At 38.3% G+C, this 114,661-nt stretch overlaps 2 protein-coding genes across 2 annotated transcripts; one reads left to right on the forward strand and one right to left on the reverse strand.

The window, feature by feature from the left end:
- Nucleotides 1-5,929: 5,929 nt before the first annotated feature.
- Nucleotides 5,930-7,734, reverse strand: LOC140244613 (carbohydrate sulfotransferase 1-like). Its single transcript, XM_072324234.1, has one exon. It carries the CDS (start codon nucleotides 7,507-7,509, stop codon nucleotides 6,016-6,018), a length of 1,494 nt encoding a protein of 497 aa, XP_072180335.1. The 5' UTR covers nucleotides 7,510-7,734; the 3' UTR covers nucleotides 5,930-6,015.
- A 23,846-nt stretch (nucleotides 7,735-31,580) lies between these two features.
- LOC140244322 (5-hydroxytryptamine receptor 1F-like) lies at nucleotides 31,581-108,503 on the forward strand. Its single transcript, XM_072323966.1, has 6 exons — nucleotides 31,581-31,863; nucleotides 93,019-93,040; nucleotides 93,967-94,184; nucleotides 104,046-104,067; nucleotides 105,006-105,747; nucleotides 108,207-108,503. Exons 1-6 carry the CDS (start codon nucleotides 31,581-31,583, stop codon nucleotides 108,501-108,503), a joined length of 1,584 nt encoding a protein of 527 aa, XP_072180067.1.
- Nucleotides 108,504-114,661: the final 6,158 nt, after the last annotated feature.

Raw genomic sequence — 114,661 nt, forward strand, 5'->3', positions numbered from 1 at the left:
ACCAGGAATGACATCATGTTTTACACCTGAAAAACAGAAATATTGAATTTTCGCCATGTTTTTGGACACAATCAATGGAAAACTGTGAGATTATGTCGTCATTAGCTCACTCATCTGCATATTCATATCGACTGTACGATAATGTTCTGCAGAAATTAGCGAGAATGTTCTGCAGAAATTAGTGAAACATCCCCATTTCTTAACTTTCATAATTTTCATCAGATTTTGATCAAATTTTCAATGTTGTACTCATAAGATTTTACTCTGTCTTATTAGATTTAAATACTTACATAACTGGACCAGAATCTTTAAATCATATACACTTTAGAATGACAAATAACTTTGTCATGGTCCCTCAAGCTCCTCAGCATCGTATGGCACTCATCCTCATAAAACTGACATTTAGCTACCAGTAACACTAATCTAACCCTGAATCACATACAAAATATCAACTTCTGATATAATTGTAGGTACAGTACATCACAGTCTCAACATACTCCTTCATTTATTTTTGTTTTTTGTTTTGTTTGACTGTGTGGGTTTTTTTTTTTTTTTTTTCAACAAATTGGCCAGACTTCCTGGTGGCAGGAAACATTAACTTAACCTGCTCATACTGCACCATCATCCAAATTCTTATATAGAGAAAATTAGATGTCATACCCTTACTAAAAACCCACCTGAACATCCTAATTGTACAAACAGGCTGGGATTGACTCTTGATTGCATGAAAAACAACTGAAATCATCTCCATTTCACAAAAGATGTTAGGATAGCAACTCTTGCTGGAATGGCAACTTCCCATAGCAACAGCCAATCAGGAAGCTGGATTCTTGTCATTACCATGACAATTGCCATTCCAACAAGAGTTACTATCATATCAACTTTTCATGAAAAGGGGCCCTGGTTACCTCATCAGAAATAAGTATTACAAGTTTTGCAGCTATCTGATTAATATGTTATGACTTTTGCTACCAAATTGTTTCCACGCAGGCAATAGAATAACAAATCAGTAGTGCAGGAAAAACAACTGAAATCATATCCATACAAGTTGTACAGCTGGTTAATTACCCTGGGCATCAGAAATAAGTATTACAAGTTTTGCAGCTATATGATTAATATGCTCAGACTTTTGCCACCAAATTCTCCATGCAGGCAATATAATAACAAACCAGTAGATTTCCAGACTCACAGCTTTAAGGGAGGGTTACTTTCCAGGTGACTCAAGTAATTGTAGGTGCTATGACTCGGTAAAGTCTACAAACCCTAATGACTTCAAAGTGTCATTTTTCTCTCAAGCTGTGTAGTTTAGATTTCACTGTTTGTGGTCAGAGAATAATACTAATGGCAAGTTTTCAGTGGCTTCCTGGAATGTTGACAAGAATAGATTTTATACACACTTTTAAAAGGCAAATACCTTGCTATCAAAAGACAAATTATCACTTCTTCAAGTAAATGGCACATCGCCATTATTTTATATCATTTGCTCATTCCTTTAAAGTAGTCAGTATGTGTCAAGCTGTAACACTGTAGTGAGCTTTTACTTACATACATGTACATGCTAGCTCAGACATTTGCATTGGCATTAAAGTAACATATTTGGCATTGAATGGACAAAATATGATGGTCGAATAGCTTTTTATACAAGCTCACAGTTAAGATAACATAAAAGTAACAAGACAAGAAAAAAAAAAAATCATCAATATGAAACACTTATACTTCCACTAGAGAAAGCGCGCTGGGATTGTAATTCATTCCTTTTCTTTAATACTGGCATTACTTTCAGTAATCCGGTTCAGTAAAATGAGACAGGAGGAAAAAAACAAACAAACATAAACACTTAAGAAAATGTGCAGGAAAAAAAAAGAAGATTATCATGAAAGCTACAACAAACACAACAGACATTTTCCTCGCAACTGACTCTCCACTATTCCCTCAGAGTGAAAAAGCAACGTCATTTGTCATGACTCAGAGTACCTTTTTAGCAATACTGTTACACATGCCACCTGTCCCTGTTTGATAGCACACATCGGTGGGCACCCATTTCATACCATGCACCTCATGATCAACTGTTCCTCAGTTCTACAGCACCAGTCAAATTGGCACAAAACTACACTGGTCTGATAATATTCTAAGCGATTTGAGATATGAATCTATATACTGTAAAAGTGGATATTTTCGCGCGACTTATTTTTCGTGCCTGGCCGCGTAAGAAGAGTTTCGCGTGTTTTTAATTCTGCTGAATCAAGGTATCACACACAGGAACATATGGCAAGCAAAATATTCGTGTGCTTTTATTTTTGTGCTATTATCTGGTTGTGCAAAATGTGCAAAAATTTCAACACTGCGAAAATTTCCACTTTTACAGTACCCACATTCAGACTCACATTCTGTTCAGAGACTCAGTGTGCCCAACAGAAATAAGAAGAAATAAATTCGAAAAACATTTCACCATCACTGCTTCGAGAAGATTCAGGCAGTATCAAAAAATTTGAGCATGCTACTTAAACACAATAAATCAAATCAAATCCATACTTGATTGTTTCCCCCTAAATATGCCCCTACTATATATCCTATTGACTGGCATTAACTGTAAACCCTGTAACAGTTACTGTACGGGCTGAAATTTTCACGTACAGATATTTTCGCGTGTTGTTAATTTCGCAGTTGCGCGGGTCTAACTGAACGTAGTTATTCACGCATTGTTATTTTCGCGGTTCAAAGGTAATACGCGAAATTCGCGAAAATAAAACCACCGCGAAAATTTTAGCTTGTACAGTACAAGTAAGAGACAAGACAATACTTTGTACTTCAATCAATACATTAAAGTGACATCTTGATTGTTTTTCTGGTTACATGCAGCTTTGAATCTAAGAAGCATACATGTACATCACTATTTCAGAAGTTTAGCAGGACTTAAATACAAACAATTACTCTGTTCAATTATCAAAAAAAAAATCAAACACATGGCCTTGACATCACAGTTCATGTCACAAAAGATGACACCCTGTATTATGGCCTTCTCTGAGTCACTGACTACATTATTACAAAGGGTAATCCTCCTCACGTCATTACAAAAAGACTTTCAAAGTATCAAATAGCACGTACATTGACATTGGACTCAAATTTCGACTGAAATTCAAGCTACAACGTAACACTTTTCTGTTAGAAAACACCATAAGATGCATTAAGGCAAAGTGGTAAAAGAGCCCAAAGCTTTAAGTCTGGATTTTCTAACTTTCCCCTCTTTATTTTCTCCGAAATGCCCGTAGGCTTTTGAATGCCATACTTCAAATTGCAACTGACCAGCCTTTTCTGATATGAAACTAACCATTTGAAGAACAGTTCTAGAATTTACACTGTAACTGGAATATATAGTGCATCAGAAGCAACATCATATTATTTCAACATGTAGTTACATGTACGTGGTTACATCAAAATATACCTCATTGGCAATTCATACATTTTTTATCACAAAGATTCCTCACAACAGTCCATGACAAAATGAAAAAGAATCTAACTTCCATTTCCCTTATCTAGGAGCTATTTTAAGGTATGAAAGTGGTCTTTCTTCCCCACTGAAGGATTCTCATGACAAAATTTGATCATGTGATCCCATCTGTACTGAAACTTTGGTTGCCACATTTTTGTAATGGACACTTTATTGATGTACAATTTACTTCCTACGATAATGCATTACACCTCACGGAAAGTACGCGCTGGTGTCTCCTTCACACATATGAAGTTGGGGTTATACAAAGTGTGATTGTCTCGTACTGCACTAATTTTACATTGCAACTACGATGTTCTCTCTGAACTACATGCTAAATTCAGATGCTGACAACTTACTGTAGATTACTGTGAGGCTAAAAATCTTCAAGGCATTCTGCCATTGAACTGCAAATACAATGGTAAATGTAAATACTGCTGTCTTCAATGCTCTGAAGATAAAAATTGCACAATATTTCTTCATACATGTTTATAAATCATTGCACTGTATACCGTATACTCCACATATTTAGCTAGTCTAATTTTTTGCGAACTTCCCGACGAATTCGCGAGTGGTTAAACTGGCAATCATGGAGTAAACGATCATCACGCATATTGCTTGTGTATTGTGTAGGCCTACTGCTCAGCAGTACATACAATTGTGTGCATGTACACATACATGTACATGTCACATTCATGTTGTGATCTACGTTAATACTTTCGCGTGATGTTAAATCTGTGAGTAGCGTCCGACTTACAAAATTCGCAAAAATACAAACTTTGCAAAATATGTGGCACGTACAGTATGCTATAAACAGTGCATGAAATTCAAAATACTGTTTTTTACTTGTGACTCAATTGAGTCCATCAACACATACAATGTAAGATGCATTTGCGGCTTCCATATTTTGTGGCATAAAACAAACACACTGCATCTCTCATGAGGGGGGAAGAAGAGAGAATGCATGTACAGAATATTTCATCATTCTGGAAGGAAAGTAAGAACAATAAAACAGGTTTTCTTTGGAGTGTATCTTAAGACATATCACATGACAAGCATTACTCTGAATGAAATCACAGCGGTGTCGCTACATACCTTGCAAAAAGTTACGACACAGGTATCCCTTAAACACAAAATCCCATTACCTCTGAAGCCTTTGGTATTTTGACATTTAAGCAAATTTTCCCCAGCATAGTGAAAATTTTAAACAATTCCATTACCTTGTTCTATTAATCAATATCAACAAATCAGAACAATGTTATGTGTAAAATAAGGTTTTCATATGCCTACAAAAACTGTCGATTTCTGCTCTAAAATAAACACAAATGAAATGTGTGAAATAATGCTGTGATAACACAATTTCAGTTGGGCAAGGACGAAAATGCAAAATATTCGACAAAAAAGCTAGAACAACATTTTTCAATCAGAGAACATATCGAATCAAGGTTGCTACATAATATTTTACAATTGATTATCGATAATAACGAATCGGGCCGTAGCAATTCCCATCTATCTTCTGTGCGATAGTGAATGACATGCAGCTTGTTGGGAAATACAATGATTGACTGATTGATTGATTGATTGATGTAAGATTGCTAGGGCATGACTGACCAGCGTATCATTCTACCTGCTGTACTCATTACTGAATGGGGATGGCTCTTCAGGAATAAAAGTCGGTTTCTCTGATCTACATCATAGTACAATTTTGTCTCAAAATGCTCCAAAATAACTGGCCAAAATACCCCGGCAAATTGGATCAGTCGGGCAAGTTTCTCAGTAGAACCTTTTGATATGTACTTCAAGCGAATTCCAAATGGTGGAAGATGAATTGTAAACCCCTCTGAGAGCTACATTTTGCCTTGAAGAGTATTGGTATATTAATACAAAAATGCCACAGAGAATTTAGCAAAATCTATTTTTGGCAGGTCTCCAAAATTGAATGCAAATCTGCAAATTCTGGAATTTCATCTGCAGCTTCATGACATAATGCTTAAAATTCTATTGGTGACAATAAAATTATGCAAATTAGATAAGGAAATGACACCAGCAAATCAGATTTCACATGGACTTTCACAAAACTCTTAATCAAATTTTCATATTTTGAAATTAAATAAGATAAACATAATGCATTGATCACACACAACTAAAGCTGCAGTTACATGTATGCAGCAACTACTGGTATTGTTTGGTATTATTTTCAGGAGAATGGGATTCTACAAAATAGCTGCTGAATTATCAGTTCAAAATTTTTCTTCTATCAAATTTTCTTGAAAAAATATATGGCAGAGGTCTATTAAGATGATGGCAGTATCACCTATCAAACTGCAAGTGCAGTTGCTACTGGTGTCGAAGTCATGAGACATAAATTCTACCATTCTCTCTGTAGATTTTACTCTACGTTGATTAAACTCATCTTCATGATAGAGCGGCATTATACTCCTAAGGATGACTGCTGATTGGACACATTTGTTGTTAGAAATAAAGATTTTCTCACAGCTCTGGCCAGCACGAGTCGTTAATTAGGGGCGTCACATTGCAGGCAGGGGCTCGACGACGTTAAAGTTCATGTCTACCAGGTCGTCGGGCCTCCGAATTGGCCTGTATCCCAAGAGGGACATGGCCTTTCCACAGATCATCTGCACGTCCGTGACCTCTTGATACGACAGCAAATGCCTCCAGCTCTGCATGGCCTCTGTCGAGTTCTTGTGGGTGCTGAACGTTGACTTACTCTTCTTGTTGTCGCCCATGGTATTATTCACCACCCATTCCTGAACGTTCTTTGGCATCGTCATGCCGACAAAGTCGTATATCTCCTCGGACACCTGTATCGGATCCAGCGCCAGGTCCTCATAGCGGACCATCATGTAGCGACCCTCCAGCCAGGCAGGTCTGGTTCTGGCCAGCATGACGGCGTCCACGATCCACCGGCAGTAGCTGACAATCGTATTCACCCGACGCTCCGGGTTGGTAGAGAGCAGACCCAACGTTCTCAACGAGAGAATCGGAGTTCTCCCTCTCAGATCAAATGGCTCATTCTTCGCTCTGCTTTTCTTCAAAGAGTCACTATAGTAGCTCTTGCGAGAATTTGCGGTTCCACGCGGGTCCCGTACCAAATGAATGATTTTGATGTTAGAGTGATCGTCCTTTACGAGAGACTCTAGCAAGCTCAGATCTGCACGGATGGTCTTCATTCCCACTCGGTTGCCGAATGATTTGCACCTTTCTTCCAGTTGTTCATGTGATGCCTTTGAACATCCATTGGTGACTTTACAGATGGGTGATATGCCACTACTTTTGGACTTTCCAAGGCCCCACTTCGCCAAACTTGTCATGAAATACGATGGAAACTGACAGGCATTGATCATTCGCAGGAGAGTGGAATAGAAGTTGTCGCGCTGTTGTTGGTCGGCTTTGTGAGAGCGCAGAAGCACCTGGGCAGCGTGGAGGGGCTCAAATATGTAAAAAAGCGTAGGGTTCTGGTTGAAGATTTCTCCCACCAAAGACGACCCCGTCCTCATGCGAGCAAGGACCACAATCTGAACTGGTCTGTTGTCATTCTCTCTGAGCGGGAGTGGTTCTTTGACACTTTTCCCGCTGTCTCGCGATCCCGACACCACAGTTTTGTCTCCTACATCCTCATTCAAAAACATCTCTGCACTCCTGTTGGCCATCGATCCAGCCACAGGAAGAATTGCCTCACCGGTTTCATCTACTGAGCTCGACAAGTCTGAAGAGCTGGTATCCTCCACTATTTCTGCATCATCGCGCCCTGTGAGGTTGACGCTTGTCGGCAGTCCCACTACAGTGTTTGATTTTTGCATGTCGCTGCTGTTGAGAATCTGAGATATCATGTTCATCCCTCTGTCCAAGCTGGCAGCCTTTAGATATTTCTGCAGCTTGTCTCCATCCTGGGGCCAGGGAAGGATCGGGGAGATGGACCCCCGAATCAGCTTCTCGTACGCAACAAGAGTAAAGATGATGGCTGCTACGCACACCACACCGAATGCAGTGAGTCGATTCATGGCTTGATTGCTCTCCAACTCACCCAGAATACCTAAATATACATATGTTTACTACATCATTCTACACGTGTTGATAACTTGCGCATGCAAGACAACTTGCAATGATTATTCTACTTGATCCAGAAAATGACTCACCACCTTATTAAAGGGAGCATCAGCTGCACAAGTATTCCAGTCTCATGCATAGCCGACAAAATGCTACAAAAATTCATTCATAAAAGAACATCCACCCTACTTTGGATTTGTTCATAATCAAGATACTTTTACCTCCATACTGTACAGTCCTGAAGATATTTCAACCTCTAGGCCCTACAGTCATAAAATGTTTCTGCATCACACAAGAATGATATCTCTTATGGCTGTGTTAACTAAGCCACAATTTACTCCGACAAATGCATGGCGTGTCACGATCAAAACCATCAAAGGCACTGGGTGACATATTCCCAACATATACTGCTATAATAATCATGATACACACACGAGGCCAACATGAGTTGCAAATACACAGAAATCCCACGCCCCCCTTAGTAAGCCAGATCTTGGCTATATGATCCTCTGTCCACTGAAACACGAGCCAATCTAAAAATGTCAAAAAGCACTCTATTTACAGGCATCCCTTACTCAGCAACACATACACTTGCATATTTGTATTCATAAATCAGTTATCTGACTTCGTCGCAGAATTAACACTTTGAAGGGGAGAGATAAGGGGGTATCCTGAATTACTGTCCTGAAGTGTGCAGTGTGACAAGACTCAAACTCCAGTCCCAGACGAGGATTTGCCTGCCAAAATTCGCTGAAAAGTACGTCTGGCAGATTGTCAAGCGACTCGCGGCTGCTCCTTCAAAATGCAAGGCGAGATTCCCTTTTTCCTGCATGTATATCCGTCAACACCTGTAATCTCTTTCCCCTCCTCCTGTTCTCCACTCCTCTGTCCCTTTTGCTCTTCCCTTTCGATCTTCCCTTGCGCCTCACCCAAGTTTGCAGTTAGCAGTCACTGGTATCTCTCGTTCCCATCCAGAAAATGACTCACCACCTAATTAAAGGGACTGGCTTGTGACAGATATGGTGCCTGTGACATGAAAGTAAACATGCGATGTCCTGTTCAGTTCAGATGACGTCGGCCTCTCCTGGGAGACATAGAGGAAACAAAAAAAAAAAGAAAATGTGCCAAAAACTTTGTGTGCTGATGAAGACACTGCCTACATGTATGTACAAATTGTATGTACATGTATTACAAGCAGACAGCCTTCAATGTACACTCTCAAACCTCCCTTTCTACCAAAGATCTAGAATCGTTCTGCAGAAGCATGCAGAGCTCTTGTGATTTGTTTGACAAAAATACAGCACAGGACAGTAGATTGAAAGAGCCGCAAGAACAAAATGTCTTACATGAAAGAAAAAACTAAAACAGCGACTGGTTCACTCCAAAGCATTCTTGCACAAGGCATGGAGTACTTCTCTAAAGGTCACACAGAGAAGTGGTCACATCCTACACTTTTCTCTAGCTGCCAGTTGCCATTTTGCAATCAGGGTCGATCATCTCTTACATCATGAAGACACATGGATAGAAGTATTCACAATACAGTCATCCTTGCTTTAGTCGACTTCACACACTGTAACCGCACAAATTTTTGCAGTGCATCAATTTTTGGGCATTTCGTGCTACTTTAGGCTAGCGCGAATTCTAAAACCCGCGAAATTATCTCCACAATTTTCTCTGCACATTTTAAAATCACTTGACAATCATGCAGCACGAATTCAAGAACATGTTTTTGAGCTGCTCAGCATGAAACTATTAATCGCGTGAAAATACGGACGTTTCAAGTAGGTCGAATAATCACCTATAGAATTTTGAAGGTCTTTTGAAGTCTTCTTTTCTTTATATTGTTTTGATTTTAATCCCCATTAGTCAAATTTTCGAAGTCGAAGCTATTAGTTCAGTCCAAATAGACTTGACTTACATGTAGGCAAGGTTGACTGAACATGTAGTTGCTCAAGGACAGTGCGAGAGTGAGAGAGGAAAAGCATCAATCACTACAGTTTGTGACCACTTCCTCATCCCTTTAACAAGCAACAATGTCAGCTTACTCATCATGCCCAGTGCTGGATCATGGAATCCCCTCGTGATCCGTAAAGTGTCCTGACGTAGCTCGTCCACTACTGCCTTGATCAGCTCACCCTCCCTGGAGTGACCTCACGCAGCTGGATCAGCTGACAGAGCCATTATTGTCACTTCCTTCATTTTCTGGCAGTCAAGGAATTAATCCAGGGGTGTGTTTTCAATAATGACCTGAAGGAGAAGAATCTGTAGCTTGTTGTGTATACCCTTGACCATACTCCAGCCTGGTCAGCTGTGAAGCTTTTTCTCGTCTGGTGTCCTTTAATCCTGTGTAAAGTGAAGAAAAGAAAAGGTTCAGTATCCTAGAAACGACATAAACAAAAGATAGGCTACGGAGACTTCATAATTCAATGGGAAATGCCTTGTTAAACCTGCCTGCCTTAGAGACTTCATTCTTTAACAGCTTACTGCTACTTCACTGCTCAGCACTGGGAATGGTGCCAGGAGTGTGAATTCCTTTTATGTAAGCTACATGTACATGTAATACATCCTGGCAGTAACTGTAAATATTTGGTTTTTTTTTTTTATGTATCTAATAATAATCATATTAATAATGGTTTTTTGTAAAGCGCTACCCACATAAGTGATCAAAGTGATTAGAAGTGAAAATGGAAAATTTTACAAATAGGGAACAATGCACAACAAACAATTTAAGCAAAGTACAATGTACAATTGTATCTAATGCAGACTTAAAGAGAAGGTAATTTACCTCAGTGTTTAAATACATGTATGTTTGATTCATAGATTGCACATCCAATGTATGTAGACTACATCAGTGAAATTTGAGGAAAATTTGACAATCCATTCCAAAGTTATGCATTTTTATTATCAAAGGGATCGTACAGTTTTGGTTGAGACCTAATTTCAGGTTTTTAAAATTTTTTGGTGAGATAATGAGAAACCTCTTATGAAATATGAAAGAGCATGTAATTCTATGAGGAATTCAACATTTATTTGATGAAAATTGGTTTTGAAATGGCTGAGGTATGGGCAAGTCCCCAAGATAACGCGCACGTTACGTATGGGACATTCAGAGACTTTTATGACCTGAAAAATAGTGTTAATGGCCTTTGATCATATTGAACTTTATCATGGTGATTGATATCTAGGAGAAGTATAATCATGTAAAAGATGGAGAAAAATGACCTTCACATTTATATTCTAGAAGAGAAAATATGTGCCGTTACGTATGGGACCAGAAAAATTTTGTCTTTTTGAACATTTTTTCAACCTCAAAACTCTCTGAAAGTATTTCGTTCTACAACTTGTAACTCACTGTGATGAAAGTCACAACACTCAAGATTATCAGAGGTAAGTTTCATGTCATGAGGCACAAAGCTGTAATTATAGGTTCGAATTAAAGACAGACATGACGTGTTACGTATGGGACACTTTGTCCCCCATTCGTTTAGTGTGTGGAGAACCATGTTTATGGGTATTTTGCATAATTATTGAAGTAAAATCAGTTGAAACTACTCAATACTGATCCAGACTGTCAAGGAAACAATATTTCCCAAATATTTACCATCATAATCATATTCAATCATATTTTTATATTTTAAGACCAACTTGAGTGTGCATGCCCCTTGTCCCCCATTCGTTTATTGTGTGGAGAACCATGTTTATGGGTATTTTGCAAAATAATTTTGTAAAATACCCATAAACAAATTTTTGCATTATTATTGAGGTAGAATCAGTTGAAATTACTCAAATACTGATCCAGATTGTCAAGGGAACAATATTCCCCAAATATTTACCATCATAATCTTTAATCATATTCTATATTTTTATGACCAACCTGAGTATGTATGCCCCGTATTTTTATCAGGATAGTTACTACTAAAAAATTGAATAGTTAAGTGTTTACTTCCATTGATGAAGGACAGTTTGCCATTCAGTTTCAACAAGGAAAAGTAGAAATTACGCGGTGCGTAATATATGTCCCCGCCGGAAGTAGCATTTTGTAGCAAATGTACAATACAGGTCAAAAATCAAGGTCAAAGGTCAAAGAAGTCAAAGGTCAAAATTCTGTGTAGAAGTTCTGAAGCCCTCACCTGGTGCCACCACATACAGCAAACAGAATTGAAATCGGGTTAGAAATGGCGAAGGAGTAGCATTTTGTAGCAAAATGTACAATACAGGTCAAAAATCAAGGTCAAAGGTCAAAGAAGTCAAAGGTCAAAATTCTGTGTAGAAGTTCTGAAGCCCTCACCTGGTGCCACCACATACAGCAAACGGAATTGAAATCGGGTTAGAAATGGCGAAGGAGTAGCATTTTGTAGCAAAATGTACAATACAGGTCAAAAATCAAGGTCAAAGGTCAAAGAAGTCAAAGGTCAAAATTCTGTGTAGAAGTTTTGAAACCCTCACCTAGTGCCATCACATAAAGCAAACGGAATCGAAATCGGGTTAGAAATGGCGAAGGAGTAGCATTTTGTAGCAAAATGTACAATACAGGTCAAAAATCAAGGTCAAAGGTCAAAGAAGTCAAAGGTCAAAATTCTATGTAGAAGTTTTGAAGCCCTCACCTAGTGCCATCACATAAAGCAAACGGAATCGAAATCGGGTTAGGAATGGCGAAGGAGTAGCATTTTGTAGCAAAATGTACAATACAGGTCAAAAATCAAGGTCAAAGGTCAAAGAAGTCAAAGGTCAAAATTCTATGTAGAAGTTTTGAAGCCCTCACCTAGTGCCATCACATAAAGCAAACGGAATCGAAATCGGGTTAGAAATGGCGAAGGAGTAGCATTTTGTAGCAAAATGTACAATACAGGTCAAAAATCAAGGTCAAAGGTCAAAGAAGTCAAAGGTCAAAATTCTGTGTAGAAGTTTTGAAGCTCTCACCTAGTGCCATCACATAAAGCAAACAGAATTGAAATCGGGTTAGAAATGGCGAAGGAGTAGCATTTTGTAGCAAAATGTACAATACAGGTCAAAAATCAAGGTCAAAGGTCAAAGAAGTCAAAGGTCAAAATTATATGTAGAAGTTTTGAAGCCCTCACCTAGTGCCATCACATAAAGCAAACGGAATCGAAATCGGGTTAGAAATGGCGAAGGAGTAGCATTTTGTAGCAAAATGTACAATACAGGTCAAAAATCAAGGTCAAAGAAGTCAAAGGTCAAAATTCTGTGTAGAAGTTTTGAAGCCCTCACCTACTGCCATCACATAAAGCAAACGGAATTGAAATCGGGTTAGAAATGGCGAAGGAGTAGCATTTTGTAGCAAAATGTACAATACAGGTCAAAAATCAAGGTCAAAGGACAGAGAAGTCAAAGGTCAAAATTCTGTGTAGAAGAATTGAAGCCCTCACCTAGTGCCATCTTATAAAGCAAACGGAATCGAAATCGGGTTAGAAATGGCGAAGGAGTAGCATTTTGTAGCAAAATGTACAATATACACCTGTAGGTCAAAGGTCAAGGTCAAAGGTCACGACTGAAATTCTGTGTAGAAGTTTCAAAGCTCCCATGTAGTGCTATCATATAAAGCAAACAGAATCAAAATTGGCTCATAAATGACAGAGAAGTAGCAAATTGAAGATTTTGATCACACACGGACGCACACACGGACACACGGACGGACGGACGGACGGACACACGGACACACACACGTACGGAGCCCGTTTCATAGTCCCCTGCTCGAACTCGTTCGGCGGGGACAATAAAAAACAACTGGACACAAGAAATATTAAATTTAATAAATATATATGCAATACCTGCTGCGTGGAACCCCAGTAATCGAGTGGATATACGATGTCTGTCTAGCAATCAGGTCATTGATTCGAGTCACACCTCGATATGTACATTGTATACCCATGATTTTTGTCATGGCTACTACTGAAAACTTATTAAGGACAATTTGTTTATCACTTGCAATAAAAAAAAAATGATACAAAAAACACTAATTTGAAGTAACATCTGCATTATCATCACATGTGTTATACAATGCAGCTACAATGTAGCTACAGCTCTAAATTGTTTGGTGAACAGTACCCAATATACTTGTAGTTGAACTGCAATTTTTCAATATGCTTGTGTATTTGGTTTCAGTACCCCTTAAATCAGAGGTCTCTACTTAAAGGGACTGTACAGTTCTGGTTCAGATGGGAATTCTGATTTCAACTTTAACAAGATAATTAGCACTTCTTTTCTGAAATATTTAAATAGCATACAATTCTAAGAGGAATTCAAAGTTAACATGACAAAAATCCGTTTTGAAATGGCTGAGATATCCAGAAATGTGTCCTAACAAAAGGTGGGTCACATTTTTTTTATTAGGACCACTTCATTTTACTTTTTATTTGTTTTTTGTTGTTGTTGATATCTCAGCCATTTCAAATTGGATCTCCATCAAATAAACTTTGAATTCCTCTAGTCTTAGAATTGTAATGCTCTTTAATAATTCATATAATTGGTTTCTAATCATCTCGTAAAATGTTGAAAACTTGAATCCCATTTCTACAAAAACTATACCATCCCTTTAATGCTGATTTTCATTGTGTATTTTGCCATCTCCCCCTCCCCCTTTCTGACAATTATTCAGTCAAGTTCATGTATTGTTTCAAGTGTCTATAGCTCAAAAGTAGCTGCAAAGTTGGGATGCTTTCTTCAGGATCATTGACCATCTGTGTACTGAGAGACCCTCCCAGCTAGCTACATGCATTCACATGCAATATGTATGAGGATGTCCCATACGTAACGCATTTGTCCCATACGTAACATTATTTAATTGCCTAATAAAAAATATTTCTTTTACTGTTTTTTCTTTTTTCTATGGTATTTAACTTCTCTAAACAATAAAGTAGAACTTTCCAAAAGGGCATTCAAATAACCTTAGAAATTTCAGAGAAAACCTAAAAAAATGACCTCAATTTGTTACGTATGGGACATCTCATGATAAGACACAAGCTAATTTGCATAATCATTTGCATAATCCCTAAGTTTTCATACCAAGTTAAACTATTTGATGAACTTCTTATGTCCACATATTAATCAAATATCATTTGCTTTCCTTTGAATAAATATGAAATTTTATAAATGTCCCATACGTAACGCTGTACTTCACATTTATGCAAATGAAGCCCTTGAAATTTGCATAAATTTACATAATATCATTTTTCCTCCATGGAAATCAAAACTTCAACTCATAAGCTTCAAAATGATACCAAACATGTCAATATTGAGCAAAGATGAAATTTTGCATTCTGAGGGGACCTTATCTTGGACTTGCCCATATCCAAAAAAAAGAGCGAGCCTAATAAAGTGTGGGACCCACACTTTATTACGATCACTTTGTTTTGCTTTTGTTTTTGGATGTTTCAGTCAGTCCAAACCTGATTTTCATCAAATAAACTTTGAATTCCTCTTAAAATGGTATGCTCTGTACTACAATTGTATATCATGCCAGTGTGTTCTTGGTATCTCGTAAAAAGTTAAAAGCCCAATTCTCATCTCCTCCAATAGTATACCATCCCTTTTAAGCTTCATGGTGAACTTGTATACTATCATTGCTGGATAACAAGACTACATGTAAGTACTTGTATTTAAACTATTTGTGATCTCACAGTACTTGGTAGAAAAGAATATGACCGAAACATTCCAACCTTTTGAATGACCAATAATTGTCTGATATGCCTCAAATTTTACCAATGTGCTCCACTAATGTTTCTGCATTCACCAAATCCACTTTATCTATTTGGAGAAATTTCCCCTCCAAGTGGTATGTATTACTGCATTCACTGAATCTACATAACCATGGTATACATTGCATAAAATTTGGGGTAAATTTCCTCTTCAGTATTCAGACAAGCAGATTCTTAAATTGTTGCAGAAAACTTGCCCACACATGGATTTTACTTACCCGAAAAAAAAAAAGTCCACAAATATATCAGAACATGAAATAGAGAAATCACTTGAAAGTCAACTGCTTGATTTAAAAGACAATCATTATTGTAAACAGCACACATTGATTTATACACTTAAACACATTTAACAAACTTGGTTCAATCAAATGTTACACTGTAGTATTGCATTGCATTGGCAGGGGCGGATCTAGCTTTTTATTAAGGGGGGGGGGGGGAGGGTGTGGGAGGGGGGTGTCCCCCCTCCCAGAGTAGGGAGAATTGTTGAAAATCTGTGTGTGAAAATGGCGTTTTCTTGCATCTAAAACACCACTATTTTTGGTATAGAGGTCATTGCCAAATTAACTCCCCCTTACTAATGATAATAAAAAATAAAATAAATACATAAATAGAAAAAAATAAAATTACAAGTTTAGAAAAAAAGATAAGATAAAAAAAAAAAATGGTCCCCAGATTTTTTTTTTTTTTTGAGGGGGGTTGCAACCCCCAACCCCCCCCCCCCCTCTAGATCCGCTTCTGATTGGGGCTTCTTCACCTAAGTGTTGGAAAGTTACTGAAATGAAATTGCATTGATCACTAAAATTACAGTTATTTTCTTTGGTCTTCTGTATGGTTGAATTCGTCGGTTTGAAGGGGGAAAGTGAAAAAAGGGTGGCTTCAAAACTTTTTGATTACCTAATTTTGTTCTCATTGTTCCAAAACACTGGCCTGACTTTGATTTTTCACTTGCCCTGGGCAACTGGGCAAGAACTTAAATAGCACTTTGATCAATTAAAATCTTATCCAGTTTCACAGCATTGTGACAAACAACCAATTTTACCATTATTTTATTCAAAAGTATGGAAGAGAAGGTCACCACTGATTCCTGTACTTTTCATTCATAGTTGGGTACATAAGACCTGTGTGTTTGCTTTCCTCATTCAATCATGAGGTTGAGTGCACTCAATAATCAAACAAAGAAGAAATACTACCTGCATAACTTACACATAGTGGTGGGAAAATCAATCATCAAACATAATATCAAACAATACAGCACCATATCTCAAATGTATGCAAACAGAGAACATATGGTGTGTGACTGGTCCTTTCTTTAATATGAAATCATGGTTCTTTGAAATGACTAACCTTTAACTATAAAGACTGTTGAAGGGTTCAGAATGCTCAACAGTTAAGACATTAACAGAGACTAAAAGCCCTTTTGATCAGGAGATTCTCCCACCTGGACCCCTTGCAAACAGGGGACTCCAACTTGATGTGTGCGAAACGCAAAGTCCCTTGGGTCATTAGGGTTCTAGATGCTCTCTCATGCTATATAATCTCAGGCTTATTTTTCAACATACGATGGCACTAAATAATAATTCAATGATTAAAATCATATTTTGGCTTAATAAAACTCCATTTCATTCTATCATATGCATAATCCTCATGCATACATCAGGAAATTGACTGGCATCTACACTATGTACAAAACCATACAAGCGGGAGAAATTTAATCTCAAGCAGAAGATCGGGAGATTTCGCAAAACTGGGCTTTTGGCGGGAGATCTCCCGTCGAAAGCGGGAGAGTGGGAGTCTCTGTATTAACCTTTTGCAGACTGCTATTTGAATACCAATCTAAGCTGTCAATGCAACTTTTGTGTGTAATCTACTACCATGGTAATCATGGAGGTGATTTATATTCAAAAAGGCAGACAGAACATATTGCATTTACTATTGGATTAATCTCAGAACTGTTTTAGTGCACATGTCTATCATTTGTATGCCAGCGCAGATGTATGGAAGTCATTACGTATCTCCTCAAACTTGTGATTTGGATAGATCTCAGCCTTTTTCTAACTTTTCCGCATTGATAAAAATCTGCTCAATAAGAGAGCTTGTACAGTACCACCATTAAGTCTTAGCGATGCCTCACACGATGATCACTGAACCGACACGCTCATGGCCAGTGTGTAAACCGTAAGCTGACACGACTGGAGACACTGGTCAATCTCTACACGATCGTGTTGGGCTACCAGTTACACGTCCGGCTTTTGTTCTTGCGAAACACAATAAACCGCTTTCAAAATGTAAACAATACAGAACGCTACAAGTACATGTGTGTACCCTATTGCATCATTTGAATTACCCCGCGTTCACATTAGTCCCCGCGTCCCATGCTGCAGAACTTATCCCCTCTATAACCATAAAGTAAATGCTGTCCCTGTGTCCCTATGATAGCAACTCTTGCTGGGATGGCAATTGTCATAGTAACGACAAGAATCCAGCTTCCTGATTGGCTGTTGCTATTGGAAGTTGCCCTTCCAGCAAGAGTTACTATCCTAACACCTTTTATGAAATGGGGCCAGGATCTCTGGTGACTGTCCCAAGGATGTGGAGACAAAAAAAAAAAAAAAAAAAAAAAAAAATGAATATGGGGTTATTCATGCATCTGCAATCCATACAATCCAAAGAATTCATGAGTTTTTAAGAATACCTCAAAAATTACAATGTAAATGTACTGTGCTTTGTACCTGTTGTATTTATGTATTGTACACATGTATGCTCTTTACATAGTCGAGGCTGGCTCGTGTGTGTTTTCACACACCATCAGTTAGACAGCTGATGTCAAGTGTAATTGATGTCCTTGCAGCTGTTCTCTTTTTAAAATACAATTATGAGGTCACACGTGGGACATGATACAACTGAGGATCCAAAGACAAACTATCCCTTTCGAAGACTCAATGTTGCAAGACAAAAGTTTTCCTCATAGAAATTGTGTTTATCTACATAGCCAAAAAAAAAAAAAAAAATAAAAAAAATCCAACAATCTCTCAAGACTATTATCACAGAATAGTGTTGATGATTTCTAGGATATCAGTGGATTTGTAAAGGACAGCTGAAAAGTTGGTGAAGCTTTCAATAAAAAAAAAAAAAAATAAATAAAAAATATATCACATTTCTGAAGGGATCAGCTCTGTCTACAACCCCATAGCTGGAAAACAGGTGGTAATCACTCGTGAACACATCCGGAGCAATCTGATGTTATACAATGGATTAATCCCTTAATTTGTAAAATAAAACTTACAACAATTTTACATCATTGCGATTGCACACTATTGGATGTCTTTGAGAACAAGGTCATCAGGATAGCAAATTCTTTAATCCCTTGCCTTTAACTTTTTGGAACATGAATTCAAATCTCTCAAAGGAAAGAGTAAAGTTTCCCTTAACTAAGAAATTGTGAGTACAGTTGCATACATACTATGCATTTGACAACTGAAATTGAAATAATTTGCAAATCCAAATTCTGCCTAAAACTTATCAATTATAATGTACAGTGCACTCCCGTTATAACGAACACGTTTATAACAAAATTTCAGTAACAACAAAGTAAAAATTCTGACCGAAACATTGATTATCTGTTCTATGTTTTTTAGTTTATTTGTTCAGTTATAAAACGGGTGTCCACTGTTGAGGTTGATTCACAGTTCCTAAAAGAGATGTACAAGTGAGAGTACACAGTACTACAGTCTGCATGACATTCAAGATGACACAAGGTACCAATGTCTTCTTGCACAGCAAAGATGCATGGAATTCTGACACAGATTAGGTTAAACTATAAATTCAGATGATTACTTTTCAAGTCATGTACACTTGCTGAACACAACTTTATTCCAAATCAAATGAATGACAGGAATCTCCAAGAGTACTATAAACCCACAAGCTGTTTGCATGATGAAACAAATAATTTATTTACAAAGCTGTAAAATGCACAGACAGTTTGGGCTCTAAAGTGCATGTACAGTATTTCAGAATGTTTTTTGTTTTTTGTTGTTGTTTTTTGTTGTTTTTTTTACAAAAAAATATACATTTTTACTATGTATGTGATGATGAAAAAAAAAAGAACTGTTGATACTGCCTGATAAGTCTTACTGAGTATTAAATTCATTTAATTTAATTTAATTTCATATTTTTTATTTGTCCAAGTTAAAACATGGTATGGAGATTACAGATAGGAGAACAGAAGTTAGGCTTCTACAGTACCAACCTTCTAAAGGCAATTTGTGGGCAAGCTTTCATCCACTCCTGTGGACTTGATAATTACAAGGTTGATACATTAAGCATTTTGTACGACGATCCCTAACCAATGAAAGTAAATTCTGTAGAGCAATTCATGTTTGGACAGAATCATGATGACCTACAAATATACAGTGGTACCGGTACATTATATCCATCTGATGTCTATGGCAAAACAAAAAACAGGAAGTCGGGATAGTCTGCAGGCTTGCTGCGTGTGGTCTTTTTCCCCCATTAGTCCCACTCCTGTATTTCTGAGCGGTCCTCTAAGACCTACATGTACATTGTACACTTGTACATGTACCCTTAATTTAGTTCAAGGAGCCCATCCGCAATGTACAGATTTAACATCATGATGAGCCACTACGGTTTGGAAGGCTTATCCAAATTTGAAGCAGGTTATGGAGCAAACTGATCAGTAAACTACATTGTACACTGTACATGGTGGTTCTCTTCTGTGAATTTCCAGTGCAGAAATAAAAATCTTGTGAGATACAGTACCTCACAAACTCTTGTGAGATGTACAGTATAGACTCTAGCATGATCTTCACTGCAATCTGATTCTGAATCTTGAAGGAAACCAAAACCCAACGAGAAATGTGGATTGAGTGAAAGCATCAACATTAGTAGAACACATCACGAAAGTTTGAGGAAAATTGGACAATTGATGCAAAAGTTACAAATTTTTAAAGTTTTGTGTTGGAACCACTTGATGAGGAGACTACTAGAGGGTATCTGCACCAATATATAGAAATTATACAGGGAATTCCACAAAAATCACTTTTCTAGCATAATGAAAGAGCACTTGATTAACCACTTTCAGAAAGCAGGGGGAATAATTGCTACAATTAGCATATAAATATGTCCGTATCAAGTTGATGGAATGTGTAATTTTCATGGAAAAATGAATTTTTGGCTATTTGGCTATTAAGACTGCAAAGTGAAATGCACTGCACCAGGTCAGGCATCGAGACATTATTGCATTTAATGCATTACATGTACATGTATGTGTGGGACTAATAAAGATGTGCAGTTGCATATTGTGGGACAGTGAAAATGGGGAAAAAAAAAAAATTAGGTACCGGTACCCAAGGCTGTAGTTTATATTGTATGTCAGCGGTGCTGTCGTGATGTAGCAAGATCAAAAACTTTCTATAGAGGGTCTACTCTTTAAAGAAATACTGGGAAAACAAGTGAGCTTAGCACCGATTTGCTGAAATTCAGCGTGATCTTTTCTGCGATATCATTTATCTCTAGAGGAGTATGATGTCATAGACAACGCGGCATGAGTGAATTTGGGTGGACGGTGATAACCAGGGTGAACGCATTCGAAAATTGGGTGGTGAACGAGGGGTGGACATTGATCCATGCACAGTACAAGGTACGTAAAAATTGGTGACGCTGGTGTCAACATGCAAATCGAACAGTGCTCACTGATAAAAAGGCCCAATCAGGGGCCCGTTTCATAAAACTTGTCATCAGTGACAAATTGTCATACAGTAGATGTGACAAGCTACTGAAATCCTCACATCTGATTGGCTGAGAGCAAATTTGTCATAGAAATGTAGCAGTTGTCACTGATGACAAGTTTTATAAAACAGGCCCCAGGTGTCACTTATTAACATACACTTGTAAGATACCCATTTGTGAGTACTCTTGCTTGCTAAGCACACATGATGTTCATTAGCTGTTTTGATTTATAGGCCCCTACTTTTAATGCTTTATTGCTGAATAAAACTGCCCCTGCCACAAATACTACAGGCACCCTGCCACAAACATTTTTGAGTAAAAATTATCTAGTACATTCTAGATACAATGTACATTCTTTTGGGAGGCTCTTCATCTTGTAAACTTAACGTTAGTCTTCGCTCTTGTCAGCAGGCCTACTAGTACGGACATAACTTCCCTTCCCACCCCCCCCCCCCCATCCGCTGGTTAAAAAAAAAATACAAAACAAAACAAAACCATACCAAAATGGTAATTCTAGGGTTAGTAAACTGCTTTTGAAATCGACATGAAAGGGTGATCAAGAAATAAGATATTCTTCTTAGATTTCTTTTAACCATAATTAAAGAGGTATATAGTGTGAAACATTGTTCAAAAAGACCGAAGCCGACAAAAGATTGTGATTAGCGTGATTTCTGGTTGCCATTCTGAACATAAGCAGGATGTTTGCAGCGCACTCAGAACATCCGAAACGGCAGAGAGAGTCGCAGCAATGTTGAGCAATGTGATGTAGAATGTACACTGTACACCTTTATACCTTACGCTTTGTTATATCAAAGCTAGATCTTGATTTTGCAGTGTTGCTTTACATACTAGTCTGTATCAAAATGCCTTGCATTGCCAATAATAAGACTTGCTCTGGGTCATTTCCTAACTTTTCCATGTATATAAAAAAACACACTAACACAAACACAAACAATTAGGGGATGCTCTATAAAGTGCAGATTTTGGACATCCTTCCCCCGCTTGGTCACTTTGATGCCCCCTCGCTGGTCATACCTCCCCCAATCATGAACTAGAACCGACACCCTTGACTACCAATGGCGGATCGGGGGGAGGGGGGTGCCCCCCCCCCCTCTTAATTTCCAAAGCGAAAAAATATAGCTACAATTCAACTGCAGTTTGGGGACTGTAAATTGTCAAAAATTTCAAGCTCGCTATATAGCTCTGCTCGCTCGCATTTAATCGTTATGCCATTCTCCTGATGTTGCTGCCACTACATCTAATTGCCAGCAGTTGCGCCCCCCCCCCCTTAATTTCCAAAGTGAAAAGATAACTAAAAACGGCAGTTTTTGGACTGTAAAATGTCAAAATTTTCAAGCTCGCTCGCTTCGCTCGCTCACATTTAATTGTTATGCCATTCTCCTGACGTTGCTGCCAGTAATTGCCAGCAGTTGCGCCCGTAGCGCCCCCCTTAATTTCCAAAGCGAAAAAAATATAGCTACAAACGGCAGTTTTTCGACAGTAAAATGTCAAAATTTTCAAATTCGCTCACATTTAATTGTTATGCAATTCTCCTAATGTTGCTGTCAGTAATTTGTCGTTTCACACTGTCATTTCATAATCCATGTACAATGTAAGGAAAACTTACAATGTTGCTCAATGACGGCGCTGTGCAATGCAATGTATCACATTCCGTTTTGTATTGTAGTCCCATTAAGTTTGCAGACTGACAGCGCATGCACACACGCGCACACACACATATACACCCACGCACGCACAAGCATACATACCCTCAAAATGACTTTTCCACGAGGTGCCCCTCCCCCAATATCTTGACCTACGATACGCCACTGCCACCAACACTAACAAGAACAGTGTCGATGAAGTACATGTAGAACTTGTGTACTTTAACTAGGCTACAAATGGTACACTAACCAGCCCGAATGCTTCTCATGCCGCCTACCCCCTTCTTCTCGAGAATCTCGTTCAGGACTAACTGTTAGATATAGGCCTATCTATATTTTTTTAGGTAAACACAATGAATGGTAGGTATGCTATATATATTTTAGTATAGAAAGGCCTACACGTGTACACCCACGCAAATTAGCACTAGATTATTTCACACCTCCCTGCCTAACGTTAGATCTCTTTGATATTGGAATAATAACGTTTAGTACATAAGTGTACGTATCTATTTACACAACTCACAAGCGAAAATTTGTGCTACTAGCATGACTAGTGCTACTTGTACTGACCAATGCCAAAGATTGCAGATAGCTGTCCGACGAAAGTAGATCATGTGTACAGCCTGGCGATGGCAAGATTTACATTCCCATTTCCAACTTCTGAATGGGAGATATCCGGGTTGAGAGCAACAGTACAGAGAACTATGAGAGAAGAAAGTTTAATTTAATCTCCTGCTGGTTGCTGTGTAAGGAGTCTGTGGTACAGTAGACACTCTTTATTATCAGCTGATAAATGTTGACTTGGCGCATTCTATAACATAGCTATTGACTACGGCTCCTTTATTACAGCATTTCCTTTCAAGCGAAGCAGCTGGGAGCTGGTGCGTTGCATGCAACGTGGGTCCGGTCCTATGGGCCAGCAGCAAGTAGTGATGATAGGCACGTCCAGTCTGTACGTCAGTTCGCGATGTGCGCGGCGCGGTCGGTACCCGGGTTGGGGAGGCTGGTCGACTGACTCGACGAGTGCAATATGAATGGCAGGAACATTTTGCTGGGCGCTGGAAAAAAAATCCTAGCAACCGATCTTTGACTTAATAGGCCTATAGATAGACAAGCACCTGTTTCGGTTGAAGTAGAAGACATTCCACGCCCGGATTCCACATCATTATTTTATGTATATATATATATATATATATATATATATATATATATATATATACAAATATATATATATATATATATATATATATATGTACTTGTATATATATATATATATATATATATATATATATATTATATATAGTTGAAAGAAATTGGACTGAGGCGGGACGTTGCTTTCGATCTTAGTCTCCCTTTTATTTGTCAAGCTTTATATATATATATATATATATATGCTCCTGGTCGTCTGCTCCTGGTCGCTATATATATATATATATATATATATATATATATATATATTATATAGCGACCAGGAGCAGACGTATACCCTAGTGTGTATGTCTGCTTCAGAAACGGATTTTAATCTAACATCACATCGCATCCTGGTCGCTGATGAAGAATGCGATGACTAACCTGTTTGGTGTCTTGTTTCTATATCACGCGCTTTCCTCGCCAGGATAAAGCGTTTTTAGTCTAATGCCATTTTAGGTTTTTATCACACACACACACACACACACACACACACATATATATATATATATATATATATATATATATATACAAAGTGTATACAATCCCTGTGATTGATATTTATGATCTGACTCTGAACCATGTGTGTGTTCGTCCCTCGTTGTCGAGGATGACCAATGACATCAATTGGCTCGATGGGTTCGGAGGTGGCTGATGAGGCCAATCTGGGCAAGAAAGCCTCTCCCACAGGTAGGGCAGAAGTGGGTAGGGGCTACACTGCTGGGGTTGGCTGCTCTTGCTTTTCGCATCTGGCGTTTGTGCTCTGCCTGCTTGACGCGTTGCTCCTCTGCTCTACGGGCCCCTATAGCAATAGCGTGGCGCCAGGAAGGGCGATCTGCGGCAAGTGTCTCCTAGGACTCGGTGTTGATGGAGAAGTCTTTTAGGTAGAACTTCAGGTTGTCTTTGAAGCGCTTCTTTTGTCCTCCCACCTTACGCTTATTCCCATCAGCGAGTTCCCCATAGAAAAGCTTTTTCGGGATGCGGTCGTCAGACATGCGGGTGACGTGGCCTGCCCATCTCACCTGGGCCTTGCGGATTTTGGTAATGATGCTGGGGATGCCTGCCCGCTTCAGTACCTCTGTGTCCGGAACCTTATCCTCCCAGCGGATGCGAAGGAGGTTGCGGAGGCATCGCATATGGAAGTGGTTGATTTGCCTCTCATGTCTCCGGTACAAAGTCCAAGTTTCGCAGCCATAGAGAAGCGTGGTGAGAACAACTGCACAGTAGACTTTCAGCTTTGTTGAAAGGCTGATCCCTCTCCTCTCCCAAACATTTTTTCTGAGTCTCCCAAAAGCACTGCTGGCTTTAGAAATCCTGTTGTTGATCTCAGCATCAATTGTGACACAGTTGGAGAGGGTACTGCCCAGATAGGTGAATGTCTTTGCTGCCTGGAGGGTCTGTCCGTTCACCTGGATTTGTGGTTTGTGGTACTGGCTCCCTGGAGCTGGTTGGAACATCACTTCAGTCTTCTTGGTGCTGATGGTGAGGCCGAAGTTGTCACAGGCTGAGGAGAATCTGTCCATCTGCAACTGCATCTCGTCCTCACCATTGGCATTGAGTGCGCAGTCGTCAGCAAACAAGAAGTCTCTGATGACGGTCTCCTTCACCTTCGTGATGGCCTTCAAGCGCCTAAGATTAAAGAGCTTTCCATCCGACCTGTACCTAATGTTGATGCCAGGTTCGCAGTCTTTGAAGGCGTCTGAGAGCATTGCCGAGAACGTCATGCTGAATAGTGTCGGGGCCAGGACACAGCCCTGCTTGACTCCATTTGTCACTGGAAAGGCATTGGAGGGTTCACCATTGTCAAGAACTTTGGCAGTCATCCCATCGTGAAACTGGCGGACAATTGTGATGAACTTCGGGGGGCAGCCAAACTTTCCCATAATTTTCCAGAGTCCCTCACGACTAACCGTGTCGAAGGCCTTGGTCAGATCGACAAAGGTTGTGTATAAGTCACGATGCTGCTCAATGCACTTCTCCTGAAGCTGGCGGGCAGCAAAAATCATGTCAGTGGTACCTCGACCTGCACGGAAGCCGCATTGACTTTCAGGGAGATGACCCTGCTCCAGATGTTCCAGTAAGCGATTGAGGAGGACTCGGGCCAGGATCTTGCCTGCTATAGACAGGAGGGAGATGCCTCGATGGTTGTCACAAGCCTGGCGATTTCCTTTCCGTTTGTAGATGTGAACAACTGTAGCTTCTCTGAATTCTTGTGGTAACTGTTCTTTGCTCCACATGGATTGGTACAGCTTGGTGAGCTTAATGAGGGTGATTGGGCCACCCTTTTTGTACACTTCAGCAGGGATGGAATCAGAGCCTGGGGCTTTCCCACTAGACAGCTGTGTGATGGCTGTGTCGATTTCCTTCTTTGAAGGGGGCACAAGCTTGTGATTTATGGGCACCTGGGGGAGGCGATTGATGGCTTCATTGTTGATCTGGGCTGGTCGATTTAGTACGCTGTTGAAGTGTTCAGCCCATCTATCTAGAATCAGCTTCTTCTCTGTGAGCAGCGTAGAACCATCAGCACTGAGAATTGGGGATGATCCGGACGGTTTTGGCCCATAGACTGCTTTCAGGGCATCATAGAAGTTCTTCATGTCGTTTCTGTCGGCAAAGCTTTGGATCTCATCGGCCTTAGCACTAAGCCAAGAGTCTTTCATGTGGCGTAGTTTTGCTTGGACCTTGCTGCGGGCCTTGGTGAATGCAGCTTTCTTTGCCATGCTGGAGGGATCATTCTGATGTAGACGTAGAAGGTTGTGTTTAGTATCTGAACCATATACTGTAGGCCATGGATGTCATTTCAATTGTTCTTTTCGTATGAAACATATGCATATATGATATAAGAAAAGACAATAACAATGATATCGAACATCCGGCACTATTAGCTGTAACGCATGCAGCAACTGTGGCAATATACATACTAGATACAAATTATCGATCACAGTTATTGTACAACATCATAATTTATATATTGGCTGTTCACTTTTCTATTCTTGTCGCAGTGTTATAATATGAGTTGAAAAAAACTCAACCAGAGAAGAAAATGGTACTAGTATTAGTGTGGGACTGATCCAGGTCTGAGGACCTTTTGTAGCAGCAGCGGCAGTATAGATCTATAGACCTATTATAGTGGTCTATATAACATATATAGGCCTAATCATATATCGATCAGCTATGTAGTATATAGTAGGCCTTTGTCATATAGGGGGAAGAAGAGAAGGAGAAGGACGAGGAAAAAGAAACCCACGTCAGTAATTATGCAGGAACTTTTTTTTGTCTGTCCAATCTATTGCAATTGTTTTAATTTGCTCTTATTTGTTTTTTGATGGTGCAAATCTGTTGTAAATTTTGTAATCGTTCTGATTTGTTTAAATAAAAACAAAATTATAAATAAAAGTATGCAGGAACTTAAGTGAAGAAATTCAAATAATTTGAATATTTCGTTATGTTGTTGCTGTTGTTGTGGTGATAGTGATGGTGGGAGTGGTGGTTATTGTTACTTTTGGTGTACGATTCGTGTGGCGAATATACTCAGTAATGATTGATGTCAGCTATTCATGTGCAGGTATAATCGTAAAACTTTTACTGTTTTGTTTGCTTGTTTGTTTGTTTGTTTGTTTGTTTGGTTTTTTTTTTTGGTTTTTTTTTGTTTTTGTTTTTTTGTTTTTTTTTTTTGGCTATGGTTTTCACGAGAGATCCTCAGGTCTGGCGTCAGTGAACGGTTAGCCTTTTTTTTTTTTTTTTTTTTTTTCCTGGGGTTGCCTCTTTATAGTACAATCAGGGAGGTGTTTCCTCTCACCTCCCTGGTACAATCTGCCCCTGCGCACGGTGATCAGATTTCACTCTCAAGAGATTCCCCTCCGATCCGTTAGAGGGGTTAAATCGCGCCCAAACCTGCTGCAGTCTACGGATCCGATGTATCGATATCAAATTTGAGAGGAAAAACAAAACAAAACAAAACAAAACAAAACCGAAACAAAACCCAAGAATAAAAAAAAAGAAATAACAGAACAAAGCAGGACAAAACAAAACAACATTTTAAGGCCTAACGGGGTGCGTATTACGAACGTGGTCCGAACGTGCTGCTCGCGATTACGTATAACCCGCATGTTATTATTATAAAGAAGTACATTTGTATAATATGGAATTCGTCTGCAGTTGTATAAAATTGGAACATCACAATATGGAAAAAAACAAAAACAAAAACAAACCACACATCACTTCCGATCATGCGCCCAAACAGAAGATAGGAATTAGGGGGCGGAGGATGCATTTCTAGGAAGGACGGGATTAAATTTAGTTTTGAGGTATATATAGATGAGTGACAGATTTTGGTCATCATGATGCCACGAATATAAAACAAAATTTAGTGAAGAAAAAAACAAACATGTATATAGACACACGTACATCCAACACGCACAAGCATAGCTTCCCACTCGCTTTCTTGCACACAAAAAATAAGTTTGAAATTTGTCTAGAATATACCTTTTACATTAATTTCATAGAATATTTCAGTTTGTAATTTAAGAAAATAAGAGAACCCCAGATATGAGCGTCAAGTAACTTTAGCTCATTTCTTGTTCGAATTTTCGTTCCGCAGCCCCTGACGTGCACGATTATTGATTATCAGTCATGCACAGAAATGAATAGCATTGCTGTCGAGCCCACCGGAGGTGCGGGGAGACTAAGGGATCGCCTGCGGCGTCTGTCCGTCCGTCGTCCGTCCGTCGGTCCGTCGTCCGTCCGTAACGCTACAAAAACTTGAATAACTCTCTACTGAGGTGTGCTTCATGTTTGGTAAAAATTAATGTGTAACTTTGCATAACCACTCTTCCCTCCAAGTTTGATTGAAATGGCAGTCCTCAGATAGAGAGTTATTCAAGTTTTTGTAGTGTTACGGACGGACGACGGACGGACGGACAGACGACGGACGGACAGACGCCGCAGGCGATCCCGAGTCTCCCCGCCCCTCCGGTGGGCTCGACAAAAACGACAAAAGTAGTAACATTACCTAGAGATGTCGCTCGACAGAGCTTTATCTGTATACCATGATTATGATTATTGTCACGTCAGTACAATGTGTACCGTACTGTACGTATGTACATGAATACACAACCATGCTACCCCTCGGCGCAAGTTTCCTATAGAGACCTACGCTATCGACTCCTCTTTAGCGCTTACGCTTTGGCCCACTTTCCCCGAGTCCGAAGAAGTCCGATTCATTGGAGTCAGTGGTCGGATCGTTTCAATAATGAATCGATCGATTTCCCACTTCTTCTTTTTTTTTTTTTTTTTTTTTTTTTTGCATCGACTTCGATAAAGGTGATCTTTACCCGCAGAAATGAAATAACGTCAATGCAGATCAAATCTTAGTCAGTACACAATATTCAATTCAATTCAATTCAAAGGTTTTATTTTCACTTCTTTCAAGGTGGAGAAAAAAAAAGAAATACATGTACAATGTATTCAGCGATGTAATAAATTGTCTTTTATCTCTGAATAAATACAATTTATCTAAAGGACAAGTCCACCTTCATAATCATACAAAAGAACTGAGAGAATACAGCAATGCATGAGGACAAACTGGACAATCTGTTCAAAAGTTATGAATTTGTGAAGTTTCAGTGCCGCCATCGCTGGATGAGAAGACTACTACAGATTGTGATGCACAGAACGATACAAGGAAAGTATAAAGAATATTTTCCCTTTTCTCGCATAATGATAGAACACTTGACTTGCCTCTTTCAGAAGGCAGGGGGAATAATTTTACCCTTAACATAATATTATGTCAGTAGCGCGTCGAGGGGATGCATACTTTTTTTTTTCAAAAAAATGTAATTTTGTGGAATTCTCTTTATATTTTCCTTATATCGTTTTATATAGGCATTTTATGACATCATACACTGTTGTAGTCTTCTCATCCAATATTGACTTTGCAGAAACTTCAAATATTCATAACTTTTGAATGGATTGTGTGATTTTCCTCAAACTTTTACTAATAATCATGTTCTACTGATATTGTTGCATTCTCTCAATCCTTATGTATATGAAGGTGGACTTGTCCTTTAAAGGGCGTCCATCAAGATGAATAAGAAATTAAAACAATTCACATTCACATTTAAGTAAAGCTTTCTGTTTATGCACAAATAAAATGGAAAGTTGCTTACTTTGCATTCTATTTCTGGTCGACAGTTCGGCCCATGTTGTTTGAAAAAAAGAGTCCTAACTGCGTCGGGTGCGATGCAGTGAAAAGATTACATTATTACATCGTCGATCAACTATCGACGACGCATAATTATTCTGCCAATGAAGAGAAAACTTAGATTCAAGATATCTCAACTTGAAATGAACATTGGTAGTATATGGCCTACTCGCAGGATGTCTTCAGACATGTAACGTGGGTGGCTAACTAATTCTGTGTCAGAGTACGAATGCTTATACCTCTGTATACGATGACAACTATAGTGTACTCATCATAGGCGCCGGAAGTGGGGGGGGGGGGGGGGGGGGCCGCCCCCCCCCCCAATCCAAAAAGTGTGTGTGGGGGGGCAAAACGCATTTTTGCCCCCCCCCCAAAAAAAAAAAAGCCCCCCCCCTCAAAAAAATAAATAAAATAAAGTAAAAAAATTAAAAAATAAATAGATAAGAATAAATGAAATGAAATGAATATATATATATATATATATATATTTATATATAAATCAAATACAAATAGGGAAATTTATTAGCTAAGACTAGTAATTCTAACTCTCATAAGTTTAGACATTCATTTTTTCGTTGCGTGTAAGCAGATTATCTCAACCGCATTCAACGGTAACCGCTGCAGTTTTTAGAGGCCTTTGGCTATGGAAAATCGTGTAAATATCAAAATGTTAGCTTTAAGCACTGGCGGATTTAGAGGCAGGCACAACTGGCCCACGCACAAGCATACACACCCTCAAAATTACTCTTCCACAAGGTGCCCCCCACCCCCATGTCTCGACCCACGGTACACCATTGTACACACACACACACACACACACACACATATATATATATATATATATATATATATATATATATATATATATATATATATATATATATGTATATGTGTGTGTGGGTTCGTGTGTGTGTGTGTGTGTGTGTGTGTGTGTGTGTGTGTGTGTGTGTGTGTGTGTGTGTGTGTGTGTGTGTGTGTGTGTATGTATGTGTACTTGTAACATATGTATGGTCTATCGTGAGCCCCCTCCAATATTTGCCCCCAATCCAAAACTGCTTCCGGCGCGCCTGGTACTCATTACTTGTGATTGTTTTTTTTTTTTTTTTTTTTTTTTTAAGTTTGGTAACAATGGCAGATAATGAAGAAGTGATTAGACTCGAATCGACTCTTATCATTTCATTTTGTCGACCAGACTGCGCAAGTCGCTGCTCTCAGCTTGGCAATATAAGAGTCAGGAGAGTGACAGTGGATAATTTTCTCTCCAGATTTATGGTAAACAGTGGTTCCCATCTGCAATACGATAGTCGTGATTAGGGGATGTGTCAGTAATTAGAGGTTTTTTTTTTTCCATCTCTTTGTGTGTTCCTTTGACACACGCTTGCTCTTATTTTTACAGTTATCATTACTTTATCACAATGAATAATACTACTGAAAGCATCGATTATGCATTATATTCCTTCTCCGTAAACGAGACTCCATTCGGAAATGACACCAATTTCGAAGGGGGCGGCATGCCTCCCCTTCTGCGCCCACCCCCAAGTCTCAGTGGTTTGGTGTTTTTCTCTGTCTACATTAGTCTCATTATCATATCGAACGTGGCCACCTTCGTCGCCTTCTTGGTGGAGAAACAACTGCAGACGTATAGCAACTACTACATCATTAACCTGGTTCTGGCAGACCTGTTGGTTGGCTTCGTGCTCATCGCCCAGATCGTCAACGTGTATCATCCGGAAACCTGGCTGTGCAAGACTCACCTGGAGTTGAACGACGCCCTGCTCATCGTGTCCATCATCGGTATCGTGGTTATTTGCATCGACCGAAGAAGAGAAGGAGAAGGACGAGGAAAAAGAAACCCACGTCAGTTACTTATGCAGGAACCTTTTTTGTCTGTCCAATCTATTGCAATTGTTTTAATTTGCTCTTTATATTTATTTTTTGATGGTGCAAATCTGTTGTAAATTTTGTAATCGTTCTGATTTGTTTGAATAAAAACAAAATTATAAAAAAAGTATGCAGGAACTTAAGTGAAGAAATTCAAATAATTTGAATATTTCGTTATGTTGTTGTTGCTGTTGTTGTGGTGATAGTGATGGTGGGAGTGGTGGTTATTGTTACTTTTGGTGTACGATTCGTGTGGCGAATATACTCAGTAATGATTGATGTCAGCTATTCATGTGCGGGTATAATCGTAGCTATTACTGTTTTGTTTGCTTGTTTGTTTGTTTTTTTTTGGGGGGGGGGTTTGGTTTTTTTTTTTTTTTTTTGGCTATGGTTTTCACGAGAGATCCTCAGGTCTGGCGTCAGTGAACGGTTAGCCTTTTTTTTTTTCTGGGGTTGCCTCTTTATAGTACAATCTGCCCCTGCGCACGGTGATCAGATTTCACTCTCAAGAGATTTCATTCATTTCATTTCATTTCATTTATTTCATTTCCAACAACATTTTCATACACAAAATAACACAACATCAATGCAATGTGGTAACAAAGAAAAATACGTGAAGTTGACAATACTACGCATCACAAAAGCAAAGTAAACAATGAAAATTGAAACTAAAGTTGCAGGAAATGGAGGAGACATGCTAAAAAGCTAAGCTTGTATTTTGCAGTCTCCTCGTGGACAAAAAGACTAAATAACATCAAAAAGCAATTAGCTAGACATAATATATCGGTGTACAACACAGAATCACACAGATTCCCCTCCGATCCGTTAGAGGGGTTAAATCGCGCCCAAACCTGCTGCAGTCTACGGATCCGATGTATCGATATTAAATTTGAGAGGAAAAACAAAATAAAACAAAACAAACCGAAACAAAACCCAAGAATAAAAAAAAAAGGAAAAGCAGAACAAAGCAGGACAAAACAAAACAACATGTTAAGGCCTAACGGGGTGCGTAAACGAACGTGGTCCGAACGTGCTGCTCGCGATTACGTAACCCGCATGCACTTATAAAGAAGTACATTTATTTTGTATAATATGGAATTCGTCTGCAGTTGTATAAAATTGAAACATCACAATATGGAAAAAAACAAAAAATAAAAACAAACCACACATCACTTCCGATCATGCGCACAAACAGAAGATAGGAATTAGGGGGCGGAGGATGCATTTCTAGGAAGGACGGGATTAAATTTAAGTTTTGAGGTATATAGACGAGTGACAGATTTTGGTCATCATCGACCGTGGGTCAAAAATGCCACGAATATAAAACAAAATTTAGTGAAGAAAAAAACAAACATGTATATAATAGACACACGTACATCCAACACGCACAAGCATAGCTTCCCACTCGCTTTCTTGCACACAAAAAATAAGTTTGAAATTTGTCTAGAATATACCTTTTACATTAATTTCATAGAATATTTCAGTTTGCAATTTAAGAAAATAAGAGAACCCCAGATATGGGCATCAAGTAACTTTAGCTCATTTCTTGTTCGAATTTTCGTTCCGCAGCCCTGCCGTGCACGATTACTATCAGTCATGCACAGAAATGAATAGCATTGTTGTCGAGCCCACCGGAGGTGCGGGGAGACTAAGGGATCGCCTGCGGCGTCTGTCCGTCCGTCGTCCGTCCGTCGGTCCGTCGTCCGTCCGTAACGCTACAAAAACTTGAATAACTCTCTACTGCGGTGTGCTTCATGTTTGGTAAAATGTGTAACTTTCCTCCAAGTTTGAATGAAATTGCAGTCCTCAGTAGAGAGTTATTCAAGTTTTTGTAGTGCTACGGACGGACGACGGACGGACGGACAGACGACGGACGGACAGACGCCGCAGGCGATCCCGAGTCTCCCCGCCCCTCCGGTGGGCTCGACAAAAACGACAAAAGTAGCAACATTACCGAGAGATGTCGCTCGACAGAGCTTTATCTGTATACCATGATATTGTCACGTCAGTACAATGTGTACCGTATACAGTATTATACTATCTGTCTACAAGTCGGCAGGTCTCATTCGCTAAAACGAGAGGAATATCGGGGATTTAACCACCTCAACGCGAAATGTATGTACATGTATATTGCAAATACAAGTTTTTTTTTTCCATAATCTTTTATTGATTCCATATTCAATACAATTTCATGATAAATCGAATCGTATGTATTACAGAATTCACGATTTAACAAAACACAATTATAATGAAATCAAACCAAGCTGTACTTTCAGCAGGAACAGTGCATTAGCAAAGGAAATACAATTCACCGAGAAAAAAACAACAACAACATACACTGCTTACTTGCTCTCATTAAAATCAAATGGATCTGTCCTTTCAACATGACAGCGCATTCATAAAAAAGAAATATAAAAAAAAAGTATTTATATTAAATGGAGCTGTACTTTCAGCGTAACGGTGCTTCATACAAAGAAATATTTAACACATCAATATGCACCCAAATAAAATCGATATACAACCAAATGGAATCGATATTCCCGTTAATCACCCCCCTCCCCCTCCCCCTCCCCCCTCCCTCTCCCCTCTGCCCATCCCCTCCCTTCCCCCCTTCCCCGTGGACATCTGGCTCCGGGTCCTTCCATACTTATTTTCAAATTTTCCCATTTACTAAAATGAATGGTTAAAGTTCCCTTCATTGATGCTAATTTCTTTTCCTCAAATCTATCCTCTAAAATATTATTTTTTATTTCACGATATGTAGGCGGCTTTCTATATTCTCTGCTTTTAAAAATCAAATATTTAACCAAAATTAAAATGTGATTTAACAACTGATGTTTTCCCCTATTATCCTCCTTCCACCCAAACAGAATTTCTTCCCAAGTACAATTTTTAAATTCAACATTCTCTATCATTTCTTCACATGATTCCCAGAGTAATTTCACATGCTCACAAATATAAAATAAGTGTTTGTATGTTTCTTCTTCTTTTTCACAAAAAGAGCATAAATTACTTGCAGTAAAACCAAACCTGAAAAGATGGTGATTTGTATAAACAATACCATGCATCAGTTTAAACTGAAACTCTCTTAATCGGCTATTTAATGTACATTGTCTTGGCCTTAAAAATATATTTTGTATCTCCTTGACAGAAAACCCATAATTTTGATTAATTCTATCAAAAATCAATACTGCACTTTCTTTTTCCTTAAGAAATTGCAAATACATTTGTTTTGATCTTAAATTGCTAATGGCGATTGTTTTCCCTCCTATAATAAAATCAGTTTCCAAAATATCTTTTTCTTTTTCTTTCATATTTCTCCTCCAACCCATCGGTATATTTTCATAAATACATCTTAACAAAAAAATATCTTTAACTCCTAGACCTAAATCTCTAAAATATCTATCACATTTCAATTCACCATTATTTCCTAATATATGTTTTAATCTATAAACTCCATTTTTATACATACTTTCATCATATATACAATTTCTATTCAATCGTATATATTTATTATTAAATATTATAACATTACCACTATACAAACTACTACAAACATTACTTCTCATTTGTTTCGTTTGTACCCACACTTCTAATAAATCCCTATAAAATAATGGAGCTCTCACTTTCAACAGCGCTGGTAAATAATCACACAAAAATATAAATTCTCCTCCTATATCTCTCGTAACAAAATTAAAATATTGCTTCCATTTCATATTTTCATCTTTATTAAGAAGTTTCTTAACCCACATAACTCGTTGTGCTTTAACTAAATCAACAAAATTCATCATTTTTAACCCACCTTGTCTATTATCTAAAAACAATATATCTTTTTTAATTTTATCTCTTTTTCCTTTCCATATAAAATCAAAAACCAATTTGTCTAAAGAATCAAAAACCCACCTAGGAACTGGAGTGAGAGAAGCTCGATGTATAACTTTTGAATAAATATGTACTTTAAGTAATTGAATCTTTCCCATCAAAGTTAGATCTCTTTGTTTCCAGAAATTCAAAAGAACTTTTATCTTACTCAAAATCTCTTTTAATCATATTTTCTTTTATTCCCTCGTCTAAAGAAAAGAAAACCCCAAGTATCTTCACAAAATCAACTGTTTCTCCAAAACTAGTATCTAATTTCAAATGCTGATATAATCCCAATCTTAATACTTTAGTCTTATCCATATTTACCTTTAATCCCGACATTTTTTCAAATTCTTCAAACAACATCTTTAACCTATAAATTGATTTCTCATTACGTATAAAAATAGTCATATCATCTGCATATAAAACTAATTTAATTTCCTCCTATCCAAACTTTATTCCTTGTACAGAATTATCCCTTCGTAATCTATGCGCCATTATTTCCATGCATAAAATAAATAAATAAGGAGACAGTGGGTCACCCTGTCGAACACCTCTCTCCACTTTAAAATAACCGGTAGAAACCCCCTCATTCAAAACACAACTCAAAGCATTTGTATACAAAACTTGTACCCACTTTTGAAATGACGGGCCAAATCCAAAAGAAAGCAAAACCTTCAGAAGAAATTGATGAGAAATAGAATCAAAAGCCTTTTCAAAATCTATAGCCAATAAAAACCCTGGTAAATTATAATGAGATGTATGAAATATCATATCATCTATGATTCGAATGGCTTCCCCAATATTTCTTCCCTCAATATAACCTACTTGACCTCCCAAAATAACTTCATTCAAAACTTCCTTTATCCGTTTAGCTAAAATCTTTGTTAAAATCTTATAACCTACATTAAGAAGAGATATCGGTCTATAATTCTTCAATAAAAAAGGATCTTTCCCATCCTTAGCAATTAACTTAATTACTGCTTCCTTCTGTGAAGATGACATTTCCCCTTATTTGTATGCCTCATTTAAGGCTTCTCTTACTACTCCTCCAATCTCCGGCCAAAATATATTATAAAATTCAGTTGTCAGACCATCGTTCCCCGGCGATTTATTTAATTTTAATTCTTTTAATATCTCTATACACTCTTCATTACTTATCAAACCTTCACAATATTCTCGAGATTCCTCCTTTAATTTTGGTAAATCTTGAAAAAAACGTACGTTCCAGTCTTCTATATTCTTTGTATCTAATGTACTATACAATCTACTATAAAAATTCCCGATTTCTTCCACTATAATTTTTTCATCACTACAAATGACACCCTCCGATATCTTCAATTTCTTGATAATACGTTGTACTTCTCTTTTTATTCCTTTGCATTAACTGATTAAAATATCGTGAATCCCTTTCTCCACTTTCATACCACGAGGCTCGTGATCGAATCTTTATACCTTCATTTACATAATCATATGATTCCCTTAATTCCTTTTTTGTATTTTCCAGTCTTTCCAAAATCTCTTCACTCATATCATTCACAAGCTTCTGTTCTAAATCCCGTCCTTCTTTTTCCAATCGCTTTCTTAACATTCTCTTTTCTTTTGCTAACCTTTTAGAAAATTTTTGTGTAAAACTTCGAATCTTCATCTTCACAAAATCCCATAACAACCTTTTATCTTGTATTTCCATACTTAATTCATTTTTTAATTTAATGATTTCCTTTTTCATCTCTAATACATATACCTGATTTTCACAAAGACTATTATTAAATTTCCAATATGATCCTCTTCTTTTTTCCCATCTATTTCCTGTTTTATTATATAAATGCAAAAATATTGCATGATGATCCGGAGCAACAGATGGAATTATTTCACATGTTATACTTACTTCATCCAAACTTTCAGATATTATCCAATAATCCAGTCTACTTTGCATAAAAGGATTTTTTTGAGTATAAGTAAATTGCCTTTTCAAAGGATGCCTAATTCTCCAAATATCCAAATAATTATTTTCTGACATAAATTCCTCAACTACTTGATTAATTCTTTTTGGAGTCCTATCCACAGAATAACCAAAATAATCTAATTCAATATCCCTAATCATATTAAAATCACCGCCTACTATCACCGGATACCCTTTCTTATTAATTTTAGCAAGAGTTTTACAAACCTCTTTCCAAAATATCAATTGATCACTTTCATAATTTCTTGTGGGAAAATAAACATTACCTAATACCAATCTGGTACCTTGTATCTTACAATCTATAAATATATATCTACCTTCATTGTCTCGAAAAACCTGAAACACATCAATATCAACCTTTGGGGAGATTAACACAAGCACCCCTCTACTGTGATTAGAACCATGACTAAAATAACAGGGACCTTCCCACATCGAACTCCATCTGTCCTCTATATCTCTGGTACTACATGTTTCCTGTAAAAAAACAATATCTGCACCTTTATCTTTACACCACAAAAAAATTCTATCTCTTTTCCCCCTGTCTCTAATTCCCTTTACATTAAGTGAATACATTTTGCAATCTATAGAATCTTTTCCAGATTCATCTGTATTACTCATTATCAAAAATATCTGAAATATGTCTCAAAAACAAACCTAACCTCAGAAAAGTACGAAGTTGCCCGGAACCAGATGCCCACCTCTTAAAACCCCCAGTAACAATAATCCAGAACATCTTTTCTTAACCCCACAGCCTTCTCCCCACCTACCAAGCAATCAGTATTCAAAACTCAAGCATTGTACATATGACACATGAAATCTTAAACAAAATGACTTTTTGCAACCAACATTGCCTTCAAGACGAGTTTAACATGTTCAAATAAAACATCGATCTTCATTTGCATGTAGAAGCTCCCTAAGGCCTTCACCAATTCCTTCGCGCTAAAATTGATAATGTACATTGCACCATAATGGCTGACAAACTAACAACCCTCACTCACAAACGAAGAGAGAGCGAGAAAAAAAAACCCACACACCTGTCTGTTCTCATTGTGACATCATCTTATGCAGAATATAAGCTGGTACATTCCTTCCCCGTAGAACGCCGCAAAGCGACTGAAACGGAGAAGAGATAAGAAAAAATGGCATCCCTAACCCCCACACTCCTCGGAAAACACCCCCGACCAGCCCTGTGAATACTCAGACGAGTGGCCGCGGGCCTTCTGAGCCGCGCTCCCCAATCTCCCATGCACGCCATATACCTGAAACTCGGAAAAAAATGCCGCCTTTAGTCAATACAGATATTATCAATTCCTAAATCAAAATACATCAAAATCAGACACTTGTTAGGTGATACGCTATCAGCGTATCACCTATTGTGATTGTCAAAATCTCTCTTTATTAGGTGATACGCTATCAGCGTATCACCTATTGTAATTGTCAAAATTTCTCTTTTTTTTTATTCTTCTTTCTTTCTGCCACATTTTGTGTCGTCAATATCTCAACAATGACGTCACGGAATGACATGACATTTTCAGTCAACATGTCTCACAACAATATCTAGCCACAATAAGGTTTTCATGACAGTAACATATCTATGACGTCATCTAGGCGCCATTTTGTGATTTTCGGACCTTGTCACATGATCAATCATAACTTCATAACTAGATGTCATTTCTGTATCATTTTCGCTGGACATAAAGTTCAGGTCACGCTCTATCTTACTTTCTAACGCTAGTTACCCAGGTCATCATTAGGCGCGCGTAAGCGCGCGTCAAAATTTTAAAAGGCTCAAAACGACTTCCCAATGGGAAATCTCGAAGTTTCAGACAATTATAAGCGTTTCAAACATTTTCTCGCGTGCGCGTCCGTCCGCGCAATTTCGCGCGCAGAGCGCTTAAGAAACATGGAAATGCAATTTTTTTGACTGATTTGGATTCCTGATACTTTGAGTAACAGTATCCATTGATTTCCGATCGATTTCGACCCATAACAAAGGAATGCACAGGCGTCAAAGTTGAAATTCCGCACGCGCGTCTTTCTGCAAATATAGTGAAAAAACATGTCTTTGTTTATTTCGTCATAGCTCTTTAAATCGTCCGTTGACCCTATATTTCTATTGCATATTACAAAAGCATATGAATTGTAAATAACATTCCAAGTATCAATATTGCCAGAGAAACGCGATGACGTCATCAAATCGTCATTTTATATAAAAAAGTGGAATTGATTTTTTTGAGGTACTGTTTCTGACATTCATTTGCTCGTATCTCTGTTGTTTAAGCTCAATATTATCCCAAATTCAGATATGTTGTACTTTGAACATTTGCCTCTCAAGTCCATGTGATGGTTTTGATATATGATGACGTCATCATACTAGAAATTGTGATTAAAGGTAAAGACTCAAAATCAGACAAGTTTACGTGTTATGTCTATGGGAGGTGATTTTTTTTCAAACCATGCATTGAAATGACAACGTTTAAGCACCTTTACCTCATCTGATTTTGCTCCATTTCCTCTGAAACATAAATATGTTGTAGCTGAGACAATAAGCTGCAGTCATCATGCATTTTATATTTTCAAATCTCCTCATCAGGTCGACAATTTTGTAGTTAAAAACTGAAAATGACAATGCAATCTGTACGGAATGATTCCCGATTGTTCTTTGCAACTGTATATTCGTCGAATCCACGCGGCCACTTGTGGGAAGTTGAATAGCGCCATCTCAGTCAGCACTGTCACGACAGTATTATCATACATTTAAGTTTCGCATAGAATCTCCAGGACAGCCATATGGCGTAATCGCTTAGCGCGCTGGGTGTTCATAACGCCATACCGGAAGGCGAGAAGTTCGACTCCCGCGGAAGTTTTCTCTTTTTTTTTTTTTTTTCCGGCAATTCAGCTTTACTCCGATGTCATTTATCGTATTATTTTACCAAGTATACGTAACCCGTGAACACGGCTGCTCTATTTCCCTCGTTTTGTATTGGAGTTTGGAGATTGGGTTTGCTTCATTAATTTTGTCACACTTAATGTTGTAAATTGCCCCTTGTTACAGTGTCCCGCTTGCCACCTTTCGTTTGCTCTTTCCTTTTCTCTTCATTGGTTCTTGTAATATTGTAACAGGATAGGTAGGAACATGTACGTTTAGATAACTGGCAGGAATGGGAGCTGAATTGATTAACTCTAGTCCAGGTGTATGGCGTCTCGCTCATCTCTTTGAAATTCCAGGTTGTTATTGTTTGACCCAATAACGGAGTTGTAGACAGGTTTTATGTTGCTATAGAGGTATCTTGTGCCACATGAATGGAAGGCATCACTGTTTAGTAGTAGTAATGAACTTTTTCATGTTGTAAATGATATAAAGATATGAATTTCACATCCAATCTTCGGGACAGCCGTGTGGCTTTATAGTCGCTTAGCGCACTGCATGGTCATTATGCACTACCTTAGGACGAGATGTTCGGGACCCGCAGGACGCTATTATTTTTTTTTCTCTCTCTCTCTTTCTTTGTTTTTCTTTTGGCAGTTCAGCCTCATTCCGATGTCATTACCCCACGACACACAGTCACTCAAGTTCCCCCTTTTTTTTTTTTTTGTCGGAGGCTGGAGGTTGGATTTGCTTCATTTATCATACGTAATGTTGTAAATTGCCCTTGATATACAGTGCCCCGCTTGCCACCTTTCGTTTTCTCCTTCCTTTTCTCTACGTTTGTTCCTGTTACACTGCGCAAGACAGGTCGGAAAATAATTTACATAACTCAACTGGAGCAGGAATGGCAACTGAATAAATTAACTCTAGGACAGGTGTATGGCGTCTCGCTCGTCTCTTTGAAATTCCAGGTTGCTATTGTTTGACCCAATAACGGAATTGTAGACAGGTTTTATGCTGCTATAGAGGTATCTTGTGCCACATGAGTAGAAGGCATCACTGTTTAGTAGTAGTAATGAACTTTTTCATGTCCCTCCATGTCAATTATAGTGTGTTCAAAGGGGTTGTGTGTCTATCTGCCAAAGAAAAGGAAAACCTTATTTTCGCCATGGCTATTTCTCTATACGTAACCGTAGGTGATGAGTGTTGTTGGTATCTGAGCAGTGAATAACACAACATCAGGCTAAAATCCCCCTTTTATACGCGCTAAGCGTTCAATTTGATATATCTTTATTTATGTAGTCAATCACTGCTAATGGCGTTACAGAATTATGTTATAACACCTTTCACTGAAAGTTTATAAAGCAAAGTTTATGGACAAGGCAAGCAATTGTACATGAATAATACCAATGATTTCAGAGGGAAATTATGGTATACCTAAATGTAAGGGTATCATTGCTTTGGAATTGCTGAAACAATATCTTGGCACGAGGTCTTCCACCTCTAATAACTGATCCCTTTAAAGATGTGTCGGTCACGGGTGATCGTCATGATTCATCTTTCACGTAGAAGCTTCCGTTCCACACTCTTAGTTCGAGAAGACTTACCATCATACTTCAAATTGTGATTAAAGGTAAAGACTCAAAATCAGACAAGTTGACGTGTTATGTCTAAGGGAGGTGATTTTTTTTTTTAAACCATGCATTGACTTGACAACGTTTCACCACCTTTATTTCAGCTGATTTTGCTCCATTTCCTCTGAAACTTAAGTATGTGGTAGCTCAGACAATAAGCTGCAGTAATCATGCATTTTATTTTTTCAAATCTCCTCATCAGGTTGATAATTTTGCAGCTAAAAACTGAAAATGCGAATGGAATGTGGACGAAACGATTCCTGATTCATCTTTCACATACATAAGTTTACATTCCTCATATTTTCTCGTCGAGACGTATGGCCGAGAGGATAAAGGCGACGTCACAAGATACGTGAGGTTGCACACGTACGGGTTCGAACCCCATAAGAACACGAAACAAAATACTTACATCTTTTGCTTTTTTTCTTTTATGGAGTATTCACCTTCGTCCATGTAGAAATCACGTTTTCATGTAAACGTACACACACACACACACACACACACACACACACACACAATATCCCTTTGTTTTGTGTTGGAGACCACATTGCTTTGACTGGCAACTTGGACTTGAAATTACAAATGTTAAAGTGAAGATGGCTCTTAAAAGACCGCATGGCCATGTTTGATTTTTTTTTTTTTTACAATATAAAGACCTATTGGTAAATATTCATTCACATATCCTTTCCAATCAACTTACTTGGACACGCCGACACCACACGAAATTTTCAATTGGTTGCATGACAGAAACAATTTCATCTGAATTATGTAGGACTGCATAAAGAATTGGACTTCACGAATATTTCTCAATATTATATTATACTTCAAGTCGCTACTTAAAGACCTAATAAAATGGTTTAGGCATTTTTTTCTCAATGATGTAATGATATTAAATGTTAAATTCTAAGTAATTCTATGGTTGTGCGGGTTTTTTTACTGTTCTGAATTTTGTTCTATATTTGTTAACATAATGGATGCAATTTCCTCGGTTTTGGAAAACTTGCTATACTTTCACCGCATGCGGCGCACTATCACTTCTAAATTGTGATGACGTCTAAGAACGGAGTCTAGTCGTTCACGACCAGTCTAGCCGTAGCCAGCGAGCTGGCAAGGCTATGCTAGCGCAGCGCAGCGACAGCCGGCGCGCGGCCGGCGGCTGCACTGGCTAGCGCTGGCGGGGGAGCGAGCTAGCGAGCACATAGCAGGTGCTGCGCTGCACTATTGTCATTGGCTAAGCCTTTAGACAAAAGAATATTTAATGAACTGTATCGGATTTAATACTGCCAATAATACAGATTACAACTGTGGTACGCTTGGGTATCCATTATTTTCGGCAAACTCGTGAAATAGGCCCCACCGCTGCGTGTAGTAATAGTAATACTACGGCGACTCGCCTGTTTCAGCCCCACCGTGTGGCGTTCATCTCGGTAGGTAAGCACGGCGGTGGGGCTGCCTTCCACAGTGAATACTCTTGAATGCGGCGAAAATGACTTTATAATATGGCCCTCGGCTCGACTAATTTAACGGCCAATTTAACCATAAATACAACCCTACCTAACCCTAAAGAGGACCTACCCTTGCTTGCTATAAACGCACGGGTACGGTGCACGCGTGACTGCGGTGGGGCCTATTTCACGATAGCCCCACCACCACTGCGTGTCTGTACTAATACTACGGCGACTCGCCTGCTTTATAGGCCTAGACCTACTCGTGAATCCAGCCCCACCGTGGCATTCATCGGTCACGGCGTTTGGGCAGAAACTGACTATGGGAAACTGGTTAACGTGTTAGGCTTTTTTTTTTTTTTTTTTTTTTTTTTTTTTTAACCATGACCCACCCTGTAACAACATATCCCCCTAACCGTTAATCGTTAGAGTGTAGCCTCTGTACTACTACCAAAGATTCTGCTATTACTACTTACTAGTCTACTAGACCTAGTGCCGTAGTGGTAATAGTACACTAGTAGTAGTAGTACTAGTAGACTACTACTACTAGTAGACTATTATAACTACTAGTTCACTGCTACTAGATCTACTACTAGACTACTACTGGTAGTTTAACTTGTAAGCGCCGGCCGACGGGCCAGGCCACGGCCGGGACGCTCCCGCTTGCTTGCTGCGGCCGGAGTAGCCGCTCACTTTGTGAGCGAGCTGGGCCTGTTCTTCTAATCTACTTACTAGACAGTTACAACTTACAATGCCAGTCATGTAGAATACAGTGTATCCTTTCTAACGTTAAACTATATGGGGGCATACCAGACATACCACTCTGTATTTCCCAGGCGATCGTTTCCGTGAGGTCTATTCTCGGGCTTGGTGCCATGTTCATACGCTCTTGCACTGGCAGCGGGGGAGATGCAGCTGGTTCATATCGGTAAGGTGCAGCCCCACGATAACATTCTGGTTCATCGGCTGCCTCTCCCTCCCCATCTTCCCCTTCAACTTTATGTGCCTCCTCTTCCTCTCCGCTATTGTCAGAGCTGCAGTCTTCATCATCATCATCAATGTCGAAGTTTACCCATATAGGGGAAGACATTATGCTCGAGGTACCAGGTATCTGTGCAAGCTAACTTAGTGATAATGTACGTGGTAATGCGTACATGTCGACAGTCGGTGTGTCGACCGGGAGCGCACATCCCGCGGGGCCCGGGCCTGGCCGGGCTAGCTATCGTGTACGCGCGTGTACCAAGCTAGTAATCTGAGTGCTTGTGCTGAGCGGCGTCTGCTAACTGAGCACAACTCCGTGCTTATACGTCATCAATCGGTTCAGGGGTGTTGGTCACGTGACTATCTTTTTCGCAAAAGCTGCAACGGGGTCCTCCAAAAATTTGATATTTGGGGGAGTTTCTAGAAGCGATGAAAACCGGAACGACACTGACAACATATTTACATTGATAATCATGACATATATTTTACATTTCTTTTGCATATTAAAAAATTTTGCAAGCATTTTATTAGGTCTTTAACATTATTTTCGTTGTCGATCACTGAAAATGAGAATGGAATCTGGTCGAAACGATTCCCGATTTATCTTTGTAACTGTATATTGATCGAATCCACGCGGCCACTCGTGGGAAGTTGAACAGCGCTATCAGTCACTTGACGTATATCGCCAAAAAACTGAATATCAATGTAAATTTGTGTTGTGTATAGCATACATAGATAGATTTAAGTTTCGCACAGGATCTTCGGATCTTCCGTGTGGCAGAATCGCTTAGCACGCTGCGTGTTTATAATGCCCGACCGGAAGGAGAGAAGTTAATCGAGTCCCGCAGGACTTTTTCCTTTTATTTCTTTTTTCTTTTCTTTTTTTTCAGCAGTTAATCTGGTCGAAACGATTCCCGATTTATCTTTGTAACTGTATATTGATCGAATCCACGCGGCCACTCGTGGGAAGTTGAACAGCGCTATCAGTCACTTGACGTATATCGCCAAAAAACTGAATATCAATGTAAATTTGTGTTGTGTATAGCATACATAGATAGATTTAAGTTTCGCACAGGATCTTCGGATCTTCCGTGTGGCAGAATCGCTTAGCACGCTGCGTGTTTATAATGCCCGACCGGAAGGAGAGAAGTTAATCGAGTCCCGCAGGACTTTTTCCTTTTATTTCTTTTTTCTTTTCTTTTTTTTCAGCAGTTCAGCTTCACTCTGATGTCATGAACACAGCTACTCTATTTCCCTTGTTTTGTATTGGAGTTTGGAGGTTGGGTTTGCTTCATTAATTTTGTCACGCGTAATGTTGTAAATTGCCCCTTGAAACAGTGCCACGCTTGCTACCATTCTTTTTCTCTTTCCTTTTCTCTTCATTTAGATTTTGTTCTTGTTATACTGTAGCAGGATATTTAGGAACGTGTACGTTTACATAACTAACAGGAATGGGAACTGAATTAATTAACTCTAGTCCAGGTGTATGGCGTCTCGCTTATCTGTTTAGAATTCCAGGTTGTTACTGTTTGACAAAAACGGAGTTAAAGACAGGCAGGGAAGGAAGTGACTTGATATTGCTTCATATTATATGAGGAATTTCGGGCAATACCTTTCCAATTAGTGTAGTGATTTTGACAGGGTTCTCTGTCGTTTATTTTCGTCATGGCTGTTTCACTAGTTTAGCCATAGGCAACGGTGATATGTGTTGTTGGCATCTGGGAGAATAGAACAGATCAGTACCAAACTGGAATAGCCCTATAAGCAATGTGGTAAGCATTCAATTTGTTGCATTATCTTTCTTCTTTAAAGTCAATCACTACTGATCCAATTACACCATATAATATGGCACGTTTCACTGGTAGTTTAGGAAAAGGGAGCTAATTCAATGCAAGATACAATGATATGTGCTACCATTGATTTTAGAGACGTCATTGTGGTGTGGTGCTGGTGGTGGTAAGGGAATCATTGCTTTTAAATTAATGAGACAATCCTTGGAACTTTGCATCAAGAATATAATGCATGTTCGTGCGGCGTTTTTTTTTTTTTAATCCTGACGTGGACATTATTTTTCTTTATCTTGTTTTTAATTCAAGAATGTTATATCTGAATATGTTCGATTTAGTTACGGTTTCAATGCATCTTGTTTACCATCTTCTCTGACATTAAATTGATGGTTTTTAAATTTGACATTGTCTGTCTATTTGTCTGTTTATGCTCATAAAACACTGCTATAACAACTAAAACATTTGTTTCACTTGTCACACGCAATGCTATGGATTGCAGTTGTGCATGCAGTTTTCCTTTTGCCACCTCTCGTTTTTCTCTCCCCTTTTCCCTCACTTTGGTTTTGTTATACTGCAGATGGGAATGATTACAATAACATAACCCAACTTGAAGTAGGAATGAGAACTGAATAAATTAACTCTAGGCCAGGTGTATATAGCGTCTCGCTCATCTCTTTGAAATTTCAGGTTGTCATTGTTCTATCAACGGAGTTGAAGACAGGCTTTATGTTCCTATAGAGGTATCTAGCTCCACATGAATGGAATGCATACGCTGTTTAGTATTAGTAATGAACTTTTTCATGTCCATCCCTGCCAAGAAAAGTGTGTTTGACGGGGTTCTGTGTCATTGTGCCTATGAGAAAGCAAAGTTTTATTTTCGCCATGGCTGTTTCTCTATGCGTAGCCGTGAGTGATGGATGTTGTTGGCATCTAGCTGGGCAGTAAAAAACCGAGTATCATGCTATAATACCCCCCCCCCCCCGTTAGGTTCTAAGCGTTCAATGTGATATATATTTCTTCTTCATTATGTCAATCACTGCTGATGGAATTACAGAATTATGCTATGACACGTTTCACTCAAAGCTTAAAAAGCAAAGTTTATGCACTATACAAGTAATGGTGCATGAATCCTATAGACCATTGATTTTAGATGAGAAATTATGATATGCCTATAGTAGGGATGTCATTGATTGGGAATTAATGACACGATTAAGCATTTTCATAATCCTTATCCTTCACTCTAACCTCCGTGAAAATATCATATTTGAATTCAACCAATAAGATGGTAAAAAATGCATGCATTCATGTTTTATCAATATACAATGTATGGACTTTCCAAACATTCAACAGCGATTATCTCAAAATGAACATTGTGTGGGTTAGCACTATATTGCATCGACCCCTTCAATTGTCTATCAAGTTCATGTCGATGTTTTCTAATTTGATGACGTCATCATACTAGAAGTTGTGATTGAAGGCAAGATATCAAAATCAGCGAAGATTACTAATCGCTGCCTCATGTTCCTGTGTTTGATCGTCCAGTCAATACCAAACTGACGACATACGTTGAATATGTTATACTTTGAACAATTGTCTATCAAGTCCATGTCGATGTTTTCTAATTTGATGACGTCATCATACTAGAAGTTGTGATTAAAGGCAAGATATCAAAATCAGCGAAGATTATGTGTTATGTCTATGGGGGGATTTTTTTTTTTTTTAACCATGCATAGACGATAACGCTCAAGCACTTTTACCTCACTTGATTTTGCTTCATTTCCTCTGAAACTTAAGTATGTTGTAGCTGAGACAATAAGCTGCAGTAATCATACATTTTATTTTTTTTCAAATCTTCTCATCAGGTTGACAATTTTGCAGCTTAAAACTGAAAATGAGAATGGAAGGTGGACGAAACGATTCCTGATTCATCTTCCACATACATAAGTTTACGTTCCTCATATTTTCTCGTCGAGACGTATGGCCGAGTGGTTAAAGGCGACGTCTCAGAGACGTGAGGTTGCACACATTCATTCATTCATTCATTTTCATTTTCATTTCATTTATTTCATTCCTTCTTTCTTTTTCGTCAAACATAACACGAAATGTATCAGAAGATATAACATAGGCATGTATTCGACTTTACATGGTAGATAATGGTTAACAAATACGAAATTATACATGCATACCGGCAAAATACAAAGTTATGTTTGGAGGATAAAAAAAAAAGAAAGAACTGAGAGGTTCACTGAAAAGCATGCTTGTAAATTGTGAACCACTCAAAAGGATTCTTGTGAATACATTAAACTTTTTTTTTTTTTTTTTTTTTTTTACAAAGACAGGAGAGAACAAGACAGTAGAAACACAACGACATTACATGACTTTACAGTAGGGTATACCATGACACATGCGGGTTCGAACCCCACAAGATCACGAAACAAAATACTTAGCCATTTTACTTTTTTTTTCTTCAGTGGTGTATTACATATTCGTCCATGTAGAAATCACGTTCGTATAGAAACGCACCTATACACACACACACACAATATCCCTCTTTCTTGTGTTGGAGACCACATTGCTTCGATTGCTGCAAAATTTTGCAGGCTGACTTTATCACACCGATTATAGTATAAGTAATGACGACTACGGAGGTGTTGTACTTTGAACAATTGTCTTTCAAGACCATGTCATTGTTTTGTACTTTCATGACGTCATCACACTGAAAATTGTGATTAGAGGTAAAGACGCAAAATCGGACAAGTTTACGTGTTATGTCTATGGGAGGTGATTTTTCTTTTAAACCATGCATTGACTTGACAACGTTTAAGCACCTTTATCTCAGCTGATTTTGCTTCGTTTCCTCTGAAACTAAAGTATGTTGTAGCTGAGACAATAAGCTGCAGTAATCATGCATTTTATTCTTTGAAATCTCCTCATCAGGTTGACAATTTTGCAGTTTAAAACTGAAAATGAGAATGGAATGTGGACGAAACGATTCCTGATTCATCTTTCACACACATAAGTTTACGTTCGTCATATTTTCTCGTCGAGACGTATGGCCGAGTGATTAAAGGCGACGTCTCAGAGAAGTGAGGTTGCATACGTGCGGGTTCGAACCCCACAAGATCACGAAACAAAATACTTTGCTATTTTACTTTTTTTTCTTCAATGGTGTATTACATATTCGTCCATGTAGAAGTCAAGTTCGTATATAAACGCACCTATACACACACACACACACACACACACACACACACACACAATATCCCTCTTTTTTGTGTTGGAGACCACATTGCTTCGACTGCTGCAAACTTTTGCAGGCTGACTTTGTCAAACCGATCATAGTATGTAATGACGACGACGGAGGTGTTGTACTTTGAAAAATTGTCTTTCAAGACCATGTCAATAAGCCAGTTCGGGGTTAGCTCATGGGCACATGGGTACAAATGACCTTTCTTCTTTCTCAGTTGATTAGGCACTCCACTAGTTTCAAGCGACAGAAGGCATGAGCTTGCCCAACGTAACAATTTATGGAATTCATCAGTCATGTTCAAACAAAGGATGAACTTGCATAGACCAGGTGACCAGAATGATCCTTCCATTGACATTTTGGAAAGCATCCATTTCATTATTTTGCATTGAATGTATTAACAATCTCTTTCTATTGATATTGTCAGACACCGCTTTTGCTGTCATGTGGATGTGCTGGCAAGCACCACTTATAGGGATCAGTTGAATAATCATTACATTACAGATGCTTATCTCAGTGAATTTAAAAACCACCATGCTCTGCTGGTACAGATGACCTTTTTCTGCTCATGCTCAAAGTGGAACCCCGAACTGGCTTATTGTTTCGTACTTTGATGACGTCATCACACTGAAAATTGTGATTAAAGGCAAGGTATCAAAACCAGCCGATTATAGGTTTTATGTCTACGGCACGTATTTTTCCCAAGTCGCCAGAAATGGCATAGCAACATCAGTCGTTACAAGGCCGCATTTCCGTCTAGCAATGCAATACATGTTCACGCGGCCCCGTTTGTTGAGTGGGCATTGACTTTTTCCCCCTGTAATATCTATACATTTTTTTTTGCCTAACCATTTCCGTGGATGTCCCGTGGCCGAGTGGTTAGAGAAACGGATTTGCATGCACGCTGAATAATTTCAAGGTGCCTATATCACATTCTTTTCTTTGTCGATCACGGATGACCGACATCTGATGACCCCAAGCGTATCACCTAACTCGTCCTTAGTGTGACGAGTTTCATATCTCGTTTTTTTTTATTCTTCTTTCTTTCTGGACAATTTTGTGTCGTCAATATCTCAACAATGACATTACGGAATGACATGAAATTTTCAGTCAACATGTCTCATAACAATATCTAGCCACAATAAGGTTTTCATGACAGTAACATATCTATGACGTCATCTAGGCGCCATTTTGTGATTTTCGGACCTTGTCACATGATCGATCATAACTTCATAACTAGATGTCATTTCTGCATCATTTTCGGTGGACAAAAAGTTCAGGTCACGTTCTATCTTACTTTTTAACGCTAGTTACCCAGGTCTTCATTACGCGCGCGTACGGGCGCGTCAAAATTTTAAAAGGCTCAAAACGACTTCCCAATGGGAAATCTCGAAGTTTCAGACAATTTTAAGCGTTTCAAAAATTTTCTCGCGTGCGCGTCCGTCCGCGCAATTTCGCGCGCAGAGGGCGTAACCAACATGAAAATGCAATTTTTTTGACTGATTTGGATTCCTGATACTTTGAGTAACAATATCCACTGATTTCCGATCGATGTTGACCTATAACAAAGGAATGCACTGGCGTCAAAGTTGAAATTCCGCGCGCGCGTCTTTCTGCAAATATAGTGAAAAAACATGTCTTTTTTTATTTCGCCATAGCTCTTTAAATCGTCCGTTGACCCGATATTTCTATTGCATATTACAAAAGCATATGAATTGTAAATAACATTCCTAGTATCAATATTGCCAGGAAAACGCGATGAAGTGATCATATCGTCATTTTGAATAAAAAAAGTGGAATTGATTTTTTTGAGGTACTGTTTCTGACATTCATTTCCTCGTATCTCTGTTGTTTAAGCTCAATATTATCCCAAATTCACATATGTTGTCCTTTAAACATTTGCCTTTCAAGTCCATGTCATGGTTTTGAAATTTGATGACGTCATCATACTTTAAATTGTGATTAAAAGTAAAGATGCAAAATCGGACAAGTTTACGTGTTATGTCTATGGGAGGTGATTTTTTTTAAAAGCATGCATTGACTTAACAACGTTTAAGCACCTTTATCTCATCTGATTTTGCTTCATTTCCTCTGAAACATACATATGTTGTAGCTGACACAATAAGCTTTAGTAATCATGCATTTTATGTTTTCAAATCTCCTCATCAGGTTGATAATTTTGTAGTTTAAAACTGAAAATGAGAATGCAATCTGTATGGAACGATTCCCAATTTTTTTTTTGCAACTATACATTGATCGAATCCACACTGCCACTTGTGGGAAGTTGAATAGCGCCATCACAAGGCAACAAACTTGCGATGGTATTTAAATTTAAGTTTTGCACTCGGTCTTCAGGACAGCCATGTGGCAGAATCGGTTAGCGCGCTGGTTGTTCATAACGCCATACCGGAAGGCGAGAGGTTCGACTCCCGCAGGACTTTTATCTGTTCTTTCTTTTTTTCTCTTTTTTTTCGGCAGTTCAGCTTTACTCCGATGTCATTTATCGTATTATTTTATCAAGTGTACGTAACCCGTGAACACGGCTGCTCTATTTCCCTTGTTTTGTATTGGAGTTTGGAGATTGGGTTTGCTTCATTAATTTTGTCACACTTAATGTTGTAAATTGCCCCTTGTTACTGTGTCCCGCTTACCACCTTTCGTTTGCTCTTTCCTTTTCTCTTCATTGGTTATTGTTATACTGTAACAGGATAGGTGGTAGGAACATGTACTTTTAAATAACTGGCAGGATGGGAGCTGAATTGATTAACTCTAGTCCAGGTGTATGGCGTCTCGCTCATCTCTTTGAAATTCCAGGTTGTTATTGTTTGACCCAATAACGGAGTTGTAGACAGGTTTTATGTTGCTATAGAGGTATCTTGTGCAACATGAATAGAAGGCATCACTGTTTAGTAGTAGTAATGAACTTTTTCATGTTTTAAATGATATAAAGATATGAATTTCATATCCAATCTTCGGGACAGCCGTGTGGCTTTATAGTCGCTTAGCGCGCTGCATGGTCATTATGCACTACCTTAGGACGAGATGTTCGGGACCCGCAGGACGCTATTATTTTTTTTTTTCTCTCTCTTTCTTTGTTTTTCTTGTGGCAGTTCAGCTTCATTCCGATGTCATTACCCCACGACACACAGTCACTCAAGTTCCTTTTTTTTGTCGGAGGCTGGAGGTTGGATTTGCTTCATTTATCATACGTAATGTTGTAAATTGCCCTTGGTATACAATGTCCCGCTTGCCACCTTTCGTTTTCTCTTTCCTTTTCTCTACGTTTGTTCCTGTTACACTGCACAAGACAGGTCGGAAAATAATTTACATAACTCAACAGGAGCAGGAATGGCAACTGAATAAATTAATTCTAGGCCAGGTGTATGGCGTCTCGCTCGTCTCTTTGAAATTCCAGGTTGTTATTGTTTGACCCAATAACGGAATTGTAGACAGGTTTATTTCGCTATAGAGGTATCTTGTGCCACATGAGGAGAAAGCATCACTGTTTAGTAGTAGTAATGAACTTTTTCATGTCCCTCCTTGTCAATTATAGTGTGTTCAAAGGGGTTGTGTGTCTATCTGCCAAAGAAAAGGAAAACCTTATTTTAGTCATGGCTGTTTCTCTATACGTAGCCGTAGGTAATGAGTGTTGTTGGTATCTGAGCAGTGAATAACACAGCATCAGACTAAAATCCCCCTTAGTTATACGCGCTAAGCGTTCAATTTGATATATCTTTATTATTTTATGTAGTCAATCACTGCTAATGGAGTTACAGAATTATGTTATGACACCTTTCACTGAAAGTTTGTAAAGCAAAGTTTATGGACAAGGCAAGCAATTGTACATGAATGATACCAATCATTTCAGAGGGAAATTATGGTATACCTAAATGTAAGGGTATCATTGCTTTGGAATTGCTGAGACAATAATGTTGGCACGAGGGCTTCCACTTCTAATAACTGATCCCTTTGAAGATGTGTCGGTCACGGGTGATCGTCATGATTCATCTTTCACGTAGAAGCTTCAGTTCCACACTCTTGGTTCGAGAAGACTTACCATCATACTTCAAATTGTTATTAAAGGTAAAGACTCAAAATCAGACAAGTTTATGTGTTATGTCTATGGGAGGTGATTTTTTTTAATGTGCATTGACTTGACAACGTTTAAGCACCTTTATCTCAGCTGATTTTGCTTCATTTCCTCTGAAACTTTAGTATGTTGTAGCTGAGACAATAAGCTGCAGTAATCATGCATTTTATTCTTTGAAATCTCCTCATCAGTTTGACAATTTGAAAATGAGAATGGAATATGGACAAAACGATTCCTCATGTATCTTTCACATACATAAGTTTACGTTCCCCATATTTTCTCGTCGAGACGTCTGGCCGAGTGGTTAAAGGCGACTCTCAGAGACGTGAGGTTACGGGTTCGAACCCCCACAAGATCACGAAACAAAATATTTAGCTATTTTACTTTTTTTTCTTCAATTTTGTATTACATATTCGTCCATGTAGAAATCACGTTCGTATATAAACGCACCTATACACACACACAGACACACACACACGCCATATCCCTCTTTTTTATGTGTTGGAGACCACATTGCTTCGACTGCAGCAAAATTTTGCTGGTTGACTTTGTCAAACCGATCATAGTATGTAATGACGACGACTGAGGTGTTGTACTTTGAACAATTGTCTTTCAAGACGATGTCATTGTTTTGTAATTTGATGACGTCATTACACTGAAAATTGTGATTAAAGCCATGGTATCAAAACCAGCCGATTATAGGCTTTATGTCTGCGGGACGTATTTTTCCCAAGTTGCCAGAAATAGCATAGCGACCTCAGTCGTTACAAGGCCGCTTTTCCGTCTAGCAATGCAATAGATGTTCACACGGCCACGTTAGTTGAGTGGGCATTGACTTTCCCCCTGTTATATCTATACATTGTTGTTTTTTTTGTCTTACCATTTCCGTGGATGACCCGTGGCCGAGTGGTTACAGAAACGGTTTCGCATGCACGCTCAATATAACTTCAAGGTGCCTATATCATATTCTTTTCTTTGTCGATCACAGATAACTTTCATCTGATGACCCCAAGCGTATCACCTAACTCGTCCTCAATGTGACGAGTTTTCATGTCTCGTTTCTATTTTTATCTTAAAACAAGTCCTACATTTACAGAGCAAATACAAAAAAGAAAAAGAGATCTTATTATAACTTTTGTATTTAAATGCATGAGAAACCGTGGGGGCGCGACCCACCAACCCGCCCATCTAAACCCAAAACATGGCCGGCCTATAGAAGTGTCCCCCGAAATGCGAAAACCGTGAAGCCTCCGAACCCCACAATCCTTCCACCCTCTACTTGGCCCCTCCCGCACCACTCCACAGGGGACCTCCCTCTCCCTCTCATATGGATTTGCAAAACTGGAGAGGACCTCCTTTTCAAGGAAAAATCACTGTATACTGACTACAATGTGAAAAATCCCCGAATAACCATATTTCAGCCATTAAACATCCTGTTTAGCATGTACATACATGTATCAACCTGGTCACAACAACAAGTTTCAATAAATGAATCGATCGATTTTCCACTTTTTTTTGCATCGACTTCGATAAAGGTGATCTTTACACGCAGAAATGAAATAACGTCAATGCAGATCAAATTTTAGTCAGTACACAATATTGCAAGGTGGAGAAAAAAAAGAAATACATGTAATAATAATAATAATAATAATAATAATAATAATAATAACAATAACAATAATAATAATAATAATAATAATAATAATAATAATAACAATAACAATAATAATAATAATAATAATAATAATAATAATAATAATAATAACGAGACATGAAACTCGTCACACTGACGAGTTAGGTGATACGCCTGGGGTCATCAGATGTCGGTCATCTGTGATCGACAAAGAAAAGAATGTGATATAGGCACCTTGAAGTTATATTGAGCGTGCATGCAAAACGGTTTCTCTAACCACTCGGCCACGGGACATCCACGGAAACGGTAAGGCCGAAAAAAAATGTATAGATATTACAGGGGGAAAAAGTCAATGCCCACTCAACAATTGTGGCCGCGTGAACATGTATTGCATTGCTAGAAGGAAATGCGGCCTTGTAACGACTGAGGTCGCTGTGCCATTTCTGGCAATTTCGGAAAAATACGTCCCGCAGACATAAAACCTATAATCGGCTGATTTTGATACCTTGCCTTTAATCACAATTTTCAGTGTGATGACGTCATCAAAGTACAAAACAATGACATGGACTTGAAAGACAATTGCTCAAAGTACAACACCTCCGTTGTCGTCATCACATACTATTTGACAGAGTCAGGATGCAACATTCTGCAGCAGTCGAAGCAATGTGGTCTCCAACACAAAACAGAGGGATATTGTGTGTGTGTCTGTGTGTGTGTGTGTATAGGTGCGTTTATATACGAACGTAATTTCTACATGGACGAATGTGTAATACACCATTGAAGAAAAAAAAAGTAAAATAGCTAGGTATTTTGTTTCGTGATCTTGTGGGGTTCGAACCTGCACGAGTGCAACCTCACGTCTCTGAGACGGCGCCTTTAACCACTCGGCCATACGTCTCGACGAGAAAATATGAGGAACGTAAACTTATGTATGTGAAAGATGAATCAGGAATCGATTCGTCCACATTCCATTCTCATTTTCAGTTTTAAACTGCAAAATTGTCAACCTCATGAGAAGATTTCAAAGAACAAAATGCATGATAACTGCAGCTTATTGTCTCAGCTACAACATACTTAATTTCAGAGGAAATGAAGCAAAATCAGCTGAGATAAAGTTGCTTAAACGTTGTCAAGTCAATGGATGGTTTTAAAAAAAATCACTTCCCATAGACATAACACGTAAACTTGTCCGATTTTACATCTTTACTTTTAATCACAATTTAAAGTATGATAACGTCATCAAATTTCAAAACCATGACATGGACTTGAAAGGCAAATGTTAAAAGTACAACATATGTGAATTTGGGATAATATTGAGCTTAAACAACAGAGATACGAGCAAATGAATGTTAGAAACAGTACCTCAAAAAAATTAATTCCACTTTTTTGATTTCAGATGATGATATGATGACGTCATAATGTATTTCGGGAAATATTGATACTTGAAACGTTATTTCCAATTCATATGCTTTTGTAATATGCAATAAAAACATAGGGTCAACGGACTTTTTAAAGAGCTATTGCGAAATAAACAAAGACATGTTTTTCGCTATATTTGCACATAGACGCGCACACGAAATTTCAACTTTGACGCCAGCGCATTCCTTTGTTATAGGTCAACATCGATCGGAAATCAGTGGATATTGTTACTCAAAGTATCAGGAATCCAAATCAGTCAAAAAAATTGCATTTTCATGTTGGTTACGCCCTCTGCGCGCGAAATTGCGCGGACGGACGCGCACGCGAGAAAATGTTTGAAACGCTTAAAATTGTCTGAAACTTCGAGATTTCCCATTGGGAAGTCGTTTTGAGCCTTTTAAAATTTTGACGCGCTCTTACGCGCGCGTAATGAAGACCTGGGTAACTAGCGTTAAAAAGTAAGATAGAGCGTGACCTGAACTTTATGTCCACCGAAAATGACGCAGAAATTACATCTAGTTATGAAGTTATGATCGATCATGTGACAAGGTCCGAAAATCACAAAATGGCGCCTAAATGACGTCATAGATATGTTACTGTCATGAAAACCTTATTGTGGCTAGATATTGTTATGAGACATGTTGACTGAAAATTTCATGTCATTCCGTAATGTCATTGTTGAGATATTGACGACACAAAATTGTCCAGAAAGAAAGAAGAATAAAAAACGAGACATGAAAACTCGTCACATTGAGGACGAGTTAGGTGATACGCTTGTGGTCATCAGATAACAGTCATCTGTGATCGACAAAGAAAAGAATGTGATATAGGCACCTTGAAGTTGTATTGAGCGTGCATGCGAAACCGTTTCTGTAACCACTCGGCCACGGGTCATCCACGGAAATGGTAAGACAAAAAAACAAACAACAATGTATAGATATAACAGGGTGAAAGTCAATGCCCACTCAACTAACGTGGCCGTGTGAACATCTATTGCATTGCTAGACGGAAAAGCGGCCTTGTAACGACTGAGGTCGCTATGCCATTTCTGGCAACTTGGGAAAAATACGTCCCGCAGACATAAAACCTATAATCAGCTGGTTTTGATACCTTGCCTTTAATCACAAATTTCAGTGTAATGACGTCATCAAATTACAAAACAATGACATCGTCTTGAAAGACAATTGTTCAAAGTACAACACCTCAGTCGTCGTCATTACATACTATGATCGGTTGGACAAAGTCAACCTGCAAAATTTGCTGCAGTCGAAGCAATGTGGTCTCGAACACACAAAAAAGAGGGATATGGCGTGTGTGTGTGTCTGTGTGTGTGTATAGGTGCGTTTATATACGAACGTGATTTCTACATGGACGAATATGTAATACAAAATTGAAGAAAAAAAAACACAGTAAAGTAGCTAAGTATTTTGTTTCGTGATCTTGTGGGGTTCGAACCCGCAACCTCACGTCACTGAGACGCCGCCTTTAACCACTCGGCCACACGTCTCGACGGGAAAATATGGGGAACGCTATGGACTTGAAAGACAGTTGTTCAATATATAACACATTCATCGTACGTTGTCAGTTTGCTATTGACATGACGATCTATCACACGACTATGAGGCAGGTATTAGTACCTGTATGAAATTATTATAGGCATGGTTATCAAATTGCCCTAAAATTTCCTTATAATTGCCTTATTTTTACACACAGTTATGCTATCCCTTTAAACTTTTAACAGTTTAATTAGAATCATTAACATCATACATTAGTACCATATTCAGTTCCATAGCTGATCACGTTTGCTAATCAGTTAAGATTAATTGTCTAGAATGTGTCATATGGCCAACCTGTATACACACGTATATATACACACACACAATGCTAAATGTATGTATCAAACATCTGTAACACAACTTTGAACTATATAAACTGTAGGAATTATCGCTGTACTTATCATCCATACTTTTTATCACTATCTGAAACTCCACAAAAACCACTAATTGACAAATAATCATCAATACAGAAGACTGAATACCTTTTTACAATGTATAGCTTGTTACATGTATAAATCAGCACAAAGTAACCACGACTACATTCTGTTACTGAATTGATATGAACGAATTTCATTTTGTTACAATATACTATATCAGTTTGAAAAGCCCAGCCTGCAAAATTTTGCAGCAATCGAAGTAATGCAGTCTCCAACGCAAAACAAAGGTATACTGTGTGAGTGTGTGCGTATAGGTGTGTTTACATGCAAACGTGATTTGCACAAAAAAAAGTATAAAAAAAATTATTATTTTCTTTAGTGCTCTTGTGAGGATCGAACCCGTACGTGTGCAACCTCACGTTTCTAAGACGACGCCTCTAACCACTCGGCCATACGTCTCGACGAGAAAATTAGAGGAACGTAAACTTATGTACGTGAAAGATGAATCAGGAATCGTTTGGTCCGCATTCCATTCTCATTTTCAGTTTTAAATTGCAAAATTGTCAACCTCATGAGGAGATTTCAAAGAATAAAATGCATGATTACTGCAGCTTATTGTCACAGCTACAACATACTTAAGTTTCAGAGGAAATGAAGCAAAATCAGCTGAGATAAAGGTGCTTAAACGTTGTCAAGTCAATGCATGGTTTCTAAAAAAATCACCTCCCATAGACATAACACGTAAACTTGTCCGATTTTGCGTCTTTACCTTTAAACACAATTTAAAGCATGATGACGTCATCAAATTTCAAAACTATGACATGGACTTGAAAGGCAAATGTTCAAATTACAACATATCTGAATTTGGGATAATATTGAGCTTAAACAACAGAGATACGAGCAAATGAATGTCAGAAACAGTACCTTAAAAAAATTAATTCCACTTTTTTGATTTCAGATGACGATATGATGACGTCATAATGTATTCATGGAGATAATGATACTTGAAACGTTATTTTCAATTCATATGTTTTTTTAATATGCAATAAAAACATAGGGTAACCAGACGTTTTAAAGAGCTATGGCGAAATAAACAAAGACATGTTTTTTCGCTATATTTGCACATAGACGCGCACACGAAATTTCAACTTTGACGCCAGTGCATTGCTTTGTTATTTGTCAAAATCGATCAGAAATCAATGGATATTGTTACTCAAAGTATCAGGAATCCAGATCAGTCAAAAAATGTGCATTTTCATGTTACTGACGCGCTGTGCGCGCGAAAATGCGCGGACGGACGCGCACGCGCAAAATTGTTTGAAACGCTTAAAATTGTCTGAAACTTCGAGATTTCCCATTGGAAAGTTGTTTTGAGCCTTTCAAATGTTTGACGCGCGCTTACGCGTCCTAGATGACGTCCTAGGTAATTAGCATCAGAGAAAGAAAGATAGAGCGTGACCTGAACTTTATGTCCACAAAAACTGATACAGAAAGGACCTTTAGTTATGAAGTTATGATCGATCATGTAACATGGTCCGAAAATGACAAAATGGCGCCTAGATGACGTCATAGATACGTTACTGTCATGAAAACCTTATTGTGGCTAGATATTGTCATGAGACATGTTGACTGAAAATGTCATGTTACTCCGTAATGTCATTCTTGAGATATTGACGACACAAAATAGGCCAGAAAGAAAGAAGAATAAGAAAAAAGACAGATTTTGACAATCACAATAGGTGATACGCTGATAGCGTATCACCTAAAAATAAAGAGAGATTTTGACAATCACAATAGGTGATACGCTGATAGCGTATCACCTAATAATAATGATAATAATGATAATAATAATAACGAGACATGAAAACTCGTCACATTGAGGACGAGTTAGGTGATACGCTTGTGGTCATCAGATGACAGTCATCTGTGATCGACAAAGAAAAGAATGTGATATAGGCACCTTGAAGTTATATTGAGCGTGCATGCGAAACCGTTTCTGTAACCACTCGGCCACGGGTCATCCACGGAAATGGTAAGACAAAAAAACAACAACAATGTATAGATATAACAGGGGGAAAGTCAATGCCCACTCAACTAACGTGGCCGTGTGAACATCTATTGCATTGCTAGACGGAAAAGCGGCCTTGTAACGACTGAGGTCGCTATGCAATTTCTGGCAACTTGGGAAAAATACGTCCAGCAGACATAAAACCTATAATCGGCTGGTTTTGATACCTTGCCTTTAATCACAATTTTCAATGTAATGACGTCATCAAATTACAAAACAATGACATCGTCTTGAAAGACAATTGTTCAAAGTACAACACCTCAGTCGTCGTCATTACATACTATGATCGCTTTGACAAAGTCAACCTGCAAAATTTGCTGCAGTCGAAGCAATGTGGTCTCCAACACACAAAAAAGAGGGATATGGCGTGTGTGTGTGTCTGTGTGTGTGTATAGGTGCGTTTATATACGAACGTGATTTCTACATGGACGAATATGTAATACAAAATTGAAGAAAAAAAAACAGTAAAGTAGCTAAGTATTTTGTTTCGTGATCTTGTGGGGTTCGAACCCGCAACCTCACGTCTCTGAGACGTCGCCTTTAACCACTCGGCCACACGTCTCGACGGGAAAATATGGGGAACGCTATGGACTTGAAAGACAGTTGTTCAATGTATAACACATTCATCGTACGTTGTCAGTTTGCTACTGACACGACGATCTACCACATGAAGATGAGGTAGGTATTAGTACCTGTATGAAATTATTATAGGCATGGTTATCAAATTGCCCTAAAATTTCCTTATAATTGCCTTATTTTTACACACAGTTATGCTATCCCTTTAAACTCGTCACAGTTTAATTAGAATCATTAACATCATACATTAGTACCATATTCAGTTCCATAGCTGATCACGTTTGCTAATCAATTAAGATTAATTGTCTAGAATGTGTTATATGGCCAACCTGTATACACACGTATATACACACACACAATGCTAAATGTATGTATCAAACATCTGTAACACAACTTTGAACTAACTGTAGGAATTATCGCTGCACTTATCATCCATACTTTTTATCACTATCTGAAACTCCACAAAAACCACTAAATGACAAATAATCATCAATACAGAAGACTGAATACCTTTTTAAAAATGTATAGCTTGTTACATGTATAAATCAGCACAAAGTAACCACGACTACATTGTGTTACTGAATTGATATGAACAAATTTCACTTTGTTAAATATACTATATCAGTTTGAAAAGCCCAGCCTGCAAAATTTTGCAGCAGTCGAAGTAATGCAGTCTCCAACGCAAAACAAAGGTATACTGTGTGAGTGTGTGCGTATAGGTGTGTTTACATGCAAACGTGATTTCTACATGGACGAAGGTGTAGTACTCCATTGAAGAAAAAAAGTAAAAAAAAAAATTATTTTCTTTCGTGCTCTTGTGAGGATCGAACCCGTACGTGTGCAACCTCACGTTTCTCAGACGACGCCTCTAACCACTCGGCCATACGTCTCGACGAGAAAAGTAGAGGAACGTAAACTTATGTACGTGAAAGATGAATCAGGAATCGTTTGGTCCGCATTCCATTCTCATTTTCAGTTTTAAACTGCAAAATTGTCAACCTCATGAGAAGATTTCAAAGAACAAAATGCATGATTACTGCAGCTTATTGTCTCAGCTACAACATACTTAAATTTCAGAGGAAATGAAGCAAAATCAGCTGAGATAAAGGTGCTTAAACGTTGTCAAGTCAATGGATGGTTTAAAAAAAGATCACCTCCCATAGACATAACACGTAAACTTGTCCGATTTTGCATCTTTACTTTCAATCACAATTTAAAGTATGATGACGTCATCAAATTTCAAAACCATGACATAGTCTTGAAAGGCAAATGTTTAAAGTACAACATATGTGAATTTGGGATAATATTGAGCTTAAACAACAGAGATACGAGCAAATGAATGTCAGAAACAGTACCTCAAAAAAATCAATTCCACTTTTTTTATTTAAAATGACGATATGATGACGTCATCGCGTTTTCCTGGCAATATTGATACTAGCAATGTTATTTACAATTCACATACTTTTGTAATATGCAATAGAAATATAGGGTCAACGGACGATTTAAAGAGCTATGGCTAAATAAACAAAGACATGTTTTTCACTATATTTGCAGAAAGACGCGCACGTGGAATTTCAACTTTGACGCCAGTGCATTCCTTTGTTATAGGTCGAAATCGATCGAAAATCAATGGATGTTGTTACTCAAAGTATCAGGAATCCAAATCAGTCAAAAAAATTGCATTTTCATGTTGCTTACGCCCTCTGCGCGCGAAATTGCGCGGACGGACGCGCACGCGAGAAAATGTTTGAAACGCTTGAAATTGTCTGAAACTTCGAGATTTCCCATTGGGAAGTCGTTTTGAGCCTTTTAAAATTTTGACGCGCGCGTACGCGCGCGTAATGAAGACCTGGGTAACTAGCGTTAAAAAGTAAGATAGAGCGTGACCTGAACTTCATGTCCACCGAAAATGATACAGAAATGACATCTAGTTATGAAGTTATGATCGATCATGTGACAAGGTCCGAAAATCACAAAATGGCGCCTAGATGACGTCATAGATATGTTACTGTCATGAAAACCTTATTGTGGCTAGATATTGTTATGAGACATTTTGACTGAAAATTTCATGTCATTCCGTAATGTCATTGTTGAGATATTGACGACACAAAATTGTCCAGAAAGAAAGAAGAAGAATAAAACGAGATATGAAACTCGTCACACTGAAGACGAGTTAGGTGATACGCTGGGGGTCATCAGATGTCGGTCATCCGTGATCGACAAAGAAAAGAATGTAATATAGCACCTTGAAGTTATAATGAGATACTTAGTTGAACTTTTTTGGGCCTACATTATTCAGATCACATTTGCCGCGGCCAAGGCCAACCTCAATTGCGAGGCCTTTTTCTCAGTGTAAACGCAAACTGGGCTAAATGCGCGGCCAATTTTAGTCTGGTTTCCAAACCCTAGCCTGTACTATTTCGCTATTCAGGATATTAACCACTTCAACGTCGAAAACTAGTATAGTTTAAGGTGCCGCTAGTAAACTCAAACTTCCCACACTATCTAAGTTTTTAAAAACCTTCCTTTTGATGAAAAAATTATGAAATTTGCTGCACTAGAACTTGAGATATTAAAGCGTTTTGAAAATCACCTCTCGCAAAACATGCTCTCTGTTTTTTTTTCCGACTGGACTATGGCCGGACTCCAATGTGTCCGAAATTGGCAACATAAGTTTATCAGGCCTCAATCCATATATGGTGAAAGTTTTCGCTTGGTTCCACCTGTACTTTTTGAGAAATCAACTTGTTTCTACAGGGTTTGGAATAGAAAATTGTAGTCAGCGGAACAATTGAAAATGACGTCATTTCTTTTCCCGTAATATTGGGCATGCGTGGTACGTGAGATTCAGGATTTCGTGCTCATTGTTGGTTTGCATGTGACGCAGTCAATTTTGCTGAGTGTCGCACGGCGGTGACTGCTGAGCTGCTGCCGCGCACGCTGCATGCAGCAAAGCGTTGTGTGTGCTGTACAGTGACATGCAACGCTACAGTCACGCGATTGTATATACATGGGACCGACCTGTACGCTTTGCGTTCGTGTCATTTTTGACATCACCTTCTGTTTTCTTCCGACACAACCATGGCCGGGAATATTACGGTATGACATTTAAAATGCAAGCAGATAAATAAATTTAGGTGTACTTTGTTAGAATGGCGCTTTGGTTCCGCAATCACACTTCGTGAATTTTAGGATGATTTTCGAGGCATATTTTTGGTAATTTTGCTCGCCAGGTTTTCGCTAAAATTTCACATTTTATCATTGTCAAATCCTTTAATATGTTATATGTGCATATTTGGACATGTTTTCAAATTCAAACTAACTCAATTTTAATCCGAAAATAGGTTTCCTTAAATTGTTATTAGCTTGAGAAGTTGTTTACTTTTTCTCAACTACGCGAGTACATGTTGTTTACTTTATGCAAATGAGGCTCGGCTGCCGATGGATTTATGCGAGATAATTGGGGTGCTCCACCGCGCCTGTAAAGAGAAAAGGGCAAAAGAAAAACGGGCCAAACGTACGGCTCCAGCGAAAGAGACATCGCCTTTAACCATGTAACTATAGGTCTCCTCCAACTAAGAGTACACTTTGAACGTAAGCTTATACGTGAATGATAATTTATGACGATCTCACGTGATCGACACAAATTCAAAGGGGACAGTTAGAAGTGGAAGGAGTGCTTAATCGTGTCATTAATTCCTAATCAATGACACCCCTACCATAGGCATATCATAATTTCTCATCTAAAATCAATGGCCTATAGGACTCATGCACCATTACTTGTATCGTGCATAAACTTTGTTTTTTAAGCTTTGAGTGAAACGTGTCATAACATAATTCTGTAATTCCATCAGCAGTGATTGACATCATAAAGAAGAGAGATATATCACCGTATTGAACGCTTAGAACCTAACGGGGGAGGGGGGGGGGGGTATTATAGCATGATACTCGGTTCTTTTCTGCCCAGATGCCAACAACACCCATCACCCACGGCCACGCATAGAGAAACAGTCATGGCGAAAATAAAACTTTGCTTTCTCATAGGCAGAATGACACAGAACCCCGTCAAACACACTTCACTTTTATTGGCAGGGATGGACATGAAAAAATTCATTACTAATACTAAACAGCGTATGCATTCCATTCATGTGGCGCGAGATACCTCGTTAGCAACATAAAGCCTGTCTTCAACTCCGTTGATCGAACAATGACAACCTGAAATTTCAAAGAGATGAGCGAGACGCTATATACACCTGGCCTAGAGTTAATTTATTCAGTTCTCATTCCTACTTCAAGTTGGGTTATGTTATTGTAATCATTCCCATCTGCAGAATAACAAAACCAAAGTGAGGGAAAAGGGGAGAGAAAAACGAAAGGTGGCGGAAGTAAAACTGCATGCACAACTGCAATCCATATCATTGCGTGTGACAAGTGAAGCAAATGTATTAGTTGTTATAGCAGTGTTTTATGAGCATAAACAGGCAAATAGACAGACAATGTCAAATATAAAAACCATCAATTTAATGTCAGAGGAGATGGTAAACAAGATGCATTGAAACTGTAACTAAATCGCTGCTCTTCTACTCGGTCACGGAACGTCCAAATATTCAACCAAAAAAAAAATGTTAGGGGAAAGAAACAAATTTAGATATAATATTCTTAAATTAAAAACAAGAAAAAGAAAATGTCCACGTCAGGATTTAAAAAAAAACGCCGCACGAACATGCATTATATTCTAGATGCGAATACGGTCTTGTTGCAAAGGTCCAATGATTGTCTCATTACTTTAAAAGCAATCTATGGTTCCCTTACCATCACCAGTACCACACCACAATGACGTCTCTAAAATCAATGGTAGCACATTTATCATTGCATCGTGCATTAACTCCCTTTTCCTAAACTACCAATGGAACGTGTCATATTATATTGTGTATTTCGATCAGTAGTGATTGACTTTAAAGAAGAAAGATAATGCAAAAAATTGAACGCTTACCACATTGCTTATATGGCTATTCCAGTTTGGTACTGATCTGTTCTATTCTCCCAGATGCCAACAACATAATATCACCTATGGCTAAACTAGTGAAACAGCCATGACGAAAATAAACGACAGAGAACCCCGTCATAATCACTACACTTGGAAAGGTGTTGCCCGAAATTCCTCATTATGAAGTAATATCAAGTCACTTCCTTCCCTGCCTGTCTTTAACTCCGTTATTTGGTCAAACCAGGGAGGTGGAAGAAACTTCCACCTCCCTGGTCAAACAATAACAACCTGGAATTCCAAAGAGATAAGCGAGACGCCATGCACCTGGACTAGAGTTAATCAATTCAGTTCCCATTCCTGTTAGTTATGTAAACGTACACGTTCCTAAATATCCTGCTACAGTATAACAAGAACAAATGAAGAGAAAAGGAAAGAGAAAACGAATGGTGGCAAGCGGGGTACTGTTTCAAGGGGCAATTTACAACATAACGTGTGACAAAATTAAAGAAGCAAACCCAACCTCCAAACTCCAATACAAAACAAGGGAAATAGAGTAGCTGTGTTCATTACATCAGAGTGAAGCTGAACTGCAGAAAAAAAAAGAAAAAAGAAATAAAAAGAAAAAGTCCTGCGGGACTCGATTAACTTCTATCCTTCCGGTCGGGCATTATAAACACGCAGCGTGCTAAGCGATTCTGCCTCACGGAAGATCCGAAGATCTTCTGCGAAACTTAAATCTATCTATGTATGCTATACACAACACAAATTTACATTGATATTCAGGTTTTTGGCGATATACGTCAAGTGACTGATAGCGCTATTCAACTTCCCACGAGTGGCCGCGTGGATTCGATCAATATACAGTTGCAAAGATAAATCGGGAATCGTTTCGACCAGATTCCATTCTCATTTTCAGTGATCGACAACGAAAATAATGTTAAGTAGCGACTTGAAGTAATATTGAGAAATATTCGTGAAGTCCAATTGTTTATACAGTCCTACATAATTCAGAAGAAATTGTTTCTGTCATGCAACCAATTGAAAATTTCGTGTGGTGTCGGCGTGTCCAAGTAAGTTGATTGGAAAGGATATGTGAATGAGAATTTACCAATAGGTCTTTATATTGTAAAAGAAAATCAAACATGGCCATGCGGTCTTTTAAGAGTCATCTTCACTTTAACATTTGTAATTTCAAGTCCAAGTTGACAGTCAAAGCAATGTGGTCTCTAACACAAAACAAAGGGATATTGTATGTGTGTGTGTGTGTGTGTGTGTGTGTACCTGTGTGTGTACCTGTGTGTGTGTGTACGTTTACATGAAAACGTGATTTCTACATGGACGAAGGTGAATACTCCATAAAAGAAAAAAAGCAAAAGATGTAAGTATTTTGTTTCGTGCTCTTATGGGGTTCGAACCCGAACGTATGCAACCTCACGTCTCTTGTGACGTCGCCTTTATCCTCTCGGCCATGTACGTCTTGACGAGAAAATATGAGGAACGTAAGCTTAATGTGAAAGATGATTCAGGAATCATTTGGTCCACATTCCATTCTCATTTTCAGTTTTTAGCTGCAAAATTATCAACCTGATGAGGAGATTTGAAAAAAATAAAATGCATGATTACTGCAGCTTATTGTCTGAGCTACCACATACTTAAGTTTCAGAGGAAATGGAGCAAAATCAGCTGAAATAAAGGTGCTTAAACGTTGTCAAGTCAATGCATGGTTTAAAAAAAAAAATCACCTCCCATAGACATAACACGTCAACTTGTCTGATTTTTAGTCTTTACCTTTAATCATAATTTGAAGTATGATGGTAAGTCTTCTCGAACTAAGAGTGTGGAACGGAAGCTTCTACGTGAAAGATGAATCATGATGATCACCCGTGACCGACACATCTTCAAAGGGATCAGTTATTAGAGGTGGAAGCCCTCGTGCCAAGATATTGTCTCAGCAATTCCAAAGCAATGATACCCGTACGCGTGTTTTTTTTTTAGACGGCACAGATTGGGGAAACTAAAAATCTATCGGGGACCCTATCCCTAAACCTAACCCTAATCTTAATCCTAACCCTAACCATCAAACCCTAACCCTAACCCTAACCCTAACCCCAACCCTAACCCTAACCATAACCATAACCATAACCAAAAACCCTAACCCAACGTTTTTCCCATAGGTTTAACACGCGCCATGCCCCAATCTGTGCCGTCTTAAAAAAAAAAAAAAAAACGCTACCCGTACATTTAGGTATACCATAATTTCCCTCTGAAATCATTGGTATTATTCATGTACAATTGCTTGCCTTGTCCATAAACTTTGCTTTACAAACTTTCAGTGAAAGGTGTCATAACATAATACTGTAACTCCATTAGCAGTGATTGACTACATAAATAAAGATATATCAAATTGAACGCTTAGCGCGTATAACTAAGGGGGGTTTTAGCCTGATGCTGTGTTATTCACTGCTCAGATACCAACAACACTCATCACCTGCGGTTACGTATAGAGAAATAGCCATGACGAAAATAAGGTTTTCCTTTTCTTTGGCAGATAGACACACAACTCCTTTGAACACACTATAGTTGACATGGAGGGACATGAAAAAGTTCATTACTACTACTAAACAGTGATGCCTTCTACTCATGTGGCACAAGATAACTCTATAGCAACATAAAACCTGTCTACAATTCCGTTATTGGGTCAAACAATAACAACCTGGAATTTCAAAGAGACGAGCGAGACGCCATACACCTGGCCTAGAGTTAATTTATTCAGTTGCCATTCCTGCTCCAGTTGAGTTATGTAAATTATTTTCCGACCTGTCTTGTGCAGTGTATAACCGGAACAAACGTAGAGAAAAGGAAAGAGAAAACGAAAGGTGGCAAGCGGGGCACTGTATACCAAGGGCAATTTACAACATGACGTATGATAAATGAAGGAAATCCAACCTCCAGCCTCCGACAAAAAAAACAAACAAAAAAAAAAAAACAAGGAACTTGAGTGACTGTGTGTCGTGGGGTAATGACATCGGAATGAAGCTGAACTGCCAAAAGAAAAACAAAGAAAGGGAGAGAAAAAAAAAATAATAGCGTCCTGCGGGTCCCGAACATCTCGTCCTAAGGTAGTGCATATAATGACCATGCAGCGCGCTAAGCGACTATAAAGCCACACGGCTGTCCCGAAGATTGGATGTGAAGTTCATATCTTTACATCATTTACAACATGAAAAAGTTCATTGCTACTACTAAACAGTGATGCCTTCCATTCATGTGGCACAAGATACCTCTATAGCAACATAAAACCTGTCTACAACTCCGTTATTGGGTCAAACAATAACAACCTGGAATTTCAAAGAGATGAGCGAGACGCCATACACCTGGACTAGAGCTAATCATATCAGCTCCCATTCCTGCCAGTTATCTAAACGTACATGTTCCTACCTATCCTGTTACAATATAACAAGAACCAATGAAGAGAAAAGGAACGAGCAAACGAAAGGTGGCAAGCGGGACACTGTAACAAGGGGCAATTTACAACATTAAGTGTGACAAAATTAATGAAGCAAACCCAATCTCCAAATCTCCAATACAAAACAAGGGAAATAGAGCAGCCGTGTTCACGGGTTACGTATACTTGATAAAATAATACGATAAATGACATCGGAGTAAAGCTGAACTGTCGAAAAAAAAAAAGAAAAAGAAAGAAAGAGAAAACTCCTGCGGGAGTCGAACTTCTCGCCGTCTGGGTATGGCGTTATTAACACCCAGCGCGCTAAGCGATTACGCCACACGGCTATCCTGAAGATCCCATGCGAAACTTAAATATATGACAATACTATCGTGACACTGCTGATTGAGATGGCGCTATTCAACTTCCCACAAGTGGCCGCGTGGATTCGACCAATATACAGTTGCAAAGAACAATCGGGAATCGTTCCGTACAGATTGCGTTCTCATTTTCAGTCTTTAACTACAAAATTGTCGACCTGATGAGGAGATTTGAAAATATAAAATGCATGATGACTGCAGCTTATTGTCTGAGCTACAACATACTTAAGTTTCAGAGGAAATGAAGCAAAATCAGCTGAGGTAAAGGTGCTTAAACGTTGTCAAGTGAATGCATGGTTCTAAAAAAAATCACCTCCCATAGACATAACACGTAAACTTGTCCAATTTTGAGTCTTTACCTTTAATCACAATTTCTAGTATGATGACGTCATCATATTTCAAAACCATCACATGGACTTGAAAGGCAAATGTTCAAAGTACAACATATCTGAATTTGGGATAATATTGAGCTTAAACAACAGAGATACGAGCAAATGAATGTCAGAAACAGTACCTCAAAAAAATCAATTCCACTTTTTTTATTTAAAATGACGATATGATGACGTCATCGCGTTTTCCTGGCAATATTGATACTTGGAATGTTATTTACAATTCATATACTTTTGTAATATGCAATAGAAATATAGGATCGACGGACGATTTAAAGAGCTATGGCGAAATAAACAAAGACATGTTTTTTCACTATATTTGCAGAAAGACGCGCACGCGGAATTTCAACTTTGACGCCAGTGCATTCCTTTGTTATAGGTCGAAATCGATCGGAAATCAATGGATATTGTTACTCAAAGTATCAGGAATCCAAATCAGTCAAAAAAATTGCATTTTCATGTTGCTTACGGGCTCTGCGCGCGAAATTGCGCGGACGGACGCGCACGCGAGAAAATGTCTGAAACGCTTAAAATTGTCTGAAACTTCGAGATTTCCCATTGGGAAGTCGTTTTGAGCCTTTTAAAATTTTGACGCGGGCTTACGCGCGCGTAATGATGACCTGTGTAACTAGCGTTAAAAAGTAAGATAGAGCGTGACCTGAACTTCATGTCCACCGAAAATGATACAGAAATGACATCTAGTTATGAAGTTATGATCGATCATGTGACAAGGTCCGAAAATCACAAAATGGCGCCTAGATGACGTCATAGATATGTTACTGTCATGAAAACCTTATTGTGGCTAGATTTTGTCATGAGACATGTTGACTGAAAATGTCATGTTATTTCGTAATGTCATTCTTGAGATATTGACGACACAAAATTGTCCAGAAAGAAAGAAGAATAAACGAGATATGAAACTCGTCACACTGAAGACGAGTTAGGTGATACGCTTGGGTTCATCAGATGTCGGTCATCCGTGATCGACAAAGAAAAGAATGTAATATAGCACATTGAAGTTATAATGAGATACTTAGTTGAACTTTTTTGGGCCTACATTATTCAGATCACATTTGTTTTTCTGTCACACAAACTAAGTGGAAATTCTGTGCGTGTGCGACTAAATCGATTTACGGACTTTTTGAGTACGTACAGTGCATAAACTTAGACCCCGTTTACGGTGCGGGGCTGGGCCGAGCCGCGGCTGAGCCGCGGCCAAGGCCAACCTCAATTGCGAGGCCGAGCCTCGCAATTTAGTCCGTTTACACTGCCGGGGTCGGCCGCACTTTTGATTCAAACCTTTCAATATTTTGTCGTAGTGGCGCTCTACTTTTAAACAAACGCAATTTGGTATTGTCTGGTTTTCAGATCCTTTGCCAACTGAATTCCGTGGCGACGAAGTCGCCGTTCGGGCAAAGGCCTTTGCCGAAGGAGAAAATCCTTTGCAGGACAAAACCACCTTAAACTATCCTAGTTTTCGACGTTAAAGTGGTTAATATCCTGAATAGCGAAATAGTATAGGCGAGGGTTTGGAAGCCAGACTAAAATTGGCCGCGCATTTAGCCCAGTTTGCGCTTACACTGAGAAAAAGGCCGGGCGCGACCGCGGCTCGACCGCGGCCGAGACCACCTCCAGAGCGTGGCATAATGCGAGGCCAATTTTGGCCCCGCATTTGGCCTTTTGCGAGTTTACACCGAAATGAAGGTGGGCTCGGCGCGGCCGAGCCGCGGCAGAGCCTCGCACTGTAAACGGGGTCCAAGCGATCCTCGGCACGTACAAATAAAATATGACAATTAAGTGTTTATAACCATCCTGGCATTAACAGTGGCCTTTTAAAACATGACCTTTGACCATTATTTACATAACCAATATGACTCCCTCTAATCTTGCTATTACAATGCTCAGTTCAGAGATCTCTTACAGCTATATACAAGCCTGTGAGATTTACCAGCATTAAAACCAATGAAGCCTCCGATACAAAACAAGGGATATAGAGCAAGTGAGTCTGTTTACATGAGAATGTGATTTATCCTGGACGAAAGTGATACCTCAATTAAAGAGAAAAGGGCAAAAGAAAAATGGGCCAAACGTACGGCTCCAGCGAAAGAGACATCGCCTTTAACCATGTAACTATAGGTCTCCTCTAACTAAGAGTACACTTTGAACGTAAGCTTATACGTGAATGATAATTTATGACGATCTCACGTGATCGACACACATTCAAAGGGGACAGTTAGAAGTGGAAGGAGTGCTTAATCGTTTCATTAATTCCTAATCAATGACACCCCTACTATAGGCATATCATAATTTCTCACATAAAATCAATGGTCTATATGACTCATGCACCATTACTTGTATCGTGCATAAACTTTGTTTTTTAAGCTTTCAGTGAAACGTGTCATAACATAATTCTGTAATTCCATCGGCAGTGATTGATATAATAAAGAAGAAAGATATATCACCGTATTGAACGCTTAGAACCTAACGGGGGGGGGGGGTATTATAGCATGATACTCGGTTCTTTACTGCCCAGATGCCAACAACATCCATTACCCACGGCTACGCATAGCGAAACAGCCATGGCGAAAATAAAACTTTGTTTTCTCGTAGGCAGAATGACACAGAACCTCGTCAAACACACTTTTATTGGCAGAGATGGACATGAAAAAGTTCATTACTAATACCAAACAGCGTATGCATTCCATTCATGTGGCGCGAGATACCTCTATAGCAACATAAAGCCTGTCTTCAACTCCGTTGGTCGAACAATGACAACCTGAAATTTCAAAGATATGAGCGAGACGCTATATACACCTGGCCTAGAGTTTATTTATTCAGTTCTCATTCCTACCTCAAGTTGGGTTATGTTATTGTATCATTGAATCATTCCCATCTCCAGTATAACAAAACCAAAGTGAGGGAAAGGGGGAGAGAAAAACGAGAGGTGGCAAAAGGAAAACTGCATGCACAACTGCAATCCATATCATTGCGTGTGACAAGTGAAGCAAATGTATTAGTTGTCATAGCAGTGTTCTATGAGCATAAACTGGCAAATAGACAGACCATGTCAAATATAAAAACCATCAATTTAATGTAAGAGAAGATGGTAAACAAGATGCATTGAAACTGTAACTAAATCGCTGCTTTTCTCCTCGGTCACGGAACGTCCAACTTTATATTCAACAAAAAAAAATGTTAGGGGAAAGAAACAAATTTAGATATAACATTCTTGAATTAAAAACAAGAAAAAGAAAATGCCCACGTCAGGATTAAAAAAAAAAAAACGCCGCACGAACATGCATTATATTCTAGATGGGAATACGGTCTTGATGCAAAGGTCCAATGATTGTCTCATTACTTTAAAAGCAATCTATGGTTCCCTTACCATCACCAGTACCACACCACAATGACGTCTCTAAAATCAATGGTAGCACATTTATCATTGCATCGTGCAGTAACTCCCTTTTCCTAAACTACCAGTAGAACCTGTCATATTATATTGTGTGTTTCGATCAGTAGTGACTGACTTTAAAGAAGAAAGATAATGCAAAAAAATTGAACGCTTACCACATTGCTTATAGGGCTATTCCAGTTTGGTACAGATCTGTTCTATTCTCCCAGATGCCAACAACATATGTCACCTATGGCTGAACTAGTGAAACAACCATGACGAAAATAAACGACAGAGAACGCCGTCATAATCACTACACTTGGAAAGGTGTTGCCCGAAATTCCTCATTATGAAGCAATATCACGTCACTTCCTTCCCTGCCTGTCTTTAACTCCGTCATTTGGTCAAACAATAACAACCTGGAATTCCAAAGAGATAAGCGAGACGCCATGCACCTGGACTAGAGTTAATTAATTCAGTTCCCATTCCTGTTAATATATAAACGTACACGTTCCTAAATATCCTGCTACAGTATAACAAGAACAAATGAAGAGAAAAGTAAAGAGAAAACGAATGGTGGCAAGCGGGGTACTGTTTTAATTCAAGGGGCAATTTACAACATTACGTGTGACAAAATTAAAGAAGCAAACCCAACCTCCAAACTCCAATACAAAACAAGGGAAATAGAGTAGCTGTGTTCATGACATCAGAGTGAAGCTGAACTGCAGAAAAAAAGAAAGAAAAAAGAAATAAAAGGAAAAAGTCCTGCGGGACTCGATTAACTTCTCTCCTTCCGGTCGGGCATTATAAACACGCAGCGTGCTAAGCAATTCTGCCACACGGAAGATCCGAAGATCTTGTGCGAAACTTAAATATATCTATGTATGCTATACATTGATATTTAGTTTTTTGGCTATATACGTCAAGTGACTGATAGCGCTATTCAACTTCCCACGAGTGGCCGCGTGGATTCGATCAATATACAGTTACAAAGATAAATCGGGAATCGTTTCAACCAGATTCCATTCTCATTTTCAGTGATCGACAACGAAAATAATGTAAAGTAGCGACTTGAAGTAATATTGAGAAATGTTCGTGAAGTCCAATTCTTTATACAGTCCTACATAATTCAGATGAAATTGTTTCTGTCATGCAACTAATTGAAAATTTCGTGTAGTGGTGTCGGCGTGTCCAAGTAAGTTGATTGGAAAGGATATGTGAATGAATATTTACCAATAGGTCTTTATATTGTAAAAAAAAATCAAACATGGCCATGCGGTCTTTTAAAAGTCATCTTCACTTTAACATTTGTAATTTCAAGTCCAAGTTGCCTGTCAAAGCAATGTGGTCTCCAACAAAAAACAAAGGGATATTGTGTGTGTGTGTGTGTGTGTGTGTGTGTGTGTGTACGTTTACATGAAAACGTGATTTCTACATGGACGAAGGTGAATACTCCATAAAAGGAAAAAAGCAAAAGATATAAATGTTTTGTTTCGTGCTCTTATGGGGTTCGAACCCGTACGTGTGCAACCTCACGTCTCTTGTGACGTCGCCTTTATCCTCTCGGCCATGACAGTACGTCTTGACGAGAAAATATGAGGAACGTAAGCTTATACGTGAAAGATGATTCAGGAATCGTTTTGTCCACATTCCATTCTCATTTTCAGTTTTTAGCTGCAAAATTATCAACCTGATGAGGAGATTTGGAAAATAAAATGCATGATTACTGCAGCTTATTGTCTGAGCTACCACATACTTAAGTTTCAGAGGAAATGGAGCAAAATCAGCTGAGATAAAGGTGCTTAAACGTTGTCAAGTCAATGCATGGTTAAAAAAAAAAAAATCACCTTCCATAGACATAACACGTCAACTTGTCTGATTTTGAGTCTTTACCTTTAATCACAATTTGAAGTATGATGGTAAGTCTTCTCGAACTAAGACTGTGGAACGTATACCTTCTACGTGAAAGGTGAATCATGACGATCACCCGTGACTGACACATCTTCAAAGGGATCTGTTACTAGAAGTGGAAGCCCTCGTGCCAAGATAATATTGTCTCAGCAATTCCAAAGCAATGATACCCTTACATTTAGGTATACCATAATTTCCCTCTGAAATCAATGGTATTATTCATGTACAATTGCTTGCCTTGTCCACAAACTTTGCTTTACAAACTTTCAGTGAAAGGTGTCATAACATAATTCTGTAACCGTCCATTAGCAGTGATTGACTACATAAATCAAGATGATAAATATCAATTGAACGCTTAGCGCGTATAACTAAGGGGGATTTCAGCCTGATGTTGTGTTATTCACTGCTCAGATACCAACAACACTCATCACCTACGGCTACGTATAGAGAAACAGCCATGACGAAAATAAGTTTTCCTTTTCTTTGGCAGATAGACACACAACCCCTATAACCCCTATAACTGACATGGAGGGACATGAAAAAGTTCATTACTACTACTAAACAGTGATGCCTTCTACTCATGTGGCACAAGATACCTCTATAGCAACATAAAACCTGTCTACAATTCCGCTATTGGGTCAAACAATAACAATCTGGAATTGCAAAGAGATGAGCTAGACGCCATACACCTGGCCTAGAGTTAATTTATTCAGTTGCCATTCCTGCTCCAGTTGAGTTATGTAAATTATTTCCCGACCTGTCTTGTGCAGTGTAACAGGAACAAACGTAGAGAAAAGGAAAGAGAAAACGAAAGGTGGCAATCGGGGCACTGTATACCAAGGGCAATTTACAACATTACGTATGATAAATGAAGCAAATCCAACCTCCAGCCTCCGACAAAAAAAAAGGGAACTTGAGTGACTGTGTGTTGTGGGGTAATGACATCGGAATGAAGCTGAACTGCCAAAAGAAAAACAAAGAAAGAGAGAGAAAAAAATAATAGCGTCCTGCGGGTCTCGAACATCTCGTCCTAAGGTAGTGCATAATGACCATGCAGCGCGCTAAGCGACTATAAAGCCACACGGCTGTCCCGAAGACTGGATGTGAAATTCATATCTTTATATCATTTACAACATGAAAAAGTTCATTACTACTACTAAACAGTGATGCCTTCCATTCATGTGGCACAAGATACCTCTATAGCAACATAAAACCTGTCTACATCTCCGTTATTGGGTCAAACAATAACAACCTGGAATTTCAAAGAGATGAGCGAGACGCCATACACCTGGACTAGAGTTAATCAATTCAGCTCCAATTCCTGCAAGTTATTCAAACGTACATGTTCCTACCTATCCTGTTACAGTATAACAATAACCAATGAAGAGAAAAGGAAAGAGCAAACGAAAGGTGGCAAGCGGGACACTGTAACAAGGGGCAATTTACAACATTAAGTGTGACAAAATTAATGAAGCAAACCCAATCTCCAAACTCCAATACAAAACAAGGGAAATAGAGCAGCCGTGTTCACGGGTTACGTACACTTGATAAAATAATATGATAAATGACATCGGAGTAAAGCTGACCTGCCGAAAAAAAAAGAAAAGAAAAACAAAAAGAACGGGAAAAGTCCTGCGGGAGTCGAACTTCTCACCTTCCGGTATGGCGTTATGAACACCCAGCGCTAAGCGATTACGCCACACGGCTGTCCTGAAGAGTGAATGCGAAACTTAAATATATAATAATAGTCTCGAGACTAGTTGACTTGTGATGGCGCTATTCAACTTCTCACAAGTGGCAGCGTGGATTCGATCAATATACAGTTGCAAAGAAAAATTGGGAATCGTTCTGTACAGATTGCATTCTCATTTTCAGTTTTAAACTACAAAATTATCAACCTAATGAGGAGATTTGAAAACATAAAATGCACGATTACTAAAGCTTATTGTCTCAGCTACAACATACGTATGTTTCAGAGGAAATGGAGCAAAATCAGATGAGGTAAAGGTGCTTAAACGTTGTCAAGTCAATGCATGGTTTAAAAAAAAATCACCTCCCATAGACATAACACGTAAACTTGTCTGATTTTGAGTCTTTACATTTAATAACAATTTCTAGTATGATGACGTCATCGTATTTCAAAACCATCACATGGACTTGAGAGGCAAGTGTTCAAAGTACAACATATCTGAATTTGGGATAATATTGAGCTTAAACAACAGAGATACGAGCAAATGAATGTCTGAAACAGTACCTCAAAAAAATCAATTCCACTTTTTTTATTTAAAGTGACAATATGATGACGTCGTCGCGTATTCCTAGCAATATTGATACTTGGAATGTTATTTACAATTCATATACTTTTGTAATATGCAATAGAAATATAGGGTCAACGGACGATTTAAAGAGCTATGGCGAAATAAACAAAGACATGTTTTTTCACTATATTTGCAGAAAGACGCGCACGCGGAATTTCAACTTTGACGCCAGTGCATTCCTTTGTTATAGGTCGAAATCGATCGGAAATCAATGGATACTGTTACTCAGAGTATAAGGAATCCAAATCAGTCAAAAAAATTGCATTTTCATGTTGTTTACGGGCTCTGCGCGCGAAATTGCGCGGACGGACGCGCACGCGAGAAAATGTTTGAAACGCTTAAAATTGTCTGAAACTTCGAGATTTCCCATTGGGAAGTCGTTTTGAGCCTTTTAAAATTTTGACGCGCGCTTACGCGCGCGTAATGATGACCTGTGTAACTAGCGTTAAAAAGTAAGATAGAGCGTGACCTGAACTTCATGTCCACCGAAAATGATACAGAAATGACATCTAGTTATGAAGTTATGATCGATCATGTGACAAAGTCCGAAAATCACAAAATGGCGCCTAGATGACGTCATAGATATGTTACTGTCATGAAAACCTTATTGTGGCTAGATTTTGTCATGAGACATGTTGACTGAAAATGTCATGTTATTTCGTAATGTCATTCTTGAGATATTGACGACACAAAATGTGGCAGAAAGAAAGAAGAATAAAAAAAAAGAGAAATTTTGACAATCACAATAGGTGATACGCTGATAGCGTATCACCTAACGAGACATGAAAACTCGTCACATTGAGGACGAGTTAGGTGATACGCTTGGGGTCATCAGATGAAAGTTATCTGTGATCGACAAAGAAAAGAATGTGATATAGGCACCTTGAAGTTATATTGAGCGTGCATGCGAAACCGTTTCTGTAACCACTCGGCCACGGGTCATCCACGGAAATGGTAAGACAAAAAAAAAAACAATGTATAGATATAACAGGGGGAAAGTCAATGCCACTAACGTGGCCGTGTGAACATCTATCGCATTGCTAGACGGAAAAGCGGCCTTGTAACGACTGAGGTCGCTATGCTATTTCTGGCAACTTGGGAAAAATACGTCCCGCAGACATAAAGCCTATAATCGGCTGGTTTTGATACCATGGCTTTAATCACAATTTTCAGTGTAATGACGTCATCAAATTACAAAACAATGACATCGTCTTGAAAGACAATTGTTCAAAGTACAACACCTCAGTCGTCGTCATTACATACTATGATCGGTTTGACAAAGTCAACCAGCAAAATTTTGCTGCAGTCGAAGCAATGTGGTCTCCAACACATAAAAAAGAGGGATATGGCGTGTGTGTGTGTCTGTGTGTGTGTATAGGGGCGTTTATATACGAACGTGATTTCTACATGGACGAATATGTAATACAAAATTGAAGGAAAAAAAAGTAAAATAGCTAAATATTTTGTTTCGTGATCTTGTGGGGGTTCGAACCCGTAACCTCACGTCTCTGAGACGTCGCCTTTAACAACTCGGCCAGACGTCTCGACGAGAAAATATGGGGAACGTAAACTTATGTATGTGAAAGATACATGAGGAATCGTTTTGTCCACATTCCATTTTCATTTTCAGTTTTTAGCTGCAAAATTGTCAAACTGATGAGGAGATTTCAAAGAATAAAATGCATGATTACTGCAGCTTATTGTCTCAGCTACAACATACTAAAGTGTCAGAGGAAATGAAGCAAAATCAGCTGAGATAAAGGTGCTTAAACGTTGTCAAGTCAATGCACATTAAAAAAAATCACCTCCCATAGACATAACACATAAACTTGTCTGATTTTGAGTCTTTACCTTTAATAACAATTTGAAGTATGATGGTAAGTCTTCTCGAACCAAGAGTGTGGAACTGAAGCTTCTACGTGAAAGATGAATCATGACGATCACCCGTGACCGACACATCTTCAAAGGGATCAGTTATTAGAAGTGGAAGCCCTCGTGCCAACATTATTGTCTCAGCAATTCCAAAGCAATGATACCCTTACATTTAGGTATACCATAATTTCCCTCTGAAATGATTGGTATCATTCATGTACAATTGCTTGCCTTGTCCATAAACTTTGCTTTACAAACTTTCACTGAAAGGTGTCATAACATAATTCTGTAACTCCATTAGCAGTGATTGACTACATAAAATAATAAAGATATATCAAATTGAACGCTTAGCGCGTATAAGGGGGATTTTAGCCTGATGCTGTGTTATTCACTGCTCAGATACCAACAACACTCATTACCTACGGCTACGTATAGAGAAACAGCCATGACTAAAATAAGGTTTTCCTTTTCTTTGGCAGATAGACACACAACCCCTTTGAACACACTATAATTGACAAGGAGGGACATGAAAAAGTTCATTACTACTACTAAACAGTGATGCTTTCTCCTCATGTGGCACAAGATACCTCTATAGCGAAATAAAACCTGTCTACAATTCCGTTATTGGGTCAAACAATAACAACCTGGAATTTCAAAGAGACGAGCGAGACGCCATACACCTGGCCTAGAATTAATTTATTCAGTTGCCATTCCTGCTCCAGTTGAGTTATGTAAATTATTTTCCGACCTGTCTTGTGCAGTGTAACAGGAACAAACGTAGAGAAAAGGAAAGAGAAAACGAAAGGTGGCAAGCGGGACATTGTATACCAAGGGCAATTTACAACATTACGTATGATAAATGAAGCAAATCCAACCTCCAGCCTCCGACAAAAAAAGGGAACTTGAGTGACTGTGTGTCGTGGGGTAATGACATCGGAATGAAGCTGAACTGCCACAAGAAAAACAAAGAGAGAGAGAAAAAAAATAATAGCGTCCTGCGGGTCCCGAACATCTCGTCCTAAGGTAGTGCATAATGACCATGCAGCGCGCTAAGCGACTATAAAGCCACACGGCTGTCCCGAAGATTGGATATGAAATTCATATCTTTATATCATTTAAAACATGAAAAAGTTCATTACTACTACTAAACAGTGATGCCTTCTATTCATGTTGCACAAGATACCTCTATAGCAACATAAAACCTGTCTACAACTCCGTTATTGGGTCAAACAATAACAACCTGGAATTTCAAAGAGATGAGCGAGACGCCATACACCTGGACTAGAGTTAATCAATTCAGCTCCCATTCCTGCCAGTTATTTAAAAGTACATGTTCCTACCACCTATCCTGTTACAGTATAACAATAACCAATGAAGAGAAAAGGAAAGAGCAAACGAAAGGTGGTAAGCGGGACACAGTAACAAGGGGCAATTTACAACATTAAGTGTGACAAAATTAATGAAGCAAACCCAATCTCCAAACTCCAATACAAAACAAGGGAAATAGAGCAGCCGTGTTCACAGGTTACGTACACTTGATAAAATAATACGATAAATGACATCGGAGTAAAGCTGAACTGCCGAAAAAAAGAGAAAAAAAAAAGAACGGATAAAAGTCCTGCGGGAGTCGAACCTCTCGCCTTCCGGTATGGCGTTATGAACAACCAGCGCGCTAACCGATTCTGCCACATGGCTGTCCTGAAGACCGAGTGCAAAACTTAAATTTAAATACCATCGCGAGTTTGTTGCCTTGTGATGGCGCTATTCAACTTTCTACAAGTGGCAGTGTGGATTCGATCAATGTATAGTTGCAAAAAAAAATTGGGAATCGTTCCATACAGATTGCATTCTCATTTTCAGTTTTAAACAACAAAATTATCAGCCTGATGAGGAGATTTGAAAACATAAAATGCATGATTACTAAAGCTTATTGTGTCAGCTACAACATATGTATGTTTCAGAGGAAATGAAGCAAAATCAGATGAGATAAAGGTGCTTAAACGTTGTTAAGTCAATGCATGCTTTTAAAAAAAATCACCTCCCATAGACATAACACGTAAACTTGTCCGATTTTGCATCTTTACTTTTAATCACAATTTAAAGTATGATGACGTCATCAAATTTCAAAACCATGACATGGACTTGAAAGGCAAATGTTTAAAGGACAACATATGTGAATTTGGGATAATATTGAGCTTAAACAACAGAGATACGAGCAAATGAATGTCAGAAACAGTACCTCAAAAAAATCAATTCCACTTTTTTTATTCAAAATGACGATATGATCACTTCATCGCGTTTTCCTGGCAATATTGATACTAGGAATGTTATTTACAATTCATATGCTTTTGTAATATGCAATAGAAATATCGGGTCAACGGACGATTTAAGGAGCTATGGCGAAATAAACAAAGACATGTTTTTTCACTATATTTGCAGAAAGACGCGCGCGCGGAATTTCAACTTTGACGCCAGTGCATTCCTTTGTTATAGGTCAACATCGATCGGAAATCAGTGGATATTGTTACTCAAAGTATCAGGAATCCAAATCAGTCAAAAAAATTGCATTTTCATGTTGGTTACGCCCTCTGCGCGCGAAATTGCGCGGACGGACGCGCACGCGAGAAAATGTTTGAAACGCTTAAAATTGTCTGAAACTTCGAGATTTCCCATTGGGAAGTCGTTTTGAGCCTTTTAAAATTTTGACGCGCCCGTACGCGCGCGTAATGAAGACCTGGGTAACTAGCGTTAAAAAGTAAGATAGAACGTGACCTGAACTTTTTGTCCATCGAAAATGATGCAGAAATGACATCTAGTTATGAAGTTATGATCGATCATGTGACAAGGTCCGAAAATCACAAAATGGCGCCTACATGACGTCATAGCTATGTTACTGTCATGAAAACCTTATTGTGGCTAGATATTGTTATGAGACATGTTGACTGAAAATTTCATGTCATTCCGTAATGTCATTGTTGAGATATTGACGACACAAAATTGTCCAGAAAGAAAGAAGAATAAAAACGAGATATGAAACTCGTCACACTGAAGACGAGTTAGGTGATACGCTTGGGGTCATCAGATGTCGGTCATCCGTGATCGACAAAGAAAAGAATGTAATATAGCACATTGAAGTTATAATGAGATACTTCGTTGAACTTTTTTGGGCCTACATTATTCAGATCACATTTGTTTTTCTGTCACACAAACTAAGTGGAAATTCTGTGCGTGTGCGACTAAGTCGATTTACGGACTTTTTGAGTACGTACAGTGCATAAACTTAGACCCCGTTTACGGTGCGGGGCTGGGCCGAGCCGCGGCCGAGCCGCGGCCAAGGCCAACCTCAATTGCGAGGCCGAGCCCCGCAATTTAGTCCGTTTACACTGCCGGGCTCGGCCGCACTTTTGATTCAAACCTTTCAATATTTTGTCGTAGTGGCGGTCTACTTTTAAACAAACGCAATTTGGTATTGTCTGGTTTTCAGATCCTTTGCCAACTGAATTCCGTGGCAACGATGGCGCCGTTCGGGCAAAGGCCTTTGCCGAAGGAGAAAAACCTTTGGAGGACAAAACCACCTTAAACTATCCTAGTTTTCGACGTTGAAGTGGTTAATATCCTGAATAGCGAAATAGTACAGGCGAGGGTTTGGAAGCCAGACTAAAATTGGCCGCGCATTTAACCCAGTTTGCGCTTACACTGCGAAAAAGGCCGGGCGCGACCGCGGCTCGACCGCGGCCGAGACCACCTCCAGAGCGTGGCCTAATGCGAGGCCAATTTTGGCCCCGCATTTGGCCTTTTGCGCGTTTACACCGAAATGAAGGTGGGCTCGGCGCGGCCGAGCCGCGGCCGAGCCTCGCACTGTAAACGGGGTCCAAGTGATCCTCGGCACGTACAAATAAAACATGACAATTAAGTGTTTATAACCATCCTGGCATTAATAGTGGCCTTTTGAAACATGACCTTTGACCATTATTTACATAACCAATATGACTCCCTCTAATCTTGCTATTACAATGATCAGTTCAGAGATCTCTTTCAGCTATATACAAGCCTGTGAGATTTACCAGCATTAAAACCAATGAAGCCTCCGATACAAAACAAGGGATATAGAGCAAGTGAGTCTGTTTACATGAGAATGTGATTTATCCTGGACGAAAGTGATACCTCAATTAAAGAGAAAAGGGCAAAAGAAAAATGGGCCAAACGTACGGCTCCAGCGAAAGAGACATCGCCTTTAACCATGTAACTATAGGTCTCCTCTAACTAAGAGTACACTTTGAACGTAAGCTTATACGTGGATGATAATTTATGACGATCTCACGTGATCGACACACATTCAAAGGGGACAGTTAGAAATGGAAGGAGTGCTTAATCGTTTCATTAATTCCTAATCAATGACACCCCTACTAGAGGCATATCATAATTTCTCACATAAAATCAATGGTCTATAGGACTCATGCACCATTACTTGTATCGTGCATAAACTTTGTTTTTTAAGCTTTGAGTGAAACGTGTAATAACATAATTCTGTAATTCCATCGGCAGTGATTGATATAATAAAGAAGAAAGATATATCATCGTATTGAACGCTTAGAACCTAACGGGGGGGGGGGGGTATTATAGCATGATACTCGGTTCTTTACTGCCCACATGCAAACAACATCCATCACCCACGGCTACGCATAGCGAAACAGCCATGGCGAAAATAAAACTTTGTTTTCTCGTAGGCAGAATGACACAGAACCTCGTCAAACACACTTTTATTGGCAGGGATGGACATGAAAAAGTTCATTACTAATACTAAACAGCGTATGCATTCCATTCGTGTGGCGCGAGATACCTCTATAGCAACATAAAGCCTGTCTTCAACTCCGTTGGTCGAACAATGAAAACCTGAAATTTCAAAGATATGAGCGAGACGCTATATACACCTGGCCTAGAGTTAATTTATTCAGTTCTCATTCCTACCTCAAGTTGGGTTATGTTATTGTACTCATTCCCATCTGCAGTATAACAAAACCAAAGTGAGGGAAGGGGGGAGAGAAAAACGAGAGGTGGCAAAAGGAAAACTGCAAGCACAACTGCAATCCATATAATTGCGTGTGACAAGTGAAGCAAATGTATTAGTTGTTATAGCAGTGTTTTATAAGCATAAACTGGCAAATAGACAGACCATGTCAAATATAAAAACCATCAATTTAATGTATGAGAAGATGGTAAACAAGATGCATTGAAACTGTAACTAAATCGCTGCTTTTCTATTCGGTCACGGAACGTCCAACTTTATATTCAACAAAAAAAAAATGTTAGGGGAAAGAAACAAATTTAGATATAACATTCTTGAATTAAAAACAAGAAAAAGAAAATGCCCACGTCAGGATTAAAAAAAAAAAAAACAACGCCGCACGAACATGCATTATATTCTAGATGGGAATACGGTCTTGATGCAAAGGTCCAATGATTGTCTCATTACTTTAAAAGCAATCTATGGTTCCCTTACCATCACCAGTACCACACCACAATGACGTCTCTAAAATCAATGGTAGCACATTTATCATTGCATCGTGCATTAACTCCCTTTTCCTAAACTACCAGTAGAACGTGTCATATTATATTGTGTATTTCGATCAGTAGTGACCGACTTTAAAGAAGAAAGATAATGCAAAAAATTGAACGCTTACCACATTGCTTATAGGGCTATCCCAGTTTGGTACAGATCTGTTCTATTCTCCCAGATGCCAACAACATATGTCACCCATGGCTGAACTAGTGAAACAACCATGACGAAAATAAACGACAGAGAACCCCGTCATAATCACTACACTTGGAAAGGTGTTGCCCGAAATTCCTCATTATGAAGCAATATCACGTCACTTCCTTCCCTGCCTGTCTTTAACTCCGTCATTTGGTCAAACAATAACAACCTGGAATTCCAAAGAGATAAGCGAGACGCCATGCACCTGGACTAGAGTTAATTAATTCAGTTCCCATTCCTGTTAATTATGTAAACGTACACGTTCCTAAATATCCTGCTACATATAACAAGAACAAATGAAGAGAAAAGGAAAGAGAAAACGAATGGTGGCGAGCGGGGTACTGTTTTAATTCAAGGGGCAATTTACAACATTACGTGTGACAAAATTAATGAAGCAAACCCAACCTCCAAACTCCAATACAAAACAAGGGAAATAGAGTAGCTGTGTTCGTGACATCAGAGTGAAGCTGAACTGCAGGAAAAAAAAAGAAAACAAATAAAAGGAAAAAGTCCTGCGGGACTCGATTAACTTCTCTCCTTCCGGTCGGGCATTATAAACACGCAGCGTGCTAAGCGGCAAATCTGCCACACGGAAGATCCGAAGATCTTGTGCGAAACTTAAATATATCTATGTATGCTATACATTGATATTCAGTTTTTTGGCTATATACGTCAAGTGACTGATAGCGCTATTCAACTTCCCACGAGTGGCCGCGTGGATTCGATCAATATACAGTTACAAAGATAAATCGGGAATCGTTTCAACCAGATTCCATTCTCATTTTCAGTGATCGACAACGAAAATAATGTTAAGTAGCGACTTGAAGTAATATTGAGAAATGTTCGTGAAGTCCAATTCTTTATACAGTCCTACATAATTCAGATGAAATTGTTTCTGTCATGCAACTAATTGAAAATTTCGTTTGGTGTCGGCGTGTCCAAGCAAGTTGATTGGAAAGGATATGTGAATGAATATTTACCAATAGGTCTTTATATTGCAAAAAAAAAAACAACAAAAAATCAAACATGGCCATGCGGTCTTTTAAGAGTCATCTTCACTTTAACATTTGTAATTTCAAGTCCAAGTTGCCTGTCAAAGCTATGTGGTCTCAAACACAAAACAAAGGGATATTGTGTGGGTGTGTGTGTGTGTGTTTGTGTGTGTGTGTGTGTGTACGTTTACATGAAAACGTGATTTCTACATGGACGAAGGTGAATACTCCATAAAAGGAAAAAAGCAAAAGATATAAGTATTTTGTTTCGTGCTCTTATGGGGTTCGAACCCGTACGTGTGCAACCTCACGTCTCTTGTGACGTCGCATTTATCCTCTCGGCCATGTACGTCTTGACGAGAAAATATGAGGAACGTAAGCTTATATGTGAAAGATGATTCAGGAATCGTTTTGTCCACATTCCATTCTCATTTTCAGTTTTTAGCTGCAAAATTATCAACCTGATGAGATTTGAAAAAATAAAATGCATGATTACTGCAGCTTATTGTCTGAGCTACCACATACTTAAGTTTCAGAGGAAATGGAGCAAAATCAGCTGAATTAAAGGTGCTTAAACGTTGTCAAGTCAATGCATGGTTAAAAAAAAATCACCTTCCATAGACATAACACGTCAACTTGTCTGATTTTGAGTCTTTACCTTTAATCACAATTTGAAGTATGATGGTAAGTCTTCTCGAACTAAGAGTGTGGAACGTATACCTTCTACGTGAAAGGTGAATCATGACGATCACCCGTGACTGACACATCTTCAAAGGGATCAGTTATTAGAAGTGGAAGCCCTCGTGCCAAGATAATATTGTCTCAGCAATTCCAAAGCAATGATACCCTTACATTAATTTAGGTATACCATAATTTCCCTCTGAAATCAATGGTATTATTCATGTACAATTGCTTGCCTTGTCCACAAACTTTGCTTTACAAACTTTCAGTGAAAGGTGTCATAACATAATTCTGTAACCGTCCATTAGCAGTGATTGACTACATAAATCAAGATGATAAATATCAATTGAACGCTTAGCGAGTATATAAGGGGGATTTCAGCCTGATGTTGTGTTATTCACTGCTCAGATACCAACAACACTCATCACCTACGGCTACGTATAAAGAAACAGCCATGACGAAAATAAGTTTTCCTTTTCTTTGGCAGATAGACACACAACCCCTATAACCCCTATAACTGACATGGAGGGACATGAAAAAGTTCATTACTACTACTAAACAGTGATGCCTTCTACTCATGTGGCACAAGATACCTCTATAGCAACATAAAACCTGTCTACAATTTCGCTACTGGGTCAAACAATAACAATCTGGAATTTCAAAGAGATGAGCTAGACGCCATACACCTGGTATAGAGTTAATTTATTCAGTTGCCATTCCTGCTCCAGTTGAGTTATGTAAATTATTTCCCGACCTGTCTTGTGCAGTGTAACAGGAACAAACGTAGAGAAAAGGAAAGAGAAAACGAAAGGTGGCAAGCGGGGCACTGTATACCAAAGGCAATTTACAACATTACGTATGATAAATGAAGCAAATCCAACCTCCAGCCTCCGACAAAAAAAAAAAAAAAAAAGGAACTTGAGTGACTGTGTGTCGTGGGGTAATGACATTGGAATGAAGCTGAACTGCCAAAAGAAAAACAAAGAAAGAGAGAGAAAAAAAAATAATAGCGTCCTGCGGGTCTCGAACATCTCGTCCTAAGGTAGTGCATAATGACCATGCAGCGCGCTAAGCGACTATAAAGCCACACGGCTGTCCCGAAGATTGGATGTGAAATTCATATCTTTATATCATTTACAACATGAAAAAGTTCATTACTACTACTAAACAGTGATGCCTTCCATTCATGTGGCACAAGATACCTCTATAGCAACATAAAACCTGTCTACGTCTCCGTTATTGGGTCAAACAATAACAACCTGGAATTTCAAAGAGATGAGCGAGACGCCATACACCTGGACTAGAGTTAATCAATTCAGCTCCCATTCCTGCCAGTTATCTAAACGTACATGTTCCTACCTATCCTGTTACAGTATAACAATAACCAATGAAGAGAAAAGGAAAGAGCAAACGAAAGGTGGCAAGCGGGACACTGTAACAAGGGGCAATTTACAACATTAAGTGTGACAAAATTAATGAAGCAAACCCAATCTCCAAACTCCAATACAAAACAAGGGAAATAGAGCAGCCGTGTTCATGGGTTACGTACACTTGATAAAATAATATGATAAATGACGTCGGAGTAAAGCTGACCTGCCGAAAAAAAAAGAAAAAAAAAAGAACGGGAAAAGTCCTGCGGGAGTCGAACTTCTCTCCTTCCGGTATGGCGTTATGAACACCCAGCGCTAAGCGGTTACGCCACACGGCTGTCCTGAAGATTGAGTGCGAAACTTAAATATATAATTATACTATCGTGACTAGTTGACTTGTGATGGCGCTATTCAACTTCTCACAAGTGGCAGCGTGGATTCGATCAATATACAGTTGCAAAGAAAAATTGGGAATCGTTCTGTACAGATTGCATTCTCATTTTCAGTTTTAAACTACAAAATTATCAACCTAATGAGGAGATTTTAAAACATAAAATGCACGATTACTAAAGCTTATTGTCTCAGCTACAACATACGTATGTTTCAGAGGAAATGGAGCAAAATCAGATGAGGTAAAGGTGCTTAAACGTTGTCAAGTCAATGCATGGTTTAAAAAAAAATCACCTCCCATAGACATAACACGTAAACGTGTCTGATTTTGAGTCTTTACCTTTAATCACAATTTCTAGTATGATGACGTCATCATATTTCAAAACCATCACATGGACTTGAGAGGCAAATGTTCAAAGTACAACATATCTAAATTTGGGATAATATTGAGCTTAAACAACAGAGATACGAGCAAATGAATGTCTGAAACAGTACCTCAAAAAAAATAATTCCACTTTTTTATTTAAAATGACGATATAATGACGTCATCGCGCTTTCCTGGCAATATTGATACTTGGAATGTTATTTCCAATTCATATACTTTTGTAATATGCAATAGAAATATAGGGTCAACGGACGATTTAAAGAGCTTTGGCGAAATAAACAAAGACATGTTTTTTCACTATATTTGCAGAAAGACGCGCACGCGGAATTTCAACTTTGACGCCAGTGCATTCCTTTGTTATAGGTCGAAATCGATCGGAAATCAATGGATATTGTTACTCAAAGTATAAGGAATCCAAATCAGTCAAAAAAATTGCATTTTCATGTTGCTTACGGGCTCTGCGCGCGAAATTGCGCGGACGGACGCGCACGCGAGAAAATGTTTGAAACGCTTAGAATTGTCTGAAACTTCGAGATTTCCCATTGGGAAGTCGTTTTGAGCCTTTTAAAATTTTGACGCGCGCTTACGCGCGCCTAATGATGACCTGTGTAACTAGCGTTAAAAAGTAAGATAGAGCGTGACCTGAACTTCATGTCCACCGAAAATGATACAGAAATGACATCTAGTTATGAAGTTATGATCGATCATGTGACAAAGTCCGAAAATCACAAAATGGCGCCTAGATGACGTCATAGATATGTTACTGTCATGAAAACCTTATTGTGGCTAGATTTTGTCATGAGACATGTTGACTGAAAATGTCATGTTATTTCGTAATGTCATTCTTGAGATATTGACGACACAAAATGTGGCAGAAAGAAAGAAGAATAAAAAAAAAGAGAAATTTTGACAATCACAATAGGTGATACGCTGATAGCGTATCACCTAAAAAATAAAGAGAGATTTTGACAATCACAATAGGTGATACGCTGATAGCGTATCACCTAAAAAATAAAGAGAGATTTTGACAATCACAATAGGTGATACGCTAATAGCGTATCACCTAACTATTTCTTATTGAGCGCTTTTACAGGACCTGATCATAGCGCTGTACATACATCAACGAGCAACATTCACAAAGCATAACTTAGTAGTTACAATTGAAATAGTTCAGTCTTGAGTTTCCTTCTAAACATTTCTTCTGAATCACATAGGCGGAGTTGTTTTGGTAGAGTGTTCCAGACAACAGATCCAGCATGTGAAAATGTACGTTCGAAAGCTTTATAGACAAGAAGGGCTAGTTTGAAATCGGTACGCTCTTTGATGGGGAGCCAGTGTAACTGCTTCAGTAAAGGAATCACATAGGCGGAGTTGTTTTGGTAGAGTGTTCCAGACAACAGATCCAGCATGTGAAAATGTACGTTCGAAAGCTTTATAGACAAGAAGGGCTAGTTTGAAATCGGTACGCTCTTTGATGGGGAGCCAGTGTAACTGCTTCAGTAAAGGAGCACTCGGGGAACTTCTCTTTCCACCAAGCACCAGGCGAGCCGCTCGATTTTGGACTTTTTGGAGTCTTTTCATATCACTGACATTCATATTTGCCAGCAGAGAATTTCCATAATCAAGCCTGCTCAGAACTAGAGAGCGCACTGCATGGTTACATGCATCTTCTGTAAGATACTTTCGAACATGAGATATGTTTCTCAGATGGAGGTTTGCTGTCTGGCACACTCTACTGACATGATCTGTCATCGACAGTATCTGGTCAAAACGAACACCTAGATTTTTTACAGTGTGTGATACATTAACAGTAGTGTTTCCAAGCCGAATGCTTGTATCTCCCGTAGGGGGTAATAGTCTACTAGATGAGAAAACAATGCTTTGAGTTTTGTCCTCATTTAACATCAACATATTACTCGCCATCCAGTGCCTTAACTCATGTATGCATTCCTCCAGTTTAATCCGGGCTTCGTTCATGTACAATGTATTCAGAGATGTAATAAATTGTCTTTTATCTACGAATAAATACAATTTATCTAAAGGACAAGTCCACCTTCATAATCATACAAAAGACCTGAGAGAATGCAGCAATGCATGAGGATAAATTGGACAATCTGTTCAAAAGTTATGAATTTGTGAAGTTTCAGTGCCGCCATCGCTGGATGAGAAGACTACTACAGATTGTGATGCACAGAACGATACAAGGAAAGTATATGAAAAAATATTTTCCCTTTTCTCGCATAATGATAGAACACTTGACGTGCCTCTTTCAAAAGGCAGGGGGAATAATATTACCCTTAACATAATATTATGTCAGTATAGCGAGTCGAGGGGATGCATATTTAAAAAAAAAATGTAATTTTGTGGAATTCTCTTTATATTTTCCTTATATCGTTTTATATACGCATATGACATCATACATTATTGTAGTCTTCTAATCCAACAGTGACTTTGCAGAAACTTCAAATATTCATATATTTTGAATGGATTGTGATTTTCCTCAAACTTTCACTAATATGTTCTACTGATATTGTTGCATTCTCTCAATCCTTATGTATATGAAGGTGGACTTGTCTTTTAAAGGGCGTCCATCAAGATGAATAAGAAATTAAAACAGTTCAGATTCACATTTAAGTAAAGCTTTCTGTTTATGCACAAATAAACTGGAAAGTTTCCTACTTTGCATTCTATTTCTGGTCGACAGTTCGGCCCATGTTGTTTGAAAAAAAGAGTCCTAACTGCGTCGGGTGCGATGCAGTGAAAAGATTACATTATTACATCGTCGATCAACTATCGACGACGCATAATTATTCTGCCAATGAAGAGAAAACTTAGATTCAAGATATCTCAACTTGAAATGAACATTGGTAGTATATGGCCTAATCGCAGGATGTCTTCAGACATGTAACGTGGGTGGCTAACTAATTCTGTGTCAGAGTACGAATGCTTATACCTCTGTATACGATGACAACTAGTGTACTCATCATAGGCGCCGGAAGTGGGGGGGGGGGGGGGGGCCGCCCCCCCCCCCCCAATCCAAAAAGTGTGTGTGGGGGGGGCAAAACGCATTTTTGCCCCCCCCCCCAAAAAAAAAAGCCCCCCTCAAAAAAATAAATAAAATAAAGTAAAAAAATTAAAAAATAAATAGATAAGAATAAATGAAATGAAATGAATATATATATATATATATATATATATATATATAATAAAATACAAATAGGGAAATTTATTAGCTAAGACTAGTAATTCTAACTCTCATAAGTTTAGACATTCATTTTTTCGTTGCGTGTAAGCAGATTATCTCAACCGCATTCAACGGTAACCGCTGCAGTTTTTAGAGGCCTTTGGCTATGGAAAATCGTGTAAATATCAAAATGTTAGCTTTAAGCACTGGCGGATTTAGAGGCAGGCACAACTGGCCCACGCACAAGCATACACACCCTCAAAATTACTCTTCCACAAGGTGCCCCCCACCCCCATGTCTCGACCCACGGTACACCATTGTACACACACACACACACATATATATATATATATATATATATATATATATATATATATATATATATATATGTATATGTGTGTGTGGGTTCGTGTGTGTGTGTGTGTGTGTGTGTGTGTGTGTGTGTGTGTGTGTGTGTGTGTGTGTGTGTGTATGTATGTGTACTTGTAACATATGTATGATCTATCGTGAGCCCCCTCCAATATTTGCCCCCAATCCAAAACTGCTTCCGGCGCGCCTGGTACTCATTACTTGTGATTGTTTGTTTGTTTGTTTTTTTTTTAAGTTTGGTAACAATGACAGATAATGAAGAAGTGATTAGACTCGAATCGACTCTTATCATTTCATTTTGTCGACCAGACTGCGCAAGTCGCTGCTCTCAGCTTGGCAATATAAGAGTCAGGAGAGTGACAGTGGATAATTTTCTCTCCAGATTTATGGTAAACAGTGGTTCCCATCTGCAATACGATAGTCGTGATTAGGGGATGTGTCAGTAATTAGAGGTTTTTTTTTCCATCTCTTTGTGTGTTCCTTTGACACACGCTTGCTCTTATTTTTACAGTTATCATTACTTTATCACAATGAATAATACTACTGAAAGCATCGATTATGCATTATATTCCTTCTCCGTAAACGAGACTCCATTCGGAAATGACACCAATTTCGAAGGGGGCGGCATGCCTCCCCTTCTGCGCCCACCCCCCAGTCTCAGTGGTTTGGTGTTTTTCTCTGTCTACATTAGTCTCATTATCATATCGAACGTGGCCACCTTCGTCGCCTTCTTGGTGGAGAAACAACTGCAGACGTATAACAACTACTACATCATTAACCTGGTTCTGGCAGACCTGTTGGTTGGCTTCGTGCTCATCGCCCAGATCGTCAACGTGTATCATCCGGAAACCTGGCTGTGCAAGACTCACCTGGGGTTGAACGACGCCCTGCTCACCGTGTCCATCATCGGTATCGTGGTTATTTGCATCGACCGAAGAAGAGAAGGAGAAGGACGAGGAAAAAGAAACCCACGTCAGTTACTTATGCAGGAACTTTTTTTGTCTGTCCAATCTATTGCAATTGTTTTAATTTGCTCTTTATATTTATTTTTTGATGGTGCAAATCTGTTGTAAAATTTGTAATCGTTCTGATTTGTTTGAATAAAAACAAAATTATAAAATAAGTATGCAGGAACTTATGTGAAAAAATTCAAATAATTTGAATATTTCGTTATGTTGTTGTTGCTGTTGTTGTGGTGATAGTGATGGTGGGAGTGGTGGTTATTGTTACTTTTGGTGTACGATTCGTGTGGCGAATATACTCAGTAATGATTGATGTCAGCTATTCATGTGCGGGTATAATCGTAGCTATTACTGTTTTGTTTGCTTGTTTGTTTGTTTGTTTGTTTGTTTGTTTGTTGTTTTTTTTTGGCTATGGTTTTCACGAGAGATCCTCAGGTCTGGCGTCAGTGAACGGTTAGCCTTTTTTTTTCTGGGGTTGCCTCTTTATAGTACAATCTGCCCCTGCGCACGGTGATCAGATTTCACTCTCAAGAGATTCCCCTCCGATCCGTTAGAGGGGTTAAATCGCGCCCAAACCTGCTGCAGTCTACGGATCCGATGTATCGATATTAAATTAAAAAAATTATAAAATAAAAAAAAGGAATAACAGAACAAAGCAGGACAAAACAAAACAACATGTTAAGGCCTAACGGGGTGCGTAAACGAACGTGGTCCGAACGTGCTGCTCGCGATTACGTAACCCGCATGCACTTATAAAGAAGTACATTTATTTTGTATAATATGGAATTCGTCTGCAGTTGTATAAAATTGGAACATCACAATATGGAAAAAAACAAAAAATAAAAACAAACCACACATCACTTCCGATCATGCGCACAAACAGAAGATAGGAATTAGGGGGCGGAGGATGCATTTCTAGGAAGGACGGGATTAAATTTAAGTTTTGAGGTATATAGACGAGTGACAGATTTTGGTCATCATCGACCGTGGGTCAAAAATGCCACGAATATAAAACAAAATTTAGTGAAGAAAAAAACAAACATGTATATAATAGACACACGTACATCCAACACGCACAAGCATAGCTTCCCACTCGCTTTCTTACACACAAAAAATAAGTTTGAAATTTGTCTAGAATATACCTTTTACATTAATTTCATAGAATATTTCAGTTTGCAATTTAAGAAAATAAGAGAACCCCAGATATGGGCATCAAGTAACTTTAGCTCATTTCTTGTTCGAATTTTCGTTCCGCAGCCCTGCCGTGCACGATTACTATCAGTCATGCACAGAAATGAATAGCATTGTTGTCGAGCCCACCGGAGGTGCGGGGAGACTAAGGGATCGCCTGCGGCGTCTGTCCGTCCGTCGTCCGTCCGTCGGTCCGTCGTCCGTCCGTAACGCTACAAAAACTTGAATAACTCTCTACTGCGGTGTGCTTCATGTTTGGTAAAATGTGTAACTTTCCTCCAAGTTTGAATGAAATTGCAGTCCTCAGTAGAGAGTTATTCAAGTTTTTGTAGTGCTACGGACGGACGACGGACGGACGGACAGACGACGGACGGACAGACGCCGCAGGCGATCCCGAGTCTCCCCGCCCCTCCGGTGGGCTCGACAAAAACGACAAAAGTAGCAACATTACCGAGAGATGTCGCTCGACAGAGCTTTATCTGTATACCATGATATTGTCACGTCAGTACAATGTGTACCGTATACAGTATTATACTATCTGTCTACAAGTCGGCAGGTCTCATTCGCTAAAACGAGAGGAATATCGGGGATTTAACCACCTCAACGCGAAATGTATGTACATGTATATTGCAAATACAAGTTTTTTTTTTTCCATAGTCTTTTATTGATTCCATATTCAATACAATTTCATGATAAATCGAATCATATGTATTACAGAATTCACGATTTAACAAAACACAATTATAATGAAATCAAACCAAGCTGTACTTTCAGCAGGAACAGTGCATTAGCAAAGGAAATACAATTCACCGAGAAAAAAAAAAACAACAACATACACTGCTTACTTGCTCTCATTAAAATCAAATGGATCTGTCCTTTCAACATGACAGCGCATTCATAAAAAAGAAATATAAAAAAAAAGTATTTATATTAAATGGAGCTGTACTTTCAGCGTAACGGTGCTTCATACAAAGAAATATTTAACACATCAATATGCACCCAAATAAAATCGATATACAACCAAATGGAATCGATATTCCCGTTAATCACCCCCCTCCCCCTCCCCCTCCCCCCTCCCTCTCCCCTCTGCCCTTCCCCTCCCTTCCCCCCTTCCCCGTGGACATCTGGCTCCGGGTCCTTCCATACTTATTTTCAAATTTTCCCATTTACTAAAATGAATGGTTAAAGTTCCCTTCATTGATGCTAATTTCTTTTCCTCAAATCTATCCTCTAAAATATTATTTTTTATTTCACGATATGTAGGCGGCTTTCTATATTCTCTGCTTTTAAAAATCAAATATTTAACCAAAATTAAAATGTGATTTAACAACTGATGTTTTCCCCTATTATCCTCCTTCCACCCAAACAGAATTTCTTCCCAAGTACAATTTTTAAATTCAACATTCTCTATCATTTCTTCACATGATTCCCAGAGTAATTTCACATGCTCACAAATATAAAATAAGTGTTTGTATGTTTCTTCTTCTTTTTCACAAAAAGAGCATAAATTACTTGCAGTAAAACCAAACCTGAAAAGATGGTGATTTGTATAAACAATACCATGCATCAGTTTAAACTGAAACTCTCTTAATCGGCTATTTAATGTACATTGTCTTGGCCTTAAAAATATATTTTGTATCTCCTTGACAGAAAACCCATAATTTTGATTAATTCTATCAAAAATCAATACTGCACTTTCTTTTTCCTTAAGAAATTGCAAATACATTTGTTTTGATCTTAAATTGCTAATGGCGATTGTTTTCCCTCCTATAATAAAATCAGTTTCCAAAATATCTTTTTCTTTTTCTTTCATATTTCTCCTCCAACCCATCGGTATATTTTCATAAATACATCTTAACAAAAAAATATCTTTAACTCCTAGACCTAAATCTCTAAAATATCTATCACATTTCAATTCACCATTATTTCCTAATATATGTTTTAATCTATAAACTCCATTTTTATACATACTTTCATCATATATACAATTTCTATTCAATCGTATATATTTATTATTAAATATTATAACATTACCACTATACAAACTACTACTAACATTACTTCTCATTTGTTTCGTTTGTACCCACACTTCTAATAAATCCCTATAAAATAATGGAGCTCTCACTTTCAACAGCGCTGGTAAATAATCACACAAAAATATAAATTCTTCTCCTATATCTCTCGTAACAAAATTAAAATATTGCTTCCATTTCATATTTTCATCTTAAGAAGTTTCTTAACCCACATAACTCGTTGTGCTTTAACTAAATCAACAAAATTCATCATTTTTAACCCACCTTGTCTATAATCTGAAAACAATATATCTTTTTTAATTTTATCTCTTTTTCTTTTCCATATAAAATCAAAAACCAATTTGTCTAAAGAATCAAAAACCCACCTAGGAACTGGAGTGAGAGAAGCTCGATATATAACTTTTGAATAAATATGTACTTTGAGTAATTGAATCTTTCCCATCAAAGTTAGATCTCTTTGTTTCCAGAAATTCAAAAGAACTTTTATCTTACTCAAAATCTCTTTTAATCATATTTTCTTTTATTCCCTCGTCTAAAGAAAAGAAAACCCCAAGTATCTTCACAAAATCAACTGTTTCTCCAAAACTAGTATCTAATTTCAAATGCTGATATAATCCCAATCTTAATACTTTAGTCTTATCCATATTTACCTTTAATCCCGACATTTTTTCTAATTCTTCAAACAACATCTTTAACCTATAAATTGATTTCTCATTACGTATAAAAATAGTCATATCATCTGCATATAAAACTAATTTAATTTCCTCCTCTCCAAACTTTATTCCTTGTACAGAATTATCCCTTCGTAATCTATGCGCCATTATTTCCATGCATAAAATAAATAAATAAGGAGACAGTGGGTCACCCTGTCGAACACCTCTCTCCACTTTAAAATAACCGGTAGAAACCCCCTTATTCAAAACACAACTCAAAGCATTTGTATACAAAACTTGTACCCACTTTTGAAATGACGGGCCAAATCCAAAAGAAAGCAAAACCTTCAGAAGAAATTGATGAGAAATAGAATCAAAAGCCTTTTCAAAATCTATAGCCAATAAAAACCCTGGTAAATTATAATGAGATGTATGAAATATCATATCATCTATGATTCGAATGGCTTCCCCAATATTTCTTCCCTCAATATAACCTACTTGATCTCCCAAAATAACTTCATTCAAAATTTCCTTTATCCGTTTAGCTAAAATCTTTGTTAAAATCTTATAATCTACATTAAGAAGAGATATCGGTCTATAATTCTTCAATAAAAAAGGATCTTTCCCATCCTTAGCAATTAACTTAATTACTGCTTCCTTCTGTGAAGATGACATTTCCCCTTATTTGTATGCCTCATTTAAGGCTTCTCTTACTACTCCTCCAATCTCCGGCCAAAATATATTATAAAATTCAGTTGTCAGACCATCGTTCCCCGGCGATTTATTTAATTTTAATTCTTTTAATATCTCTATACACTCTTCATTACTTATCAAACCTTCACAATATTCTCGAGATTCCTCCTTTAATTTTGGTAAATCTTGAAAAAAACGTACGTTCCAGTCTTCTATATTCTTTGTATCTAATGTACTATACAATCTACTATAAAAATTCCCGATTTCTTCCACTATAATTTTTTCATCACTACAAATGACACCCTCCGATATCTTCAATTTCTTGATAATACGTTGTACTTCTCTTTTTATTCCTTTGCATTGACTGATTAAAATATCGTGAATCCCTTTCTCCACTTTCATACCACGAGGCTCGTGATCGAATCTTTATACCTTCATTTACATAATCATATGATTCCAGGGGCGGATCCAGGAATTTCGTAAAGAGGGGGCGTGTTTACAAAAATAAAGGGGGGGCGCACGCACCCCTCCCCCCATTTTTTTCTTTTTATTTCTTTTGTTTCAACAAAAAATAAAGGGGGGGCGTGCGCCGGTTGTGGTCCTCCCTGGATCCGCCCCTGGATTCCCTTAATTCCTTTTTTGTATTTTCCAGTCTTTCCAAAATCTCTTCACTCATATCATTCACAAGCTTCTGTTCTAAATCCCGTCCTTCTTTTTCCAATCGCTTTCTTAACATTCTCTTTTCTTTTGCTAATCTTTTAGAAAATTTTTGTGTAAAACTTCGAATCTTCATCTTCATAAAATCCCATAATAACCTTTTATCTTGTATTTCCATACTTAATTCATTTTTTAATTTAATGATTTCCTTTTTCATCTCTAATACATATACCTGATTTTCACAAAGACTATTATTAAATTTCCAATATGATCCTCTTCTTTTTTCCCATCTATTTCCTGTTTTATTATATAAATGCAAAAATATTGCATGATGATCCGGAGCAACAGATGGAATTATTTCACATGTTATACTTACTTCATCCAAACTTTCAGATATTATCCAATAATCCAGTCTACTTTGCATAAAAGGATTTTTTTTTTGAGTATAAGTAAATTGCCTTTTCAAAGGATGCCTAATTCTCCAAATATCCAAATAATTATTTTCTGACATAAATTCCTCAACTACTTGATTAATTCTTTTTGGAGTCCTATCCACAGAATAACCAAAATAATCTAATTCAATATCCCTAATCATATTAAAATCACCGCCTACTATCACCGGATACCCTTTCTTATTAATTTTAGCAAGAGTTTTACAAACCTCTTTCCAAAATATCAATTGATCACTTTCATGATTTCTTGTGGGAAAATAAACATTACCTAATACCAATCTGGTACCTTGTATCTTACAATCTATAAATATATATCTACCTTCATTGTCTCGAAAAACCTGAAACACATCAATATCAACCTTTGGGGAGATTAACACAAGCACCCCTCTACTGTGATTAGAACCATGACTAAAATAACAGGGACCTTCCCACACCGAACTCCATTTGTCCTCTATATCTCTGGTACTAAATGTTTCCTGTAAAAAAACAATATCTGCACCTTTATCTTTACACCACAAAAAAATTCTATCTCTTTTCCCCCTGTCTCTAATTCCCTTTACATTAAGTGAATACATTTTGCAATCTATAGAATCTTTTCCAGATTCATCTGTATTACTCATTATCAAAAATATCTGAAATATGTCTCAAAAACAAACCTAACCTCAGAAAAGTACGAAGTTGCCCGGAACCAGATGCCCACCTCTTAAAACCCCCAGTAACAATAATCCAGAACATCTTTTCTTAACCCCACAGCCTTCTCCCCACCTACCAAGCAATCAGTATTCAAAACTCAAGCATTGTACATATGACACATGAAATCTTAAACAAAATGACTTTTTGCAACCAACATTGCCTTCAAGACGAGTTTAACATGTTCAAATAAAACATCGATCTTCATTTGCATGTAGAAGCTCCCTAAGGCCTTCACCAATTCCTTCGCGCTAAAATTGATAATGTACATTGCACCATAATGGCTGACAAACTAACAACCCTCACTCACAAACGAAGAGAGAGCGAGAAAAAAAACCCACACACCTGTCTGTTCTCATTGTGACATCATCTTATGCAGAATATAAGCTGGTACATTCCTTCCCCGTAGAACGCCGCAAAGCGACTGAAACGGAGAAGAGATAAGAAAAAATGGCATCCCTAACCCCCACACTCCTCGGAAAACACCCCCGACCAGCCCTGTGAATACTCAGACGAGTGGCCGCGGGCCTTCTGAGCCGCGCTCCCCAATCTCCCATGCACGCCATACCTGAAACTCGGAAAAAAATGCCGCCTTTAGTCAATACAGATATTATCAATTCCTAAATCAAAATACATCAAAATCAGACACTTGTTTCTATTTTTATCTTAAAACAAGTCCTACATTTACAGAGCAAATACAAAAAAGAAAAAGAGATCTTATTATAACTTTTGTATTTAAATGCATGAGAAACCGTGGGGGCGCGACCCACCAACCCGCCCATCTAAACCCAAAACATGGCCGGCCTATAGAAGTGTCCCCCGAAATGCGAAAACCGTGAAGCCTCCGAACCCCACAATCCTTCCACCCTCTACTCGGCCCCTCCCGCACCACTCCACAGGGGACCTCCCTCTCCCTCTCATATGGATTTGCAAAACTGGAGAGGACCTCCTTTTCAAGGAAAAATCACTGTATACTGACTACAATGTGAAAAATCCCCGAATAACCATATTTCAGCCATTAAACATCCTGTTTAGCATGTACATACATGTATCAACCTGGTCACAACAACAAGTTTCAATAAATGAATCGATCGATTTTCCACTTTTTTTTTGCATCGACTTCGATAAAGGTGATCTTTACACGCAGAAATGAAATAACGTCAATGCAGATCAAATTTTAGTCAGTACACAATATTGCAAGGTGGAGAAAAAAAAGAAATACATGTAATAATAATAATAATAATAATAATAATAATAATAATAATAATAACAATAACAATAATAATAATAATAATAATAATAATAATAATAATAATAATAATAATAATAATAATAATGATAATAATAATAACTATTTCTTATTGAGCGCTTTTACAGGACCTGATCATAGCGCTGTACATACATCAACGAGCAACATTCACAAAGCATAACTTAGTAGTTACAATTGAAATAGTTCAGTCTTGAGTTTCCTTCTAAACATTTCTTCTGAATCACATAGGCGGAGTTGTTTTGGTAGAGTGTTCCAGACAACAGATCCAGCATGTGAAAATGTACGTTCGAAAGCTTTATAGACAAGAAGGGCTAGTTTGAAATCGGTACGCTCTTTGATGGGGAGCCAGTGTAACTGCTTCAGTAAAGGAGCACTCGGGGAACTTCTCTTTCCACCAAGCACCAGGCGAGCCGCTCGATTTTGGACTTTTTGGAGTCTTTTCATATCACTGACATTCATATTTGCCAGCAGAGAATTTCCATAATCAAGCCTGCTCAGAACTAGAGAGCGCACTGCATGGTTACATGCATCTTCTGTAAGATACTTTCGAACATGAGATATGTTTCTCAGATGGAGGTTTGCTGTCTGGCACACTCTACTGACATGATCTGTCATCGACAGTATCTGGTCAAAACGAACACCTAGATTTTTTACAGTGTGTGATACATTAACAGTAGTGTTTCCAAGCCGAATGCTTGTATCTCCCGTAGGGGGTAATAGTCTACTAGATGAGAAAACAATGCTTTGAGTTTTGTCCTCATTTAACATCAACATATTACTCGCCATCCAGTGCCTTAACTCATGTATGCATTCCTCCAGTTTAATCCGGGCTTCGTTCATGTACAATGTATTCAGAGATGTAATAAATTGTCTTTTATCTATGAATAAATATAATTTATCTAAAGGACAAGTCCACCTTCATAATCATACAAAAGACCTGAGAGAATGCAGCAATGCATGAGGATAAATTGGACAATCTGTTCAAAAGTTATGAATTTGTGAAGTTTCAGTGCCGCCATCGCTGGATGAGAAGACTACTACAGATTGTGATGCACAGAACGATACAAGGAAAGTATATGAAAAAATATTTTCCCTTTTCTCGCATAATGATAGAACACTTGACGTGCCTCTTTCAAAAGGCAGGGGGAATAATATTACCCTTAACATAATATTATGTCAGTATAGCGAGTCGAGGGGATGCATATTTTAAAAAAAAATGTAATTTTGTGGAATTCTCTTTATATTTTCCTTATATCGTTTTATATAGGCATATGACATCATACACTATTGTAGTCTTCTAATCCAACAGTGACTTTGCAGAAACTTCAAATATTCATATATTTTGAATGGATTGTGATTTTCCTCAAACTTTCACTAATATGTTCTACTGATATTGTTGCATTCTCTCAATCCTTATGTATATGAAGGTGGACTTGTCTTTTAAAGGGCGTCCATCAAGATGAATAAGAAATTAAAACAGTTCAGATTCACATTTAAGTAAAGCTTTCTGTTTATGCACAAATAAACTGGAAAGTTTCCTACTTTGCATTCTATTTCTGGTCGACAGTTCGGCCCATGTTGTTTGAAAAAAAGAGTCCTAACTGCGTCGGGTGCGATGCAGTGAAAAGATTACATTATTACATCGTCGATCAACTATCGACGACGCATAATTATTCTGCCAATGAAGAGAAAACTTAGATTCAAGATATCTCAACTTGAAATGAACATTGGTAGTATATGGCCTACTCGCAGGATGTCTTCAGACATGTAACGTGGGTGGCTAACTAATTCTGTGTCAGAGTACGAATGCTTATACCTCTGTATACGATGACAACTAGTGTACTCATCATAGGCGCCGGAAGTGGGGGGGGGGGGGGGGGCCGCCCCCCCCCCCAATCCAAAAAGTGTGTGTGTGGGGGGGGGGGGCAAAACGCATTTTTGCCCCCCCCCCAAAAAAAAGCCCCCCTCAAAAAAATAAATAAAATAAAGTAAAAAAATTAAAAAATAAATAGATAAGAATAAATGAAATGAAATGAATATATATATATATATATATATATATATATATATATATATAAATAAAATACAAATAGGGAAATTTATTAGCTAAGACTAGTAATTCTAACTCTCATAAGTTTAGACATTCATTTTTTCGTTGCGTGTAAGCAGATTATCTCAACCGCATTCAACGGTAACCGCTGCAGTTTTTAGAGGCCTTTGGCTATGGAAAATCGTGTAAATATCAAAATGTTAGCTTTAAGCACTGGCGGATTTAGAGGCAGGCACAACTGGCCCACGCACAAGCATACACACCCTCAAAATTACTCTTCCACAAGGTGCCCCCCACCCCCATGTCTCGACCCACGGTACACCATTGTACACACACACACACACATATATATATATATATATATATATATATATATATATATATATATATATATATGTATATGTGTGTGTGGGTTCGTGTGTGTGTGTGTGTGTGTGTGTGTGTGTGTGTGTGTGTGTGTGTGTGTGTGTGTGTGTGTGTGTGTGTGTATGTGTACTTGTAACATATGTATGGTCTATCGTGAGCCCCCTCCAATATTTGCCCCCAATCCAAAACTGCTTCCGGCGCGCCTGGTACTCATTACTTGTGATTGTTTGTTTGTTTGTTTTTTTTTTTTTAAGTTTGGTAACAATGACAGATAATGAAGAAGTGATTAGACTCGAATCGACTCTTACCATTTCATTTTGTCGACCAGACTGCGCAAGTCGCTGCTCTCAGCTTGGCAATATAAGAGTCAGGAGAGTGACAGTGGATAATTTTCTCTCCAGATTTATGGTATAAAACAGTGGTTCCCATCTGCAATACGATAGTCGTGATTAGGGGATGTGTCAGTAATTAGAGGTTTTTTTTTCCATCTCTTTGTGTGTTCCTTTGACACACGCTTGCTCTTATTTTTACAGTTATCATTACTTTATCACAATGAATAATACTACTGAAAGCATCGATTATGCATTATATTCCTTCTCCGTAAACGAGACTCCATTCGGAAATGACACCAATTTCGAAGGGGGCGGCATGCCTCCCCTTCTGCGCCCACCCCCCAGTCTCAGTGGTTTGGTGTTTTTCTCTGTCTACATTAGTCTCATTATCATATCGAACGTGGCCACCTTCGTCGCCTTCTTGGTGGAGAAACAACTGCAGACGTATAGCAACTACTACATCATTAACCTGGTTCTGGCAGACCTGTTGGTTGGCTTCGTGCTCATCGCCCAGATCGTCAACGTGTATCATCCGGAAACCTGGCTGTGCAAGACTCACCTGGGGTTGAACGACGCCCTGCTCACCGTGTCCATCATCGGTATCGTGGTTATTTGCATCGACCGACATCGGGCGGCCTTCGATCCGATAGGCCACTTCACGTCCCGCCGGAAGAGCAAGGCTCTGCTGGCCAATGCCGCCACTTGGGTGATCTCACTAGCCTTCTGGCTGCCCTACACCATCGTATGGGACATCGTAGCCACCCAGGCCGATCCCGACAATCCGTTCAACGACGCCTGCGTTCCCAGGTACGGGATTCGCCTGTGGACATCGGTGCTGCCGATCGCCTTGACGATCGGACTGCCCCTGGTCCTCATCGCCGTCCTGTACAGTCGCATTTACTGGAAGATCCGACATTCGCTGGGCCCGCGTCACGTCCGCCAGCAGTTCGGGAAGGACAACACGGCCGAAACAGCTCAGAAGCAGTCTCCAAGCAAGTTAGTGGGCGTGGTCGATGCTAAAGAAACACGGGAGAGCTCGGAAAAGACAAAGTCAACCTCGGTGGACAAGTCGAAGCAGGACTCTTCGACAAAGGCAACCAGTGCAAGTGAAAAGGAAGTCAAAGTAAGTTCCTATTTTCGCAAAGAACCTTATTAATACCTTTTCATTCGTTCATTCATTCATTCATTTTTTCCATCTCCAACAAAACTTGTAAGTACTTTTTTTTAACGTAAGATATAAGTGCATATATTTATGTCAGCTCTACAGAATATGATGAATGCAATTTAAGGATATATCATTGATAAGGCATAAGCAAATAAAAGAAAAAAACACAAAAAGCATTCTGAAGGTTAGAAAATGCAGGAGATGGGGATCGAGGAATGCTGAAGAAGTAATGCTTGTATATGGTGCATTCCCCCCAACACATAGTAAAACAATTATACATTTAATTGATCTTCTATTTTTGTACATGAAACTACAATTACAAAACGAATTACACGAACTAAGAATTATTAAAATCTAACTAGCCCCAGAAAAACACCCAGACAAATCCCATCACCAAGTCGCTGTACTTCTTAAGAGATAATAGGAAAGAAGAGAGAGAGAGAGAGAGAGAGAGAGAGCAAAAGAAGAACTGATAACATGGTTTGAAAATACAATGAAAAAAAAAATGTCGATCGCGAAGACAAAAAGTAATGGGTGAAAGGAGCCACTGAGCTATACGCATATAATATGTTGAAGAAAAAATGAAATGAAATGCTCAGGTACTTTTACAATCGTTGAGATATCAGCAGAGATTTATTCTTTTTGATTTGAATATAAAAAAAAAAGAAATCGTATTTATTGATGAAGTTCAAATGAATTTTTGCAAACATCTAAAAGAATATTCTTTAGATCCATTTTTTTTAAAAGCGATTCAAACTCGTAGACGTTTTTAAGCTGTATAGTACAAAATTTTGGTCCAACAAAAATAAACGTGTATTGAGCAAATAAGGTCCTGGTTAAAGGCAAATGAAATTCATTAGAGTGACGAATTTGGGTGTCTGTGGAAGGAGTTGTTTTTCACAAACGTGCCAGTGAAAGTGGGAGGTAATAAATTGTTACTGAATTTCTTCATGAATTGACCAAGATGATAAAGATAAGATCAGTGACCTTTAGGGAATCCCATTTGCATGCCTTAAATGAAGAGTTGTATAAACACAGTGGTATGTTGAAGAGAGTATCATTTTAGAAACTCCCATAAAGTATTGAAAGTGGAAGGTAACATTTAGTACATTTTTATTGACCGTTAGATTTTGAATTGAATTCTTTTCGGGGCTCACCATAAATTCCAGTACATCACTAAGCTACCTTTGCAGACCCATGCACTGCATGTGTGTCCATCATGTATATTTTGTGAATAAAGTTCATCAAAACTTACAAACATTTCTATATACATTATTGCCACTCACTCATGTTACTTATTACATAAGCTCTTATACTTTTAGATTTGTGTTTATAGATAAAAAAAATACAGAAGACTGCAACAAAAAGGCTTAAGTGTGGCTGACACACAGAACTACTGAGTAGTTGAGTTTTGTGCGTTGTTCAAATTGTAGATAACTGTTGACTTCCAAATTTCTAAGCAGTGGCCTAAACAAGTCCCCTGAGGTTCATATTTAATGTTTTGCTGCATTTTGGGAGTTCTGTAAAAGGTATCCCCTACCTTTAAAATCGTATTGTCAATCAATAAAACGTCAGTATGAGATCTCCACGATACACACTACATTGCGAATTATACGAAGGGTTTTTTTGTTTTTGTTTTTTTATGGAGACGTAACAGTCTATCAAGATACATTGAATGAGTGTTTCCCCAAGCTATGGTATCGAAATTAAGATAAGGCATGCTCCGAATCAAGGTTGAAATTGACATTAAAAGGATGGGGTTGGAAAATAAAACTTAACTTTGTTTATGACACCATTGTCACAAGATATTGTATGACAAATATCATTAATATGTGTCTTCCACAAAATCTTATTGTCAATTGTCAATCCTAAGAACTTCGTTGATAAAACTACATCAGTAACAGTATCATAATATAAACTATAACTATTCAACATGTTCAAAGAATTACTAAATGACATACACTTAGTCTTAAGAAGTTTCAAAGACACTTTCTTTGATCTTATCCAATGGAGCAACTTTTGAAGTTCTGAATTTAAGGTTTCCAGCAAGGTGTGGGAATCTGGATGTGAACAAAAAATACGTTTGAGTCATCTGCAATCAACAAGAAAGGTAAAACTTTAGAGACATTTTTCATATCATTTATGAACGTTGTAAACAAAAGAGTCCCAGTAGACTGCGTTGAGGAACACCGCAATTGACGGATTTTTTTTTTCTTTCTCGAGCTTTGACCAGACAAAGAAACACATAATGACGCGGCATTTGGCCTTCAGCCAAATAGCAGTGAAAAGCTCATCAGAATGTATAGATAACTTGAACTTGAACTTCACTTTCGGATTATTGAACTCTCGGAATAACGAACTGCAACCTCTTCAACTCTGTCGCTCTCCTTTTCTTGATTTTCTTTTATCTTTAGCAGGAAAAAGCTCAAGACCGAGAATCACGCTCTACAACTCGCAAGGCAACCCGTACCCTGACCTTCATCATCATCTCTTTCCTGGTTGCCTGGATACCACACATCGTCTTTCTGCTGGTCACCACACTGGACCAATCCCTGCTGTTTGGCGGGAAGATCCCTCCCCCAGCTCTTTTCTTCACCTCTCTCATGCGCTACACCAACAGCTTCTTGAACCCTGTCAGCTATGCAGCCGCTCAACCCCTGTTCCGCACGACAATTGTGAAGCTGTTCTGCTGTCCATGGCGTTATATCAAATAACATGATGAAGTTAGATAATATGTTACTAATATCAATATCGATAAGAATAATAATCTGTATTTGAGAATGATAGGCCTGCACAGTCTATTCTTGTACTCCTTTCACTTGATTAAATTTCACATTGTACTTCAAGCGTTCTTACTTCGTTCTATAATTCCTATATTACGAAAAGAAAGGAGATTATTAAGCTTGGCAACTGGAGGGTGACGATTTCATATTTCACATATTTCAATGCTTTAATCATCTTTATTGATCCATTTGTGGAAATTTAGTTTCCATGCCCGTTTACACAATGCAACACAATGCAATGTAATTCAGCACACTCATCACACACACACACACACCAAAAAAACCAACAACAACAAACAAACAAAAAACAACAACATGTAGACAACCCTAACGAAATGGCGATGATACATTAAAACAATACAGTCGTTATCAACGACAACACAATACTGAACAATAATATGCATAATTATATCAAGGCATAAACGAATGAATCAAATGCAAATTGATAAATATTTTGGAAAATAACAATAACCTATGAGATTGTTATATTTTGGTGAAACATTTCAAATCAACTTCAATTAAACAGTTATACGGTCTTTGACAATGGCTGCCAAGTGACTTGGGAATTCATATCTTTAGGCGAAAGCAGTGCAACAGTACATAAATGATACTTTCTTTCAGCACGTCTAATAAATCATCCCACTGGTCTTATAGTCTGTGTCCATTGCAAATATTCAGTACAACTGCGTGTCTCTCCGCTTTCTCTCTTCGTGGACAATACATTATACACTTAAAATTGAAAATGCACTATTTGTTCAAATTTACATTAATCAAAAACTTAAAAAAAAAGAAAAAGAAAAGCACAGTGATTTAAGTGTCAACGAAATTAGATCGGACGCCATAGAAAAATAAAGAGATAATAATGAGTCATAAAACAACAGTGTTATTTGCAGTCGTAGAAGTTATATTGAAAAGGTGTTATAATCAAGTCTTCACAAGTATCGACACGCTTCACGCTGCGTAAACCCAAATGATGTTTATATGTGAATTGTCAAATGGCGTTGATATTCTGCTATTCATGGTGATGTATCTTTTGGGCGTATGATGTTGCTATGGTCAGGCATAATTCGTCACAATAACATACACTTATATGGATACATGCACATTCGGTTACAGCTCGTTATTTAGAAATTTCGTCAATCCGAAACTAAAAGAAGGTTCCTTTTTACGAGGATCCGTTAGTACGCACGTTTGTTTGTTTGTTTTTTGTTTTCGAATTGACGAACCTTCTAAATAACATTGTCCGTGCATTTACTTCACACAAACAAAACAGCACATTCATGCGTGAATACACATAATTGTCATGCACCGTAGTTTTGTGTTTATACATTGACGCACTATTTTGGTTGAAGAATATTCTGATTCAATCTATCCAAGATAGGATACTCTGTTAAGAACTTCACTGCGCGTCATTGAAAGCTGTGTTTGAAGCTACTTCATTAAAAAGAAATGAATCCAATAAATTTTCCCAACATCACACACTGTATCACAAGAGTGGTGAGAAACTTGTACGGCCCGTTACTTCATTTACCATCAGTAGGTGCAGTCTTACATCTTTTCGTCATTGGAAGGATAAAAAGAGCCTTTGATATTTCATTATTCTTGGAGAGATCTCCTTCAGTTTGATTGTTTACGATATAATGTTTCTTTTCTCTTTTTTTATTCCTGTTTTTTGCGTGGATGTCCAACTGCGTAAAAACACCAAAGGAGTTACCCGGAGGTTACCACCTAATTTCCCTAATTGCTTTCGCTGTTCTTTTTTTTTTTCAATCAACTCCTCGGTACTTTCTTTTCATATGCAGTTGTGTGCCTGAGAGCAAGATTACTTTTTTCAGACGAAGAAGATGAGGTTATGAGGTCGTCTGCTTTTTTGTTTGTTTGTCGTTTGTTTGTTTGTTTGTTTTGTCTTTTGGCCTTCAGATAATTACTCCGATATCGCTTCAACTTTGCTTCCGTGCATAAAGAAAGAACGCAACTGATTATCAGACCCTCAAGCCATATCATATAATAAGGATAAAGATTAAGGACCTCGCTATCATTTAACTCCGTCCGGCCGACGCCAATCTCCCACTGTGGTTGAGTATGCGACTATACTTCTTATTTCTATTTTCTTATTCCTATTTCCTGCCCCTCCTCCTCTTCTTTTTTCCCTTCTGCTTTTTTGTTCTACTTACGCAAGAATTCCAGAATAAAAGAATTCAAGTCCACACTTTCAAAGAACAAAATTAATATCTTCTTCGTGTCGCCGAGTTTATATAATGATGCAGCAGGATAACCCTATATACTTATACGATAGAATAGCACAACTCCTTCACGAATAAACACATGTCTTACACAGTGTTACACAAATCCTTCATTGTATTTCTGCTGCACGAATCATTAATATGTATTTTGATTGAAAAAGAGAGAGAGAGATGTAGTTCGGAATAGTAAACTTTGAAACTCACACAATTTAATATTGCTATAACTTCTGCACTTCATGTTTTCCCATCCGTTCATGTCTTTTCTTCTTTCTCTCCATATGTTCTCTATCTCCCCCCCCCCCCCCCGTTTGTCCTTTATCTTTAACCCCCCTCCTTTTCACTGCATTAGAGATTGGAAAGGGGGAAGAGAGTCTTCATGATCTCCCTATCTCCCCAGCGTCATGTGGTGTCAGTTTGTGACATATGTTTTTTTTTTCTTTGTCATCTGATGTGTTTGTTTGTGTGTCAGTGTGTGTATGTGTTTCTGTGTGTCTGTGTCTGTCTGTCTGTGTATGTCAGTGATGAGTCTGCGATCAAATGAGCTGCTTTGTAGATCCCTTTCCGTTACATAGATGATCACAATACTCATGTTTTAAGTGAAATACATGTGATTAATGTTTACCGGTGTACAATCGTCTGTGATATTTCGTTTGTGGGAACATTGTCCCTATTCACGTAGATGATGTTTTCTGTTTATATGAAACGCAATCAATAAAGATCACAGGAAAATGAATCTTTTATATTCCTACAGTGTGATTTGATTTCATTTCTGTGTAAGCCTTTTCTTTCATATATCTACATTCTGCTATTGAAATATTGATATCGGTCCTTTTACGCAAACAGAAAATTTGTATTGAAATTTACCATTCACCCAAGTATAACAATTTGAAATTTTAGATTTCCCTCAGTGAGTTAATTTAAGAGATTGTCCATGACACTCCCGGCCACAATTACTTTTTAGATTATCCTGAGTTTGTTTTCATGACTCAAATAATCTTGAAGGAAACAAGAAAAGTCCAAAATTTAAAGCTTATGATTACTTGGAATTCTCTTGTCTTCGTGTATAGCAATTTACTATTATCGATCTACCATTTCTGAATTGAAATAACTGATTTCTTACGAAAAATATGATTCATTAAATCAAATTTATAACAAGCTCAAGATAATCATGAAGGGCTTTCAAGATACCGAAATCCGGGCAGAATGAATAACCTGTATTTACATAGTATGGATCAAAAATGTATCCTCTAGTGATTGGCTGAAAGAACCTCGGGTGATTATATTTTCAGCTGTGTCAGAATGTAGGCATGCTTGACACTCCATGCATGTCGTACTATTTTGAATTTATTTTCACTTCTATCTTTTTTTATTTACCAAATAGTATAGATACTATTTGTGAAATGATGTCACAAAGCAAATCTGACCTTACGCGCTGCTTCGTATCGTCGATCTGCGAAATGTAACAATTCCTAACAAAACAATTGTGACATTATGATACGAAGCAATTCTGACATCGTGCGCTCATGCTTCGTACGGTCAGTGTAGAATCCTTCCACAACATCGCATCCACCACACGACTTCTCGCCTCAAAAATTCCCCTTCTTTTGTTAAAATTTTTAATCCAAAATATAAAACAATATACTCTGCCTGATTTTGAATTTTGGTTAGAGCTGAAGGTCTCGGTGCCTTCAAAAGTACTACTCACTTCTGGGCTGCGCTTCTCAGTGAATGGCATTACTTTGGAGTCACCTCTGCCCATGGCTTTAACCACAAACTCTCAAGGCAAGATATATAATCATTTATATACTTTTGTACTATATGACTGCATATGCAATTTAGATACATAATTTTAATGGAGGAAATAGCGAAGCCATATACCCTCTCCTCTTCCGCAACCGATGCCATTTCTTTGTCAATTCTTTTTCTTCGAATCATTTCTCCTTTATTGGGAAAGAGACGATAATTTCATACCATGATTACAATAAAGAAAACCTGTGTCGATTTTTATGGCTTCTTCATACCAAATCATCAGCTCTCCTTATATGGAATACTTGTTGCGGATCTGGCAGGACAGGGCTTTGGAGATTAACGGTGAGGCGGCTTCCTTTCTGCTTCATTTTGACAACGGACATTATTACAAGTCGGAGAATGCATTTTGAAGCACAATTATGATCTTTCAACTGCTTTATCCATTAACTTATCCGTGTGCCATATTATTTTCCTGCCCATAGATATGTGTGTGTAAAATTAGTGCACATTTGATTCATTGGCACAGGAGTATGGTTAATGAAGTATCTCTTTTCCTTTCTCAAAATGTTCCCCATGTACAGTCAATAGCACAAATAATTCCCAAGCATAGACACTATTCCCCTCCCCCGTTACAACAAATAAAGTTTTTCAAATATAACAATTACTTTTATACATAGAAATCACTGTAATACGAAATAATATATATATATATATATATATATATATATATATATATATATATATATATATATATATAGAGAGAGAGAGAGAGAGAGAGAGAGAGAGAGGATGGGGGGGAGAGGGTGAGTAAGTAGACTTCGTGTTGGTTCAATGATATTAAAAATGATAGAGAAACCAAGTTAATGCTGTCACTACCAACAGTTTATTTCGGCACACAATTTTTCGAGCAATTTACCCTTTCTCAAGTGTTTTTGGGTTTTGTTATATAATATATACATATATAATCAAGTGCATAACATATAAACTATAGCCATCCCAGCGAACAAAGGTCTTTATATCACACCTCGTTCTGTCATTTATCGCCAAAACCTCGAAAATGAATTTAGAGACCCAATATCTCCACAACAGAACCACAAGATCAAGACCCCTGAAGGCACCCTAATCATTATTATTGTGTACTGCTTTCCCTCACCTCTTTAGTTCTTACGAAAATATTAAGAAGAAGAACCTTCAAAATAATTGATCAAAAAATCCTTTGGCTTACACTGTGTACTGTAATGGACGCGACGTGTGGTAGCATATTAATTAAAATGCCTGGAGGTAAGTTATCTTAACAACCAGTGATTTGAACATGGTTTTCCTTTATCTGTGTATTTTGATTGTTCACTAATGGGTACTGTTTTGCTAGTTATAAAACATATCATATGTTTTGTTTTTCTACAACGACCATGAATAGTATTCGATTTTTTTTCTTGAAAAGAAGTAAATTCGATTCCTATGGATACAATATACAATACAGACAACAAACGTTCCTGTACAGAAGCACTCAGTGCTTGCCACACAAGCTTTTTATTCATTGCAAAATGTAGGAATGGCAAACTGGCACAATGCAATGATAATTAAAGCCTAGTGGAGCATTATCAAAATGTAAAAATTGGTTGTTTGCGATAAACTTGTGGGAATCCATGAGAGGGAATGCAGCTTCAAATTATTCAAGGACTTCTTCAATTACCAAAAGAAGTGTCTATACATTGCGTCCTCAGTGTTTGTGTTGTGAGTCTTTTTTTTTTTAATCTGCTGGTGAGTAAAAATGTACATTATATCATTATGTTAATGATGCCGTTATCATATTAACTTGTCATCAACCCTGTTCATACTGCGTATTAATCAATTAATCAATTGGTTCCAAAAACTTGAAAATAAAACTGAAAATTATAATTGAAGAGGAGCCCACCTATCCGTATACCTCAAAGACTGTTAAATCAATATCTCATGCAAACCTGAAGAACAAAAAACAAATAAAAGATAGACAAGATTTGTCTTTTTGTGTGACAAAATATGTCGTCAATTTACATAGCCAATAAATTTCATTATATGATCTACCCATACTTATATTCAACCTGAAATCCAAGCTAA

Source organism: Diadema setosum, chromosome 21 (genome assembly GCF_964275005.1).
Source record: "Diadema setosum chromosome 21, eeDiaSeto1, whole genome shotgun sequence".
NCBI lineage: Eukaryota > Metazoa > Echinodermata > Echinoidea > Diadematoida > Diadematidae > Diadema > Diadema setosum.

What these genes read in the sequence shown, in the direction of transcription:
- LOC140244613 (XM_072324234.1), bottom strand. Translation starts at nt 7,509, where the DNA reads ATGAATCGACTCACTGCATTCGGTGTGGTGTGCGTAGCAGCCATCATC.
- LOC140244322 (XM_072323966.1), top strand. Translation starts at nt 31,581, where the DNA reads ATGCCTCCCCTTCTGCGCCCACCCCCAAGTCTCAGTGGTTTGGTGTTT. An exon ending in TATCTCAACCGCATTCAACG is followed by an intron (nt 93,041 to 93,966) that starts GTAACCGCTGCA and finishes TGTCTACATTAG; the next exon opens with TCTCATTATCATATCGAACG. An exon ending in CAAGTGAAAAGGAAGTCAAA is followed by an intron (nt 105,748 to 108,206) that starts GTAAGTTCCTAT and finishes TATCTTTAGCAG; the next exon opens with GAAAAAGCTCAAGACCGAGA.